Below are 121,139 nucleotides of genomic sequence, written 5' to 3' on the forward strand. Positions count from 1 at the left end.
TTATTGTAGAAAGAAACTTTTATTTCATGATAATGTGACAAAGCTTCACCATTTCCTTGGTTTTACGAATACGAATTCACAGCAAGTGTATGCACACAATTCACTTCTGAGATCGCGAATCGGTTCCGCTGCCAATGCACAAACACACACAAGCAACAACGTATTTCAATAATATAGGTAAATCCACAAACGATATACTAGCACACACCATAAAAACATAGTGGGAAATAGGCATATATAATCATCAAAAACTGGAAGTCACTACCATACTTATATTAATCACGTACAACTTACAATCACAGAGCTCGTTATGATGAAAAATACTATATATTCACCGATTTGGAGACTTAATTAGCCCATTCAAGTGGCACAGGTGACTTTTCTCACTGCTATTCGTTGATATACTAGAAAAATAAACTTCACACACAGCTTTGATCTTGATAGCTTGATCGTGATATATCATACCCACGGTGGACAACGGAGGATAACACGCCACTGACATTTACATAACTGTCCATTTATCGATAGCGTAATAGCACTGTTTACAATTCAATCACGATGGAAATCTGAAAATACTACTCTTGGCCGATGTTTTTCAACCTTGTCAAACTTAACTGTCATAGTGCATTACAACCACTGGCACAGTGATTGCCAGCAGTAGATTAACGAGAGTTGTCACGATGAAAATAACACTATTTTGGCACAAAAGATGTTTTAGTAAAAATCGAAAATCTCCAAGCATAGCAAACTAAGTTGTATTCTCTGGTGTTCACCTTATAATACAAGCACAAGCAGTCCCCTAACAACACCTGAACCCCTGAACCCCTTGCGGACCTGAAACGGATATCCTACGGATATCCGTTTCAGGTCCGCAATGTCCTATCTAGGTCCGCCGGCAATCAGGATATCCGTCGGATCTCCCACGGATATCCGAAGCCGGATGATCCGTAAAATGTCCGAATGGGATGATCATAGGATATTCTGTTACAGAGCTATAATAACAATAATATACTATTGTTACCATTATTGCATTCATATTTGCACAATACCAATGCAGTTGTACCATATTCATTGAAGAAAACTAAATGAATACAAATAACAACTCTGACTGCAAAAAAATATTCGAGTTAACATTTGAAGTTTTTCCTGCAAATTTTGGTTTTCGCTCATTTTTAATACGGGGTTTCTGTCGAATGCAAGCAATAGCAATGCAAGCAGAATATCCGTTTCAGGTCCGCTATGTCCTATCTAGGTCTGCCGGCAATCAGGATATCCGTCGGATCTCCCACGGATATCCGAAGTCGGATGATCCGAAAAATGTCCGAATGGGATGATCATAGGATTTTCTGTTACAGAGCTTTAATAACAATAATATACTATTGTAACCATTATTGCATTCAGATTTGCACAATACCAATGCAGTTACAGCAAATTCATTGATGAAAACTAACTGAATACAAATAGCAACTCTGAATGCAACAATTATTCGAATTGGCATTCGAAGTTTTTCCTTCAAGTTTTGGTTTTCGCTCATTATTAATATGGGTTTTCTGTCGAATACAAGCACCTATAGTTTGGAATTGGTGATTATAGCATTTACAAATTTCCTCCACAATGATAATTATTATATTTTTCGTTGGAACCATTATATTACGTACTTATCTAATAATAACAGATTAAAAATCGTATTTCTATTCTAGCGAAACTAAAATCTGCTCTAGAAAAATTTGCCCTTACATTTGATAAAACAAATAATGCACTGTTAAAAAATCTTTGGGACTACGAACCTCCGCTGAAACCAAAACACCGCCTCCCCAGATGTGCCCTCAACCCTTCCCATATCCCTATCCCCTTATTCCCTGTCTTATTATGCCATGACTCTTTTAATCTGTAAAACGTGATAAACTAATCTGCCTGCATTATTACTAAACGAACCCCCCAGGAGACAGCTGCAAAGCTGGGAACTGCGGAAAACAACAACGAGAAATATACTTGGACTTGGAAAATCGTATTTCGAAACTTGCGCCATAACGACCGGCGGCCATCTTATATAACATGTGACTTACAGCGCCCACAGCCATCGCCACTAAAGTTGTGTACGGTTGTGTGTACACATTCGTAGGTACTGTATTTTTGACTTTGTGACTTAAGCTGTGCTGTAAAATCTTATTTTACAAGCAAATTTACGTTGACGTACTCCATGGAAGAGGAAAATGATCCCTTTTTTGCAGTGGAGACTGGCAAAAAGGGATTAGAAGAATACAGTTTGTCAGCATCATTGACCCATCTACTGTTTACTGACCATTTAAATGAAGTAAACGGAAATTTTTTCTCTCTTCGATAGTAAACCAACGAACTTGTGTGTATCTAGCCTTTCAGGACTAATTTATTTCTCAGTGTAATTAATATTTTGTATGATCTTTGCGTGATAAAATACAATCCATTCAGACCGATTAAGTTTAAATATCAGTTCTCGCAGTAGAATCCATTTTTTAGCTGTTCTTTATGGCATTTAAGTATTATTCTCTATCACAATGAACTCGTATATGAAGGGTTTTTCTCACAAATGAATAACTATTGAGAATATGTCGAAGAATTATAGTAATTAATGAGCAGTTCAGGACATAGCCATCAATTAACTCTCTCCGATCATTATCATTTAGGTATTGATTTGTGTCTTTAGTAAAATATTCGCTAATGCCTTACAGTTAGAAGAGGATGCAGAAAAATACATCTTCTGGAAAATGACGTGAGGTCCTTCGAGGATAAAAACAACAGTGTGAATGCCGGGATCAGAACATTCCAGTCTCTCCAGACCGCCCCGTAACTAGGAAGAGAAAAATTCTATAGCTACTGCAGGAGCATGAAGAGCCCAAGGAGGTGCAAATGTGCCATGTAATCCCCGGAAATGGTAACGAGGAGGTTGATGAAGATAATTCGTATCTATTGATCCACATTCTTCCTGAAGGCATGTTTACACTGTACATTAACTCGTAGGAGTCATTGTCTAAATGTATGAATGCATCAATTTACACGAAAATACACCATTGTGTGTTAAAAAAAGTTAACGTTGGAATAGAAATACTTTGTCATTCCTCTTACTCAGGTGTTTATTATTTCGTTGTTTATCTCATTTTAGACTATTGTGCATTCCGTGAAAATAATCTACAGAGCATTGCTCTGCTCACATGTTTTCGCACTGCATTTACTTAGTCATAAGTGTTTTGGAGTTCAGAGATTAAGTGAATTCATTGGTCTTATCTATATGGACAGTTTATTTTGTGCCAAAGCATGACATTTGTTTCCATGTTATAACTTATGTATGTTTAATAATTTTGTCTTTTAAAGCCATGCATGTTGTATTTGTTCACAGAGAAGTGCCATTTTTGTTAATTTTTTAAGCTGAAATTTATATGATGCATCAAAAGATTGTTTTAACTGGTTCTTGTCAATATTCAACTGTAACCAAGTGGTAATCATTCTTAACTATTGTTTGCTACAATTTTTCATTAAGGTCACTTTACAAGGTTGAATTTATTCATTGATACGGAAATGCAAACCCAGAAATTTTATCATCTCAGATTTATTAGTAGGCATAGTTGGAAGCTTGGGTATATACATTTTACCTATAAACAATGCCATTGTTGATGTGATTCTTCAAACCATTGGAATCTCAAAGCATGAGATGTTATGATCTTCCTTGGAAATCATTTTTCTGAACTTTCAGGGTATGACCTGTTCCATTCGAACTCTTGGATTCACTAAATTTAAATTGATCCAATTCCTAAGAGGTAACATTAATTTTGAAAGTCAATTTGCTTGAATGCAATAACTCAAATCATGTAAAAAGGCCTTACAAATGACAAAATAAGAAAGATTAAATAGTTTTTAATGCAATTTTGTTTCTTTTTATTTAATCAGTAGTCATTAGTTAAAGCATTAATCATTCGAATGAAGGAATCTATTTGGTGTATATTCTTGTAACAATATGCAAAAAATGGTATTAATATCCGGAAGGGGACGTCCTATGGATATCGGATTTTGGGACATGCGGATGGGCCACGGATATCCGAAGGAAATCCGGCGATATCCGTCGGACATCCGTCGGATATCCATAAGTCCCAAAATCCGATATCCATAGGACGTCCGCTGCCGGATATTAATACAATTTTTTGCATATTGTTGCAAGAATATCGAATTTGGGATATGAAGACTCCTTCCACCTTGATAGGGTTGTCTATCATGTGCAGGATCCTTTTTGGTGTATATTCTTGCAACAATATGCAAAAAATTGTATTAATATCCGGCAGCGGACGTCCTATGGATATCGGATTTTGGGACATATGGATATCCAACGGATGTCCGACGGATATCGCCGGATTTCCTTCGGATATCCGTGGCCCATCCGCAACGTCCGCCTTGGATATCCGACGGACATCCGTCGGATGTCCATGTGTTGTTAGGGTCCTTAACGACGAATTTACCAGTACCTACGAAGAAATGGATAAAATTATTGACTGTCAAAGCATAGCAGGCATTAGAAAATATCAAAATTGTTCTAATTACATAAATGGATGAGGTGCCGTCGATAACATCAACTTACATTTAACGTATCCACCTCCAACGGTTGTGGCTCATTGTCAGACTGCTACAACGATGCTACTGACTTTTTGGTTTAACCACTGTTCCAGTTTATATTTAATGCGCTTACTCAGATATTAATATTGTAAATAATACAAAATATGAGGGCTTCTGAGCCTCTATCGTCGGAGATTTTGCTTTACATTGGAAATAACCAACACGTATCACAAACGAAGCTCTCACAACTGCTCGCAACTCATAAACAATCAAAACAATACACTAACGTGGTCTGCAGACGACCAACTGTGTTACCATCTCCAGCATACGGCTCGTTAGCTTAGAAGGCATTGGTAGAATACATCGCGTATATTTATGGTCTACAGGTAACTTCCATCATTTAAGTTACCAGTAGACTTGAAATATCCCAATTGCGGTAGTAGTACATCGCGTATATTTTTGGTCTACAGCCTTCCATCATTTAAGTTACCAGTAGACCTGAAATATCCCAATTGCGGTAGTAGTACATCGCGTATATTTTTGGTCTACAGCCTTCCATCGGTTAAGTTACCTGTAGACTAGAAATATCCCAAATGTGTACGCCTTCAATTTTTCGTGTATTATACATCGCGTATATTTATAATTAGCCGTTTCATGCGTAACTTTATGGAATATACCTGTCATGATGAATATACATGGCATGACATTTATGTGAAATAACTAATGTTTTCTTTACTTTTCATCACGCGTATATTTTTGGTCTACAGCCTTACATCGGTTAAGTTACCAGTAGACTTGAAATATCCCAATTGCGGTAGTAGTACATCGCGTATATTTATGGTCTACTGGTAACTTCCATCGTTAAAGTTACCTGTAGACTAGAAATATCCCAAATGTATACGTCTACAATTTTTCGTGTGCTCTCAGGGTAGTATCTGTTTTCACAAATCCGCCCAGGATGAGTACAGATAGTTTATCTCTCTGATCATTCTCGACCTCTATTCTAAATTCTTGACTATTCATATCTTCAAATGTATATTTAAATAATGAGAATATTTCATACAGTAATTGTTGTACGTTGTTTTCAATCAGAAATGTGAGAAGATCGTTTCACTTTCAGACCCTTCTCCCGCAGCCAGAATAAAAATCCTCCGTCCACCCATGCTTTATGCTTTCTTAGGAAGGATATGGTATTTGTACATTCAATACAATCTCATCTAATCAGACTCATGAAAGCAACCAATTCTAGTTCACCATTTCTTAAGATGTTACAATTCGCCCTGTTGAGAGCATAATTTGCCATGAAAGCAAGTTGTTTGTCCAAGCAAAGAAGATTTTTCGGCGAAGGCGTTTGTCCATTCGAAACGAACATGCTTTGCCGAGATAGGGATATACTGCTAACTTCATTTAACTATAAGTTCATATATTGTTATATAAGGGAAATTGTAGCCAGATAAATGTCTGTTCACATATCGTTTTGTTTTCTTATGCATTCCTCGTGAACCGGCGCTCTCAACCGCAGTCTTTGCACCTCCCTCCATCCGCCTACAAATCTCGACAGAGCGCTCAGGCCTTCCCTCTCGATGGTCAGGACCCAACAAAACCATAGTTTTATATAGCATCAAAATCCTTTTCTACATATGCAATTTCCAATAATTTTCCAGGGGGAGCCCCCGAATCCCCGAGTAAGTCAAAGGGGGGTCTCATTATTAGTCCCAGCCGAGGGCTCCAAACACATCAGTCAGCTCCTGGGTAAAGAATGAGAGGTGGAGAGAAACATAGCATTGGCATTAACCTGTCCTTAACCTTCCTACGGGCACAAGTGAACTGACAGGCACAGCAATGGCTTTTTTTATTTCTCCGTGCCACTATGCAGCCTAGACCCTTGACGCTTGGAGTGGCTTTTTGTTCTGACGCACCATTCACTTTTGGCATTCATGCCGACAGATCAGTGGTGGATTATTCAGCATAATAATGTCACAATCAAGCAAAGTAAAGGCATTATTAGATAAATAAGATTTAAAAAAACACTGATCGCATAGAATTCACTTGCTAAAATACATTACGTATAATAAAACTTAATTGGCCAAAGAGCACATTTCCTTGCACCTTGCTGAATCGGTCTGGGGTCGTACGACAGCATATGAAGGGCCTATCTTTAAGACGAAATACATCATGTAAGCATTCGACTACACTAATACTGGTGGTTTAACACATTCAATGCTGACCACTTAAAACTCAAAATCATATCCCAGGTGCGGCTTTCGTTTTTTAATGCAAAACGCATGCATGGATGCCAAAAGAGCTGGGAAAAATAATGAAAAAATTTTCTTGGTTCTAATTTATGTGAGCTATGAATTTTTTAATTTATGACGTGATATCATGTCATCCGCACAGCGGGATAGACACGTGATGCGGGTTGCTTAAGGTCGGCTTTTTCCCGTGCCATTGTTTTCTTTCAATTTTTTTTCTGTGCGATGTATCAAAAAAAATACGAGGCAAATGAATTTGTAATGTTCTACTGATTTCGCCATTGGTATTTTTCCACTGCCATAGGAAATTTTTGGTTTAGATGGATGTAATGCAAATTATGAGTGCAAGGAATCGCCGTGAACAGCTGTTTGTTTGAGATGGTAATTCCACGCAAGATATTTTGGCATATTCCTATATTCCTTGTACTAGTAATCCTAAGAATCGGGGTAGTGTTCTAGAGTATTGAATAACTTCTACATTTTCTTCTCAACTTACTATTCTCATCACAAATTCCTTTACTCCTTTCTTGTTTTCAGCTCCAATACCTTTCTTCCCATACAACCACTCATAACCATCAGATATTTTACAAAAATTGTTTTCACATACCATTATTTATTCCCTTCGCTGAAGGTGCTTGAGATGGGTGGCACTCTGCTTTCGAGATTATTTTCCAATGATGTATTAGGGTCACTTGACATGCACCACTCCTGCCGGCTGTTCTAAGGTTGGAGGGGGTATGGAGATGAAGCAAGGGGTGATAGTAAGATTTAGTCAGTCCGCTTGTAAGAACTGGGAATAGTTTTCTTGGGAGTGCCACTGGCACATCAAAAAGATAGGGAAGGTATGAGGAAAGATTTTGCTGACACATGTTCTTTTTGGGTCATTGGGGAAGAGACTCCGGTGCCGAAGAAAAAATGGATGTGAAAACAGAAAGAATCAACCCATAACTTCCTCATTACTATCTTCTGAACTCAAGCTAAAACATATTTTTGCAATATGATGTACCCGAGTTTAAAATGAATGCATAAAAACTGGAAATGATAGTATTTGCAAGCAAACATCTTACGAGAAATCTTCATTCATGTATCATGGTTTTTACTATGAATATTCTGCAAAAATCTCAAAATGATGTAAATTTTTACCGTAGTATAATATTTTTTCATTTGGTACATAATAATATCAAGTCGAGTAAACCATTCAGTAATATGTATTGTTGGGAATAGATTTGCAGCATCTATGCCTCTTATAATGTACCCGATTACCGAAAGCGATGATGGCGTTTTCTTTCTAAATACACGAGGGAGAGACTAATTTCATCATGCTTGGAAGTCTTTAGTTACTTCTTATTTATGTAAGAGCCCTAGTCTTTTGAAAAAAAAGAATCACATGCCATGAAAAAATATAATATTTACCCAAAACAAATTCAATACAATCGAAATGATCACCATTTTCAAATTATATATTTCATACAATTACGTACAGTCATGTATGTTTTACCTATGTAGGAAATACTTCTCTCACAAATTTTATAACAATATATTTAATCTATAATACTATTTACAATATATGATACTAAAATATATAATGCAATTAATGCCTTCTTATGAAGGGGAGAAAAGCACTCAGGACAGAGTACAGGAGAATCCCTACAGCCAGTGTAGATAAATGCGGTCTCTTTCCTACGCCCAAGAGTGCTTGCACCGCAATAGTGTAATACTTGCACCATCGATACTTCTTTCTGCCAGCTTCCTCTTGGATGAGTTCAGGGAAGTGAGATTGAGATATTGATGGTAAAAGTGGCTTGGGATAAGTAAAATAAGGATGGAAGGATAAAGGATCTAATGACAGAATCAATCACGACTCATGTATTTCCAAAAGCAAGGCAGGTCAAATAAGATATCAATGCTTCATTAGTCGGATATACTGTTTATAGGAATACTTCCCTTGTGAATAAAAGGCCTATGAAGGTAAAGAAAAACTCTTCATAGGTCAATTGTTTCCAATTCCTAACCTTTCCTTTCGGAGATAATAAGAAAGTATGTCTGTGTACGAAAGAGGGTGTCTGGGAAGAGGAGATGCAAAAAACAATTGGGTCGTTGGAAGGGGGTGGAGTGGTGAGAGATGGGTTTTCTATGAAAGTGATATTTTGAGGGGTCACTGAACTTCGGGTCCACTGCGAAGGATGTTTGGATAGAGACGGACTGATGGTATAGTTAGAGGGTTCGGGGAAAGAATAGGACAAAGGGGATTGGCCAGGGATTGATATAAAGGGATCGGGCATAGAAGGAGGCATCGGAGTACCTGAGGGTTCATCCTCCTCCCCACCCTCCTCCTTGATAATTTCTAACTCGGAGTCTTCAGAGAATGCCGGATCCCGCTTTCTTCCAGGAGCTCCCGCTATTCCTCCTCCGTGTACATTCACCTAGAGAAGGCAGAGAGCTCGGAAGGAAATGTTTGTGTCCTTGCAGAGGTTTCCTCCTTCGACGTCTATGGCTGCAGGTCCTGATGTGAGGTCGAAGACTGCTGATCATCGGCAGAGGTTGATGAATAGGGAATTTCATCTCTTTCAGGCGGCATCGACTCCCGGCCAGCATGCAAAATTTTCTATTTTACTCTTCGCTGCAGTGCCATCTGCAATAAATACATTCTATATTTTTGTAAAAATTCTGATAAATAACAGGATCAGAATAAACACTCTCGGTGAAATAAGCCAAAGCTAAAATGCTACGAACAGCTTTGCTGATGTAAAACTATCTATAGGAACTAAATATTTACAATGGTGAGAATAAGAATTGAGAGCCCCCATAAGCATTTCACAGTTATAGAGAGAATAAAAGCAGTCTTTTAAAGCAACACCTTAGAATCACTTCTTCGCCAAGCCATGGGATAATATGCCAACAATTATTTGCAATTATAATAAGAACGTTAATAGGTGCATCATATGCATATAGCAACAATGAAGGTCATAAATAACTTACACTTTTTCCGTAAATGACTTTCTTCAATCTCGTAATATTGCCGCTTGAAGATCCCCTCATTGCTTAGGAGTTGCACTGACAAACAAAGGAAGGGTGCAAAAGTTAGATACATGTTACGTTATATAAGGAATTGCAGGAAGGTGGATAACTGCTCTGTCCTATAGCATGGCTATAAAATACTCAACCGCATATGTAAATCTGAGCCAAATGGCTGGCTCCTTTTGGCAGCATTCGAAAGTCTTCTTCTTTGAGTGTGCCATGAGCAGGTTGGCAATCATGGAGATCACATGGCTGCATCCCTGGTCTGCTCTGGAGAATGCTTGTCACTGGATTAAATGTGAGTTTGATTAACATAGCTATTTAGCCAGTCTTGTAAGAGGTCTTGAAGTAGTAATTATAAGGGGTGGGGACAGAGAGTCCAAAAACTCTTCTATTCCCACCCTTCCTTACAAGCTATTTGGAAACTCTGAGGGGATTTTGGCCCTCATGGAAGGTGATTCGGGTATTCCACCAGGTCAGGTTCTCCAACTCCATCTTGGCCGACATTTCAATGTACGATGTCCATCGTCATCAGGGCATGATGACGATGGACAACTCGTCCATACAAACTTCGGCCGAGATGGAGTTGGAGAACCTGACCCGGTGGAATAGGGTGGCTTCCTATAATTTTTTTATTGCCTAAATCGAAAGATTATTACTCCTGAATTATGCTTTTCACACTTTTAGATTTTTAAATGACGATATCTATTTTTCGCGATTAAATAAAAAATGAAAATTTTCAAGTGCGTGAAAACGCGACAGATTAGTATGAATGCTGGGTAAAGCCTGTGTGACGTCATTCTGGTTCCTGCTATCACCATGTGAGGTGATCTTGGAGTGAGGATATGTACGCTGCTGTGATGCAGGCTTCTAGCAGGTAGCGGAGTACCCTGCTAGCCGGTAGTGCTTGGCTTAAATAAGGATTATTAATACCTTATCAAACGAAGGAAACTTTCTGACCATAGGCAGTTTTAATAGGTGATTATAAATTATGAAATTATTAAGACAAGTTTCCCTGAGCTCTGTGCATCATGCATGCATTGGTACTCTCAGACGATGTATAACTCCTATCTACTCGTATAGAAACTAGGTCCCTGTGACATCACATGGTGAGGCATCGCATAGGCACCAATCGGTCCTTTTTCAAATGTGGTTAAAATTGACCATTAACATTCGTCTAAACTGGGATTTGTAAAACCAAGTAATTTGTATATTATGAATACACTAATGTTGTGTAACGAATCGCAACCAATGCGTTTCGTTTTCTTTGATGAAGGAAATTACCCTATTCCCGAATAGCCTTCCTCAGTTTGATACGCTGGGAAAGCCTATGATCATTCTTTGGATTTTGGCACCCTTTATTTTAGCACTTTCCTTGCATTTCGTGAAATCCCCTGTCCAATACATATCTTCACATTCCATCCTTCATTCAAGATCAATAAACCTTGTCCTTCCAATCTTCCCTAGTTCTTCAGAAGTTGTTTTAGCCTAGCCACTGCTGGAAAAACATTCAGGTAGAGTTTTTTTGGAGAGGGAGTACACTTAAAAAAACCATATCTTCAAAATTTTTTGGAGGCTTAAACCCCTAAGACCTTGCCTGACGGAATGTCGTTCACACCCTTCGCTTGCCTAAGTTTCAGTGCTGACATGATCATGTTCAAAAGATTTCCGTCTTTCTCTATGTCTAAAATACTTGGTCCAAGGCTATCCTCCTCTACCAAAATCAATGCCCCTATAAGGTCAATCTGTCTGGACAGTTTGCACTCTCTCACAGATCCTTCACGCATTCATTTCTCTTATTCTATCTATTTTTTTGTAGCAAAATGCTATAAATAATAATAATAATAATTTTATTTGTCCAAAAGATCATATATTACAGTGAGCCACAGAACATAGATATAGGACACGTCATGAATGTTAAATGAATCATAAAAATGTGAGTCTTGTCCATGGCCACCTGTAGTACTATTATATTAATATAATAGTTATAAAGGTGGCCATGGCTTGTCCCATTAAATATAGCTGTGTCAGCACAAGGGAAGCCTTTAAAAGTAGTGCTAATTTACCTTGTCACAAGAATGGCATCACCTTGTTTTCAGCATATTAATCCGAAATAATCATCCAAAGAGATCACCAATTTTATAAATACTTTTGTTGCCAGAAGGGAAGTTGTCATGGCCTGGTCTGTGCACTATTTTAGACTTATGTTCTTCAATTATGAAAGCTTTTATGACAGACTTAGACTAATCACGGACCTTTTATTGTGGATTGACCGGTTTGGAAAAACAAAGTTAAATGAAAAGATGCAGCCATGGCCATAGCAATTCTCCCTCACCTATCCTATCTTGTGGAATTGAATTAAGAGGATGCATTTTTGGAAGTCCTGCTTAATAAGAATCACCAAATATTCTATGGGATTTATAATGAAAGGTAATATTATAGTTGGACTAGGGTCCCTGTGGGCTATGCTTAAACCCCCGTTGTTAATGTAATGCTTGGCAAGCGATGTTGCCAGGAAGGAGCACAAAAGGTTTATGATTTTTATGCTCTGCTACTTAGATGACTGGCTGCTGGTCATGGCAAAAGTTAATAGTGGCTTAGTGTTTGATTTTCAGTTTATTGAAAATGGCCTGGGCATCGCCCTTAACCATAACAAGTGCACTATGATTCCAACCCAGAAAATCAAATATGTAGATGCTTTTATTGTAGTGCATCAAACCTTAAAAGCTACATCTCATTCCCTGGTGAAGATCCATCATGCCCTTTCAGTGCTGCCTCAATTAGGGCAAAGGGTTCTCCCCAGGGCTGCTGGCTATGTGGCATGGCTTTGCCATATCTTGAAGTTATCCTTCATTTTGGCATTTGGAATTTCAACGCAATTTTATGTGGCTTCAGACATTTTGCCATAAAGGTATTTATATGACATAGGAAGATTATAGTGTGTTTTTGAATATGTGGTAGATGTTTATTGTGATACCACCACACCCTTTCAAGTTGCCTGAGGGTGCCACCCTGATAAAAATAAACTCCATGGTGGGTAGGCCTACCATCCATGGATCAGATAACAAGATCAAAGGGTTGCAACGTGAAGGTACATCTGCTCCGAGAGACAATTCCAGCTAGATTGTTCTTCTCAGACTGTCCTGACTCCTCATGCCTCTTTGGCCAGTCATTTATCATGGTCCTTATGGGTTATACAATGCTTATAGCCATAGACGATGCCTGGAAGAGGCAGTCGGTCCATGAGTGGATATGCCTTAATCCAAACATATGTAATTACGTTGGATATATGGTATTGGACGTTAAAATATATATTTTAAAGTCCAATTCTGAGCCCTAATTTTTGCCATGGCTTGTTTGTATATGTTGAGGCACACACAAAGAGAAAATAAAGATCTGTGGAATAAACTAACCTATGGAAAATTGAATAGTTTTTAAGCTGCTAGAATTAACCTTCCCCTAAGACGGTGTAATCCTACTATGAGAATAAGGCAGTCGACAGTGGTGGAAGAAAAAGAGGCTCAAATTTACTCCCAGAAGTGTTTTGGGTTCAGTGAAGTTCGTGTAATTGTATCTTCCCTCCATACTTACTCTCCAAAAATAATCCTCCCACTGAAACTGTGGTAAAAACAGACGTCTTAAAGCCTGAATTAACCTTTTCGCGCTGAGCTCCTTCGCGGGAAGTTGCTTTTGGCTCTACGAAGGGTTTTAGATTTTCTTTTTCGCCCCGTACGGAGTTTTTTTTCTGCTGGGGACTGACTAGGTAGTCGCTTCCTCCCCTTAATGACCTTTCCTAGTGGGGTCCCGGACCCTTTCCTTGGCAACTGGGCAAATATAATCCTCGACCCTTTTCCCCGAAGGCAGCCCATCCCGGCGTACTTTTGCGGTCAGTTTATTGTTGCCAGTGCAATTTTAATTTTTTTAATTGTTACTGTTGCATTAAATGTCAGTTCATCAATGTATTCCTTTCATTTTGCAATGCCTGTAGAACTTTTAAACGAAGTTCTACGGTTATTTTTAGGGTTTTCAGCAAAACGGCACTATATCATAGACTAAATGAGCTTTTCCGAGAAGAGTGAGGTTATCATCTTCCACGTACATATTTCAGTAGGAGAATACTTACACCAATGAGAGTACTTACAATATGAGAGTAATTATACCTGGGTAGAGCAGTTCTTATTCCTGCAATGGTATGGAATGCTTCTCACAACATGTGTCTACGTAAAACATTCCCTATAGGTACTTTAAAATTACGAATTTTTAGGATATGCATTTATCAGTATTTATAGCGAAATTCGTTTGTAATACCTTTGTATTCAAAGGTTGGTAAGAGGCTATTAAAAATAGCCGCTGTAATTTTGGCTCACAACAAAGAACTGAGAGAATCATACTTTATTACATTACGAGGGCTTTTTTCATAGAAGTTAAATCGGATATTCTATCGAATTTCACCGCAAATGTACACTTAGAATGTAGCTAACAGAGTAACGTATATTTTTAGATGTAAATCATTACAATATCGCTCCTATAATTAACTTGCTAGTAAGTTATAAAAATAAAAATTAAACATCAAACCTTAGCCTCTCCGAAAATTGTTCTAGGTGACGATCAACTCCGTTAATATGAACGCTAGAATTCCGTTTAAAATTTGGAACCAATCAGCAGAACATACAGAATGTAATTACTTGCATTGATTTTCAAAAAATGCTACATTTACGTTTTTAGTTATTCCACCTTATAAATAAATAAGTAACCATGAGCACCTTCCTTGAGTGGGACACTAAGTTCCGGGATGGGCCGAGATAATCCCCACGCGGACAATAGGAAAGGGTCGGACCTCTCACGCCGAGAGACCCTAATGGTGGTTGGGACCCACTTGGCATGCATGACCGCGAAACCGTGAAAACACTGCCTTTGGCCTTTTGCTTCGAAAAATTCAAGCCGTGAAAAGCCGGCCTTCCTTCTTTAGCATCAGAAAATTCAGGCCGTGAAATCACGCCCTGCATAGGGAAGAGGTTAATTAATTCAGGCTTTGCTTATATTATGTCTACATCTTAATTGCCTTATGATAATAAATACATTTCCTTGATATATTAGGCTAGGGTGGCTTGTTTAATTTGTTTAATCTATATCCATTATGCAGGGGCGCAGGTAGGAATTAAGGCTAGGGGGGGGGTTTCAGGCGCAACTAATACTGGGGGTCTGGGGTGTGGTATACCCGCCAGGGGAAGGCGGGGGGGGGGGGAGGGGGGGGGGGCACCGCCAGAAAAAAATTAAATTAAATGGTTCAAGATGTTGAGTTTTATGGCCTTCTGAGGGATATTTTGTTAACCATCACACTATTATATAAGCAATATTAATCCAATTATGTAAATAAAAAATTTCTCTCAGCTCTGGCGGGGGGGTTTTATCCCCCAAAACCCCCGGTGCGCCACTGTGTGGGTAGTAATCGCAGGCCTAGGATTATAATAATATTTACTGATCGGCGACGTCAAGGTTAGATTTTTCGGATTACACATATACGCAAACAAATACTTTACTTCGGTCGACATCATATTAATGATAGAACAATCAATCAATGCCATTAGGTACTATATTTCAAGCAACAAACTATACCTCAAATTATAAGATCGTTTATGCCGTCAAAAGTATCGTGCTCAAAACCGTCCGAGCAATTGAAACTAACAAACTAATCATAACAAATCGCTCTCCAATTACATGAAAAAATTGGCGCCCGATTGCTAATCAGTGATTACTATTAAGACATTCAGCAGACGATGGCTAATCGATTCCAAATTGATATTCTGCTGAATACACACATTGAGCAATATCGTATTTGCCGATTGGCCAATTTTTCAATCTTCGTGATGAATGAACTAAGGCCTATTTTTTGCATGCCGATAATGTTTATCTAAGGGTTTAGATAGTTAGAGGTACTGCAAACACTGCAAATGTCTTTGTCCTATACTCAGGGAAACGCCCCCCCCCCCTCCCCCCCAAGCGCTAGGCTTGCTGATGCATGAGATGAGATCGCTTGCCGGATTACCCGCTTCGACCGCTTGGTATCGCTTCGGTCGCTATTAAGGAAATTTCCTCGTAGGGGGAGTTGCTGCATGTGTAATTGGAAATGGCGAACGTAAATTTGAGTTTAGACGAAATCATCCAAAAGAAGTTTAAGTTTTCATCTAATAAAGGACGAGGAAGGTAATTAAGTCTAAAATTAGCCGTTATTTAGTTTTTTTTGTATTTTTGTGTAGTATTTTGGGAAATAGCAGGTATATATTACCTAAGACGAGTCATTGCACTTGCCTCTTCAAAGCTACCACACCTAAATGACATTTTAAACAATAAATGCTCTTAGTTGCTGAATGGGATACAGCGGAGTCCAAGGCCAGAATCAAGCTGGTGGAATGATTAATATATTCTAAGAAATAGGTGGCACGGTGTTTAACCCAGCAGTTAGTGCTTGGCATGAAGCGGGTTATTGACTGTTACCTTGTGATTTTCACTGGCAATCGACTTATATTAAATCGAATTCAGTTTTTTCAGTTTGACTAACTATTAATTTTTGAAGCATAATTTCCTTTATTCTGCGTTAAATTACGTGAAATGTATTCTAGCCATGTTAATGTTAATGCCGGCTGTTTGTTTACAAATGTAAATAAAGGCCCTAACCCCTTAATATTTAACCTATCATATGATATAGATCGCAGTTCCCTATGCATTATTCAAAACAAGGTATACATTGCTGATCGTGTGGAATTGGGAGCAGAGAAAGTTCATACACCTAATGCAGTCCCCTTCTGGGTGCGCTCTTCGTGAAGCGTCAATGGATTCTCTCAATATTTGCTCCCATACATTACACAACCCGCTAATCTGAATTCATTATTTATATATGTAAAACTATAATGATGGACCAGTTCACCGATTGAATATGCTTATTATTATCGAGATCTAAGATTTCTTTGATTACACACGAGTTATCGTTCTGCACAATACTACTTCCTTGCCTTAATATCATATCTTGAAAAGTAATTTGCTCTGTACGGCATGGCCTGACCTTGAGTGTGTTTGCTTAGTTTCTTCGCCCATTCGTTAAAATATGTGAGAAAGCACATTTTAATCTTGTTGATTTTACCATAGGAAGGTTTTGTAACCCTTAATATCCAATTGGAATATTATTATTATTACCGTGTCAATGCCTCCATTCTACGTTGATATCTGAGAAAAGGACATAAAGGGATAAATGAATGCCAAAAAAGTATTCATTAAACTTAACACCAAATATTTTATAAATAAATTAATTAGTGTTGAGCATTCAAAGCTCTGAATGTATGGTGAGTGAACCATGCAGATATAAGGCAGATTTTTATGTGTCAGTATAAATTTCAGAAATTGCATTTCTTAATTATTTTCTTGCCATACCCTATTATTCGGCTAATGCATAGCTATGGTCATATCTGTAATTATAAAGGCGAATAAGGTAGCATCAGTTGATATTAGAGTTTCTTAGGTTTAAATGAAAATACAGTAGATTCCGGTTAATTGGGACATATCGGGACTTGTGCACTTTGCCCCAATTTAGCGGCTGCTCCAATTAGGCGAACTATCCTGTATATGGGCATAAACAAACGTTGAAGTGATAGAAAGAAGATTAAAGAATGTTTATAATGCAACATAAGTTTATTAAACTATTAATTAGATTAATAAATCAGCGAGTTTAGTTAATTTATTGTCATTTTTAAGAAAAATAACAATTTAGTTAAAAATATTTTTCACAGCCTCGGGCCACGCTAAATGACTGTCTTTTACTAAGTCCAATTAAAGAAAAGTTCCATCCTCATGTGGATAGTATAACAACAAGAGCTTTCAAAATAGGGCAAGAATAAGAACATTTGTGAAAAATAAGAGTAAAACAAAGGAGGAAAATAAAAAAATAGTATTCTGAAAAATAAATTTAATTTCATCGCGAGTATTGAGTCTATGTCGCTGACTTATGGCCCAATAAAGTGGCATGCTGACCCAATTAAGCGGAGAATACTCTGGGATACTCCTCTATTGAGTTCTGTTCTTCTATATCTGCCCCAAGTAACCGGTGGACCCATTAAACGGAATCTACTGTAGTTTTAAATCTTTGAGTGTTCATGCTCTAAATGACCTGTCTTTTCGATTTTATAATTAATTGTGCCATTAATTTTCAGTTCTGAAAAATTGTAATTACCATATTCGATTGATGCTATTTCGTTGGTATAATGTCGTTTGTGCTAACTCTTGAGAAATTCTCATATTTGTAGGGGCAGGGGCCAGGCTGGTGGAGTGAAAAGAACGGGTGCTGCCCAAGGGAGGGGAAGAGGCGGTGCCACATCAAACAAGACTGGTGTAGCTGGCAGAGTAAACCAAGGGAACAAAGCAGTAGCTGGTGGAAAAGTAGCAAAGACTGGAGGAGGCAACAAGCCTGCGGCAAAGAGAGGTGATGCCCGTCTTACCATCATTGCAAAGAAACGTCTGAAGTTGAGTGATGCACGTGACAGATTGGCAGAAATTGCTAAGCAGAGTGGGGATGCCAGAGAAAAACTCACTCAACTTCGAAGGACAAAGGTGAGAATAATTCTGAAATGTATCAGTCTGCTCCAGATAGATAGAATCTGTGATGTTATTATACACTGAATAGATGATCACATTTTTTATGTACTTTCCATTGAGAAAATTCTTCGTAGAATTAACCTTCATTCTCTTTTGTGTCTATAATCTTCATCAGTTGTCCACTTTACGATTGTCTACTATTAAGTGAAAGTTGATTTCATGAAATTTTGTTTTTATAGGCAGTGATAGAGTGAATGTTTGTGTTGATGAGTTTACAAAATGCTCATTGGTTAAGGTTATTGCCTGATCAGTTATTTTGATGATTCATGAGTTTCTCCTCTGGATAAAAATTTACCAAGTTTGCAAAAAAATATTGTATTTTCCCTCACTTGGCGTCCTGAAATCACTTATCTTGTTGTAATCAGTAACTAATTGGTTCTGGACTTTTTGACAATGGTTGTTTGGCATTTGACTTGCGTAAATGTCCCTATTATGTAGAAGATGACTGGTGACTTGTAATTTCTTTTGTGATCAGCTTACCCCAGTGGTGGCTGGTGATTATATATCCAGGGTGTGCATTAGAGAAGATATACGAATATGAAAAAGGGCATGAAGCTCAATTGAATGTGCCTAAATGGCGCTGAATGCATTGACGGACTAGGATCCTCAGCGCAGGTAGTCTATAGGTGGCAGCTACACCACTACAATACCTGCGAGTTACTCACCAAATATGCACATGCGCACTCACGTCATGTTGAGTCTGCTCCCAGCACCCATTTGAACATGCCCCCCCCTTCTGAGAACCTTGCAAGCAATCGTGTAGACCGACTATGCAGCCGGCGTGATGCCACGGGATCGCATACTTGTAGAGTGGTGCATTCGCCTTGGAAATAGCTGTAGTGTTTGGAGCTTCATATCCCATCTGTATGTGGACAGGATTTTTAGCTTTACCATTGCAAAGGAATACATCTTTTATAATTCATTCATCTTTGGGTGTGTACTTTCTAACATGCGTATATGCACGCACCGCCACTCTTTATTTATATTTTTGGCATGCATTCTATGCATAGGGTTGTGACTGGAAATTTTGACCTGGTTTTGCTCTCAGTGGGTTTCGCAGGATTTCTCCTGGGCTGATTGGCCAATTATGGTGGTGTTTTGATGGTCGAGTCTCCATAAAAGTGCCAGCAGAATTTCACCAACTGACCCATATAGATTAGAAGTTTGTTTGTTTCTGTTTTCTGTATATTCCATGCCCAACCCCTCATCATTTGCTGGAAAAAATAAGAGGTAATTGTGGACTTATTGTTCTGCTTTTGGTTTTGTTTTAGCTTGTGAATCAGTCCGTTGGGAGCACTGCTAAGGCATCGTGGGCAGCTTCGGGAGCACCCCAATTGGACCCACTTCGTACGGTTCGTGGTGGTAACATCACTGTGCGGAAAGGTCGAAATGGTAGAATCAGTCTTTCCACTAAACGGAATGTTGAAATGATGTGGAAGCCCGTTTCAAAGCCATCGTGGGATTGGGGAAAGGGTAACATTGCTCCATACCATGACCTTGATGACCCAGGTGAAAATATCAGTAATGTTCCATCGTTAGGCATCAGGGAGCCTTTGTCTGGTGAGTGATTTGGATTTAAAAAATATATTTTCAATGAAATTTAGATTTTCATTGTAGATATTGTTAAAGCATTCCTGATTTGTGATTAGTTCGATATTATTTTATATGAGTTAATTTCCTATTGTATAGAAGATATCTGGTTACTTGCAAGTTGCTTTTGTTGTCAGTTGTCCAATTCAATTGTTGGTACCTGTTCTTTAAATTACTTTGTTTTTCTGGAGAATTAATAATGATTTTTTTAGTAGCATGTTTTCACTTGACTTCTCTGGAAATTAAAAAAGATGATGTGTCAATAGAAAAAACTAAAATTAGTACTTCTAAGCTTTCTAAAACCTTAAGAATATGAGACCATTATGATAATAGGGTACTTGTAAGGATAAACCTCTTAGTTAAGCCTTACCTCTTCTGACCATTCTCTTCTCTCTCTAATAAATTTTGAGTCAAAAATGTTGCCATGCCTATGGTTTTCTTGCCGCAGGATTCGACTTAGGTACTTGACTACTTTGTATTATTTCAAGTTTCCACAATCATCCTTGCAGATGGTACACCCAAAATTGCAACTTTATATTGCTACTGAGGGTGATAAACTCTTAGGAAAGTGAGTCTCAGTACATGTTATAAAATGCTTCATCAACTCCAATAATTAACCTTAAGTCTGCCTTTCAGTGACAAATGCAAGAGTTATATTAGGTTTTGAATGTATGGTTATTTGCTTACTTTTAATGCTGAAGAAAATCAAACTTTAAGAGTTGAGTATTAATTATGTGAGAACAATACCTATTCACCTTACAATAGGGTATACCCCAACTACTCAAGATACTCAAGATGTTAATAATCATTGGTATTATGGTAAACGCTTCCTGTACAGTTAAAAGAATGCTTCACGAACATCTGAAAACACCTCATGAACAGCTGGGAAACGCCTGCTGAACAGCTTATTGGAACGGTTCGTCACGGTTCAATGGGCCAAAATACAGTCCGTGAACGGTTCAATAATAGTTCATGAACACTTCGGGAACAGGTTCTGAACACTTCGTGCAACGCTTCCTGCACAGTTACAGAACACTCCATGAACAGCTGAACACCTCATGAATAGCTGGGAAACGCCTGCTGAACAGCTTATTGGAACGGTTCGTCACGGTTCAATGTGCCAAAATACAGTCTGTGAACGGTTTCCGAACAGTTCATGAACACTTAGTGAACAGGTTCTGAACACTTCGTTTAATGCTTCTTGAACGGTTCGTGAACAGTTCATTTTCACCAGGGGTAGTTTCCTTCATCAAAGAAAATGAAAGGCATTGGTTGCGATTCGTTACCCACCATTAGTGTATTTATAAAACACAAATTATTTGGTTTTAGAAATACAGGTTTAGACAAATGGCAAGGGTCAATTTTATCCTCATTTGAAAAAGGCCATATTGGTGCCCATGCGATGCCACTCCACGTGTCGTCACAGGGACCAAGTTTCTATATGAGTGGATAGGAGTATTACATCGTCTGAGGTTACTAATGCATGCATGAGGCACAGAGCTCAGGGAAATATGTCTTAATAATCACCTATTAAAACTGGCTAAGGTCGGAAAGTTTTCCTCGTTTGATAAGGTATTAATATCCTTATTTAAGCCAAGCGCTACCAGCTAGCATGGTACTCCGCTACCTGCTAGCATCCTGCGTCGTATCGGCGCTCAGAGCCTCGCCCCAAGGTCACCTCACTTGTGGCAGCGGGAACCACACGGGTGTTTTCCCAGCATTCATAGTTACCCGTCGCTTGAAAATTTTCACTTTTCATTTAATCGCGAAAAATAGATATTGTCATTTAAAAAAAAAAAGCGTGAAATACATACTCCAGGAGTAATAATCTTTCCATTGAGGCAGTAAAAAAATAATAAGAAACCACCCTATTGTTTTAGAATAGGTTTAAATTAGGGATGAGTCGATTCCACTTTTTTTCGATTCCGATTCCAATTCCGATTCCTTCAAATCGATTCCCGATTCTCGATTCCGATTCCATCGATTCTTAATCCTTATAATAGAAGGGATATTGATTTATCTATCGCCTTGCTGTCATTAAAATTTAAGAATTGAATGGAATAAAATAACAATAGCCATGGTGGCTACATTGTCGTTTGGCCACGGTGGCTAAACAATAATGTAGCGTTCATTGCATCCATAAATATCAGAGCAGCCTGGCCGGTACGCGGTGGTGGCCGAACGCAGCCTTTCGAGTCCGCCCGGAGGCCGCGGTGGCTTATGCCAAGGAAGTATCAACTTTCTCAAGGGTTGCATTGATGAAACTGGGCTATACAAACGCGAATGTGTGTAAATTTTTATTATTGAGGCAAACGCGTGTTAGTCTATGAAAAAAAGTTATATTAAAAACTAGCTCTCTGCGCGTATTCATAAGAAACTTTTTTTTTTTTTTCACGGGAAAACTTGCTCTCTGCACGTTTTTATTATCATCATACTTCAAATATCATTCGAAAATAAAAAATATTTATATTTCAATCTATTATACGTTAAAATTGGTGGTCCAGATGAATTCGCCGATGGCGATTCATAATCGCAATAATTTGATTTGCCGTGACCAACGGTTAATAAAAGAACGAAAAACGCATGCATTTCTTCCCGATCCCGTGGTTTCAATTTTTTTTTCTCTGAGAGTTGCTCATGAACATGCGCCATTTCAGGGTTCGTCGGTTTGTCGCTCTTGATGACATTTTCATGTTTCCGAGGCCGCTTAGGTAGGTATGTTTGTCGCAGCACTCGCATGAAGGGCGTATCCTCCGCGCGCTGACACCGCGGCCGTTTAGGTGTGTGGCAGCCTTTATGCCCCAAGCTTATAGTCTTTACTCAAAACATTTATCTTCCTGGAATCGATGGAATCGGAATCGACTTTAGGCGATCGATTCTCGATTCCGATTCCGTGCCCGAGAATTGGTGGAATTGAGAATCGACTCATCCCTAGTTTAAATAATTTAAACCATTTCTTCTATCCTGTATTTTAGTGGAAATTAGAGGAAATTTTTAATGGGAAATTAAAATAGTTTTATTTAAAAATGTTTATAATAAAAAAAATTACTGGTCCACCAAAAGATTATCTGGGCTAGCCTTTCTTATTGCTAAGTTATTTTGATGTATGTGAAAACTAATCATAACTCATAATCATTGATCAACAATCCTAAGATTGGTTTGATGCAGCTCTTGATTCCTTCTCCTATCCGCTACATCCTTTATAACCTGTCCTATGTAACTGATTCGGGGCCTTCCATGGGCTTTCTTCCTATCAAACCTGTTTCCTCAACATGATGTTGTGTTGTATGCTGATGACACTTCATGTCTGTCACATTCTAGAAATATTTCCGATCTGGTGAATTCTGTCAATACATCCATTTCTAGGATGGCTGAGTGGTGCAATAACAACCATTTATCAATTAACATTAACAAAACTGTTTTCTTAGATTTCCACCCCAAGACTGACACATTTGCGATTAATCATCAACTTAATCTGATGAATGAGCCCATTACCCAAAGTAATTGTGTGAAATTTTTTGGTCTTCTGGTTTCAGACGACCTTAAATAGACACTACTCATTGCAACCATCGTGAATCGAGTTAGCACTGGTATTTTTATGCTTTGGAGGCTGGCTCCATTCCTATCCCTTTCTACCCTCAGACTTATTTACCATGCTAATGTTCATGCTCATATATCATATGGTATTATGTTCTGGGGAATCTCAAGCCATGCAAAAAAAATTTCTCTACAGAAGCAGGCAAAAGCTATGGTTCAAGTGCCTATGAGGACTCCTGGTAAACTGATATTTTTGGAAAATGCGATGGTGGTTGGCGTAACATGGTGGAACTCCTTCATGATGCACAAAGGTTAAGAAAAAGACTAGGCAAACTGTTAGGCAGTACCAAAGACAAAATTAGTGCCAGAGAACACAGCGGAGTATATAAACTCCAATGTAATGACTGCAATTCCTGTTACATAGGAAAAACTGGACGGAATTTCAACATCCGGGCCAAGGAACATTGTTCATGTTTTATTAACAACAAACAAACCTCACACTTTGCCAAACATCTCTTGGATTCCGACCACACAAGCGATTTCGAACCGATAATCCTACATAAAGAAAACAACGGCCCAAGGCTTGATGCACTCGAGCAGTTGGAAATTTTAGTGGGCCAAAGCTCACCCAACATCACATTAGTTAACGAGCAATTGTATTCTCACCATTCACCACTGTTCAATGTTTTTTCCGAGAAACCATTACGGATGCCACTCACCACTCTATAACACCCCTCCCCGTATTTCGTCATCATACACCAACCCTCGGCTACCCCGTGCAGTGACCCATCAGCGACGTACTTCCCAAACCTACCTTCCCTTCCCTTACCCCCCTCTCCCCTTTCTCCACCTCCACTCCACTGCCCCTCTAATGCCTTCAAGGGTATACATTCTATGTACTGATACTTGTAATTTCCAGATGATGATATGCTGTATCGAAACCAGTCTCAAATATATTTTATTTTGTGGAACAGCGAAGTCTTTTTCTTGATCTTTTTGGAACTAAAAATATTAACACTTCCTTCCATTTTTGTCTTGAACTGTGCCACTTTTGTTAAAATGCATCCTGAGCATTTTCCAAGGAATCATGAATGGCATGACTACCACACTCGCTCAAAAGGTGACGTTCACCTCAAAAATCACCATCTATCTTTAGCTCTCAAGTGACCTCATCACACTCCATCTATTATTTTCAATAAACTTCCGTCTGAATTTAAAAGTTGTCCCCCTTCCCTATTCAAGGTTAAATTATGCAAGTTTTTAGCAGGGAAAGCCTATTATGATATTAGGGACTATTTAAATGAATTTATGTAATTTGTATTATTGTAATTAAACTATTCACTTTGATTTTCTTGTGTGACAAGACCATGCAATGTATGTTGCCAGTTCGGTGAATAAAAATTATTATTATTACTTCCTTCGACTAGTCCTTCTACAGTTGTTTTAATCAGGTCGTCATGCCTCATAATGTGGCCAACTAAGTTGTCCGTATCTTCTCCTTCATGGTTTTAGAAGACTTTCCTCTCTCCCACTCTTCTTAGCACTTCCTCATTACTTACTTACCATTTTAATCTTCATCATTCTTTGGTGGTACCACATTTTGAATGCTTCCACTCTTGACTTCTCTGCTACTGTCAATGAAAACCTAATATAATAATGTACTAATATGAAAACTAAGTCATTTAGTATGTTTTAAATATTTAAAGTAGACAAGTTAGTCATTTTTATTTTATTTCTAACTTGTATATTTTATATTTTTTTCCAGTCAAGGAATTGTCTCTGGTTTATGTGGATTTATCTTCTCATTCCCAGGTGCGGATTATGCAAATGCAGAGTTGGTGCCATCTCATTCATTGCTCTTACGGCGCACTGTGAACAATGATCAGATGCATACTTCTCGTCCTCCACCCATGCCCCCTCTCCCACCCTCAGTCCATTCCTACAGGGGTGCATCTTCAACCCTGGGGCCCTCAGCAGACCGAGGACCCATGGGGCTACAGGCACTGAGCCTGGGCCACCCCTGGGCCAAGGGAAATACATCACCCAGGCATTACAGTCTCAGAGGTCATCCACCACGACCACCCATCGTACCCTCGAAGGTGAAGCACCATGCATGTTCTCTTGTTTTTCAGAAATAATGGTTGTTATTATGTTCAGGGAGTTGAACAATTGAAGCCCTTGGTATTCATAGAAGTATTCATGGATCTTTGAAAATCAAACTAATGAAATAGGTGACATGTGAGCCGGTAATGGGAAAATATAATCCCCTAACTTGTGTCCCAAGTCCTCATTTAAGTATACTGGGACTAGCCTCAATGATAACTTTGTAGAGTCACCTGCAATGAACAACTGTGCGAAACACAAATTTCCACGGAGAGGAATGATGCCTTGGTAGATTCACTGGCTAAAGCACGCGACCGGAAATTGGATCTGGATTGGAATCCTGGTCAGGGCAGATGATGTTTTTCTCTGTGGAATTTTTTCCCGAGTCCTCATGTGGAGACACTTTGAAAATTCATGAAATAAGTTAAAAATACTGATTTAACTGGCTTTATTGAATTGGGTTGATAATAATAATAATATTTATTAGACTTATAAACAGAAATACAGTAAAACTTCGATTTTACGCACTTCGATTTTACATCAAGTCTCGTTTTTACGCAGCGACACTCAAGTCCGGCCGGAAAGCATAGGGAGTTGCTATGGTGAAACTTCGATTTTACATCTTTTCTTGATTTTACGCAGTTTTTCGATTTTGCGCAGCATAACCCCAGCCCCTAAGAGGCCGCTAATCTTGATTTTACGCAGTTGTCTTTCGACTTGTTTTAAAATTCCAACTGGAGCAATATGAAGTTAGGTTATTTATTCGTCTCAATGAGTTGCAAAAATGAATACAGGAACGGTTGAAATGACGTAGCGCTGTTGAGCGTGAAACTAAAAACATCGCGAATCTAATAATTGCTTCCCCGTGCGCCCTCTCAGTAATATTTCAGGCTCCTTTACGAACTCGAATATCGCTCTTAGTTCAAATTTGCCGTAGAAGGATATCGAAACCTAAAACATACGGCAATCGACGTGTACCTATGCGTAACTACTTTTGATTAAGACAGATGATCGCCGGAGTTATTAATATTATCACCTTTCGTTTATTATTCGGCTTATTGATCGACGCTGTTTATAACATATTTATTGTAATTACAGTAGATGGTCGTTAATCCGAAATTATGAGCTACTGAATATCTATCCCTAACAGAAGGTTTTGTAGAATTTTGCCAACGCTATGTTTTCCGTCGCCCCAGCGAAATATAACGGCGAAATGAGTCGTTAAAAATCCTCCCGTGCCAAAATTTTGGCTTCCAAGGTGATCCAAAAAAGAGAGTCGTACTTCTAGTTTGGACATAGATAGTCAATGGTGATTCAACACGATGGTAAAAGCAGCATGCGTTGTCTCATTCCGCGGGCTAACCCCACATCTGCGGGACGAATGGAGGCGAGGGAAAGTTGCTTGCGCGGCGCACTTTTCAGAACTGACTCAACTTGTATCTCATTGCCAGTGGGTTTTAATGAAACATGATCGGAACTTTATAGCTATTAGCTTAACTCCGCTAGGTGGAAAGCGTTTATTTTTAACTGAGTTAATGCCCTCGGAGAATAACTCGCGTCGTCAATCGTCATGTAATCATTAAAGTCAAATTCAAGACGTGAGTGATATGGCAGTCCCTTTAAACTCAGGAATGGCTTAGCACCATTAAATCGAAATACAAAAAGTGTCCGGTGTTGTTATCAGATATGGGGAAGCAAAATCTTACGTGAAGATGAGTCACACGGCTTGTAAGTCGACGGTCCCGGCGCTGAATTCGCGGAAGAATGCCGACAGAGAAGCTATACCCGGTAGATTCAATCTACTAATGCTAAAATTTCTTCGGAAAATGCTTTTTTAATGCGTAAAATTTATAAAGAGGGAAAATTTTTCCGGACTATTAATAATTTTTTTATTCGTCACTGGCGGCATGACGGAAGTTGCGCGGTTATTTAAATGGCTCACTTAAAAAATGTGATCCAAACACCAGAAAATTTTAAATTTCCGAATATCCCGGGTCCTGAGTGCTCCGTATTATCTATGGTATGCTATTTGGAAGGAGGTAACCGACAGCTGGGGTCTTTAGTGCCATAAAGTAAGGGCTGGGGGATAGGAACCCTGTATGTTGGCATTAGCCAGGTTGTAATGATAGGCTCCAAAGGGACCAGGACTTAATGTCCCATCTGCTGGACAGAGTGGTGCACTGTAAGTGCCCTCCACATTACCCTCAAATAGGGATAGGGCTATTTCTGATAAGTTTCTGCTACTGCCAGGACTTGAACCCAGGCTCACAGGGTGTAAAGCCTTAGTGATGTACAGTAGATTCCGGTTAATTGGGACAAATCGGGACTTGTGATTTTTGCCCCAATTAGGCGGCTGCCCCAATTAGGCGAACTCTCTTGTATATGGGCATAAACAAACGTTGAAATGATAGAAAGTAGACTAAAGAATGTTTATAATGCAACATAAGTTTATTAAAATATTAATTTGATTAATAAATCAGCGAGTTTAGCTAATTTATTATCATTTTAAAGAATTATAATATTTTTGTTAAAAATATTTTTCACAGGCTCAGGCGACGCTGAATGAGTGTCTTTTACTAAGCCCTAAAAAAGAAAAGTCTTATCCTCTTGCAGATAGTATAACAACAAGAGCTTTCAAAATAGGGCAAGAATAGGAACATTTGTGAAAAATAAGAGTAAATCAAAGGAGGAAATTTAAAAAAAATTGTATTCTGAAAACAAAAAAAATTAATTTCGTCACGAGTATAGAGTCTATGTCGCCGACTCATGGCCCAATAAAGCGGCAAGCTGTCCCAATTAAGCGGAGTATACTCTGGGATATTCCTCTATTGGGTTCTGTTCTTCAAGATCTGCCCCAATTAAGCGGCTGCCCCAAGTAACCGGTGGACCCATTAAACGGAATCTACTGTATTAGCAAAATTTTGCTCCCTGTTAATGGGGTTAATTTGGATGACTATCATCAGATACCTCATTTCTTCAACCTCCAATCTCTGTTTGTCTGCCGGTGGTTAAACAGATTTCCTGAAAACTGCTTTTAATGAGAATATTTTCGAAAATCAGCCTCTTTGCTAGCATTTAGTATCACCATTCCGAAATTTCTCCTGGGTAACAGAAGTAATCTTAGTGCCAGAAATGCTAGCAATTCAACCATGGGAAAAATTGTTCAGGAATGCAACGTTGTTTCTCTTAAGGTAACATGCCCTCTGTGGTGTTGCTTGTGAGTAAATAAGATTATTAGGCTTCATTTTCTTGCCTCCAAATGAGTAATTGAATCCGGGAAACATATATCTGACGCGATTGAAAAGGATTCCATGCCCTTTTACCATAAAACCTCACATATGAGACTTTTTCTGGTTGCGGTTCTGGCTTAAATCAGAACTATACTAAAGCGTATGACTAAGCCTTCTAAAAATAATGAGCAAGTGTTATCCTGAAAACTATACTACTCCTCAACACCAACTCTTGATTTTACACACTTTGATTTTACACAGTGCCCATATTTCGGTCCCTCCAACTGCGTAAAATCAAAGTTTTACTGTACACTGTAATGGTCATCGTCAGGAAGAATAAGTAACACATGAACAAGTAATTAAAATTTGATTACAGAGGTGTCACTAAGAACAAATTCCTCCAATGAGTAAAATGCTCTTGACAAAAGCCAGTGGTAAATAATCGTTTTAAATCTTTGTAGGCTGACAAGCCTGGCCTCATTAGGTAACATATTAAAATACTTTAGCTTTAATACATTGAAAGATTTCATACTGGGACTGGGTTGGGTTGTAGCAGTGATTCCTTAAATTATAAGGAAGAAAAATATTGTCTTCACTGGACTTTAAAACCAGGTCACCCCATGGTTTGGGATATAGACCATGCTCAAAGCACAGGGCCGCACCATTTGTTTGAGATGAGTGCTTCCTTAAGGGGAGTGACACTGCACCAAATCTTACATTGCAAATATCTCTTGAACCCAGGTATATGGGGAAGAGAGCCATGGACACTTTTTCTACGTTGCCTGTATAATTTCAGAAAATAGCATTGGTATTCTAATGCTGAGCATCACTCAGCATAATTATTACAATAATTTGGGTAATAAAAGCATAGTATTTATGATTAACTCATAGTTACCTTAGTTAAAATGTTTACTAATGACCCTTATTGTTTTACTCAAGTCACATAGTGATGCTTCAGTTTGTGGTTGGTGGTAAAATCCATGGAAAATCTTTTGTATTTAATGTCAGCATTAACATTTTGTTATCTTGGATGAGTTAATAAAATACTCGGTTTCATCACAATAGGAAATAGTTTTTTAATGTTAAATGCAAACTCTTCTGTGATATGATGACTGAGTTGTGTTTTTTTGCGAGTTGTTTTCTTCAACTGGAGAATTTTCATCAGGTAATATATTTTTCTTTCATTTCATATTCCAGAGACAAGGCATGTCATTGTTGCTCTCTGAGCGTGAAGAGTGGGGGGGAGGTGGAGGGGAAGTGGCAGGTGTTGCTTCGTCGTATCAAGGGTCTTCGGCAATTGCATCCAAGCGGAATACTCATGCAATAGGGGCAGCAGACCACATGGTCAGGTTAGTGGAATTGATAACTCATGTGCTTTCCTTTGTGTGCTCTCATTATGTGAAATGATTAATTCTCAGACAATTTTCTCCCTGTTGTGTTTGTGCCTTCATTTGTGTACTCTTGTGTGATAAAGTCACTAACCATTTCAGAAATATTTTTATAACAATGTGAATAGTACCACTTATTTTTTGTGTTTTTGATTTGGGCTAACCTATTCCTTTTTACGAGAATGTTACAGAGTGTTTAATAATCAAGAAAATCAACAGTTAAGATACTGTCATTTATTTTACTAGATACTCAAGAAAGTTAGGCATTTTGGAGGTGCATAAATAAAGATTGAAGAAAGTCAGAGATATTCCCTGAAAATTGCGTAATTCCCTCACGGAGAACAGGAATGCATTTTTCTACTTGCATCTTTGATCATATGAATATCTAACCCCTGTACTCACTGTGCGGTTAACTCTTCTTTTATACTTTTCCACACAGTTCCATGTAATCAACTGATTTTATTGATCTTTTAAAGATTTCTGACAGTGTTCTCTGATGATGATTATGCTGGTAGTTAGGCTTAAATGTAATATAGCATTAAAACTAATCAACAGTCTGGATAAGTACTGTGTTATAAGTTAGCTATACAATGTCATACTGCCAGGAAAAGGGGCAAATTGAAGATGTACTAAAATACCCCTTTAAGTTCATACGATTGAGCATAAGGTGAAGATACAACCTTGTTGTAATCAACCTTAATTATTTAATGGCTTGCAACCTAAACTTTAAAATAACTACCCAGTAGCGATAAGGTAATAATACTAAAGGATAGTAGCATGCAAGCTTCCATTTCCACGCAGTCGTTAAGGTAGGAATAAGACCAAGGGGAGTTTCTATTCAAATTTTCGTAATTCAGGTAATATGATTTTAGCTGGATGAAATGTATTGATCAGTTATTTAATTTATTTTCATTACAATAATATGTTGGGTGATTACTCCCAGATCATTAGGACTCCTGTGTCTTTATTAATTTTGGTTTGGAACCAAAATGAAAACTTCTTAGAAAATTTCCCCTAATTAAATTGTTTGATGTGCAAGGTCATTATCCAATAGGGTGGTTTCCTATTATTTTTTTATTGCCTAAATCGATAGATTATTACTCCTGGAGTACGAATTTCACACTTTTAGATTTTTAAATGACGATATCTATTTTTTGCGATTGAACAAAAAGTGAAAAATTTCAAGCGCGCGAAAACGCAATGGCTAAGTAGGAATGATGGGAAAAAGTCCGTGTGACGTATTTCTGGTTCCCCCTGCCGCCTTGTGAGGTGACCTTGGGGCGAGGCTTGAGCGCTGATACGACGCAGGCTGCTAGCAGGTAGCTGAGTACCCTGCTGGCTGGTAGCGCTTGGCTTAAATAAGGATTATTATTCCCCTATCAAACGAAGGAAACTTTCCGACCTTAGCCAGTTTTAATAGGTGATTTTTATGACATGTTTCCCTGAGCTCTGTGCCTCATGCATGCATTGGTATTCTCAGACGATGTAAAACTCCTATCTACTTGCGTAGAAACTAGGTCCCTGTGACGTCACGTGGAGCGGAATCGCATTGGCGCCAATCTGGCCTTTTTCAAATGAGGTTAAAATTATATGATCTTGTTTTTTCTCGGCGAATATTGCTTATAAATATTTCTCGGGTATCTAGCCGAGTGAGAATTTTTTGGCCTAACGTTTCGACGGAACACTCTTCCATCCATGCCTTCCAGAATTAAAGAGCACAAGAGGTGTATAAGACTGTTTCATCCGGAGAAATCGGCCCTCGCTGAACACAGCCTAACGGAAGATCATATAATATCTTTCGATGAGGCTCGAGTGATCTCTAAGGCACCTTTGTTTTGGGATCGTCTCCTTAAAGAAGCCATTGAGATCCGGCTGGAGAAGAATAAAGTAAATCGCGATTCTGGGTACACGATAAGCACGGAATGGAAACCGTTAATCAAAAAGATAATGGACAGAAGGCGACAACAATGCCCCCCGGTTTGAACGGCTATATAAGCGCAGGAAGGCAGGCCTGCAGCACATTAATTCTCTGAGGACGATGAAAGAGTGTTCCGTCGAAACGTTAGGCCAAAAAATTCTCACTCGGCTAGAAACCCGAGAAATATTTATATGAGGTTAAAATTGACCGTTGCCATTCGTCTAAACTGGGATTTCTAAAACCAAATAATTTGTATATTATGAATACACTAATGGTGGGTAAGGAATCGCAATCATTGCATTTTGTTTTCTTTGATGAAGGAAACTACCCTATTGGCTCCACTCCTTAATGACTTCCTTTCTGCGGAATCACTAATCTAATTGTACAGTAAATATGAATGCAAAAATGTGTCAAATGCCAAAGTGAAATTTCAGTGAGTTTAAGAATTTCCAAGGGGTATATTAGTATATTTTTTTTAGTTTGGAGGTTTTATATGTATTCATAATGAGGAATGATTGTACATACTCATACGATGTACCTCAACGTATTGAGGTATTCGAAAGGCAATGTCATAATGCATAACAATGTTATTATCCACACCATAATATTGCTTTCACAGTGAATATCACATGTATTTATTATGAATACATCCCAGTATATTTTATCTTTTGAATGCTTTCAGTTAATTTTTTTATACTGTCCTGAGTTTTAGCATATTTAGGCTTCAACAAGTTGATGACATATCCCTGTTTTATTCTAGCTGAGAGGAGTTTTAAAAATCTGAGTACTGTGAGAGTGGCATTAACAATTACATTTTATAAAAATATGCCACTGCTGCGGAATGATTTTATTAACGATGTGGTGGACATCCTGATTTCTGGTTGGAAGTTAATGAAGAAGTAAAACCTGTTGGAAGGATATTTTTATGTTGAATTTCATTATGCAACAAATCAATGCACATAAGCATTGCCAAGGAGTTTATGTGTCTCTCCTCAGTGAATGAATCATCTTAGATACTTAGTGGCATTCATACGAACCTCAGTGAGGAAGGTCAGTCCAGCAGACCTGTTGAAAATCAACTCTTGTTAGCCACTGATGTAATGCAGTTGATTTATGAAACGGCATTGAAAATTATTGTCCAGGCTCATTGAGAGAATGACGCACTCCTTAACACATTCCGTGCTGACCGTTTTTTGAAGAAAATGCCCTGTGGCTGACTTTTTGGCAAAAATTTGTATTTTTATATTATTATTTTAACGACGTGATCTTATGATTTGTGATGCCTGCTACATGTTTTCGTACTTTTTTTAAAAAAATAACCCTTCATTTGTTAAAATTTTGAAATTTAAATTTTCTAAGTATCCTGTCAAACGTTTGATACCTTCTCGCAACACACCTACATGTTTCCCACATTTCTTTGCTCTTTGTCAGTACTGTAGCGAAAACCCGTTCAGACTTTATCACTTTCTGGAAAAAACTAATGGAAATAGTAATGCAGAAAACATTATTTTTATAATCTGGAAATGATAAATTCAAATACGATTTTAAATGTTTTATTGCTCAAAAGAAAATATTGCAAGTATTACCAATATTTCCAGCAAAATTGTTGCTCCCTATGGTGGAAAAATTATTATGAACGATATGATATCCTCTGGATAAGATTTTGTAATGATAAACATTGGTTTATAAATGAAAGGGAAAATTTGTATAAACGAAGAATTGTTGCAATGAAACATATTGTTTTACAAATAAAAAATTGACCAGCATTTTTATAATAATTTTTCAGTTACTAAATACTTCGCGTAAAATAATATCTTTTAAAATAAATATTGAAATAGAAAATATAAAAGGTAAACATTAAAACATAATTTTTTACCGCTGGGTAAATAATTTTCTGCATCACAAATTCTTGTGATACTTCTGGAAACAGTCAAGACACAATCGAGGATCAGATAGGCAGGTGGGGCTATAATATGATGTATCCTGGTGGACATTCTTCTTGAAGCACTGCCTACATCTCTTCTGTTTTCGTCTTTTCTGTCTATCGTGTTTTTCATATAATCGGGGAAATGTCCTAATAAGCCCTTGGTTTTGGTTGAGGCAGGCTAGGATGACTATCTCTTCAAAGGTATTGAAGGTAGAGATATTGTCATAAGAGATTCTATAACTGGAATTAGAAATTCGATGAGAGGAATTTTTCAAAAATTTTCTTTGAATAAAAATTACGTTTCAGCAACAGTGATTTCAGTAGGTGGATTCCCAATTTTTAGTACCATTTGATGAATTTTCTTTCAATGGGAAAGTCAGACGTCATTTGATCCCAATGATCGACGCCACAATTGCAATTGCTATATTCAACCACCGCCTGTGGCTTTCTTGGCGTGCACCCTCGCCTTTTTGTAGATTCGTTCATTTTTTGCACTGAATTCAGTGATGATCATCCGCACTTCCCTCTTATCCGTCCACCTTAGGATACCGATTTTATACTCATGAAAGGCCTCCACCACCTCACCTTTCTTTAATTCGTAGCAGAGCACCAAAAGAGGAATAACTTTCTTGCCTCTCCTCAGTGTCCCCGTCAAGTTAGGTTTCCCATTTGGATGGAATCTAGAACTGGCTACATTGTTATAAAAGTTATCAATATGAAAGGATTAGCCTCAGTCAAAATGATCCTCCATCATTTGTTTACCATCTTCTCCGACTGCCCTTTTCCAGACACTTCTGAGTTGGAGGACCTGCAGCGCCAAACCCTATGCTTCCGTCAACATATACAACTTCATTGCGTACCTGTAGCGCTTTCCCCTCATATATTCACTATATCCCAGCCTAGCTCTCCATGGAATCATAGACTCTTCCAAACTTAGGTCACGTGAGCGGGTCACTACTTTTTCCATTGTTTCCTAGGATGCGTCTATATGGGGCTAATTTTGAATAATCAGTGGGCCAGAGGAGTGTTAGAGTCAGAGAACGTAGATAGGTTCTTGTTGATTTGAAGGGCTTGGAGAATTGACATGAATTGATCAAGCGACTTCTCTCTCCTGAAGCAATGCAAGTCATATAAAGATCAAGCTTTTCAATTATTGGAGATACGGGAGATTTGGATAATTCTAGCACGAAAAATAAGGCCAAAAAGTGGGGAAATTCTTCTATGGTTAAATATTTCCATCTAGTAAATTTCCTTCAGGACACGTATTGCCCATTTTATATCCTCGGATGTATATATCCTCGGGCCGGATCAGTTTCTCCGAGTTCGGCGGCATGTGACTGGGTTAGTGGAAATTGTTCTCTTAGGCATTTTTTTGTTGGGGAGGATGCCAAATAGAATGCTTGTAAGTATTTCGGGTATTATGGAAAAAATAAAGTAATGAGTCTCTAATTCAAATGCTAGTGAACATATGGATGTGGAAGTCTAGCTATTGTGCATGAAATGTAAATAGTAAAAATAAATCGCAATGTAGAACCAGGACTTTAATGAAGTTATTGTAAAATTTATGCAAATATATTATTTCATGCATAGCAGCAAATAAACATAGGGATAACAACAACTTTTGCCATGAAACAACATTTGAAATGATGATGTTGATGAAATCATAGCAAATAAAATTCTCTCTGAAACTTTAAAAGTATAAGAACGGAAGCATTTATTGTTATCGTAAGGATAAAAATACACATACCTGGAGTATGCCCGAAATTAGGCAACCAGCTAAGCAATTTACCACAATAGCGTTAATTGACGTTAAAAATGAAAATAACAACAAGGGAAAAATATCTGTATTCCTTCTTGTAAAAACCAATTAAGTAAACACAATCTAATCATTGCGTTAAAAGTCATAAAGAAAGATAAAATACCTCGTAATAAAGTAATAACCTATCCTCGTCAAATGTAAAAGTATCTTTTTATTATTTCGTTTAGAATATTTGTAAAAGTTTTTTTTAAGGTACACGAACAATTGTGAGAATATACAACTGTTTTCTGCATTATAAAATGAAAGTAATAAAAAAATACATTGTAAAAAGCCACCCCCAAAGACGTCCTTGCAGAGCAAAACCGGATAAAATAGAAAAACACAGAAGAAATCGAAAAAAAAAAAATTTCGGAGCTTTCCGCACGGCAAACAGGCGAAGAGTGGTCACTGACCCTCTCCCATACCCTAACAGCGGTGGCTGGCGCTCGGGGTGGAATATAACGCAAAAGAGAATCATGACGTAGCGTCTACGTCATCAGTCACTGGGTAGTGGCTGCCATGACGTAGACGCTACGTCATCAGCACGGAACGTGTTAAAGGATGAGATGTACTTAAATGGAATCAATGACTGAGATCAACGTCTTCTGTGCAACTGAACTCAAGGATTTTGCCTGCTAAATTAATTGTTATGGTTTTATGTTTGAGGACTTATGGAGGAATACTTAAAAGTTCTAGTGTGAATGTAAAACGCAATTATGATCTGCTAGGAGTAACTTGTGTGTCACTGTGTGGGAAGAGGTTAAAAGCAAATTTTTTTCTGTCAGTGTTTTACTGAGTTCTGGGAAAGAATAGATTGTCTGGAGGCTCTTAAGGTAGCAGTGAGGGTTTGACTATAGTCAAGTTGATAGTTGGTGAATTTACTTTGTAGAAGTTATGCATAGTAATAATAAAAGATACTTTGTACTTTCCACACTAGTTTAGTGCTCGGCAACCAGGTTCAACGAATTCTATGTCATTATTAATTACAGCTGCATCTCCGTGCGAGCCAGAGCTATTTTTCTACCATAAGGGGAGGAGGGGATAGAGGTAATGTGGGTAATGAGGCAGGGTGAAGGTTAGAGTGATGAAGGTCAAGTGCCTATAGGGATCCGGGTGTGGAATTGGGTGGTATTGGTGGAGTTAAGATGATTTACATGAATGGAAATGAATTGATGGAGCAGCAATTCGACATCCGGATGCAGTTGTGCTTGATAGTGAGGTGGAATATTTCGAAACCGGTTGCCGAGTACTAAACAATAATAATAATAATAATAATAATAATAATAATAAGAATAATAATAATAATAATAATAATAATAATAATAGTTTTATTGGACATTAAACAAATTAGAATTTGCAATAGTCTTCGTCATACACATAGGAAATATCAATACACAAAATACATATGGCAAAATCGATTGGATTATGCATCAAGAAAGGACATTACAATTTCACTTTCGAAAAATTCATTAATGGAGTAAAAGGCTTTTTTCAATAGCCAGTCATGAATAACTTTTTTGAACTTTGTCACACTTACAACTTTAGCTTCTGGGGGCAATCTGTTAAAAAAACGAATTTTTAGTACATCAAATGAATTGCTGTTTTTGTTTAACCTACAATAGGGAACATCTAGGGTGTCGCTATTCCTTGTATAATGATTGTGGAAATTAGACCTTTTTTCCAAAGAGCCCAGATTATCTTTGACATTGCACAGGGATTTATATATATACAAGCCGTACAGAGTCATAATCCCAAGCTTGGAGAAGATAGGCTTGCAGTGATCCCTTGGTTGAGAAAAGGATATTATCCTTACTGCCTTCTTTTGCATTTTAAATAAATTATTGGCAGATGGTGAATGGCCCCAAAGTTCAATACCATAATTAATATGGCAATGAAACAAAGCAAAGTATATATTTGTAAGGTACTCTTTAGGTATCAAGTAAACAAGTTTACGTAGCATATAAACTGCCTTGGACAATTTACTAAGAGTGCCTACCGTATGTGGCTCCCAAGTCAGTTTTTGGTCGAGTTCAAATCCTAATAATTTAATGGTGGTCTGGGGATTATCAGAAGTGCTCAAAGAGAAGACGAGTGACTGGGTTTTATCATTGTTCAGAACCAGACCGTTCGCAGAAAACCAGTTTGAGGCTTCAGTAAAAAACAAGTTAGTCGTAGTGCTTGTATTAGTCAGGTGATTAGACTTGTGAATAAAAGTAGTGTCGTCTGCATAGAGTATGGACTTGCATGAGACGTTACAGGGTAAGTCATTGATTATAATAAGGAATAGAAGAGGCCCAAGGACTGAGCCTTGAGGAACTCCATAATATAAATTCTGGGGTGAAGAAAGGTTATTATTGATGAAAACACACTGGGATCGATTGGTGAGATAGGATTCGAAGAGTTGTAGTTCAAGATTATTGAAACCATAATAATGAAGTTTTTGAAGAAGAATCGGATGAGAAACGCAGTCAAATGCTTTAGATAGGTCGCAGGCAGTTAGAGAAATGGAGGATTTACTTGAAAAAGCATTTAGAATTTCATCAATGGCGGACTTAACAGCTGAGGTGGTGGAAAAGCCTTTGCGAAATCCAAATTGCGATGGAGAAAATAAGTTGTTAACTTCAAAGTGTTCGTATACCCGAATCTTAATGGCCTTTTCGAAAATTTTTCCAAAAACTGGTATTATAGAGATTGGCCTATAGTTAGAAGGTAAGGTTTTATCACCTTTTTTATAAATAGGTATTGTTTTAGAAATTTTCAAAGCATTAGGAAATATGCCTGATTGAAAACATGAGTTCAGGATTAAAGCCAGCGGTTCATCAATAGTATTTGCCAGATGTTTGATTAAATTTACTGATATTCCATAAACATCCGTGCACTTTGAACATTTTAAATTTTTGATGATTTGACGAATCTCATATTCTGTAACCCACTTCCATTTGAAGGGGGATGTGATTTTTTGAGAATTATGGAGAAGAGGCAAGGCCAGGTTTGGACCCAGATCAAGATTTGACACGAGGTCGGCTATTGAGTTGATGTAATAGTTATTCATATCATCAGATGTAAAAGGTAAGTCAGAGGACCCTCCTGAATGACCAATTTCCTTGTTTATGACCTGCCAGGCTGCCTTATTACGGTTGGATGCATTACTTATAAGGTCAGAGTTAAAACTACGTTTTGACTGAAGTATTTGGTTATTGTAAAACAATTTATGCTGTCGCCATACAGTTCTATCTTCAACATTGCCTGTACGAATATACTTTTGACGCAGCTGAATTACTTGCGACCTTATTTCTGAGAGCTCAGGAGTAAACCAGTTTAAGGATCGCTTGGAATTATTAGTTTTTTTCACGAGTTTCTTGGGGAAGCACTGTTGGAAAAATAGCAAAAAAGTTTCAAAGAAGCAGGCAAAGTTATCGTTACCGTTGGCAAAGGTGAGCAGTGAATGCCAAGAAACATTTGCAAGGAGTGAAATTAATTCACAAATCCCTTCAGGGGTAATTGGACGGCTGAAGGTATGGGTAATTCTACCAGTAGTACTATGTTTGCACTTTTTGATTGAAAATTGAAATTTTAGTGATAGATGATCAGATAAACCAAGGTCAGTTACTAGGACAGAGTACTGATCTGTATTGAGGCCAGTAATGATGTTGTCCAGACAGGAGTTAAGTCTGGTTGGTTCAGTATTTGCACAATGTAAATTAAAAGACCCTATTAAAGAAGTGAACGCAGCAGAAGTACTAGAAGAACGGCGTATGTCCACATTAAAGTCACCACATAAAACAATTTCTAGACCAAGCTTAGACAACCAGGTGAGACTCTGCTCCAGTTGATTGCAGAATATATTAAAGTCGCCTGATGGAGATCGGTACACACATAGAACAATTACATTTAACTCTTTTATGGTCACAGCACACATTTCACTATGGATTTCAATGGAGAACTGATTAACATCTAGTTTCTTAAACAGTAAGTTTTTCTTCACATAAATGATAGTCCCACCATTTTTTGCAGCAGATCTAGAATATGACGATGCTATAGTGTAGTTTTCAATGTTGAACAGAGCAATTTCTTCACTACATAACCAATGCTCTGTGAGGCATAATATATCGTAGTTGTTCTCATTAGCAGTTGCTTCCACCATGAAATGTTTGTTCCTAAGACACTGAACGTTTGCACAAAGAAGGGAAGGGGATTTGGCAGTTACTTTGGGAGACGGATCACTGATGTTGTCTCTTAGTCATAGCGAAGGAGTAGCCTTATTTACTGGTGCATGTAAGGTGACCAAGCTGTCGGCATTTACATTACTAACCTGACATGGTTTCAATCCAATACAGTCGACAATTAAAGCGCACAAATGATTTTTGCCCTTACCATTAAGATGCAGGCCATGTTTAGTGTAGAAAACACGGTCAAAACCATTTACATCTACAACTGTAACATTTTCAAGGCTTTCACTCAATAGTTGTAGTTCCAAATTTACCCTCTTGGTCTCTATGTTGACACACGAGTCACTGGGAATATCGTGACGATGGGGGATGTTTACAATTACCACGTTTGTGTTAGACAGTTTTTTCACCAAAGCATTTATTCTATCCATTACTTGTTTACTTTTGTTGAGATAGATATCATTTGTCCCGGCCATGATGATAACATTGTCACTTCTAGTTAAGGATTTTGAGCTCACCTCGCAACATTTTGTCACCTCGTTAATGCCGGCGTTTGGTTTCACATCGCCCACGATTTCGTGCTCGTTACCGGCGACTCTCTCGCTTAATTTCGCCGATAAGCCACGGCCGTGGCTGTCACTGTACAATAAGATTCTTTTCGACTTGCGTTGATGCCATTTGTGATGTTGCGGGATTATCACTGGATTCTCGAGCCGTTGAGTGGCAGGATGGAGAGACAGCGAGTCTTCAGAATAATCACTGAGCAATTCGTATCTGTTTTTCAAGGGCAGTGAGGGCGGCGAGGGGACCTTGTTCCAGGTTCTGCTTCCTCGTATGGTACCTATTTGTGACCACGCGTTGTTAGAGGTTGAAACAGAAACACCAGCCGAACAGGAACGACAAGCGTTGGGTAAATTATTCGTTAACAACTTCTGTGGGCCAGAATCACTGATCACATCACGCAACACATTGGAATCCTTCGTCAACTGTTTAACTGCTTTATCCTTGGACTTTTCCGCTAACTGCAATTGCAGTTCCAGGTTTCTGTTTTTTTCGCGTAACAAACTCAGATCAATCATTAACTGCGAAATTATCTTTTCTTTAGAGGCTAGATCACGTTGTAGTTCCGAGCTTTTTAGTTGTACGGAGCACACCTTGCACGCCGGGCACAGCCAGGTTTTTACGTCATTTGAGGCCTTCAAAAAATACTTGGCGCAGCTTTTATGAAATAAAATTGAGCAAGCGTGACAACTGATACCTTTCACCACTTTTTTTACGCAGATAGGACACTTTAAACTACTACTTTTGGACTTTATGATGTCGTTTACATTTACTGTCGAACTTTCGGACGCCATCTTTGCTTGCTCAATGAACCCAACCTGTGTGAAATGTAGAAAAAGTCCCTTTTATTATTCCTTTGGCTACAATTATTCCAAAAAGGGTGAAATTAAGTGTCAAACTGAAAGTAGCTTTGTTGATAATGCAAAAGTCTCGCATACTTTTATACATAATTAATTCTGGCTTGTGATAGTACTCTTTTTGTCTTCTGATTCTCACGTATTTGCTCCTAGTGGGAAAAGTTATATGGAAGATGAGGTGATGCGGCTAGAAGATGAGGATGATGCTGAAGATGATGCTGAGGAGGAAGAGTATGCTTTGATGGGCATAAATGCTAGGAAAGCTGGGAGGATTAGCAGAGAACTGAAAGCAAGGCTTGACATTCCACCTGCAACTACCTCTGGACAGTTAGCGCCCTTCCAAAGGCCTGCCAAGTATGCATAGCTTTTGGACTTTAAAGTAGATTATAATATTCAGTCAAATGTTTCATTCTGAATGATTTGTTTCTTGTTTTCTAGATTGATGATTGATGTGATTATAAAACTGTTTGAAAAGTGTTATCTGCAATGAATCTTGGTGTGTTTTTTTTCTGACTGGTAATTTTCACTGTTTTAAGGGTTGGAAATTAACTCTGTTTTCATTAACATTGTAAAAGTGTGTTCGAAAACTGTTTTATTCTTGTTTGCTGCTTGTCTGGAAAATTGCTAGTTGCTGAAAATTTGGAAAAGCAGTTGGAGTTGGAAAAAGGAGTTGAATTGATGCAATTGTCATTTGTTGCTTTTGTCTTCAGTATTTCTTCAATTTTAAGGTACCACACTTGCACAACTTGGACTATTTTTCCTTACTTTATTTCCATGGAAAAGTTAAATAGGAGAAAAATTGTTAGTACTCATAGATTTTTACTACGGATGAGTCAGTTCTTAAATTTTTTGGTTCTCGGTTCTGGTGCGCGGTTCTTCCCCATCGGTTCTCGATACTCGGTTCCAAGGACGACCTCTTATTATCTGAATTAATGGCAAATTTAAATGAACAACCACAAGAAGTGAATGAAAATGATTTCACTTAAGATGTAAATTAGCAGGAAAGCCCTGTAAAAAAAAACTTAAGATCGTCTCCATAATTTTATTTGACAGGTAAAAAAGTTTAAATAACATGTTGTTAAAGAATGCGTGTAACTTGTGAGTCAGTTCAAAAGATATTCTGAATTCTGCGATGTAGCTTAAACTGTGATCTCGATACCAGTTCCACAGGTCAAGAACCAGCTGTACCAAGAACCAGGTATCGGAACCGGCTCATCTCTTATTTTTTCATAAGGGAGTGTCATACACCAGTTAATATGTTTAATCTTTTTCTATCCTTAGGAAGAATGTATTTGATGAAGTTTTAATTATTTGAATGAAATAAAATAACTTCGTTTTATTCCACACTTTATTTTGAATAGCACGACCCAGGTTTCAACACTTAGTGTTATCATCAGGTACAATTAGATGGGTGGCACGCTCTTAAATAGGTAAACGTGGGTGGAAGGGGGGGGGGGGTCAAAAAAGGGGCGGGTGGGAAGGAACATTGAACATTGATGGCGGGTAAAGTTGTTTTTTTGAAGAAAGGAGTGGGGGAGGCCTTGGGCTGGCTTGCATGGGATAAATGACAAGGAAAAAGGGGAATAAAGGGGAGAGGGGTTCTCAAAAGGTTTAAAAGACATGAGGGAATCTTTGATTTCCTCATGTCTTTTAAACCTTTTGAGAATCTTTGATTCCCTCATGTCTTTTAAACCTTTTGATGAGAACCCCTCTCCCCTTTATCCCCCTTTTTCCTTGTCGTTAATCCCATTCAAGCCAGCCCAAGGCCTCCCCCACTCCTTTCTTCAAAAAACAACTTTACCCGCCATCAATGTTCCTTCCCACCCGCCCCTTTGTTGATCCCCCCCCCTTCCACCCACGTTTACCTATTTAAGAGCGTGCCACCCATCCAATTGTACCTGATGATAACACTAGATGTTGAAACCCGGGTCGTGCTATTCAAAATAAAGTGTGGAATAAAACGAAGTTATTTTATTTCATTCTACAATGAAAAAATTCCACAGAATAACGCCTGAGACCGTGTCTTATATTTTAATTATTTATATTTTATAATAAAGGGGAATATGGCAGTATATTGGGTTACAGATTAGGGGGTCCTGGGTTCAAATCACAGAGGAACTCTTCAGACACCTTGAATCAAAATCCTCAAAAATCAATTTGGCCCAGGGAAAGTGACTGCCCCCTACCCTAATTGTGTGAAATTCTTGTCTGAGATGAGCTCTATCCTCACCTATTCAACCAAACTTTTGGGTTGAATAACTGAGAGAAAGTGATATATATTAAAATATTTAACAGTTAAGTATTTGCATTATTAAAAGTAATTTTTATCCATTATGGAATTCCAGGAGATGATTCATCTTAGAATCAGGTTTGTGTTGGATTTGTGCAAGTACTGTGTTTGTTCCTTTCATCATGTCAGTTGACCTTTTACTAGCAAAATGTTCAGTTTTCTTAAGTAGTACTGTCTTCATTGAATACCAGTGAGTGAGTCATTTGTAGGCTCTTGAATGTAATATAATTTTGGTATATCTTGTCAGTATTCTGAGTCGTTGTGTCTCATAATGTGGTAGATTTTGGATATATGTACACGGGTCTCCTGTGGTATGTTAACTATCGCATTGCTGTTTCCTGTGTTAAAGATATCCCTATCACAGATCACTCTTATTATAGGAAACCCTACTTACTATGGTGTGGTTGTAGTCAAAAGATGATGTTAGAGTCACTCTCATTCTCCTTCAATGGGGTCTTTGATTATTTTAAGGTATATGTGTATATTATCTTGTTTCATCAGCTTCGGTATCATATTTTTTTCAGAAGAAATCATTGTGTGATAAAGTTTTATAAATATTTGTACAACTCGTACTGCACATACAGTAAATATTAACCTCAGGTCATCACTCAAGAGATTAAATTAACAGCAAAGGGTGTTGATTGAAACAATATTTTGATATGAAATTGCTATCTATGTACAGTCCCTGTCAAAAAAAATTGAGCCACCTTTGTCAGTTTAGGACTATCTCAGATGAGGTGACAGCGCTATTTCCATTCCACTCACATTTTGGTGCAATTGTCCAGGACAATAAATTACCCTTTTTGGGGCAATGAGAGGCTGAGGCTCCCAGAATGATGCCACAATGATATTATAATTAGTTGTTTCAGGCATGACTTTATGGAATCTACTTGACATAATGAAAAGTAAAGAAAACTTTGTAATTCCACGTAAATATTTAATCTGTGACCTTGGTTTCGACGTGGTACATCATCATCTGGTGAAAATGCACAGAAGACAGGGAGAAGCAGGCACAGACAAAATTATTTTTTTAAATCTCAAAAACACAACAGTTAGAGGAGAGAGTCAAGGGTTGGAATTCCCAGGAGCGGAGTTTGGACAAAGATATGGGGAATGGGAGTAAGAGCATGGAGAGGATCTTCTTACATCATCTTCCATACTTACATTGTCTCCTTTTTTCTTTTTTGAAGACAATGCAAGTACGGAAATGCCAAATCCTCTCCATGCTCATATGCTCATTCCCCACCTCTTCGGCCAAACTCAGCCCATGGGAATTGCACCCCTTGAACCTCTCCTAAGACTCTTTGTGTTTTTTTAATAAATTTTGACTGTCTTCTGTGCATTTGTACCACACGATGATGTGTCACGTCGAAACCTTGGACTTACATTAAATATTTATGTAAAATTACAAAGTTTTCTTTACTCTTCATAACGCAAAATAATAATCCTGATTATCTTCCTTTTTTATTTCTGTTGTTATGAATCGATATGGCTCTCGAAGTACATGAAGTTGTGGTAAAAAATTATCTTTGCACTGTGGTGAACTTCATATGAAGGATTGCTTGAATCGTCAGGTTTCGGTGCTTCACAACTTTCATTCTACATTTTCAGAGGTGTTGATAAAATCATTGAGCTATTTGCTTGTGGTATTTTATGAAAATTTGGCTGTGCTGATGTGTGTGTTAACGGCAGTAAGGCTATGTTCTCATCATCATACTAGAGAATGCATAAGAGAATATGTGAAGTAAAACTGAAACTGAACTGAGTTTTTTAAAGTGGTGCCCTCAAGCTAGGCCAAAATGTCTCATTTTTTTACGGGGCTGTACAGAAGTGAAATTAATGGAAAATAAATCACGCCTTTTGATGCTATGCAAACTGCATGCACAGCTTTATAGTTTTCCTGTGAAACTCTAATGTGTGTTCAGCAAATGATAACATTTAAAATTTCTGCTCCTTTCATTGAGTCCACTGATATTGTTTCTTTCAACTTATTAGTATGTATTATGTTTAGGTAGCATGTAAGTATTTCTTTAGGCAATTTGGGTGTAAAATAGCAAAAGGACAAGGTTTGTAACAGGTCTGTGGTAAGATGGGAGATTTCTTATTGAAAAATTCTTTCTTGCAGCTCTCAGCTCCAAAGAGCTCCCACTTCAATTCCTAATGATTCAACAGCTTCTCAGCAACGATACAAAGTGAGAGTGTCTAATTTACAACCCACTGTTACTCAGGAAGACATTAGGGTAAGTGGAAGAAATAGTTACTATGTTTGGTCATATTTCAAATATGTATCAGAGGACAAATTAGCCATTTTGCACACTGCAATCATGGTGCTTTTTTTGTCACAAGAATAACTGCTGTAAAATCTCCATTCAATGAATTTGATGGAACCCAGAAAATTATGATTTCGTTGTAAGGGGGTTGGGTATATGGAGTTGCATTGCAGTTGGTGTTGTTGGAGGATGAGCAAAAAGGTCACTTGGACTGATGTTATGAGTCGCAAATGCAGACTCCAATTAGGGCGTATTTGATGGGAATTTCTGCAGGATTTATTTTAACAGGACGTGTTATGTTGTTTGTAGCAACAAAACAGCTTGTGTTGATAGGGGGGGTGCTTCCGGATGCCCCCTGGCTACACTACTGCAATGCACTTCTCCTTTTTGTTTTTTGTCGACAACTGTTGCCCTAAAATCCTCACTGCGTGCATATTTTTTGCATGCCCTTCAGTTCAGGATAACTTCAGTCCAAAATTCATTAACATGTGTTGCCTCAAAGCTGTGGAATGATTTGCCAAAGCAGGCAAAAGGCAGGAAACATTTATGAGGATGACTATCACACACTTCCTTTGCAGTAACTCAGAATGCTGCAGAATGAGTTAATTGTTCCTGACCTATTTATTTGTTTATCAGTACGTTTAATATTCATTTAGTGTTAGACGGAGAAATACAGTTATTTTTTCCTATTTATGTATGATTCCTTTGTTACCCTTGTATCTGTTGTCAACGCACTCCATATAAATTGATACCATATTCCGAAGGAGTTCAGAATCCTAGAACAATAAGTGAATTTATTGTCATTTTTATACAGGTGACTTGTGGGATGGTATATAAATTAAGATGAAGTGTTAATTTAAGCTTTATGAAATCATTTCTATTAATAGGAGCTGTTTGAAGACATAGGACCATTAGCTTGCCCTCCACGGCTGCTTCCTCCCCCCTCTGGTGAAGCCATAGTGTGCTTCCGAGAGCGCTCTGATGCAGCTCGAGCAGTGGACGTGTACCACCTGAGACAGCTGGACGGCCAACCCATGCGCTGCTCCCTCATCTCACCCAGCAGCACCACGACCAGCAGGTACCCGACATACGATGTACAGCAGACTCCCGATTATCCGGCTGCGGTGTATCCGTGTTGAGGATTATATCCGTGCATGATTTTCACTCTCGCACAATATTTTCTGCGATCTTTATAAAAAAATTAAATTGGACGCAAAATCATCGGAATTACTTCATTAATGCTGGGATACACTGGGTTTATTATTTCCGTTAGAATTTCCTTCGTAAAACGGAAGCGATCGAGCACTAGCTGCATTCATGGGAGCACCGTGTTCCTATTTTCCAAGCCTCCATGCCCCATGATCTAGGACACACGTCCTGCAGCAGTTGCAACCCGGGCAACTTGTGCGAGACGTGGCTACGTGGCTTGGTGCCTGACAGTGTAGGTTCCGACGTCGAGCAGTGGTTTTGAAGCATTTGTGCTAACCATTTATCCTGTATCCGTGATCACGCAGCCACAGATGTGTAGTTTTCATAACCAGGCCTTATATAGAGCATTAATAATTAAGCACAACTGTGTTATCGCCGCTAAAAAGATCACGAACTGGCAAGAAAAGCTTTGAAAGCTCAATTAGTCCGGGAAGCACTCTAAAATAACAGAATAACTGCATGAATATTAATAGATTGTTTGTTTTACGTAAATTATGAACGTCACAAGACATTTAAGTGAAAGTTTGGATTACCTGTGTGTTCCGATTATTCGTGCCGTCTCTCCCCATCATTAGCCCGGGTAATCGGCAGTGTACTGTATTCCCATTTGTGTTCGAAAGTCGAACCATTAAGTTCCGTACTAATTAGGGGTTATGTTCCAAAAGAACGACATATATGTACTAAAACCTTATTTTCTGCACAGATTTTATTTTTATTGACTAATGTTTTATAATAAACTAATAAAATTCCTCACTTTATAAAATTTCTTTTGAAAATATGCCAAAAATGCTAATAAAAGTTTAAAAAACAAGAACTCCGTTGGGGGCACCTAATGAAACTTCCTCTCGGTGTTTAAGTTGACATTCCACTTATAATGTCCATTATAAATAAAAAGACATATCAAGAAGCATAACAAAATGCAATTGCTGAACCCTCACTTCTTGGTATCTTTAAATTGTTACACTTCGTTTTCCCCGGCGGATGACATCTCATCACAGCGTATCTCAGGATCGACTATATTTCACATGTTATTCAAAAAAGACAAAAGGCATACGGAACTCGGATGATATTTGGTGCAATATTGTTGCTGTTGGTGTAAATGTTGTACATATTTGAACACTACTCATAGGGGAAAACACTATTAGAAAGAAGCACTTATATTTATGAATTTTATTGAAAGCTGTGTGATGGCGTCTAGTCAACTTTTTTGAAAAATCTCTCCAATGAAGGCTCAACTACAGCTTTCATCTTCTCTTGATTAAGGAACTTAGAGCAGGCGGTGTATCCCTCAGGAAAATCACCTTGATTGAAGTCAATACTGCCCTCGATTGTATTGTCTACATGAACTGCCATATGAAACAGTTGAATGTTAGGATGCACAGTAAATATCGTGGGAAATACAAAAAATTACAGACTAACATTTGAAAGTCCGAATTTAGCGTACAGAAGTCAAGTAAAAGATATCAATTTGGATCGTATGAAAGTGTGAATTGTACGAGAGTCGAGGACCTCATGTACTTCATTTATATCAGTGTCCTATTATTGGTGACAGCCATACCTCCCTCCAGTGTTAAATACAATTTAAATGTGTTGGAATGAGTAAGGCTGGCACCATTACCTCTGTATATCCAAGAACTCGCCGCGCTGCGCGCGCTCGTTAGGGGGCTACGCCCCCTAAAACCCCCCGCATCCGGCTTCGCCGGCTGCCCCGCGACTACTCGGAACGGCTTCGCCGTTCCTCGCCGTGGGGTCGTCTTCGCCGCCCATATATTTGGGCAGCCCTCCGACAGACAGCAGCCGTTCGCCGTTCATCGTGTGAGGGCGGCTTCGCCGCACAAGGGTTACCCGAGTCCCCCCTAGGCGTGGACTCCTGGGAACGGCATCGCCCTTCCTCGTGCCGGGGCGGCTTCGCCGCCCAAGGTTTACCAGTGTTCCCCCGAGACTGCGACAACTCGGAACGGCAGCGCCGTTCCTCGCCGCCCACACCGGACGGCTTCGCCGTCACACCCGGGACTCCTCGGAACGGCTTCGCCGTTTCTCGTTGTGGGTCGGCTTCGCCGCCCATATATTGAGGCAGCCCTCCAACAGACAGCAGCTAGTACCTCGGAACGGCTTCGCCGTTTATCGTGTTAGGGCGGCTTCGCCGCCCAAGGGTTACCCGAGTCCCCCCGAGGCGTGGACTCCTGGGAACGGCATCGCCCTTCCTCGTGGCGAGGCGGCTTCGTCGCCCAAGGTTTACCGGTGTTCCCCCGCGCCTTCGACTACTCGGAACGGCTGCGCCGTTCCTCGCCTGTGGGCGGCTTCACCGCCCAAGGGTTATCTCGTCGTAATGGGGCGGTTTCGCCTCCCAAGGTTTACCTATTTCCCCGAGCCATCGCCTCCTCGGAACGGCTGCGCCGTTCCTCGCGTGAGGGCGCCTTCACCGCCCAAGGGTTATCGGCGCCCTCCCTCGTAAGCTTCCTCGTAATGGGGCGGGTTTGCCGCCCAGGGTTTACCCGTGTTCCCCCGAGGCGTCGACTCCTGGGAACGGCGTCGCCCTTCCACGTGATAGGGCGGCTTCGCCGCCCAAGGTTTACTGTGTCCCCCCGAGCCGTCGTCTCCTCGGAACGGCTTCGCCGTTCCTCGTCTGTGGGCGGCTTCGCCACCCAAGGGTTCTCAGGTAGGGGCCGGCTTCGCCGGCCAGGGGGTAGGGGGGCGCCCCACTCATTCCTCGATACGGCTTCGCCGTTCCTCGCTGAAGGGCGGCTTCGCCGCCCAGGGGTTGAGCGTGAGTTGAGATGGGGGGAGTCTACAGCGGCTGCGCCGCTTGGACAACGGGGCTTCGCCGCCCGAGGGTTACTGCTGCTCCCCCTCGCCTACGCCAGCTACTCCTCGGAACGGCTTCGTCGAGGAGCCCCCCCGCGGCTGCTCCACTTAGTCCTCATTAATGCTCTTCTTCACCGAGAGGGATGCTCAGGGGGATTCGGGGTTTTTAATGTGTTACGCATGCTGTCACCAATCGTCCACAGTGATAACGTAGCGATGATTGTAAAGGGTAGTGCAATGCGGAGTAATAGTGGCGACAAGTACCCATAAAAGAAGACTTAATGGCAAGTTTTTCATTTTTTTGCGGGGGGTTCCAACGGAATACCGGGGGTTTTATCCTTGTGTTAAACCAGTGGTCACAAATCGTTCTCATAAATTCCGTGCCGATAAGTCCTAGGGGTCCGGAACAGTGGTCTGACAATTCTTTTACCTGGAGTGACGATTTATTAGAATGTTTTTGGGAGGTTTCACAGGGTTATCGGGGGTTTTAATGAGTGGTAGGGGCACCGGTTTAAGTGTGACGAAAACTATTCGGAAAGGCAACTTTAAAATTATTTTTTCGGCGATGTTCCAGGAGGTGATCGGGGGTTTTCTGGTTTTTTTTCCCGTATGGTTTACGGTGGCTCGCCCTCACCAAATATTCCGGATGTAGAGCTCAGAGGGCACGGGTAGTGCGGCGTAATGTTTGCGAGAAGTTCCCAAATAGGAGACACATTGTACATTTGGGGGGGATTTCAGGGGTATACCGGGGGTTTAAATGTGTGTACTCCTGGCGGTCATCATCCATTCACATAAATTCCGTGGGGATGCGTCGTTGGGGGCGGTGGAATAGGCACGAAAATTACCCAAAAATAGACTTATATGCAAAATTTTATATTTTGGGGGGGTGTATGTGGGTTTACCGGGGGTTTATAGATTTTTACTGCCAGCGGTCATCAATCGTCCACATCAATTCCGTAGCGATGAGTGGTAAGGATTGGAAAAGCGGCGGAATTTTGACGAAAAGTACCCGAAAAGGCTACTTATATGCAAATTTTAATTTTTTTTTCGGTTTCGGGGGGCTTAAAGATGACGATACTATATGGTCACATTCATTTACTGTCATATCTAAAAGAAGAGGCTCTATGACATCCATAGTCCTATGACATCCATGACATTTCGAGAGTAATACAATAAAAAGTAAATCTCTCTCCGGAAAAAATTAGTGGTGCCCGCCATTTTTATTTTTTCGCGGTTATATCGATTACATCATTTATTAAATATTTATGTTTTCTAAAAGAAAGTGCATAGCTGTATGTAACTACAAAGTTTGAAAGAAATCGGTCGGGTTAAAATTGACAAAACCTTGTGTTAATCTTTTGGAATTCGTAATTTTCGGTGATTTTCGGAATACTTTAATATTTTTCTGAGTATCCAAGCACGATGAAAGAAAATTGTTACCTACATTTCGTAGACAATGTTATGAACATATATAATAATCATTCTCGTTGTCAAACTCACAAAATTAGGCCGACGGCAGTTGAAAATATGAAATATTTTCCGAGAAATCAATTTTTGGACGCCATTTTGAAAGATTTTAGCACAGAAATTAACTTTAAAAATTACATAAGTAAGTGGCGACATCTATTGGCTTTCATAATATACAACAACGGTCCGTGTGACGGAAATGTATCGCCTGTATAACGATAACTAGTAAACGGACTCCCGGGAAAAAATGGGAAGTACCCGCCATTTTTAATTTTTTGCTGGTTTATCAATGGCAAAATTTTAAAAACGTTTATATTTTCTAAAACAAAAGAAATACTTAAACGTATATACTAAGTCTAATTGAAATCGGTCGTGTTAAACTGGACGAAATCCTGTGTTAATCTTTTGGAAATTGTACTTTTTGGCGATTCTCGGCATTATTTAATTTTTTTCTCGGCAACCAATGGTGACAAAAACAAATTATTGCCTAGGTTAAATGACTAATCATGTAAGCATATATAATAATCATTTTCGTTGTGCAACACTCAAAATGAGGTCGATGGCAGCCGAAAGTATGTAGATATTTCCGAAAAATCATTTTTTGGACGCCATTTTTGTGGCGTTGAACTTAAAATATAACTTTAAAAAATACATAGGTATGTGGCAGCATTTATTGGCTTTCTAAATGTACAACAACGACCCGTGTATCATGCACGATTCGCGCGCAGCAAATTAAAAACCGGAAGAACGTCCCCGAAAAAAGCGCGATTTCGGCCATTTTGTCGTCCTAGCGACGGCACGTGGCGGAAACTTCCGGTTTTCGGATTTTTCCTCTGGATCATTTCGGATTCCCCGCACGCGTGCCAAATTTCAGCTCTCCAGCACGTCTGGAAGTGGTCGGGAATTTGTATCCATCAGTGAGTCAGTCACCACGAGGGCTGTATATAGATAGGATTTATCCAGATTCCACTTATTCCCACTGCAAAGGTACCTCATTTAATTAAAAGTAATAATTAGGATCTAAGATAGATGTGGAAAAGCTATTGAGACAAAGTAGGTCAGAATTTTAACATTTGAAGGACTATTACCTGTTGTTTTGATGGGTAGTAATCATTTTCAATATTTCTTCATTTATATTGAAATTAATCGATCACTTCATCTGATATAACCTTTTTTTTATCAATATAACTGAGTAATGGTGTAACAGTCATTTTACTATAAAAAATTTAAAATGAACTGCAGCCACAATGCTCCTGCTTCCTATTCCCTGGCCTAGCACATACCATTCGGTTTGGCAGATATGCTTCTGATTTCCATTCAGAATTTAATGAGGAATGTTAAATGCATAAATGTGCTCACTATAGCATCAAAATGGCCAGACATAATATAGTGTAGTGATTTCCTGAATTAAACACACTTTACCATTATAGATAAAAAAAGAAACGCTATATCGGTCATAATGACAGGTGTTGGTCTTTTAAGGTAAACAGGTGGTATAACTCCATTCTTGTATGAAAATTTTAAATTATATTTAAACAGAATATGTATCATAAAAAATAAATTAAAGTCAGAAAAAATTAAGACAACAGAAAAAAATTCTAGGCAACAAAATTAGTAAGCAGAGGTTTCCCATCAAAATTATGAGTCTGATCCTTCTAGTGTTAATTTATAAATGGAAATTTGCGTGCCTGTAAAATGCATCTTCTCTTCTGTTACATCATTTCTCTAATCAAACTGTCTCTCCATATGGTTTGTCAGTGCTATAGTGATGAGAGAGTGATATCACTACAATTACCTATCTGCAAACACTAGTCTTGCTACTTCCACTTATCACCAATCTTTAGGCTCCAATGTCACAGACAGTTTTCGGAATTATTTTGGGTGTGTGAAATTCTAAGAATCCTCAAAACAATGAAATCATAATGTAAAATCTTGAATGATTCCTAGTAGTCCGTGATTAGTACAGTAAACTCTTGATTATATGAAGCAGGATATTATGAAGTTTTCGATTATACGAAGTGATATTGCGGTCCCGGCGAAAAGCCTGTGGTAAATACATGGCGCTATTCAATTATACGAAGTTTCGATTATACGAAATGTTTTGAAATTACAAACCTCGGCTCGGTCCCCAGGAGGATATGGCATTTCTTTATACGAACTACGGTGAAATATTTGTCAACAAAACTAGTTATGCCGGCGTAAGTAGCTAAAAAAATCAGCGCTTCCAACTGTGGTCCATCAAAAGTGTGAAATCGTAAATGATAGTGCAACTTTGGAGAGAAAGGGTTCGCCTTAAACCTCACGGTGGGAATTTAGGGGAAGTAGGAGTTCAGTAAAAATATCGCGACTGACATAATGTCCCTTTTTACATTCCTACTCGTAAACATCGCATCCACAATACTTCGTAGTTTAACATGTCAGGAAGGCCACGCGGGGTATTTCGTACACTCCTACTTAACCCTTTGCACTGCTGTGAACGTACCCGGTTCGTTCGCAAGGCAGGCTGCTGTGAATGTACTTCGAAGACTACTTGTCTACTTTTCGCCGAAGCACTTCGAAGGGTCCCTAATCCGGGACCCTTTCCTTGACGAGCTCGCCCTCGCTGGCCCCTCTCTTCGACCCTCCGAGCGGGGGGCCTCCCTCCCCAAAAGTGACTGCATTTTGAAAATCTATCAATCAATGCCATCATCAAAAAATGATTGTTTTCATCGCACTCCTGCCAATCAGGCTATCAAGTACGTCTCTGAACCGTGTTTCTGCGAAGAGAAATAACGATTTTATTAACTTTGCTAAAATGGCCTAGTTAATAAAATTGTAATTTTCATCGCAGAAACACGGTTCAAAGACGTACTTGATTTCCTCCACTACAATCGCGAATTGCTGGAAATTGGCCGGATTCCCTTTGATAGCGCATCATGAGGATGTTCTCGAGATTGGTAATTTATACAACTAGCCTACTAGTATTCTACTGCTACAATATCACGGCTAAGGTTGATTCGTTACGTTATACCTTCGGGAAGCTGCAGCGGATGAAATCGCGGAGGAGATTAGAGGCTTAAAAGATGATTTTGAAAAATACAGTAGAACCTCGGTTATACGACCCTCAGTTATGCGATGACCTCACTTATATGCCGATTTTTTTTTGGTCCGGTGAATAACCCCATATGAACCCATGTATTTCCAACCTCAGTTATGAAACTCTTCACCTATACGACGACCTCGGTTATGAAACGTATTTTTCCAGTCCAATGTGATAAAATACCTCACTTGTACGACTTGTCAGAGAACTGATCTACGAGAAGAATGCGGTAGGCGCGCCGATTTTAGTCACAGGAGCGGGGGTAGTGAGCGCTCATGACATAGATATGTCAATGAAGAATAATAAGTTTTAATAATGAGCGATGCTGTTTATTATATATTAATTTTAACTGCAGTAGATGATCGTTAATCCGGAATATCTATCTCTAACGGAAGATTGTCTAGAATTTTCCAAGGTTATGCTTCCCGTCGCCCAGCGAAATAACACCTGAATGAGCCGTTAAAAATCCTCGCATACCAAAATTTTGGCTTCCAAGGCCATTCAAAAAAGATTATCGAATTTGTAGTATGGACGTAAGCCGTTGGTGATTCAACACGATGGCAAAAACAGCATGCGTGGACTCATTCCGCGGGCTAATCCCTCATCCGCGGGACGAATTGAGGCGGAGGAAAGTTGCTTACGCGGCGCGCAGATCAAAACTGACCCAACTTGTATCTGCGGGTTTAAATGAAATATAGTTTGACCTTGACTGCCTGGTGGCAAGCGTGTATTTTTTAACTGAACGAGAGTTAGTACGAATGCCCTCGGAGAATAACTCGCGTCGTCAGTAGTAACGTAATCATTTAAGTCAAATTCAAAACGCGAGAGATAAGGCAGTTCCTTTCGACTCAGGAATGACTTATAACCATTATATCGAAGAACAAAAACGGTCTGGTGTTGTTTTCAGATATGGGGAAGCAAAATATTACGTGAAGATGAGTCACACGGCTTGTGAGTCGAAGTTCCCGGCGCTGAATTCGCGGAAGAATGCCGGCAGAGAAGCTATACCCGGTAGATTCAATCTATTATTACTAAAATGTCATGGGAAAATTCTTTTTTAGTGCGTAAACATTATTGAGAGGGGAGATTTTTCCGGGCTCTTAATCTATTTTTGTCCATTCATCACTGACAGCAGTTGCGCGATTATTTCAAATGCTCACTTAAAAGTCTTCTAAGCACCGGAAAAGTGAACTTAGTCACGGAATATCCGGGTTACCGGTGGCGTAACTAGGAATATGCTTTGGGGGTGACGGTAGTACCTGGGGGGCGGCTTCACCACCCACCCCTCCGAGGCAATGGGGATTCCCGTAAAATTTAAAAAAATGGCATGCCTGTTAATATGTTCTACATCATTTTGGCACATAAAATAACTTTTAGTAGATGCAGTAGCTGTTTATCAAAGCTAGACTTGTGTTTAATATTTTTTTAAATTTTTCTGAGGCTTTGGAGAGGGATCCATCCCCTCATCCCCCAACCATAATTACGCCACTGCCAGGTGCTCCATATTATCTATGGCATGGTATTTAGAGGGAGAAAACCGACAGCTGGGGTCATTTGCGCCATGAGGTAAGAGAGGGAGTATAGAAACCCTGTGTTGGAATTAGCCAGGTTGTAACGATAGGCTTAACCAGGGCTTAATGTCCCATCTGCCGGACAGTGTGTTGCACTGGAAGTTCCGTCCACACTACTCTCAAGCAGGGATAGAGCCATCTCTGAAAACTTTCTGCCTCTGCCATTAACCCGGGTCCATAGGGTGTGAAGCCTTCGTGATGTATTAGTGAAATTTTGCTCCCTATAAAAAATTACATGGTTAATTTGGATGACTTTCCTCAGGTATTTCATTTCTTCAATCTCCAATCTGGGGTTTGCCTATAGGTGGTATAATGAATTTCCTGAAAACCGCTTTTAATGAGTCAACTTTTTTAAAAAATTGGCTTCTCTGTGAACATTTAGTGTCATCATTCCAAAATCTCTCCAGTGTGATAGCCTTGCAGCTTAGTACCAGAAATGCTAGTCGTTCAACCGTCGGTAAAGTTGTTCAGGAATGTAAAATTATATTTCTCTTAAAGTAATACATCATCTGGGGTGTTAGTTTTGAGAAAATAAGATCATTAGGCTTCAATTTCTTGCCTCCAAATGAGTAATTGCATCCTGGAAACAAACCAGCCCCTATAGCAAAGGATTTCATGCTAAATACCAAAAAACCTCACATATGAAACTTCCTCACTTATGAAACTTTTTTTGGTTTTCCGCTGAAAGTTTCATAAGTGAGGTTCTACTGTACTTGAGAAAAGCAGGATCACAGCGCGCAACATCAAATGATTATATTGCCCTAGACGATGATCTCCAGGCTTGTGGCAATGCGACGCCAATACCTACGTGGGAAGAAGCAGCGGCCGGGACTAGTCATAATAGCAGTGACGACGAAGATGAATGTGAGGAAGTAATTTCACCAAATAAAAAAGAAGTATAAGCTGCCCTCCAAGTATTAAGATATTTTGATCTAGCTAACGATTTCGATCCCCAATTTAATTCCCATTTATGCAAGTGAGAAACCATGTTGGAAGCTGCAATGGAGAAGGGCAAAAAGCAAAAATAAAATTGATTTTTTTGGGTAATATCTTATCGTGTGTATATATTCGCCTTCCTCAATAAACAACTTAAATATCTTAAGTATTGGGCTCTATTTTCCAACTTATTTTTCAGGCTACTCGTAATGAAGACGCACTTCTAACTCTACCCATGAACTTTCTTCTCGCACACCTCCCCATTCTTCCATGCCGAGAGATCTTTCTTTCCAAAGTCTTTGTTTACTCCCTCCTGCGGCCTTCTGCTGATCTTGCTGACACCCACCTTACGCATCCCAAATCCCTCCTTCTCCAGCATTTCCCATTCTTTCTCTCCCTAAGGTGAGGGAGCTTGAGTGCATCGTAAAATAATACGGCCCTCAAGCTTAGACTGAGGCAGAGCTGAAGGCCCTTTCCCCACCGTTCTTTCTCCTGCCCCCTCCACCACTCGTTATGCTGACCACACTTCTTTCCTCAGGCAATCCCCATCCCACTCTTATTCACCCCACCCTCTGGGAACGTTCTCCAACTGTGGAGAAGGGCATGGTTCATCTTTACCGTCTACAGGGGCAAGTTTTTAATCGGAGAGAGGCTGAAGAAGTATCTTCCACTATCGGGGAAATGGTGCCGTGCTTATAATTGTCTCTCTTCTTCTCTGCTGACTTTTCAATTTAAATTATTTTCTTTGCTCTTTCCACACTATATTTATTTACGATTATGGCACGATTATTTTTAGTGCTAAAACTAAGAAAATCTTTTCTCTATGTCAATGATCCTTTGCATAACTTTCAAGGCGGCAGAGAAAGGAACACGGAAACTAAATGAGGTGAAGGTACAGGTTTTTGCGTGTCATTTTTGGGAATTCACGCAAGTGAACCAATGCTTCACACACGTTGAGAAATGATGAAGCGTCTCTTGTAGGAAAACAATCAACGTGGAAAATAACATTTCTCTCTTTATTTCTTCGATAATGGAAGATGTTTCTCGTGTCGTTTTCCGGTTGGAACCTTGGTCCTGTCAACATAAAAGAAGAGAGACATACTATATGAACATAGCACCTCACACCCGGTATGAAGAATATGATCCTGATGAAGAATAAAGTCTTTCATAGCAACGTCTGCAAAGATGATGGAGCACAGTAGCCGGACGTAGAACTCAAACAGAATTTACTTCAAATATTTGCCAGAGGATAATCATATCCTACGTAATTTATGGCTGTAACTGAATCTCAATGAAAATAACTAATTGAAGAAAGCACATTCAGCTGAAAATACGAAGTAACACGAAATATTAACTTATGAAGGTTATTTTAAAAACAGGTTAAGGCCCTCGTTTTTCTCTTTTTTGTTTTTGAAAATGAAAAGTAGACTTTGATTTCCACTGATTTATTTCGTCCATACGACATGTTTCGAGCCATAGAGGTCATTATCAACTTTGTGGAAGTTAATACTCAAAAATGAAAAGGAGGCTTCGTTGATTTCAACTGATTTATGTCGTCTGTAGACATGTTTCGAACCAGAGAGGTTATTATGAACTTGATAATGACCTCTATGGTTCGAAACATGTCTACAGACGAAATAAATCTGTTGAAATCAACGAATTCCCCTTTTCATTTTTGAGTATTAACTTCCACAAAGTTGAGCCTAATACAATTGAACGAACTTTTTTTTCTTGTCATTGAGCGATAGAGGGTGACATAAATGGCGGTTAGGCCCTTAGAGTATGGATAGGCCGGTTGCCGCTAAAATTCTGTGGGTGTTGGAAACAAATATCTATCTTACGCGTACTTAATAGTTGCTATTCGCTCCTAACCACAAATTTATAACATTAATTTATTCTAATAATAAACTTTGCAATTCATTATTTGGTTATGCTTTCTAAACTGGTCGGGAATTTCTCTAAGCGATTGTTGATATTGAAGTATATACCAGAAATGGGAATTTTATGGTGGTATCATTATTTAACGATCTTTCACTGCATACATCGATTACAAAAAGCCTTTTCTAAGAATTCTACCGTGAATAACCACCGAAAACATTTAAATGGGGCCACTAAGTACAAAAAAGGGCGGAGGAAACAAAAGGGAACATTTTTTGTGACTTATGAAAAAGGTTTGAAACTACGAAACTCGATTTTACGAAGTGCCAATTTTCCGGTCCCACTGACTTCATATAATCGAGAGTTTACTGTATCTTTAAATCCTAAGCTCTTAGGCAGATCATTTTCTGCCTGTATTTGCTTCTTTTCCTGTGTGCATTGCTTGGAGTGTGTTGTGAGTAGTGATGAGTGTCTCCATGGATGAATTTTCTTTTATTTCAGCAATAATGTAAAGTCATCAGGGGGATCATCTAACCCTCTTCATGCTGCCAGCTCAAGGCCGTCCATGTCCTCATCTTCGTCAACCCTGAAACTTCCATCAGGAGGTAAAACACCGGTAATGCCAGATATTGCAACAATTCATAAAGCACTTTTCAACAAGGCGTGAGGCTTTGTTTGGGGTAAGTTCTGATTTTAAGAATTTGATCATTGTATCTTTTCATGATGAGAAATATATATTGTTTTCTTGGATGGTAAATTTCATGCACTGTGATACCTCAAGTTTAATTCGCTCTGTAACTTAGCTCGTATCTCAAAGCAATTTTCCATGTTGTAATGGGGTAGTTTCCTTCATCAAAGAAAACGAAAGGCATTGATTGCAATTCATTACCCACCATTAGTGTATTCATAATATACAAGTTATTTGGTTTTAAAAATTACAGTTTAGACGAATGGGAATGGTCAATTTTAACCGCATTTGAAAAAGTCCAGATTGGCGCCCATGCGATGCCACTCCAGGTGACGTCACAGGGACCTAGTTTCTATACGAGTAGATAGGAGTTTTACATCGTCTGAGATTACCAATGCATGCATGAGGCACAGAGCTCTGGGAAACATGTCTTAATAATCACCTATTAAAACTGCCTAAGGTCGGAAAGTTTTATTCATTTGATAGGGTATTAATAAGCCTTATTTAAACCAAGCGCTACCTGCTAGCAGCCGGCATCGTATCAGCGCTCAAAGCCTCACCCCAAGGTCACCTCACACGGTGACAGCAGGAACCAGAATCATGTCACACTGGGTTTTTCCAGCATTCATACTTAGCCGTCGCGTTTTCATGCGCTTGAAAATTTTCACTTTTCATTTATGTAATAGTGAAAAATAGATATCACCATTAAAAAATCTAAAAGCGTGAAATACGTAGTACAGGAGTAATAATCTTTCAGTTTAGGCAATAAAAAAATAATAGGAAAGAACCCTATTGATTGAAATGTCATGAATAAGTTCTGGCCCCATAAATGCTACCCCTATAGTGTTTTTACGTCTTTTTGAATAAGAAAAATTTATTTATAAATGACAAATATTGTATAGCAACAAAATAGAAGAGAATATAAAGCAAAAAACTGGTTTTATGAAGTGTATTTGTATTTTGGTCACTTACATGCAACTTACAACTTTTATGCTACTGTATGCTTAATTTTAGTCGCTGCTTTTCTCTTCACTGGTCTTTGCCTCTTTCTCCATGTGCAGCACCGCAGTCAGCCATTCCTCCTATCTCAAATATGTCGTATGTCAGGGCACTCCTACCTCGGGGTAGCACTGTACTTGTAGGAGATAGCTATCCCATTCAGTAATAAATTTGACCCTCACTTGAGGTGAGAATCATAAATTTTCTCAAATCTAAATCTGAAACCAGCTCCTGCGTGTCACTTGTTTTCATTATTAGTTAACACGTTGACCGCCATGACGTTTTTAGTAGATATGTCCTCTGACGCCATTAGTGTTTTTCAATCCGTTAACTATTCCCGTATCATAAAACATTAAATGTGATTTTCTACTTTACTTTAAAATAAATATTTATATTCTGATGCCTCGACGGTCATGGCCCATACGTTAGCAAGAGATTCTGGTCACTCGTGGCGTCAGAAATCCACTTTGAAACAGTCGCTCGGAGGCCGGTCAGTACGACCGGCGTGGCGTTACGGGAGCCACTCGACTCTGGTCATTATGACCGGCATGGCGGTCAACGTGTTAATAATTTTTCCTTTATAGAAAGTCTTTTATTTGCACTTGCGTCATCGGAATTTTTCTCATTTTTTTTTTTCACGAGGGGGCAGTCTTTGAATAAAGTTACCACCATATCGTAACAGAACATTTTTTTTCGTTAATTTTGCGCTTAGATTTCTTTTTCCTATTGGTGTTGGAAAATTTTTGTGTATTACTTATTGATCCACCCTTGTGTTTTGGAACCAAATATGCTTCTTTGTGATAAATGACTACCTCTCTCTCTTGGTTTAGAGAAGAAGAGGCTACTTCCATATATTTATCATTATTATGAAAAATTACAACTTAATGTTAATTTAGTGGATTCCTGATGGCATTAACTCTGCTCCCCTGCCTACAAAATTTACTTCCCTTATTAATATTTGCTGATAGAAGAAATCAGGGCTGGTATCTGATATGGTAATTTTCAATGGTGATATTTGTTTCTTTTGTATGATTGTATCAGTGGTTTATTTTTTTCTTTTCAGTCTGGTGGAAGAATTTGTATGCTTATCAAAAGTGGGTGAGACTTCAAGCAAGAATTGCTTTTGTTCTCTGCTTGGAGCTCGTGTCACGTTGGATGGGTATTATAGCTGCTGAAAGACTATTTCCCATAAACTGATAATAGTGGTTTTTGTTTCAAAAGTGACAGTGGTAAATCCATGAAGAATATACTCCATGTGGAACTACTTACATATTTCATTGATCAGTCAGTGATGCAGCTAAGTTGTAGCTGTTAACTATATGAATAAAGAATTTCACCATATAGATCATCATTGTGTACCATAATTATTCTGAATTTATTAGTGGTGCCAAGTTATTAAGCCTGATGATGAGTTGTTTCTGTTTTCTGAAGAGTGATTAGTGGTTGTATGGCTCACTTTCTCTTTTATTCTCATTTTCATTGTCTCACACCGTAATTAGTGTAACCTAAGTATCCTAGAATACAGTGAAATTATGAAGCTTCATCCACTGTATGTCACAAGTAAAGTTGCTCATCAAATAATATTGTTTTCAGCTATTGGAGTAACAAATAAGTGAAGAAACAACCTTTTTGCCCATTGTGAACTTATCTAATCAATCTAATATGATTTTTTAAAGTGGCTCTCAAATTTGTTGATTATGCTAAATGCTAACATTTTATTTGATAATGCTTTTTTTCTCATTGGATTATAGTTTTCTTAATATTCTGAGAAGGTGTGAGCCTAACTGGCTGCTTGAGAAATGTTTTATCTATGAGCCAACCCCAACATCTTTGATTTCAAACGTTTCATTGCCCTGATGTCTGCGTCATGTGTGAATCGGCAAGTGAAGAAAACAAAATCACATGGCACAACATTTCATCATCTGTAATCCTTTGAAGCTGGACTTAAGTGATGTAAAAACTGACTTCTGTTTGATTTGATGAGATTATTTATGATTTAAATAAAGACCTGTAGGTTAATTTAAAACTGAGATTGGCAATTTATTCAATAACGGATATTGTTCTATTTATTTTGGGAATGTGTAGTTTGTAGTAGAGTTCTTTTTGACAAAAAATATTTGTTTCGGTAACCAGTGGACGAAATCTTCGTGCCACTATAAAAACTTCGACAGTTAGTCCGGAGAAAAAACAGGATCAACTATCTACTTCAAGTTTTATTCTTCAACCATTTTTAAAGAGTCACAACAAAGTAAAACAAACAAACCCTTGACTACAAAAAAGTACATAGATACTTTTTTCTGTTGATAAAAAATGGCATTGTCCGCGAATATACGAAATATACATTTCATGGAAATCTTAACACTTTTTTTGTGGAAAACATAATGGAAGTGTTAAATTAGAGACTCAGCATTGAAGTTGTAATTATTTTACCTTTGAAATACGGTCTTTCTCCTTAAAAATAATTAGGTAATCATATTCCTATCCATTTTTATGTTAAGCCTCTTAAAACTCTTGATCTTGTTCTCCAAGTTCTTACTAAAATAATTAACATAATCTCCTGTCTGCTGGTTTAAACAACCTCTCTAAATGTTCCTCTTAGTATGATATATTCACTGCTGTGACCAGTTTCCAGTGAAAGTCAGTTCCACCCGTAAATGTTAGTGACTACCTACCACTACCCATTTATTATCATTTTGTTTGTTATGGAGGATATACATAACATCTTGACATTATCATGATTTTGTCCTCTCACCCCTTGCTAGGCAACCCTGTGTTACCAACTAGAGAGTAAATACAGTCAGAAAATTAGACAATAAGTGCACTGACTTGATGAGGTGGATAGAGGGTGAAAGTCCTTCTCTCTGGTCAGGGCCGGATTTAGATGAAAGGGAGCTATAGACTATTCCACTTATCAGCACCTTGCACCTCCCAAATGTCAGTTTGTAAATTGCATGAGAGATGATACTAACCAGTGCCGGATGGGGACAAGGGGAGGAGGCTAGGTGGAGAACTTGGGCCTCCTGGCAGTAGCAGGGGTCCGAACAAAATTAATATTTTTATCTAGTGTCAAATTGATATCCAATAGGGAAGTCCCCCAGTCCATCTTTGGATCCGCCACTGGTGCTAACCTTTATAAAAATATAACTAATAACTTCAGGCATTTACTTTGTGAAACCTCTCCATATTGGAAGTAAGGAACCTTACAAAGTTTTATTTCTTTATTTTATAAAAATAATCGATGGTGTTCACAATTTTTAGAATATTTTAATATTAATGACAATTTGAAATAGGTCACTCTTAATGAGGCCCTAGGCTAAAGCGTAGTTAGCCTATAGGAAAATCCGGTCCTGCGACTCTGGGGTGATAGCCCGAAGATGCAAAGGGTAGCCTGTATGCTGGAGTATTACCTGAAGTTTATATTCTTGGAATTTTCAGTATGTTAAATCAGCTCGCCCTCAAGTGAGCCTTAATATATAATGGCAGTTTCTCTCGATGAGAATTCGACCCAATATCTCTCCATGAATATACATGTGTGTGTATGTTCATGTATCTCTCATTCAACTTCGCGGCATCAGTAAGCATTGACAGCGCCATCTGTGAGACCGATGGAAATGAAAAATAGTTGAACCTACAATCGGCGTCGTAAACTACACATACGCCAATTTCAATTCGGTAGTTTCGGAACCAGCGTAACGCGTTTGACGCCATTTTGTTGCTGTATATCCGGCTTTTGATATCATATTCTAGTTGAGAATTGATAATGTGGGGGATAGTATTGTGATTAATCAGGTTTTATTTGTTATAGTTTTAATAATTTGAATAAAATGGGTCGAAAGAAGAAGAAGCAGTCAAAGCCATGGTGCTGGTATCCTTTTTCTCTTTTGGTTCAAGTGAATGCTATAGTATTAGTGTTATTACTTTTTTCGTTTTGAAATTGATACATGTTCTTGTAAGGAATGTAAATAAAATCGAAGTTATTTTCCTGAGCTTTGTAAGGTATTGCAATAGGGAATTTGACGACGAGAAGATTCTCATCCAGCACCAAAAGGCTAAGCATTTCAAATGCCACATTTGCCATAAGAAGTTGTATACCGGACCAGGGTTATCAATTCATTGTATGCAGGTGTGTCTATTTTGTGGTATTATCATACGAAATTTCTTTTATCGTTATAATTCAATCTATTTTTCGTTGTTTACTATTGCATCATTTTCTTCCCCGTAGGTCCACAAAGAGGCGATTGATAAAGTACCAAATTCTCTTCCAAATCGGTCCAATATAGAAATAGAAATATACGGTATGGAAGGCATTCCTGAAGAGGACCTCAAGGAGCACGAAAGACAGAAGCACGGTAATTATTTCATATAGTCTGTCTTCCAAGGAACAACCCTTATCACTGCTTGGGCAGCAACCCATTATCTTTTTGCAATTTATTGACAGCGTTTGGCTAATTTCCCTAATCATGATGTGTTTTAGAGGTGCCCTAATTTTGGGCTCGAATCGTATTTGGTTATGAATTTTCTCACTGTCATCCTTTGGTGATATTTTGGCAATACAAATCTACAAAATAACCTGCGAGCCATCAATAGGGTACTTGGTTAATTGGCTGTCAAGGTTTTAAAACTTTTTTTAGCTTTCTCATACCCTACTTGTTGATAATCTGGAATATTCACTCTAAAAATGGAAGTTGGTTGGTAAGCTTATGACCCCAACTATTTCAACTACTCGATGTAAGAGAGAGAAAACCGAGCAAGACCAAACATGTTGCGGTATTTAACCATATTAATTTATGAACAGGCAATTGTGAAAGTTATGAGATTGTAAAGTGTTGTTTTTCCATGAGGATTATGATTGAACATAATTGATATGATCATGAATGCTAGTTGGAGGAATTTTGCATGGAACCACACGCTTCATGAATTTCGATGTGCTCTTCACAGCTTCAATCAAAATAAACTTTTATAGCTTTAGTGGTTAATGCATCAGTTACTCTGAGATACTCGAGCTTTCATTTCCTTTCTTTCTCTTTTTGGAGTAAATTATGACCGGCATGCGAAAAGAATTATTTTTATCTTATTAGGGTACTTTAAACTCGATTCATGCCATAGGTAATTGTTGAAAGGAAGAAAAAAGTAGTGTTTAAAACAGTTTATCAGATTAGGTGGAAGTCTCAGCATTGATTCCCAGAATTGTGAAAGCAGATTTTTTATGTCAACTCTCTATATAGCTAGGAAAGCAAAAAGCCATGAATTTGATTTATTTTTAAAACTACTCAAAAATTGTTGAAATTTTGTACAAAGGACAAAAATATCACCTTTTGTCTGGGTCAAAAACCACAAAAGTCTAAATATCTGCATTTGGGTGTTTTAGGCAAAGCCGTTGTTGCACAAACCGTGCTGCAATTAAAAAGTTTTATCACCGATTCGCATATTTTGAGAAAGCCAGAATGTAAATGCATGTCCAATACTTGCTAGTCTCATGCCAGGTTTTGCAATTAATACCAATTATGCCCCTTGTTTACTTATCTTCCCAAGTCTAGTCATGACCCTGTGCCTATCAAACCAGTAATTGTGAAGAGAGCAATGGCCATATTTGGTATGCTCTATGGATTTACTTACCTCCAGGACCCTACCGTTCTAAAAACAGTGTATTTCTATTGTATTCTCCTCATACTGGAATATGGCTCACCAGTATGGTCTACCACCTTCCTCACTACCCTAAACTTGCTCAACCACCCTGTCCACTTCTTTATCGCTCTAACCTGACATTGAATCTGCACACTCCGTTACTATGCCCGTGACTCTGTCAGTACCTACCTCGGAATTTCCAACATAACTCACTACCATGTGATGCACAAAGGTTAAGAAAAGACTTCGCTGTTTCACAAAATAAAATATATTTGCGACCGGTTTCGATACAGCATATCATCATCTGGCCAGATATATTTTATTTTGTGAAACAGCGAAGTCTTTTCTTAACCTTTGTGCATCATGAAGGAGTTTCACCATGTTACGCCAACCACCATCGCATTTTTCACTACCATGTGTTATCTGATTTGATGTTCCTGCAAAGAATCTTCTGCAGTTCTCTCCAAACCATGGAAATTCTCCCTCTTTACCGTTTTCATGTTCCTCTTCTCCCCTTATGTAATAACTCTCTGCTACACATTCTGCTATTTCATCTTTCCATCTATGAATGCTGTCTTTTCTGCCGAATGCCCTGCCTTGTTAAACTCACTGGTTTCAAAATATCCCTCCCTGGACCTCTTTTCGTCCACAACTACCGTATAAGCGCGTGTAAGAGGCGCACCTTTTTTCCCAGAAATTACACCCGAAAATGAGGGTGCGCCTCTTACACAAACTTCTGATCTTCCCCCCTCCGCTCCCCAGGTCGCAAGTCTAAGGGGGACTGAGTGGTCTTGGTTTTCAGTGTGAGTCAGTCATCTGTAATCCTAGGTCAAAAACAAGCGGCAGGCAGGGGAGTTTCTCCCTTAGTGACGTATTTTTAAAATGCTCCTGTTTGCTTTTCTTGTAAGCATCGCGCCGTCATGTCAGTACCCCAGAGGGAAACATGGAAGATCGCGCAAGGAGCGCGCTCCCTCCCCTCCGTATTTTAAGCTACGAGGCTATGAGCGAAGGAGCACGGGAAGAACACGTCCGATCTTGCATGTGACGTCGTTGCCTTCAAAGCGAAGGGGCGAAGGCGCAGCAATGTGATATACGCAGTTTGCGTTGCCCAAAGTTTCCAGTCGGTCTCGTGTTGTTTGAATGCGCTTATGCTACGCTTGTTTCTTCCGAAATTGTCCTGTTTGGACTATTTTGAATATTAGTAGCCTTGTTGTAACTATAAAACTTTGTGTCAAACAATTAGAGCTCAAAAAACTTAAATTCTGTCAGATTTGCGTCGCGTTAGATCTCTTTTCTTTTTATGAACCTCGTACGTGTCATACAATTATTGAAAACTATCGAGATATCTTCGGGCTCAGTAGATGACTCACCTAGCATTTGGCCTCCATAAACTGGGAGATCGATCAAGGTCAGTTCGTGAGACGGGGTAGGGGTGAAACACGTTTCCATTGTTCCCCTGTAACTTGATGTTTTCCTATTTTCCTGTGGGGTCTCGGAAAGGAAAAAAAAAACGGCAGAGGCATTGGCTGATGGAGGGCCGAGTGTGGTTCCGTTTAATCTACGACGTGGTTATTATCCTACGGCGCTGAGATTGCCCCGATTGTTGTCCAAGCTCTTGGGAAGGTTCATGCTACGCGCCTGTCGTGTTTTGCCTTAAAATTTTCCACGGCTGCAATTCTATTGCAATACTACTAGGAGAGCATTTAAACAAAATTGTTCGTGAATAGGACAAGCATCGTAGAGGAACGGCGTATGCGAAGAGAGGATCGGAACTCTTTCTACTCCCTCTTATGGCGCTATTACCGCCGCAGTTATCAAAATTTCTTCTTTCAAATAATATTGAAGTAGGAAAGTTCGATAACCGTCGAAATTCCAGGCGTACGACTGCAACACCGCGCGATAGTGTTAAAAAAATGCTGCAAATTTTTTTTCTTCATAGCTGCGATGCTCAAAATAGGGGTACGCCTCTTACACACGCTTATACGGTATTTTAAAATCCTCACTCAAATGCTGCCTGAACAATTCACCAATCTCTAACCCATAACCCCCCTTGATATATTTAAACATTTTGGTTTTTTTTTATTTAATTTATTATCTTTAAGCTGTTGTTTAGGTATTTATTGAGGTCAGCCAATATAAAAGCCTTCATGCGGTTTTTGGTGGTGGAATGAATATAATAAAGCCCGCTGTCCTATATCAGCCTTAATGACCTCCACCTTATTTTCTGATACGATGGAGTACTTGCTGTGTAGCCAGAAACTAGCTTCTAGGGGTTATTGGGATGTATGTGGGTTGCCCATACTAATATTTTGCTGTTAGCGAGCATGGGAAAAGCATACATTTCATTAAGTTAGCTATATATTTCGTTATCATGATGCTGAAACTTTTAATTCATAGTTCACTATTGGCGCACATTATGAAATGTTAATGCATCAAAATTAGGAGAGAGATGTCCCTGGGCCAGTGGTCTCCTCAGTAGTAGTAGTAGTAGTAGTATAATAATTATAATAATAAGTTTATTAGTCCAGCGATCAAGTACATGATATAGGACAGGTCAGACATGTTACATTTTAACTAACAAAATTGCAAGAATGAGAAGAAAAAACACTAAAACAATTTTATAATCGGTCATTAATGAGATCATCAACTATGTAGTACATTTTATGTACAGTGGAACCTCGGTAAAGCGAGTACGGGCTATTGCGACACCTCCGCTATTACGAGAGTTCGCGGATGCACCGTCAACTGACCCTGTGATTAGCATGTAAAAGAAATCCGCTTTTACGAGGCCCCTTTGGTGTTGGCTCTCGCCATAGCGAGGGTTTCGCCACCGGAAAAACTTCTCCTTAATCTCTGTAATTGCTAGCGATCTGTTAGAAATGAAGTTAATGGAGTGCTCCGTCTCAAATTTATCTGGTAAACTGTCGTTCGATAAAGAAGTAGTTAATTTTGGTGAAAATATTTTGGCCATGCCCCTTACATACTGGTTGCTATCTCCGGCTCGGGATTTTTGCGTGAGGTTCCGCTTTTACCCCTCAAACCCCTCCCCTCAAACACAACTTTGGGCACAGTGCGAAAGCATATACCGCCGCCGACAGCGCAGTTAGTTCCATATTTCCCCTAGTGAGTGCACTGTGCCCAGAGTTGTGTTTGAGGGTCGGCGTTTGAGGGGTGAAAGCGGAATCTCTTATAAGGACCATGATTTTGGCGGGTAGGAGGCAGTCGACAGCACACCCGCACGTCAGTGAGTCGCGTAAGGAGAGGGTTTGAAAGGCAGACACCATGGCTCAAACGCGGAAAACACTTAATCTAAGTGATAAAATCAAAATAATAGATCAGTGCGAGAGTGGCGCGCTGTCCAAAAGTGAAGTGGCCAGGAGAAATAATTTATCTTCCTCTTCGCTGTTCACCATTTTAAAAAACAAAGATAAGATTAGGTCTGCCGTATTGCGGGAGGGCAAACCATTGCACCAGAAGCGCTTGAGGAATGGTGACCATAAAGTGTTGGAAGACGCTTTGTTTGAATGGTTTTGCCATATTCGATCTTCAGGAACTCCCGTGAATGGGCCTATGCTTAAGGCTAAGGCGGAGTATTTTAGCGACAGATTAAGAATAGAAAACTTCAAGTGCTCGGAAGGTTGGCTGAGCCGATTTAAAGCGCGAAAGGGTATATCTCTTCATAAAATTAGTGGCGAAGCATGCGCTGTGAATCCCGAAGCCATGGAAGACTGGACTCCAATACTAGTGGAATATCTCAAGAAGTATTCCCCGCGAGATGTATATAACGCCGATGAAACTGCACTGTTTTATAATCTACTCCCTGACAAAACCCTTGCAGTAAGGGGTGATTCTTGCAAAGGTGGCAAGAGGAGCAAGGAGCGATTAACAGTTCTTCTGTGTACTAATATGGACGGATCAGATAAAATTAAACCAATGGTTATTGGGAAGTGGGGTCGGCCTCGTTGTTTTAGAGGGATCAAGAATCTTCCATGCACATATGAGAATAATTCCAAAGCATGGATGACTTCCGGACTTTTTGCTCAGTGGCTAAGGGCGTTCGACGCAAGAATAGGAGGTAAAAATAGGAAGGTCGTCTTATTTGTGGATAACTGCCCGGCCCACCCAAAAATCGACCTTAGGAATACAGAACTTGTTTTTTTGCCACCTAATGCAACTAGCGTACTGCAGCCACTCGACCAAGGAATAATAAAATTGTTGAAGCATCATTATAGAACTTTGCTTGTGAATTTTGTAGTCAGGCAACTGGAACTAAAAAACTTCAAAAGGATGAAGTGGAATATTTTGGATGCGATGCGTGCTGTTGTTTGTAGCTGGGACAAAATATCAGCTGATGCAATAGCCTCGTGCTTTAAACATGCTGGTTTTTCAGCTCATCAAGACGATAAAATCGAGCTTGATAATAATTTGGAGGACCCTGAAGGTTGGGAATCGATAGAAACTCATTTCGGTTCGTGTAATTATAGTAGTTTTGTAGAAGCTGATGACTCTGCCCCCACTCGTGAGGAAATGACTGACGATGCCATATTAAATACCGTGCGCAATGACGATGTACATGTTGAATCGAGCTCTGATTCAGAGGATCTGGAGGACAGTGCTGTTGCTCTTCCACCAAAATATGATGTGTTAAAGGCCCTTGACGTAATCAATGACGTGTACAGGGCAAGCAGTGCCTCAGCAGACGATCTTGGATCGTTTACTGCTGTTGAGAAGTATGTAATGCGTGCAACGGAAAGAAAATTGAAGCAAGCAACGCTTGACTCTTTTTTAAATTAATTTTCGTTGAAATCAAATGTTTAATTACTATTTTATTTTGTGATTGAGTCTAAGTGAGTTCCCAAGCCGTGGGGGATTGAAATAACGGCATATTTATTGTCTCACACAAGTTTATTTGAATAATTTTCGTTGAAATCAAATGTTTAATTACTATTTTATTTTGTGATCGAGTCTAAGTGAGTTCCCAAGCCGTGGGGGATTGAAATAACGGCATATTTATTGTCTCACACAAGTTTATTTGAATAATATATTTTGTTTATTAATTTGTACATTTTCTTAAGTTAATTTTATAATTTATGAGGAATTTTGCAAATTATACTTCGTTACCTATTCTAGATGCAGGTAATGTGCTGTTGGCAAGGGCGTCTGTAAAAAGTTAATGGTGCGCTTTAATTTTATTTCAAAACTTCTACATCCTTTTTAATGTTTCACAGTCATGAGAGAATTGAGAATTTTAAATTAACAAATTGATACTTATTAGATTTGTTGTCCATAGGGTTCATCAAATAAATATGCTTTTCATTTCATATATGAAATGAAAAGCATACAATATATTGTTACATATTATTTCCCATACGTCTTATATTACCTGCTGTGTCTTGCAGCTTACTTATATATTACTGAATTGACATCTGCATATTTGCGTAATATATTTCGCGAAGAACTTTCAAGTTAATATCTTTTGTACCATAGCTAATTTTGATTGAAATCGTTCATACTGCAGTGCATGCACTCAATACATTATAGCAATAACATCGTTAAGGAACAAGATTGTTGATCTGGAAGTCATAGTGCAAGACACAAAATGTGATATTCTTCTTTTGACTGAACACTGGTTATTACCAAATGAAATCGAGTGCTATGTCATTAGTGATATGTATCTTGCTGCATCATTTTGTCGAAAGGATACAATTGGCGGCGGTGTTGCAATTTATTGTAATCGCTCCATGAAATGCTCGAAAATCAAGCTAAGCAATAACATCGAAAAAGTGAATGAGTGCGCCGCAGTGATATGCAAATCCAACAAATCCCGTTTCGGGATTATTGTTGTTTACAGGTCTCCCACCTCCTGTTTTCATTCCTTTTTAAAGGAATTCAGTGACACGATACAATCTGTGTTTAGTGCTAATGTTGACAACCTAATCATCTTTGGTGATCTTAATACTGATATATTATCTAACTCGACTCAGTACTTAGAACTGGATTGTCTTTTCCATTCATTTGGGTTAGCTGTAATGAACAATAATCCCACCAGAGTAACCTCACACTCTTCTACTCTGATTGACCTAGTAGTTTCTAACATTCCAGAGCAATCTTTTTCCTGTGATACTACATCTTGCTATCTTTCGGATCACTGTATGCTAGGGGTTGTGTTGAAGATTACTGATGCTATACTCATTGATCCTATGTATGTAACTAAACGATTTTACCACAGGGAAAGCTGTGAGGAATTTATTTATAATGTGGCTAATTCAACATGGAGTGAACAAGGCCATGGCAATCCACTCGATGTTGATGCTAGGTTTAACTCCTTCCTGAATGATTTTCTGTTGCTTTTTAATCATTCATTTCCTTTAAGAACCAGGAAGTTTAACTATAAAAGCAAAAATATTAAATTCCCTCCTGAGCTCTTAAATATGAATGCCAGGGTTAAAGAACTGCATAGACTGTCAAAGTTTTCTGATCCATCCCTCCTCAATCAATACAAAGCTCTTCTACATAAATACAAATGCAGTATTAGGGAATTTAAGAAAAATCGTCATAGCCATGTCATTGCTTCTTCAAATAACCCCTCCAAAGCTGCATGGAGGATTATCAACCAACAAACTAAAAATAACTTTGAACAGAGACCAACTTTTATCAAATTTAATGACCTACCTGTTTTGAACCCTATTGCAATTGCAAATTGTTTTAATAGCCAATTCTGTCAAACTGCTAATAACACAGATCTACCTTCTCTTAGTTGGGATAAAACACCCTCGTCAATTTTTCTCTCCCCATCTACCCCTAATGAGGTTGCCAACATCATCCACTCTCTTTCTAATTCCTGGTCAGTAGGATATGATGGAGTCCCTATACCTATCATTAAATTAGTTGCTAGGATTATTTCTGCTCCTCTGTCCGACATTTTTAATTTGTCTATCTGCAATGGTCATTTTCCTACCTACCTGAAAACTGCTGTCATCATTCCAATCCATAAAAAGGGATCAACCACTGAAGCCAATAACTATCGACCTATTGCACTACTCTCAGCTTTCTCAAAAATTTTTGAGAAACTCTTCTACAAGCGCATAATGAATTATTTATCCCATTTTAACTTGCTGAATTCTTCCCAACATGGCTTCATCAAGGGAAGATCTACAATATCTGCAGCTTTCCAACTCATTAATGATATCACTTGGGGTCTTTCCAATCAGAAAGAAATACTTGGGATTTTCTTCGACCTATCGAAAGCTTTTGATACCCTAAATCATAATATCCTGTTTTCTAAACTCAATCACATTGGAATAAATGGCAATGCTCTAGCCTGGATACAATCTTACTTATCCAATAGAATGCAAATGGTTCAATTAAATTCAACTTTTGCTGCTGGTGCTAACACACTTCGATCCAACCCTCTCAAATCGAACTGTGGGGTCCCTCAAGGATCAATCCTGGGCCCTCTTTTATTTGTCATCTTCATCAATGATCTCAAATATCACCTACCTATGTGTAAGGTGACCCTATATGCTGATGACACTTCTACACTGAACCTTAGCGATACGCTGTTAGGAGTAACGAATGCTGCTCAAATAACTGTTTCAACTATAGGTCAATGGTGCCATAATAACAGCTTACAATTAAATGACCTCAAAACATCTTTTCTCCACTTCCATAACAAAATTTCTCCCCCGACTTCAAGCCCTTTACTCCGAACTATCAGTAATAATTCAATCAAGCAGTCTAACTGTACTAAATTCTTGGGTTTAACTCTAAATGAAAATCTTGACTGGCAATTCCACGTTGATAATCTGAACAAAAAAATTTCATCTGGTATCTTCATGATTCGTAAACTTGCCCCCACCACCTCTGTGGAGATCTTAAAGCTAGTTTACTTTGCTAAAATCCACTCCTACCTGTCTTATGGTGTGATATTTTGGGGCAACACCAGTGCTGCCACAAGGGCCTTCTCCATGCAAAAGAGATCTTTGAAGGCAATGGCTGCTGTTTCCATCAGATCTCCAGGAAAGCCACTGTTTCTTAAATTCAAGATAATGACACTACCATGTCTGTTTATTTTTTATTGTGCACTATTTGTCAAAATGTATCCTGATTTATTCTGTCCGAGCTCTACCATTCATGATTATTTCACTCGGCGCAGAAATGATGTTCACCTGAGAAGGCAACCCTGTGCCTTATCTAGAAAGGGAACTCATCACTCAGCTTCCCTTATTTTTAATAAATTACCACCGCATGTAAAAACTCAGTCCAACATTGCAACCTTCAAGCGCGAATTGAGAAGGCTGCTTTTATCCAAAGCCTATTACAATCTAGACGAATATATGTGTGATAATGTATAATTGATCTGTGTCGTTTTTTGTGTGTTTGGTATCTCTTTTTACCTGTAATATTCTCTTGACCATGTTCTATGTTCTATTCCTTGGACCAACAGAACAATAAAAATTATTATTATTATTATTATTATTATCGCGGGCAGAACATTCCAATTATTACTTTATTATTGTGAAACAACAGCTGTTATAATAACATTATTTTGCACGATTAGCAAATTTTTTACATCAATAATGCAGATAAATGCACTTGATAAAAGAGAAAGTTTCCCGAGGCAAGGTCATTCCGCCACCTTCTACTATTTTCGTCTGCGGAAACAAATGCGATACGATTTATCGCCTACCTTCAACGAAACGAACAGGTAACAATTACCATAACCAAACAAAAACCAATGGAAACATTGGATGAAGGATACAACCGCGATACAGCATTATCAATAATTCTTGGAATTTTCAGTAAACAAATACCGTATTAATGGATTGATCACGTAAGTGCTGTCAGTGCGAAGAAAAGTGTGGCTTGGTCAGTTGTGCATCGGAAAAATGATTGACAAAGCAATGATTTTCATTCAGTACGGGGCTTATAATTTGAACGGCTAGTTTGCTTTTAAGGTAAGAATATTTAGTGATGCAAAAAATATCGCATTCTGTCTGAATTCATGCTTCAGTTTCTCAGATAAAATTATCTTCGTCCTCAAACAAATCTTGTTCATATATAAGTGTTGACAATAGGATAAAGTTTACTTGTAATTAAGTTTGTTATTACGGTAAGGAAATAATATGATGCAATAAACATCGCCTTCCATCAGGATTTATGCATACGCTTATTGTACAGGAAATATCTCAGTCGCCACACCAACCCTGTTCGTATATAAGTGTTGACAATAGGTTCATTGGCTATTATTTGATCCACCTCCGGTAAAGCGACAATTCGCTATAGCGAGTGTTTATTGGAGCACCATGGGGTGTCGTTTTACCGAGGTTCCACTGTTGTAAAATTTCCTTGATTCTGGTCTTAAATATAGAAGAACTGTTAATGCATTTCAATTCATTGGGCAATGCATTGTAGAGTTTAAGACCCATTAAGTTAGGGCCATATGATGCAGTTTCAGTGCGTACATATGGTACATGTAGGTCATTGGAGCTTCTGGTAAAGTGATTGTGTACAGCACTTTATATTAAATTGGTTCAAATTATTATGAGTGTACAATAACACATACTACTGTCTGTAAAAAAAAGCAAGATACTCAAATTTGAGGAGCTCTAGCGTCCAAATGAAGCAATCGATTTCAATGCAATAAAAAGCATACGAAAGAGAATTTAGTTCTACGTTATATCATGTACTTTAAAAATTCTTCGGCTCAATAGAATTTCCTGTACTTAATTTTTTCTCAAAAAAGTACCCGTTTTTTGCGCGTAAAATCAAGGTGCCCAACTTTGAGTGCTTGGCATTCCCGTAGTTTTCGTTCCTATAACTTGCAATTTTAATATAAAGAAGCCACATCTATTACTAGTAGTTTGCCGAAAACAAATTGTTTATACTACAAAAATTAACGGAGTTGTTGTAAACAACGCAAACCTCTGCTAACTTCGAAACCAGTGAGTCAATTGAAAATTGATTGGTACTGTTGTCTTCCGTAGAATGTTAGTAATATATATACGTAGATCATACACGTTAATGGTCAGCAGTATATTCAATATCTTTTTATATTTATTTTTGTTTTTAGCTCTTGTTGTCGCCTTCTCCCTGCCTGACGGGAATGGCCTAAACAAAGCAACAGAAAAGAGAAAGTCTCTCGAAGTCGTGTGCAGTTGCCACATAGCGCATCGTGACTCACAGTACCCTAGCAGTTAATGAATCATTCGCTGGTTGCTTTAAAACTTTACCTTTAGGGATGATTCGACTATTGTTAGTGCAGATTCCCTCGGTGAATCAATCGTCCAAGAACGGGTTTTTCGGAGACGAAGTCCAAATGGTATTGAGTGCAATTTGCTTTTTTCGCTGCGAAGCAGAAAAAAGTATGGACAAAAGATAATTCACAGTGTCCGGCGATATATGGTGGAAATGTTTAATGTTCATGATGATAAAATAAAATAAAATGGTTAATTTCCACACACTTTTTTATTAACGAACTACCGACCCGGTTTCGACACGTAGTGTCATTATCAAGGTACCCATTTTGGCTTCCCAAGGTCTATATATACCGTCCGGCGGGGGAAAGGTGGGGTGGAAAGGCTAGCAAGGGAGGGGGGGGGGGACAGTTTGACTAAAGGAGCGCAATAAGGAAGAATAAGAACCTTCCTTATTGCGCTCCTTTAGTCAAACTGTCCCCCCCCCCCTCCCTTGCTAGCCTTTCCACCCCACCTTTCCCCCGCCGGACGGTATATATAGACCTTGGGAAGCCAAAATGGGTACCTTGATAATGACACTACGTGTCGAAACCGGGTCGGTAGTTCGTTAATAAAAAAGTGTGTGGAAATTAACCATTTTATTTTATTTTATCATCATAGACAAAAGATATCCTGTGTATCAAACTGTGTCTGATTGTCTTGGCATCAGCTTGATATCAGTGAGAAGAGTCGCGGCTACACAGAAGGATTGTGAAAAGGAGAACACAAGTGGTGACCTTCCTACGGCACAGAAGAGGGTTCGTCTTTTGGGAAGGCCGAAGATCTTCATCGACGACTTCACGATTGGAGTAATAAGGAGGACAGTGCACGGTTTCTATTTGAGGAATATATTTCCTACGTTACGCAGAATGATGGATTACCTGCTAGAGAATGTTCCCGATTGCCCACGTTTCTCTCTCCCAAAGTTAAGATCCATTCTGTTAGACATGGGATTTAGGTACAAAAAGTTTTTACCATCCGATAAAATTTACGCTATTATGGCTTAGAATTTAAGTTGTAGAAAAGCATTTTGATGGAAGCTCAGCCCAACCTGACCTTAAGTTTACCTGAAGGGTGCAACAACGATACTTTCATCGTGCGAGTTGGTCATTTAAAGGAAGCGCGCCCTCTGCTGAGTCGGTGGCAACCACGCGCCCCTTTTCGCCTCCCCCTCCCACGACGGAGTTGCCGGTACGCGCATAGAAACATCTAGATAAATAATAAGTGATATTGACGTTATTATTGATATTTAATAAACATTTCATATGTGCTTTCATTACTAACATTCTACGAAAGACAACAGTACCAATCAATTTTCAATTGACTCACTGGTTTCGAAGTTAGCAGAGGTTTGCGTTGTTTACAACAACTCCGTTAATTTTTGTAGTATAAACAATTTGTTTTCGGCAAACTACTAGTAATAGATGTGGCTTCTTTATATTAAAATTGCAAGTTATAGGAACGAAAACTACGGGAATGCCAAGCGCTCAAAGTTGGGCACCTTGATTTTACGCGCAAAAAACGGGTACTTTTTCGAGAAAAAATTAAGTACAGGAAATTCTATTGAGCCGAAGAATTTTTAAAGTACATGATATAACGTAGAACTAAATTCTCTTTCGTATGCTTTTTATTGCATTGAAATCTATTGCTTCATTTAGACGCTAGAGCTCCTCAAACTCGAGTATCTTGCTTTTTTTTACAGACAGTAAATCCCTGACTAAATGTCTGCTGTCAAATGGTAAAAGTATACCCTGGAAAAGTCCGTAAATTTTGAAACTAAGGATACAAACTCTGACACAGTAAAATAATTTCCACGTGAAAAAATTAGCAGTAGAGAGGTTGTTTTCCTGAGTGGAGCCCACATGTGACTTTGTTGTAGAGTAAAGTTTTTCTCCATGCATTACAGGTGGAAGGGTGTTGCAAGGGGATAAGTCTTGGTTATGTGGCAGTTTCTTTAAGTTTTGCTATATGTATAGGATTTTTGTATAAGAGTCTTGTTGTAAGTTCCAAAAATTGTTAGAGTAATGAGTTCAGAAATATGTGCCTACAGTATCCATAATACTAATACAGTGGAACCTCGTTAAAGCGAGTACGGGCTATAGCGACACCCCCGCTATTACGAGAGATAGCCGATGCACCGTCAATTGACCCTATAATAAACGTGTTAAAACATTCGTTTTTACGAGACCCTTTCGGTGTTGGCTCTCGCCATAGCGAGGGTTTCACCGCCGGAAGACTTTCATCAAGACTCCTTAACCTCTGTAATTGCTAGCGATCTGTTAGAAATGAAGTTAATGGAGTGCTCAGTTTCACATTTATGTGGTAAACTGTCGTTCGATAAATATAATGATTGACGAAACAATGCTTTGCATGATTTTTATTCAGTGCGGCGCTTATAAATTGTTTGAATAGTTAGTCGTTATTTGAGTAAGGAAATTTAGTGATGCAAAAAAACATCGCCTTTCGTCTGGATTTATGCTTACGTTTATCGGATAGATGTTTATCTGTTGCGGCACCACTCCTGTTCCTGTATATCTGTTCGCAACAGGTATATTGGCTATTATTTCTTCCACCTCCGGTAATGCGACAATTCGCTATAGCGAGTTTTTATTAGTGCACCGTGGGGTGTCGTTATATCGAGGTTGCTCTGTACCATGTCTAAATCCAATCTTAAACCCCACACCTGAAGTTATCTAACCTGTTGACATCACATTCCTGTATTCACTGGCACAGGTATTGTCAAGAGTAGCATGTGAAACTTTACATGTTTTGGTTTTAAGGTTTCCGCAGCGATTAGATGCACTATTACAATCCATTTTCGGGTGTATGTTTGCATGCTTAATATTTAAATTCAATGTTTCGTTCCTCCTGCTGGGAACGTCGTCGTTGTCACATGTTCTTGGCATGCCTGAAACTATCCACGGATATAATCATCTGGTGTCTAAAGAAGAAATCACTCACGTGAATACTTTGGATTCACCTCAGTTGCAGTAATGGATATTGAAGTAAAATTTGAAAATGGCAATCATTATTATATTATAAATACATCTCCATGGTAGCTGAAACATGTGGTTAAATATATACGCTGTGGTTGCGTGGGAAGTGACTTTTTATATATTCTTCATTTGATGGTATGCAAAAGTATATTTTATCTTCTCATGTTCAGTGCAGGATTAGCAATACGGAAGAGGAGGGAGTAGAAAATGGGCCTCAAGGGTTTGGTAGTGCTTCAAATGTTTCTTGCTCGTGTCTCCTCTCTGTTGACTACCTTGTGCCATTGCCTGTGCAGCACCTAAGGTCCACACAAGTGTGAATGCCATATTATGAAAAAAATAGCAATTAATTTACTTAGGGAGCTCCTTCCATGATGTCACAGTACCCACAGGTCAATTGCAGAATTCATATAAATTATTAGCCGGGAACCTGGTGAAATATACGTGAAAATTATTATGGGGTTCAGTTGCAGAAGGCTCTAGGAACATGGAGGCAGCTTAGGAAAAATTCTACTCTATTTTAGTACCCTTTATGCGGCACTTAGCTATTAGTTCTTCGTGAGAATGATAGATAGTGTCCAGTGCGCATTAACTTTTTACTTATAAAAGTGCCTTAACAGTGACTCTGATTTTTTGTTAAGTGTTTCATAAATGCTTAGCCTTAAAACTGACTTTGTCCTTGTTGTTTTATTTAATTTATATTTTCTTTCTCAAAAGGTCGTCCTCACAGTCCAAGCTCAGGTGAAGAAGAGTCGGCTCCTAAGAAGCCACGGCCTCTCCTTGAAATAACGACTTCCATGCCTCCATCATTGCAGTCTGTTCAGCCGCATATTCCTCCAACTGCAGCTTCATCTTCCTCACCAGGTAATGTATTTGATTATGGCATTGATTGGGTTTATATTTTAATTTTGTTGTTTACTTTACTTACCAGCTCTATTGATTTTGATGATTTTTCAGGAATTCCTCCCCACATGGCTCCTGGAGCTCCCATGATGCATCACCCTCCGCACTTGCCTCCCCACCTGATGGGTGGTCCTCATGGACATCCGCCCATGGGTGGTGGGGCACCACCTCAGCACCATCCCCACCATCCTGGTGGCCCACCACCTCCTCCCCCCTTTATGCCCCCAGGGTGAGTATGACGGACAAGGTCACTTTTCAATTTGTACCTGTATTGTGGGTCTAGGTATGGTATCACCCAGCATGTAGAGCACACCAGCGTGTAAGACACCGTGACTTTTTGGGTTAGATTTTATGATAAATACACGAATCGGACAGAAAAGGATGAAAGAAATTATTTTTAAAATGTCACTATGGCATTGGGGAGTCTGTGAATTATTCTGGGCGGCATAAATTTACTGCCTATTCAAGCCATTATTTGATTAATTTGTAATTTATTGAAGTAATTACTTTCACAGAAACAATAGAATCCATTTGCTTTGTACTGGCTCTGTACAATGTTATTATTGGTAATTGTGGAAAGACACCCTTGAAAAAAAGTATTTATTAAAAAGTTAAAGTAGTAAGTATTCATCTTTGCCGTGAGTATACATTTTGCGCTCTCAGGAAGATAATCCTCACTTCTTGCCATGCTTTTTGTACTAACCATGGATTAATTTTATCAATTGTTTTGTTTCAGGATGCATATGATGGGACCAATGGGTCCTATGGCTCCTCCACCAGGAACGGCACCTATGGCGACACCTCCCTTAGCAAATGCTCAGCCTCCACCACCTTCGAAGCCACTATTCCCTGCTGCAGCCGCAGTCGCTGCTGCTGTAAGTCTTGCCTTGCATCATCTTATAGTTGTTGACCCCATTATCTTTGGCTTGTGAAAGTGATGATTCAATTTTATCTAACTGGGTCGGATCCAGGTCTAACGTCTTTGCATTCAATGTTTTTTGGCGTATAAATTTTATTTTTTGAAGTCACTCTTATGCATTACTATTTTATCCTACCCAGTAGCATTTCTCTTTACAGTGAAAAGCAACCACCGCATCTTATTTTTTTAAACTTTCTTTCTCAGTTGCTGATACGGATATTTGTAGTTATCAGAGTCATCCAAAATAGGTGTACTGAATTTATTTGTAATTTTCTTGTTTTTAGTTTAGGTATTCATTTCTTTCATTTATTTTAGGCTGGTGCTTCTAATAACCAATCCACTCCTGTGGGTGCAGATTTTAAACCTTTGACTGGGTCTTCAGGTGGTTCCCAAATCGGTCCTGTGAAGCCTACCTTCCCTGCATATAGGTAAGGCTTTGTTGCTGGAGAAAGGTGAATAATATCTGTAATAGGTATCTGTATAAGTAGGAATGATCTCTATGCAAGGTTTTGAGCTTCCACCATGCAGCCTTTATGTATTTTATATATTCTCTGCATTATAGTAACATCATTCAAATCCTAAACAGGCAAAAATAACATCTATTGCACGTTTGACCATGGCATGTATTTAATGTGTAATCACTACCCACAGATACATACTGTATGTACTATACTACGACAGATACTTCCAAACATTATGCAATTAAAAGATTTAAATATGATAATGTTCTTGTGAGACATCATTCTTGGTTGATAACATATTTCTTAAGCTAATTTATATTTTACAGTGTATATTAAATTTTTTATCAGCGTGTCAATGTTAATACAATACTTAATAATCATCATCTTATATTTACACATGTTTTGCTATGTTCCGAAGCCCTCATGATGGCACGTTTACTTTCGGAAAGAATTTTGTTAATGTTTTTCATTTGATGGTCATTATTGAAAGTGAAGGGGCTATTGGAATAAGGTACATTAGTTAGCAGCAATTTTTACTGTTTTTTTCGCATGATCGCCATCGTATAGTATGAAATTTCTGCATAATGACTGCTATTTTGTTGCATTTGCTCTAATATGTACATTACATTTGAGTCATTATGGTTCCACAGTTAAGGCTGTCAAAAAATGAAATCTGATAGTGTTCATTGACAGTGGCTCTAGCATTGTATGCCAGTAAAATTTGTTTATGGATTTCACTAATTAAAGTGAGGCAAGAATAGATTTTTCTGTAATCACAGCCTAACTTTTATACTAATTGTCTAATTTATGGGAATTTAAGCGTTTGGCAGCAGTGCAATTGTTATTTTTCTCAGTAAACTTTGAAAGTCAACTTTGGATTTCATAGAAAGACACTGTTTTTTGTACAGCCTTAAAAAATGCAGATACTCATTGGGGTCACCCCATTCTATGCTTATTTTGGCATACATTAGAGTGAAGTTTTATTCAAGTATTGCCTTGTTGAAAATAAGCTGAAAATTTTATAGTGAGTGGAATGATGTAGATAGCTCTTATTTACTGATCTAAGTGAGAATTTTCCTGTTTAACTTTTCCTTCTTAATAAATTGATGTTTTCTTTTTTATCCTCATTTCAATGTAGCAGTGCTAATTCATCTGTAACATCAACTGCGTCAACTACAAATGAAACAACATCTGTCTCGACTGCACCATCAAATTCAAAACCTGCTTTAATCAACACTACCAGTGCTTCTAGTAGGATAATTCACCCTCAGGAAGACATATCATTGGTGAGTGGAGTAATTTTGAATTTATTTTTAATGATATTGATCGGCAGTAAAAATAAGTTCTGTAACTTGCAGTTATCTTTGTTGTGGATTATTCAAGCCATAAAGTGTGTTGATAAAATGCTCATATTTAAATTAAAGGTGGAGGAATTTTTCATGATACAGTAGAACCTCGGTTATACGACCCTCAGTTATACGATGACCTCACTTATACGCCGATTTTTTTTGGTCCGGTGAATAACCCCATATGAACCCATGTATTTCCAACCTCAGTTATGAAACTCTTCACCTATACGACGACCTCGGTTATGAAACGTATTTTTCCAGTCCAATGTGATAAAATACCTCACTTGTACGACTTGTCAGAGAACTGATCTACGAGAAGATTGTGGTAGGCGCGCCGATTTTAGTCACAGGAATGGGGGTAGTATGCGCTCATTACATAGATATGTCAATGAAGAATAATAAGTTTTAATTATGAGCGATGCTGTTTATTAGATATTAATTTTAACTGCAGTAGATGATCGTTAATCCGGAATATCTATCTCTAACGGAAGATTGTGTAGAATTTTCCAAGGTTATGCTTCCCGTCGCCCAGCGAAATAACACCTAAATGAGCCGTTTAAAATCCTCGCGTATCAAAATTTTGGCTTCCAAGGTCATCCAAAAAAGATAATCTTATTTGTAGTATGGACGTAAGCCGTTGGTGATTCAACACGATGGTGAAAACAGCATGCGTGGACTCATTCCGCGGGCTAATCCCTCATCCGCGGGACGAATTGAGGCGGAGGAAAGTTGCTTACGCGGCGCGCAGATCAAAACTGACCCAACTTGTATCTGCGGGTTTAAATGAAATATAGTTTGACCTTCACTGCCTGGTGGCAAGCGTTTATTTTGTAACTGAACGAGAGTTAGTACGAAAGCCCTCGGAGAATAACTCGCGTCGTCAGTAGTAACGTAATCATTAAAGTCAAATTCAAAACGCGAGAGATAAGGCAGTTCCTTTCGACTCAGGAATGACTTATAACCATTATATCGAAGTACAAAAACAGTCTGGTGTTGTTTTCAGATATGGGGAAGCAAAATATAAAGTGAAGATGAGTCACGCGGCTTGTGAGTCGAAGTTCCCGGCGCTGAATTCGCGGAAGAATGCCGGCAGAGAAGCTATACCCGGTAGATTCAATCTATTATTACTAAAATGTCATGGGAAAATTTTTTTTAGTGCGTAAACATTATTGAGAGGGGAGATTTTTCCGGGGTCTTAATCTATTTTTGTCCATTCATCACTGACAGCAGTTGCGCGATTATTTCAAATGCTCACTTAAAAGTTTTCTAAGCACCGGAAAAGTGTCCTTAGCACTTAGTCACGGAATATCCGGGGTACCAGTGGCGTAACTAGGAATATGCTTTGGGGGTGACGGTAGTACCTGGGGGGCGGCTTCATCCCCTACCCCTCGGAGGCAATGGGGATTCCCGTAAAATTTAAAAAAATGGCATGCCTGTAAATATGTTCTACATCATTTTGGCACATAAAATAACTTTAAGTAGATGCAGTTGCTGTTTATCAAAGCTAGACTTGTGTTTAAATTTTTTTAAAATTTCTCTGAGGCTTTGGAGTGGGATCCATCCCCTCATCCCCCAACCATAATTACGCCACTGCCAGGTGCTCCATATTATCTATGGCATGGTATTTAGAGGGAGAAAACTGACAGCTGGGGTCATTTGCGCCATGAGGTAAGAGAGGGAGTATAGAAACCCTGTGTTGGAATTAGCCAGGTTGTAACGATAGGCTTAACCAGGGCTTAATGTCCCATCTGCCGGACAGTGTGTTGCACTGGAAGTTCTGTCCACACTACTCTCAAGCAGGGATAGAGCCATCTCTGAAAACTTTCTGCCTCTGCCATTAACCCGGGTCCATAGGGTGTGAAGCCTTCGTGATGCATTAGTGAAATTTTGCTCCCTATACCATTTTTCCGAACTGACGGCGGCTGGGTGGAAAATAGAAACTAGCCAATGAGAAGCGCTGCCCCTTCCACCCCTCCATCCCCTTCCCTTTTCCCCTCCACTCCCCTCCATCCGGCCGACCGGCGTTGCCATCCTTGGGAATAACTGTACTTTTGGGGGCGGCAGAACGAGTGCTGTGCGATCTCCAAAGATTCGGCTTGGCAACACTGCTAGCTGGAGAGCGATGTGCACTGCTCGGAGTTCGGAGAGAGACTGCGGGCTCTTCCACACTTTCTCCTGTCGCTCTTCTGTGATTGGCTAGAAGAGTGGGTGGGTTTCGAGCACGCTCAAGGTCAGCCGCCGTCAGTTCAGAAAAATGGTATACTAATTACGGGGTTAATTTGGATGACTTTCCTCAGGTATTTCATTTCTTCAATCTCCAATCTGGGGTTTGCCTATAGGTGGTAAAATGAATTTCCTGAAAACCGCTTTTTATGAGTCAACTTTTTAAAAAAATTGGCTTCTCTGTGAACATTTAGTGTCATCATTCCGAAATCTCTCCAGTGTGATAGCCTTGCAGCTTAGTACCAGAAATGCTAGTTGTTCAACCATCGGTAAAGTTGTTCAGGAATGTAAAATTATATTTCTAAGTAACACATCATCTCGGGTGTTACTTTTGAGAAAATAAGATCATTAGGCTTCAATTTCTTGCCTCCAAATGAGTAATTGCATCCTGGAGACAAACCAGCCCCTATAGGAAAGGATTTCATGCTAAATACCAAAAAACCTCACATATGAAACTTCCTCACTTATGAGACTTTTTTTGGTTTTCCGCTGAAAGTTTCATAAGTGAGGTTCTACTGTACATTTATTTTACAATTTTTCACTCTGTAACCATGCTCTGTGTGGATAATGTATACATTAAGTCCTCTACTTATGTACGTTAGACTTACTAATTTTCAGAGATAAGAGCATTCATAAAATTGAAGAGCCCCCAAAATTTCAAATTTGGCACTATTGTGGTTGGCCAATGAAAGGCGGTGTGGCATGGAAGAACTTGCTTGTTGGGCATAATCTATACAAAGTAAAACATTGGGAAGACAGGAACTGTCCAGCATATCGCACGTTTTTCCTTCCTATTGCATTTGAAATGTTTTCAGCTACAACCACAGTGTACGCACAGCTAGACAAGTTTGTCACCTTTATGAGTTAACGCAAAATTGTAATACAGTGTTGCATTATGCAGGATGACGGCACTTTTCATTGCCTTGCTCAGGGTTTTCACCTTTCGAACAAATTCAACTTAAGAACAATGTCTCGAAATGTTGAAATATAAATTTAAATAACAGCCAATATTTTGACTGAAGTAGTTGTTGTGCTTAAAATGCTATCATGACAGTCACATGTTTAAGTTAAGTATCTATTTATGTTATTATTGTGTGTTATTGTTGGTTTTTGCTATGGATGGATTTGGTAGACATTGGTCGTTTGCTGCAGATGTATCGGGATATGAAGGAGAGAGGAGTTTAAATAAATAACCATCATAAATGTATTTCTAAACTGAATGCATCTTGTTTTTATGTCTGGACAATGTTTTTTGTCAATGTCAATGTTTTTTCGAGGACTTTCTGTATTTTAATTGAACCTTTATGTGCATGGAGCATGCATGAACTTAGATCATCAGGCAAATTGAAAAACTTATTATAATTATCAGTATTTAAATCGATACACCCCTCTTTATTTTGCTGTTTGTCTGAAGGTTGTGTATTTTTTGTTCTTCGTAGGAGGAACGTCGTGCGATGATGCCACAGTACCAGCCCCCGGCCTCTCTCCGGGCTCCTCCTTCCACCACTCTAACGACACCAGTAAGTTCCGTGGTCTCATCGGCACCTTCAGTGGGGATTCCAGTTCCTGTTTCAACAGCTGTGTCCACTGCAGCTAACGCAGTTGCTGCGGCTGCATCGGCTGCTGCTGCTGCCACCATTGCCATGGCCGCAGGTGTTGGACCTCCTCATCCTCAGGTATCTTGCTATCGAATTCATCTTAAAATCAATACCTAATTAGAGTTAAATGTCTCGTATAACCATGCTTAAATAATGTTATGTCGCCATTGTCTTAATTTACTCAGGGTATGTTGAAAAATTAGAAGCCATCAATTATGTATGATTTAGACTTTCACGGTGAATAGAATGAATAAATTACGGGTTAGAAAATCTAAGGCAGCAGGTTTTACAGGTACTTCATCAAGGTTACCTCAGATTGGGTAACGAGATGGAACCTGAAACGTCAGCTGCCTTAGATTTTCTTATCTGCATGCAAACCTGAGAGAAGTTTATTCAAACCATTGATTTCTATTTCTAGAGATTTTCTCTCCTTCCAGCAAGACCTTTCCTTACGGACAAGTTCATTTTATGTGGAAGTGCTACGTATAAGCTCTCCGAAGACACAGGGTGGGGGTATGGCATTGTAAAATTGGGGTCGCCTCCTTATCTTTCAATAGTGGTGCCCACAGTCCAAGCCCAAGTGGTTCATTTTTTAATCCAGAACTGTACAACTTCGTAAATTTCACATATGCATTTTTTTCTGTAAGAAGTTTTACTTAGTTAATATTAGTTTCATGGCATTGCCATTTGTTCAAGTTGTTTAAGAGCAATTGTAATTAATTTCTTGCATTGGTCAAGGGTTTTTAGTGGGATATGTACATGTGGTTCTGCCTTAGCTCTGTGCGATAATGTTGTCTACCAATTTTGCCCTCCTATTTTTAACTTTGTTGACTGGACTAACTTCAGACAATAGAACCACATTAAAGCAAGTATGGGCTATTGCGAGACCCCCACCGTTCAGAGAGATAGCAGATGCACCATTAATTGATCCTATGATTAGCATGTAAAAAAATTTGTTTTTATGAGGCTGTTTTGGTGATGTCACTCGCCATAGCAAGAGTTTCCATCGCAGGAAAACCTTCACCTAGAGATCCTAATCACTGTAATTACTAGCGATTCGTTAGAAATGAAGTTATTATGGAGTGCTCTGTCTCACATTCGTGTGATTAATTGTCGTTCAATAAATATGTAGTTCATTTCGGTGAAAATATTGTGGCATTAACATTCACGAATGCTCGATCTTCTTTTGTTCCTAGGGCGGAAGAAAGCAGTGGACAGCTTACCCGCATGTCCTTGAGTTGTGTGAATAGAGAGCAATTGAGGGTAGATACCATGGCCAAAAATCATGAAACATGTCAAAGGGAAAAAATGAAAATAATAGAGCTATATGAGAGTGGCATAATTAATTTACCTTCCTCTTCACAACTAAAAAAAAACAGGGAAGATTAGGTCTGCCGTGGTGCGGGAGGGCAAACCATCGCAGCAAAAGCACCCTATGAATGCAGAACAATGCAGAAGAGTTAAAATGAGCTTTGTTCAGGTGGTTTTGTCCCCTTCATTCTGCAGGAACTCCTGAGGAAGGGGCTATTTTTTACCATAGATAGCGAATATATTGATATGATAGAAAAAGTCTTCCGAGGCAGGATCGTTCTACAACCTTCTACTGTTTTTGTCTGCAGAAACAATTTCGATACGTTTTTTCACATAACTTCCGCATAACATACGGGAACATTAAATAGGTATACACCAACAGTAGCATTTGAGGCATTAAATACCGTATATGTCTGAATATAGTCCCCCCCATTTTTTTCCAAAAATGCCTGTGGTAAAAGTAAAGGGGGGGACTTTATTCAAACACATTTTTTTAACTTTTCCCGAAACTGAAGCCTCAACATTAGGGGGGGGGCTATATTCAGAGGGGGACTGTATTAGGAGAAATACGGTAACCGAGAGACATTTTTATCAGTGATTGTTTGAAATTTCCGGGAAAAATACAATAACAGAATGGTCATGTGAATGCACTATACATAGAAAAGTGGCTTGGTCTGTTGTGCATTGGGATAAGGATTGACAAAGGAATGCTTTACATGATTGTGATTCAGTACGGCGCTTATAAATTTGATTAGCTAGTTTGTTATTAAGGTAAGGAAATTTAGGATTCATGCTCAAGTTTATTGTTTAGCCATCACCATTATATCGTCACACCAATCCCGTTCCTATTTAAGTGTTGACAATAGGGTTATTGGCTAGTATTTGCTCCACCTCTGGGAAAGCAACAATTTGCCATAACAAACGTTTATTTGAGCACCGGGGGGGTCTCGTTTTATCAAGGTTGCACTGTATATATTGCAGAGGGGGAGTGTCTGCTTATCTATAATGATTATCTTGTATCATTTAAAATTAGAGTTAATAATTCTTCATTATTTTTGCCAACAAAATGTACAGTAAAACTTCGATTTTACGCACTTTGATTTTACATCAAGTCTCGTTTTTACGCAGCGACACTCAAGTCCGGCCGCAAAGCATAGGGAATTCAAATGGTGAAACTTCGATTTTACATCTTTTCTTGATTTAACACAGTTTTTCGATTTTGCGCAGCGTAACCCCAGTCCCACAGAGGCCGCTAATCTTGATTTTACGCAGTTCTCTTTCGACTTGTTTTGAAAATCCCGACTGGAGCAATATGAAGTTAGGTTATTTATTCGTCGAAATGAGTTGCAAAAATGAATACAAGAACGGTCGAAATGACGTCGCGCTGTTGAGCGTGAAATTAAATACATCGCGAATCTAATTATTGCTTCCCCCTACGACCTCTTAGTAATATTTTAGGCTCCTTTACGAACGCGAATATCGCTCTTAGTTAAAATTTGCCGTAGAAGGATATCGAAACCTAAAATATACGGCAATCGCTGTGTATGCGTGATTGTTGACAGATGATCGCCGGAGATATTAATATTATCACCTTTCGTTTATTATTCGACTTATTTGACTTATTCGATTGATTCGACTGGGGGGACGCTTTTATAACATATTTATTGTAATTACAATAGATGGTCGTTAATCCGGAATTATGAACCACGGAATAGCTATCCTTAACGTAAGGTTTTCTAGAATTTTGCCAGCGCCATGTTTTCCTTCGCCCCAGCGAAATATAACGGCGAAATGAGCCGTTAAAAAATCCTCTCGTGCCAAAATTTTGGCTTCCAAGGTGATCCAAAAAAGACAGTTGTACTTCTAATATGGACGTAAGTCGATGGTGATTCAACACGATGGTAAGAGCAGCATACGTTGTCTCATTCCGCGGGCTAACCCCACATCTGCGGGACGATAGGAGGCGAGGGAAAGTTGATTGCGCGGCGCGTTTATTAGAGCTGATTCAACTTGTATCTCATTGTCAGTGGGTTTAAATGAAACATGGTTGGAACTTGAATAGCTAGCAGCTTAACTCCGCTAGGTGGCAAGCGTTTATTTTTAACGGAACGGGAGTTAATGCCCTCGGAGAATAACTCGCGTCGTCATTGAGGTCAAATTCAAGACGTGAGTGATAAGGCAATCCATTTAAACTCGTGAATGGCTTAGTACCATTAAATCGAAATACAAAAGGTGTCCGCTGTTGTTATCAGATATGGGGAAGCAAAATATTACGTTAAGATGAGTCACACGGCTTGTGAGTCGAAGGTCCCGGCGCTGAATTCGCGTAAGAATACCGACAAAGAAGCTATACCCGGTAGATTCTATCTACTAATGCTAAAATTTCATGGGAAAATGCTTTTTTAATGCGTAAAAATTATAAAGAGGGAAAATTGTTCCGGACTATAAATAACTTTTTTATTCATCATGACGGTAGTTGCGCGGTTATTTAAATTGCTCACTTTAAAAAAGTGATCTAAACACCGGAAAAATCTGAATTTCCGAATATCCCGGGTCCTGTGTGCTCCGTATTACCTATGGTATGTTATTTGGAAGGAGGTAACTGACAGCTGGGGTCATTAGCGCCATGAAGTAAGGGCTGGGGGGATAGGAACGCTATCTTGGCATTAGCCAGGTTGTAATGATAGGCCTTTAAGGGACGAGGACTTGACGTCCCATCTGCTGGATAGAGTGGTGCACTGGAAGTGCCCTCCACATTACTCTCAAGTACGGATAGCCATCTCTGATAAGTCTCTGCTACTGCCAGGACTTGAACCCAGGCCCACAGGGTGTGAAGCCTTTGTGATGTATTCGCAAAATTTTGCTCCCTGTTAATGGGATTAATTTGGATGACTATCCTCAGATATCTCATTTCTTCAATCCCCAATCTTTGTTCGCAGGTGGTTAAACGGATTTCCTGAAAGCTGCTTTTAATGAGAATATTTTCGAAAATTAGCTTCTCTGCGAGCATTTAGTGTCACCATTCCGAAATTTATCCTGGGTAACAGAAGTAATCTTAGTGCCAGAAATGCTAGCAGTTCAACCATGTTAGACATTGTTCAGGAATGCAACCTTGTTTCTCTTAAGGTAACACGTCATCTGTGGTGTTGCTTGTGAGTAAATAAGATTATTTAGGCTTCATTTTCTTGTGCGAAAGTTCCACAGAGAAAAAATCATTCGCCTTGACCGGGATTCGAACCCGGATCCCCCGATTTCCGGTCGAGTGCTTTAGCCAGATAAGCTACCGAGACGTCATTCTTCCCTGTGGATATTTTCTTGCCTCCAAATGAGTAATTGAATCCGGGAAACAGAGGTCTGATGAGATTGAAAAGGATTTCATGCTCTTTTACTGTAAAGCCACACATATGAGACTTTTTCTGGATCCGGTTCTGGCTCAAATCAGAACTATACAAAAGTGTATGACTAAGCATTCTAAAGATAATAAGCAAGAGTTATCCTGATAACTATACTTCACCGCAATGCCAACTCTTGATTTTACACACTTTGATTTTACACAGTGCCCATATTTCGGTCCCTCCAACTGCTTAAAATCAAAGTTTTACTGTAAATATTTCTTAAAGGTTATGGGTGTGGCAGCGCAGACTCGTCATTTGTCTCCATATCCTGGAGCGACTGCTGCGTCAGTAGCAGCAGCTGCAGCTATGCTTCATGGAGGTGGTGCTATGATGAGACCTCCGCCCATGGGACTACCTCCAGGTTTGTGCATTGTTTTAATACTACTCCCCAAAAAGAGGTTTCTTTTGTTAGCCTAGTAAATAGGTATTTGTTTGTTGTGTTCCATCCACTGCGTCATCCACCGCAAGAAAGATCGCAGTTGGGAAGAGAAAGCTCTTAAAGATTCCTGAAAGCAATCTAAATTAATAGACAATGTGCTTAAGTAATAATAGATTGTTTGATTTAAGTAAATTGTGAAAATTACAAGAAATAGAAGTAAAGTTTGGATTATCCTTATTTCCGATTAATCGTGCCACCTCTCCTCATCATTAGCCCATTAGGATAATCGGGAGTGTACTGCGTATGTAAATTTAGTGGCACTGGTTTCACCTTTGTTTAGTGAGGTATTTGAGTGTTTTGTGTTGCCCATTTCTACAGTGACCTAAATGTTCTTTTGCAGGATTGCTGCATGGGGGCCCGTTGGGTCACCCATATGGGACTGCCCCTGGCCATCCCCCGCCTCCCCACCACCACCCAGGGGCGGCATTCCATCCAGGGCCTGGGGGGGTACCACCACACCCCCCTCATCACCACCACCATCCCGGGCCACCTCCTTCCATGCTGGCCCCCATGATGCATCCACGCTTCAGGTGGGGCTATTTCCCTCTTCTGTAGTGCTCGGACAAGCACTGCGCTTGACTTAAGCATCCAGTTCATTCAGTCGTTGATGCTTGTCGAACTCTATTGTGCGTAGACGCCTAAGGTCATTTTGCCCATTTGCCTGCCTATTGCTGACATGGATTGCAGTACTGAGGGGGAATTGGAGGATCGCACATCAACCCTGAGACAAGCTACAATGATGCTTAATTTCAGTGCAGTGACTGGTGTTTCAATTGTGGGACAGTTGCGTTTGAAGTTTGTTATTAATGAACTACCTTGCAAGGACTTGTTGATTGAACTCAGTGCAGGTTGAAGTTGAATGATAGGTTTGTGATTGCATGTCCATTTCGGTAGATGATTAAACCTATGGCTATGTGTTATGATTAAAAAATTGTCTTTGGGATGATGTCTATGACGTAAAAAGGGACATAATTGTTGTATATTCTGGACGCTGTACCACACGTGGTAGAGAAAAGATGGATGGCCTTAATAGGTGTCACATTTATAATTTTAGAGAATTTAATGACTTCTGGAGATATACTTTCCAAAAAATTCTTCCTGATAATTTTGAGGATCTGCAAGATGTCCTTCGGCTCCAACCTCATTCTGCACTTTGCTTCCCTTTTTGCTATAAACCCATAAGCTCGTTATGTTAACTTTCATGAAGCCTTCCATGCCAAAGGTTAATATTTCAATGATGGAAGGCATAGAAATCATCCCAGAAGACATCCAGTTTATCCATGATTTATCCATTCATTGGTGAAATCATGGATCAAACTTCATCATACTAACTTCTTAGTGTGTCCCCAAGTGTAAAGAGACAGTTATGGAAATGCACTATCATGGTTTATGTCTAGAAAATAGAATTTTACACATAGGTTATTTTTAAATTAAATCATCTGGTCGGGTTTACATAAATAATCTATTTCATTTCTTTTGAAACTAATCATAATCATAAGTTTAATTTCTAACAAGCAAGATGCTTAATAGAATCAAATTGTTGGTATTGTACTGATGAAAATATGATAAAGCTATGATTGTGATATTATTTTAATATAGTTCTTTATATTGGTGGATACACTAGGTATCGAAAAACAAATGTATTTTCCTATTTCACTTCAACATTGAGCCATCAGGAATGAAAAAAGTAATAAGAATTTTAGGTTTCTCCAATGCTAGCGATTTAGTAATAGAACGAAGCATGCTAATTGAGGGATAGCGTTTCTTATCTCCATTCAAAATTGTGTGTTGGAAATAATATTCCTTAGACATACTCAACTAAAGAGGAAATGTAGAAATTATCAGTTTAAATACTCTAGCCCCTGCTGTTGTAAAGTTGAGAGTAAACATGATCTCAAGTTCATATCATTCATAACAAAGAAGCCTCAAAGCTTACTTCTCACTTAATGATTTTGAAAAAATGCTGTTCCTGTAATTGATGGGGGACTGATAAAGGCAGGTGTATACATGTATGGAAAAAATTGTATTTCCTATGCTATTCCCTCTGAACTGTAACTATTTTTGGTGAGTAACGACTGTTATTACTGTTTTTAAAGCATTTCCCATAAGGTTGTGTTGCCACCATTAAAAGTATTGTCCTCAATTTGCATCATCTCTTTTTCTGCAATAGGATTACAATTATGTTCCATACAGCCATCTAACCTTGCTATCTTCTCATTACCTTATTATACTTTGAGGAATTTAATGAAAAATTAAGTAGTTTGTTTGATGTATTGCATCAATCTCGAATTGGGTTAGATTAGTGAATGCAATTTTTTTCCAAAAACATGACATCTTACCTTGCTATTCTCAAAAAATTACAATGCTTTGAGGAATTTAATTCAAAATTAAGTAGTTTTCATCAATTTATTGCATTAGTCTGGAATTGGGTTAGATTAACGAATGCATTTTTTTCCAAAAACGTGATTTGAATATAGCAATGTAATTAGACCATGAAAATATTGTTTGCTCAGCTCTTACTCATTGCGAATACTTTTTTCTATTTGTGGCATTCCACTAATTAGCTTTTTGAGAGTGTCGCGTTTGTAGTTTGAGCCATGCCTCTCTCTTGGGAATCTCGTCATGTGTGGGTGGTGTGTCTGTTTCAGATGATCGGGATGGTTGCTCGACCCCACGGCAGCGGCGGCGGCCGCGGCAGCTGCGATCTCTGCCACGGCATCCTTGGGCCCCCCATTGACACACCACCACCACCACCCGACCTTGCCTTCCCATCTGTCCACCCTGCTGGCACCCCCACAGGGCCCACCCTCCCACCCCGCTCCTCCCCAGCCCACGCCCACCATCCCGGGCCTGTGGCTTCTGTGGAGGTGAGGACTGGCGGCCCCTTTGTGGACTACCATCCGTGGCCCTGGCAAAACACCTGAACATCCTATACTAATCTCTGGACTTAAATGTATTTTTCATTCATGATAACGACGACTGAGGCTGTTTCTCTCTTTCTCCCTCTCGAGTGGGCTATAGAGAAATTTTGTCGAGGATAATGATGATTTGGGGAAGTTGATACTTGACGTCAAAGATTTTTTGGCAGTTGTAGTTGTGGTTTCAATGAAACATCAGATACAGTTGTCTTTTTTCCTGAAGTTGAAGAATGTGTGGCATGTTATCATCATTATGCGAGTATGTACCATTTCTTTTGGTCTTAATTTGTGCATTCCTTCCATCTGGGTGTACACAGCCCTAAATCATGCTGCCTTCAAATCGATGAGCTCTGAAAATTAGAGTAGCTATTTAAGTATTTTAGTGATTGGCAAGGAAATGTTAGCTTCGTTTTTTTAATCGATCAAAACTTAATGTTTTCTTATGCCTGCTACCCTTCGTAGAATAATTGCTTGTTTCAAATTGTCGGTATGAGTCTTCGCTTGTAAATGCAAGTTAGATCATGCATTTTTATCTGTGCATTTCTACTCTGAAAAGCAGTGGAATATTTTAAATAAATTAAATGCATAAGAATTCCCAATTAATGGCATGTGTCCAGATTTTCTGGTAAAATTGCGCAATCTGAAAGTTTTTAATGCTCTTAGACTGTAGACTTTCCTTATTCTGAAGACTAACATTACCATTGCCAATAATCTTGATTGATTAAATAGCTACAATGATTGGAAAAAAGCCAATGCATGATCTTTCAAGGCGACAAATTAAACCCATAATTGATTGGTTGATTAGTGCCGGGGCATTGCAGGGTGGGGGGCTACAAATCATGTCATTGAAGACGTGATATGTCCAAAATTCCATAAAAACGTCCTTTCCGAGGAATCGAGCAACCCTACCAATTAACTGAAATAAAATGGTGAAAATACGGATCTAACTAAGCTTTCCTGGAACACGAATTGTTGACCATCTATTTCCGAGGTATTAGTGAGTTAAATCAAAGGTTTCCTTATTATTGATTAGATTCTGCCTCTGTTTGGGGGATATCATATTTCAATTTTTTGTCTTTTGAGTGCGCCATTAATGATAGTTTGGCATTTTCCTATGTTGATTAAGTAATTCCTCTGCCAAGGAAGAGTTTTAGTGCAAGCCTAGGGTATTGTGAGCAATAGTGAATTGGATACGTAAGTTTGTGTGATGGTTCCATGTATCCTTCCTGTGAATTTATTTACTGCTTTCTTGTGAGACAAGAGATGGCAGTTGATGATTAGTGTAAAGGGAATGTGATGTTCAAGCCATATTAATGTTTAATTTATATGTGGCATGCTATCAAATGCCAAATTACTGAGTTGTTACATTTATCGTATGTGTTGAGGTTTAACTTCGGTTTGACTGGTTTAAATATTGATTGATTTTATTTTTATTGTGTGATGAATGACTGTCAATTCAGGAATGACAATTGTCTTCAATTTTCTTCTACTTGTCTGTTACTGTATAGTGTGATTGCAGGATTTTTTGCCATTAGAAAGTGACCATTCTTAACTTGTCTCTCTGGCAGCAGTTCATGATCATTCTTCATGATGAGTTTGAAATTTAGCAGCCAAAGTACTGTCTTTTGGTAAAGTTGCACACATAGTCCTGAAGTGTTGTCGTCAATATTTCTTTTCCTTAGCTTATGTTAGGATTGGGTAATAATGGAATTCCTTTTAAGTTCAGGAGATGTTCTTTTTTACCCATTACGGAATTCATATAACTGTAAAATATCCCTCCCTTTTTTACTCTGGTAATCCAGCTAGTGGGCTCCATTTTCTATTACGTTGGGTTTGGGTTTTTTTTGTTGAAAAAATGCTTGGAGTTGTATCAGTGGTGTCAATAATAGCATGTTCTCTTTAAATGTTGGCAATGATATTCTGAAAATTTTTTCAGAAAATTTTTGGTAGAGTTTTTGCATTTGATATATACCATGCCTTCATTCTGCTTGGATTAGGTTTGATTGTAAGTTTTTGAATTCTAATTCACTTCTTCAATTTAAGATTTATCAAACACAATAAATTTTCCCGAAGAACTATTAGGGAATGTTATGGTAAACTGCTAACCTATTAGCACATTTGCTATGTCAAACCTCGTGCTCTTTTAATTATTTCTGCAATATTTTTCTTTTAAAAAATCTTTTTCCAGTTTTTCAGTAACAGCTGGAATTCTCGTTATATTTTTTTTTAATTTTAGGCTTGAAATTTAATGCTGGGTGGTCTCAAATTTTATAATGCATGTATTAATGTGCATCTGTTAGATTTCTCTCAATCCTTAAACGAGGGGATATTTGTCAGTGATGAGTGCTTTGTAAAATTAGAAGTGAAAAAGAAGATAAACAATAGTTATTTGTGGGAATTTTTCTTGAGCATTGGTTTAATTGGAAAAAGTTAAGCTGATGTGTTGCTTTGTTTCACTTTGGGTGGAGTTAAATCATAGTTTCCTGTTTAGGCATCAGTGCTCAACCAAAATACTTTCATTATAATTTTTTTAAACATCCAATATACCATTGATTTGGATGGATAAGCTCATTAGGGAAAATGCGTGAAGTTTTGCTTTTGTGCCTCTTCTTCCAGATTTATCTGTCGGAACACATGTGTTATAATATTAGTATGGATAGGAGTGGCTGGGTTTAATATCTGATGTAATGAATCACAAAAGATCTCTTACAGGAAATGTGAAAAAAATTGTATCATTTATGGTTTTCTCTCATTCTGGCATGAAATGGAGACAAACAAACTGTAATCTTCTAATTTTGTAATTTTGTTCAGTGAGCTGGTGCCAGTGCTTCAAATTGTATTGTGGTTATCATTTTCATGCTCTTTATTTTTTTACTTCACTTGGTGAAGAATAGCAGTAATTGACTGTGTGTTCAGTTTTACAAAATGTGAAATTTTATCATGTTGAAACTACACATATTCTTGTGGACTGTAAGAGAACCGGAAAAGTTCTATTATCGGGAAAGAATTACATGCGATGCCTCCTGCCATGGAGTCCTCCATGTGGTCAAAGCATGTTATGTATCACAACTTGAAGAAGCTAGAAATGGACTTGGGAATGGGTTTGGGAAAGAATTTTCTCAAGAAAACATCACCATTTGGAATGCTTATTTGATTTCTGTGATGGCTTTCCACGGGCTTTCTGAATCTTGGACGATGAGAAGTTGTTGAATCCTTCAGCCATTCCTGTCCATGAACAGTCTATATTTGGAGTTGGAGCTTTGAGTCATTCAAAGGAGAATGGACTGACGCTGCTGTTGCCTCCTACCAAAGGTGACCTGACTCCCTGTGTTGGTGATGACTGCCCCCTCATGAACCAGGTATTCCATGTGATCCATTTGTTTACAATGTAATTCAATGACATTTTCAATGTCTGATATTTAGTCTTATTATTTTGGTCAACTGCGTTTTCATTGTGAGACACACTAGCTCGATAGAATTACCTGATGCATTACGATTAGTCTGGCCTTAAGATGTTAAAATTTCATGCTTGCATTGCATAAGGACATAGTTGAAGTGTTTATTGTTTTGCCCCTAAATTGGTGCATTTTTATGTGGTCTCAGTGAATATTACTGAAATCGAATTCATTATTTTTTTATGTTGTTTTTTATGTTTGAAATAAGCCTCATTGAATTAATCTTTTTGAAATTTTATTTTTTTGTGCTAAGTTTGATGGCTGTATCTTGTGTGGTTTCAGAAATGTTTTATATCTTCACATGAACATGAGGCTAGCCATTGACGTTTAAAAAAAAATGACAACTGACACGAAATGCCATCTGGCACCACATACACCATAGTGGTGAAAGTAACCATGCCATTCGACATTCTTGAAGGGTTAATGTTGTTAATTTTGGTTGTAAATTCGTAATGCTTCATTTGTGGATGGTCATTGAAATAAGGTAGGAGCCAGGGAGTACTGTTTCCACTAACTTATTTTCAAAAATAGTATTACGACTTTCACATTTCCATATTTCTTTTTTTGTATTACATTTTCATGATTTTTTTATTTCCACAAATATTTTTACTTGCATGAATTAATGCCATGTGACTTGGCATGTAAGTTGACTCGTAATTTATGTAAAATTTTCAATTTATCTGTAGCTTTAACTTCGTATTCATTTTTGCTTAGTTTTTATTTTTCCGATGTATTATTGAACTAAAACAAGGTGGAGTTTAATTTTTTTGCATTGGAAATATTAATTCGCTTTTATATTTGCTCTTGTTACTGTGAGGTTATTCATTGACATAGCTATGTAATCTACCAAAGATAGTGCACAAGGTAAAGAATTCTTTCTAAGCAAATGGTGACACACATCTTTTAACTTGTAATTTGCATATAACTCACAATTTAATTAAGTTAGTAAAGTGTATTCCTGTTCTTAAAGCTTATGTAGCATGGTTCCCATTGTTACTTTCAAAATATTGAACCAATGCTGTTTAAAGTATCTTAGCCTTGATGACATATAGTGCTATTTTATATGCATTAATAACAGCCTGAGCATTTCTTTGTCAAAATTGAATGACAGAAGAATTGGAACATTAATCAGCAGCTTCTGTTTCTTACCAATGATCTTTTCTTATAATGCCAGTTATGGTCCATGTTAATGCTTTTGGTCTCCTGGACAGTGAATCAAAGTGAAGGACAAAAGATATTTCATTGATGCTGTCTGACATGAAAAAATGTAATTATAATTTATAAAGCCAGTATATTTTAGGACAATTCAATTAAGAATAGGTTTAATAGATTCGAACCAATACACGCTAATAATTAATCATATTATGAAGTATGCAGTGGCACTTATGTTCAATTGGAAGCTAAATTTGTTTGTATCTTTTACTTAGTTTGTTTAGCATGGAATAGTCTAGTGTTTGAGTGTGAAAGTTTGTCTTATCATATGATAGTTCTGTTCATGGAGTAGGAATGTCTGAGTTCCCTCTTTAAGTGAAGTGTAAGATAATTTTTTTAAATGAATCTTAGTTTACAGTGAATCAAGAAAATCCTTTGAATGATCCTGTTACTTTATTATTTGGGTTGAGAATTACTCTTGCATTTTCACCAAATCATTCAGCCTTTGAGCTTATTGTCAGATCTTTGAGGAGGGAGGTTCTGAAGTTAGCCATACATATCCATTATTTACTCACCTCTAAGGCTCAGCTTGTATATAAAGAGACTTAGATTGTTGGTGATAGGTAGTTGTATACATGGGTTATATTTTCAGAGGGTGCGAGAATAATATGAGGTTTAAGGAAAGTACCCTAAAGAAGTACCCACATATGGATTACAAGTAGTTCGATGGATCAAAGGAACTTGTTTAACGGCTTCAGCGCTCATCCTTTCTCTCATTTTAGCAGGGACCAGACCCCTTGGGCAGTATATACTAGAAGGAAAGCTCTCTTATCCAGGGGTAAAAAATATCAATTTAACAATGAAGTTACATACTTTAAATGAAATCTTTGTAATTTGCAGGAAGAAGTAAGCATTCCAATTTTTTGTGAATTGAACTTCAGTGTTGTTCAGGTGTTGGATAAAATGGGGATCTTGTTCAAAATTATGCACAGTAATTATTCAAAAGTGAGGTACTCAATTTAAAAGGAGCATTATTTTTCTGAAGATTATGAAAGGGTAGCATTACCTTTTTTCTTTGTTTGTATGAATTTTGCAATCATAATAATTTCTTAATATGCTTGTGTGTCAGAACAATATTTAGAGTTATTGAGCAAGCCTTTTGAGTTTGACCCTCGCTTTTATGATGGAAAGATGAACTTGGTATCGTATCTTTAAACTTGTTTCTTATTATTTTCTAAAAATTTTCACTAAGGCTAATAAACTCTAGTGTCAGGGGGTTTACTTTGTGGAAATCTATTCCGTATAGAGGAAGGCATAAGATTATTATTTTTCACAATTGTTTTCTCTTTTGAGAATGATACAAATTCATTAAAACTGGTCACAAAAAATTATTGAAACTGGATTTTAGAAAAAAATAGTAAAAATTCTAAGTCAGTATCTTAGTCAATACTAAGAATATTTACACATAGGTGTTTTTATTTGGAGGGTATCATTGTGAGAATAAATATTATAGTGGAATAGATTTATTTTTTATTTTTCCATGGGTTTGGTTGGGCTTAATTCTCTGCCTAATTTTTGATCTAAGAAAAGTGAAAAATCTCCATACATTTGCATCGTTGCAAAGTTATGATGCATTTGGTATGAAGAAATTTCCTTGATTTATCTTTTCACCTTCCTTTTTTTATTCATAGCTGTAGGAAACTTACAAATCTGAAATGAAATTAATCTAGATCAAAATTATGGGAAATGAGATGGTAAAAAAAAAGGAAAAATTTTCCTCTTAACCCTCTTTGTGTGGCTATATGTTGCAGTTTATGTAAGCTTCCTAGGCTTTTAACCGAAGTTCTGAGAGCCTGTTTTTCTGTATCATAAAATTCTTAATTGATTAGGGTACTGATTCTAGCAATGACCATGTTGTCTTTTTATCTTAGGCAAAGAGAGTTAATGTTCATAATGACCATTTGTAAATCTTAAGATGGCTTGTTTTAATGAAAAACTTGCTCATTATAAATGTTATCAGAGCTCATTTAATCTCGCTTCTTTCAGATTGTTCTCTACCAAATATAAGCACTCAACTACATTAATATGCAATATTTATTTCAATATATTTTGTTATGTTTTAATTTCCTTTTTATGATTAATGTATTCATTTGTTATTATTTCTTTTCTTAGATTATTCAAATTTATTTTTGACCAGAAATAAAATTATAGCATGTGCCAATAAAGTGCAAGGATTAATACTTTTTATGTTATAAGTTGGAAGTCATCTTACATGCCAATGGGTGCAGTTTATTAGCTGAAGTGCTAACTGTTTAGCTAGTTAAAGTAACGCATGAGCTTGGAGTTAGGACCTTTTTTTTAACAGTAAATTTTATTTTTTATGATACTAATTTGGTATCCTTTTTCATGAAATTTTAATTGATGTGTGTACAAATGCAATCAATACACATCTTTTTCTTAGACATTTTAGACTCCCTTGCGTGTGTCACAGCCACTTTAGGTCTAAACAATTTTATCAGCTCACGGTGTGTGTTTTTGTTGCATAAACCTTTTTGCATATAAGGTTTTGTTTTTGTGTGGTAAGGTAGTTTGCTTCCTGTTGATGTTAATGTTATCTTTGCTTCGTGTGTTGGCGGCTGACGCAAACATTCATTTGCCCAAGTTATATGCTTTAAGGGACGTATAGGTTGGTGCATTGGCTACATGCGGAAAAGTGAATGAGTCTACCTTCAAAAGTAGGGAACATGAATCCTCTCAGATTTTTGACGTGCGGGAAAAGAGAATCTTGTAGTCAACTGAATGAAAAATTTCGTAAGTCTAACAAAGTGCTTTTGTATGCTTGTAAAAAGTGACTGGTAAGAAATAATGGCCACGCTTTTTTTTAATCTCATAATAGGGTAGTTTCCTTCATCATAGAAAACGAAAGGCATTGATCGTGATTCATTACTCAACATTAGTGTATTCATAATAAACAAATTATTTGGTTTTAGAAATCCCAGTTGATATGAATGTTAATGGTCAATTTTAACCTCATTTGAAAAAGGCCAGATTGGTCCCCATGCGATGCCACTTTGCGTGACGTCACGGGGACCTAGATTCTATGCGAAGAGTTTTACATCGTCTGAGATTACCAATGCATGCATGTGGCAGAGAGCTCTGGGAAACATTTCTTAATAATCACCTATTAAAACTACCTATGGTCGGAAAGATTCCTTCGTTTGATAGGTTATTAATAATCCTTATTTAAGCCATGCGCTACCTGCTAACAGCCTGCATCGTATCGGCACTCATAGCCTCACAAAAAGGTGGCCTCGCACGGCAGCAGATAGAACTAGAATGACAGCACTTAGCCATCACTTCATACTTAACCGTCGCTTTTTCGCGTGCTTGAAAATTTTCAATTTTCATTTAATCGTGAAAAATAGATATTGTCATTTAATAATCTAAAATTGTGAAATGCGTACTCCAGGAGTAAAAATCTTTCGATATAGGCAATTAAAAAAATAGGAAACCACCCTATTATGCAGAAATTTTGTGATCCAGCCTAAGTAAGTGAAAAGATAGATATTATGCCCAAAATATTTTTGAAAATGAATGACCCTTTAGTACATTATTCAGAGAGTTTAGGGATAATTCTTCTTCACCAGGGCCTAAAATTAACCATTTTGGGATTACATTCATCGGATGTGATACTATCATGAGTCATGTAGTAACAGCGGTGTGTTATTAGTGTCTAGCTTATAAGAAGAGGAATAATAATTTTTATGTCAGAAATGGATGTCTTGAATGGTCAACCATTTCATTGGTAAGAGCTGAAGGAATAAAAACTTTGCTTTTTGTAAATGTTGATTTCATCTGACCGTGGTTTCGTTATAGCGTAAAATTTTTGAGGTTGTGTTTTTTAGTTTACCTTTAAAATGTTATTCTTTAACGAGACCATGGTCGAACAAAATAAATCTCCATGAGGAAAAAGCAAAGTTTTTATTACTTCAACTCTTACAATAAAGGATTTCCACTAAGTCACACTGTTTCTTACATTTCATTGGTGGTTTTCTTTTTTATTATACTCCTGTCAACTGAGTCTATATTTTGTACTGACCTCTGATTGGTTAGAGTTTAAGGATATATCTGGGTGTGCTAGGCTGTTTAGTACAATTTAGTTTGTAATACTTGAAGTGTGATGCATTGGCAACCTTGTTTAATCATCGTGTATGTTGGATTGATATTGGTGTATCACGGTGCTAGAAAATACTCATTTTTGCTTCTACGTTTAAGTTAAAAATTTTAAGTTACCTGCCTTTGCACATTCACTTATAATTGTGCCTTTCCTTTGGATGCCACCATATGTCAAGATTTATAAATATGCTTAAGCAATGTAAATAGTGAGCTATGTCTAATTTAAAATATTTTTCTTTTCTAGGCTCCTGCTTAAGTATTAGCAAGTTCATGTGGGTGAAAGCAAGCTTCTCAAGATACACCGATTTAAGAAGGATTAAGAACGTTTCTTTTAGCTATGAGAATTAATCAAGTAAATTTTTCAATCACGTAAGTCAGGTCTCTTTTTAAATTCTTTCTCCTCTTTGCTACACTTTCTGTGTGTAATTTGTCATAAAAGTTGTCTTTTTGCCTACATTGTAATAAGCATCTGATGTTCCATGCCTTTTCATGCATACAAGTAACTATACCATGGTTATTTGCTCGTAATAATGTGCATTACAACAGCATAGTAATATTAATGCTTACCTTATGAAAATTTAAGTATATGCTTCTTCAAGTGTTGAATAAAATGTAAGTGTTTGGAAGTATTTGGTTTCCTGCAGATGGACTCATTTCTTCAGTGTGGGAGATGTGGAAAGTCCTTCTTGCAAAGCTGCATCAAGTCTGATATTTCTCTTTTTTTTTTTGGAAAAAGCAATGGAAAAGTGTTGATTTTTTTCAAAATTATCATGACAAAGTCTGATGGATAACTCATGGAGAATTTCATTTTATCTGAATGATATAGTTGCTATTAATTACCAGAACGCTCAGGATTGAATGCTGAATTGGACTCATTTGTACGTCTGACACCATTTTCTCTATCCCAGGCCATTTTAATGGAAGCCAAATTTCATAGTTTTGTTTTTGAACCCTTGAATGTGGGTAACGTATGGTGACACTTATACCTAAGGTGATTTGACTGCCATTTTCTCAAGTATTAGCTGATTTCTTTCATGCTTGTGAGAACAATTAAGTGATCCATAATGTCATAAGTAATTACAGGGTTCCCACTCAACCTTGAAAACCTTAAAACCGTGAATAAGCCGTGAATTTCGTATATCCGTGAAAAAAACTGGAAAAAGCCGTGAATTTCGTCATAAAACCTTAAAAATCTCTCGATCTCGATTTTACGATCGTAGGACTACGATTGACGGATTAAAAGAAAAATTGATGTTTCGATCATATTTCAAGGTCAGTCACGCGCAGACTTGGACAACGATTTATTTGCACACGTATATTCGAAGCGCAATTATTGGTCCGCGTGCCATGACGACACATTGACCTTAAGCCGGCGCCAAAGCTGGAAGACTAGTAACCAAAGTACAGGCGGTCCCCAACTTTCGTACACAATGCGTTCCCGAAAACTTGTACGAAAGTCGAACCATTGACTTCCATACTAATTAGGGGCTACGTTCCAAAAGAGCGGAATATATGTACAAAAACCTTTTTTTTTCACGGAATTCATTTCGATTGACTAAATTTTAATAATATGTTAATAAAACTCCTCAAATCATCTAATTTCTTTCTAAAATACGCAGAAAATGCAAATAAAAGTTTAAAAAACAAGAACTCCGTTGGCTATCGAATGAAACTTCCTCTTGGCGTCTAAGTTGACATTCCACTTATTACGTCCACTATAAATAAAAAGACATATCAAGAAGCATAACAAAATGTAGTTGTTGAACCCGCACTCTGGATACCTTTAAATTTTTACACCAAAATTCGACATTTGGCAGGTGACATTCGTGATCGCGTATATTTCGCATGTTATTCAAAAAAGACAAAAGGAATTCGGCTGATATTTCGTGCAATATCGTTGCTGAAGGTGTACATGAATTAAACAGCACTCAAACGAAAAAACACAATTAGAAAGAAGGTCTTACTAGTTTTATTGAAAGCTATTTGATGATGTCTAGTCAACTTCTTTTGAAAAATATCTTCAATGAAGGCTTTCTTCTTCTCTCGATAAAGGAGCCTATAGCAGGCAGTCTCTCTCCCAAATAAATCACCTAGATTAGAGTCAACTACCAACAATTCCCTTCATTATATACGTTCGTATTGTTCGCATATACTGCCATTTGAACAATTGAATGTTGGGATGCGCAATAAACATCGTGGGAATTTAAAAAAAATTACAGACCAACGTCCGAAAGTCCGAATTTAGCGTACGAAAGTCAAGTAAAAGGTGTCAATTTTGAACGTACGAAAGTGCGAATTGTACGAAAGTCGAGGACCGCCTGTATTCATTAACACTTGCAAAAATTCAGACTCTTCTTAACGTCCCTGGAACCCTGCAGCTCGATTCTGTAAATGTGATATGGCCGTCACAAGCGGATTTCGTCAATGTATTCACGGCTTTGATGCTGGAGCGATTCTGAAACTTTTTAGTGACGTCACTCTCACAGCCGCGTCCGTGAAAGTATTCACGCCCAAGAGGGCCCGTGGTAGCTTCGTCGCGGCAATGCGCTCTAATTTTTCATTATGAATTTACGCTGTGATTGATAATTAATAGCACATTATTCATTAATTACGATGGTGGCTATTTCATATTGTCACTTCCCATAAGTAATACGTATTAAAAACAAATAAAAGAAATGCGTAAAGTTAAATTTACATTCGCGTCCTATTTAAATTGATTGGCCTTCATTGCGATTGAAGTTGGTGGGAAGTTAAACCTTGCGCTGAGGGTTTGACAATTATCTTATACTTGTGCATCTTCTAGAATGTACAAGTAAAATACTCACAACTTAATGTTCATAATAATTTGGAGTAGAACCAATGGTAAAAGTATTGTGCGGTACTGAATGTTAACAGATTTATTTAATATTTGTTTCGTAAGTTCAAGCCTTCGATTTGTTTTTATTAACGAGAATGGAGGCTCTTTACATACCTCCGCTACTTTTGCATGAGCATCAATGTCGACGGAGGCAATAGATGCACATACTTCGGCGGCAGATACGCGATATCAACAATCCCTGCGAGACGTGAGATTGGCGATGGATCACTGAGTTCACACCACGATTAATTCGTAGACGATTAGATGGCTTGCCGGGGCATACTTTAGTACGTTAAGATAAACATTGATCATCTATTCCATCTCTTCCATGCATTATTGCTGCCGTTCAGTAACACGACCAACATGATTCGTTTTTCTGTTGACACAATAGAAATACTAAGACATGTAAACATCTCGCCCTCTAGCAGAAACTGTTAATAATCTACTCGTATTCGCGCCATAAACATTTTCATCAGTATAAATCGTGAATAGTGGCATGTGCTTGCACAATCAGACACATATATGTATACGCACCACAGCGCATTTAAAATTATGTACTGAAATGATGAGAGCTCAAACGCATACGAGAATGAACCATTATTAAATAATAAAATAACACTTGTTATCATTCCGCGTAAGCATTAGCTCCATACTATGAGGAAATAAGAGCTAATTGTGCAATTACGAGCCCGCTACGTGATAACTGACTTCGATACGCAGCACTTGACAACATATAAAAGAGGTAATATACAGTTTATAGCTACAAACTAATTAAGCAACCGTAACTTATCATTAATAGGTACTTTTAAAAGAAAAGACCTCACTCAAAATTGAGTAAAGAAGTATTATTTACTTTGGGAGTGAATATTCCACGGCATTGTATATGTTTCTCTATGGTAACTGAAGTTGCAGTTGGCCGCTGAAGTAAGTTTGTATCGGAGATTCTGATTCGTTCCTCGCGTCCGCACAGCTACCAACATAAGAAACTTAAGTGATCGTTCGCAATCCGTCAAACATCTCACGACACAGGCTTACAGGATCGCTTGAACGTCTTTCACGGTGAGAGGCGTGAGAACTCCGCTGTGGTTCGAACCACGCGAAGCACAGGTATGACATTTACAGAATCGAGCTGCTGGTCCCTCTATTTTCCCTCTCACAACCTTTCGCCGGAGCTGATATGTGACATCAGAAAAGATAGCAATTTGACTGCTACGTTTGCATTCACGGTGTCTGTCGCGTTTGTTTAAGTTTTAGATAACGTGCGGCCAATGATTGTTACGTGATCAATATTTTTGCCTAAAATGGTTTATCATCACACCGTGAATTTGAAGGCATTCGGACCGTGAAAACCTGGAAAAAACCGTGAATTTTATAATTTGGATTGAGTGGGGGGAACCCTGAATAAAGTTGTCTGAATCATTTAATTTGTATTGGATCAATGTTTACAATTTTATATCGAATCGGAGAATTCAATTGAGATAGAGTGGTTTTTGCCCATATTGAAATACTTTAGTGCTATTTTCATCAATGAAAACTTTTAATTTGACCATGGTTGACCACGGACAATGCTTCAGCATGTTGAAATTAAGGAAAATTACACCCTATTATGTCAATAATTACAATTTATTTGCGTGGTATTGACTTCTATACACCTTCACAAATATCATGTCTTGATCAATTGACAAAGAGTAATTCTCCCTTAATTGCTTTTAAGTTCACAAAGGCACACCAAATGCTGTGAAGAGGAATGTGAGGCAACTTGATACACAGACCTCTTGCACATTTAGTGTCATTTCTTGTATTGTCCGTTAAGCTGCATTTGTTGCACACTGATGAGGTGTTCAATATTTAAAATTGAATTCTTATGTCTCTTGCTGGTCACGTGCCATAGGGTGCATTAATGCACATTAAAGATATTCTTGAATCATTCTTGCTTTAAAGCTTGATTGAAAAGTTGGAATCCTACTTAATAAATAGTTTATCAAATGGACAGATTGAAATTTGGTAATAATTTTATTGACTGATAAAATAATTGTGAAATTGTTCATCGGCATGAGTTATCCATGGAATTTGTTTCGATTACTTTGATGAAATTCCAAGAATTTTCTTTGTACCATGCTTTCAATAAAAGGATTTCATAGTAAGAAATCTATTTTATGGTGGGTGAATTTACATTCTATGCGAAGGACTTTCCATTTACCCTAAGGTAAGAAAGCCCTGGATTCTGATACACACCAATTTACCAGGCCATATTTGATTTAAAGAGTTAGTTATACTGTGTACTTCACTAATTTATCTTGTTCAAGTTTGAACTCTTCTTTCTGTCATAAGTAAAGCTACAATTCTATGAAAATATGTAACAATGAAATGGTTCACTTTCTCCAAGGACTTCTTAAGAAAGAAGACCAAGGTAGTGGAATATTATTTTTTTTGTCATTATCTCTATTATTCTATAACCAAATTTGGGAATTGCGTTGTGAGAAAGTTTTCTCTTATAACTTAAAATTGTACCCATGGTGTAATTTGTTAAGCATTCACTAGGGCTGGTAAATAGTGCTTTGGATGTTGGCATTTAAGTAAATCAATTCTTTGTTCTTAATTTTTATTTTTTGCAATTTTTTTGTATTGTGAAAGTTGTAAATTTAGTGATAGAATTACTTGGTTTTACATTAATTTTCATCGTTCAGTACTTGTCAGAATAGCGGATAATTTAAAATAGGTGGAAGAGCTGAGAATAGGAGGAAGGCTATTTTTTGTTCATTCGTATTATCTGTAATTTTGCATGTGAAAAGTTACTAAACAATAATTTTAATTTTGCTGTAGTTTTCCAGTTTACAATCTCACATCCTTAGGTAAGGAAAACTGTTTTCATGATTTTCTGAAAAACAGCATCCAAGTTCGTAGGTAGATTGTAGACTGAAATCTTCCCACTAATAGTTCATGCTTTGTCACCATCATCTTTCACAACTCATCTGTATCTTCCCCCTCCTGCCTTGCTTGCTATATTGATATTATCCTTCCAGATAAAAATCCCTATAAATAGAATTTGCAAACAATCATGAGTGGTACATGAAATAAGGACTTATACTCAATCACAGCTATATTTGAACTAGCTGCCTTGCCTTACTAGTCTATTGTCATCTCATTAGGAATGAATCCCATAAATTCATTGGTATGCCGTATTTCTTTATTAATCATGTCGTATTCCTCAAGTCTGTTAATGTTAAGGTTTTCAGGTTAAGATTTTCATGTGATCAAGCACGTCTGATGGTAGAAGCTTTTTTTTTGTTACATATCCATATTATCAAATTTTTAATTCAAAAATGTCATTAAAATTAGGTATGTTACTATATTGGCTTAGCTTTGCTATCGGTGATGAAAATCATTCATTGTAGTGTCCCCAAGTTGCGATAATTACACCATGAGGTAATTACATTACCGTGTAAGGGTTAAAATTTTTCTATGAGATAATTAAACTATGCAGGTGGACTAATGCATCTATTGAAATTTTCTATGAGCCAAATGTGATCATAAAAGAGTGGCAGGTAGCAATTCTTATTTGTGTATTATTGTCCATGGAAAGAAGTTTCAAGGTGAGTCTTTTAAGCACTTAAATTTGGATTAAGAATCTTTAGCATCAGAGAATCAAGTTTTTTGCTGTACAGTAAAATGTTAAAAAGAAGCAAATTTCACTGCATAATAATTTCTATGTACTTACTCTAGAATTCAATAATAGTTATATCATGTGGCTATTTGGTGTGTATCAGTCAAGGGCTGACGTAATATCCTACCCTGATCCCTCCTACCTCTGCCAATACAGCCGTGTTCAAGATTTTCAGGTATGCAGGGAATGGTGAAATAGCCGTTTTTAGTTGGTGGTGGAAATTTTCTGCAAGCCCCCTAAGGCACCAGTATTAGCATTTCACTTCTCTTCATGCAGTATTTCAAATCAAATATTACATCACTCCTTGAAAATTGATAATTTTGATGAAAATGCTTACGTTGAACTATTAACAATAATAGTTGTCACTGGTGCCGGGGGGTTTGTGGTTGCTGACTTGTTATGCTTCTCTTTTCCCCTAATGTAATGTCATTATGTATTGTGATATCACATTTCTCAAGGATGCAGTCTTTGGCTTAGGAAGGCAAGTTTGCACGACAAATTAATGTCTCCATAATATTGTTCCTACATTGGTGAACTTGCACGAATCTGCTAATGCAGTGGTTTCTTGCGTGAAACCTGTAAATTGTTAGAGTGCAAGCTGTTTTCCTTTAGAAATCTCGATTTCGAATACTCTCAGTGATAAAAATTTGAGTTTGAGAAGGATTGCAAAATTTTATGTTGTGGTTTTCACATGGATCAATTTATCGTGTATTAAATTTTTAGCACACCCTAGCATATTGTTTAACAATTGGGAAGATAATGCCACGCTCTGAAATATTCTATGGCAAACCATTGGTTACTTATACATTCTAAGGCTCAGAACCATGTGAATGCTCCTTGTGTTTATGGAAATTTATACTTAATTTCAATCTTCAGGACAGAATTTTTATTGAATATAATTTCAATCTTTCTTAATTGTGGATTTTACGAGATCTGTTCAAAAAATACATAGACTGATGTTATAAAACAACGTATACTTTATTTACGAGTACACGTCTTTGTCCCCTTAAAAGTACTCCTCTCCCCGATGGAATCACTTGTCCCAATGGGTTTTCCACTTTAGGAAACAGTCATGGAATGCTTCTTTTGTGGTACTCTTCAGCTGTGTGAATGTATTCGCTTTGATCTCACAGGCTTCCCACTCAACCATGAAAACCTTAAAACGGTGAATAAGCCATGAATTTTGTCTACCGTGAAAAAACCTGGAAATAGCCGTGAATTTCGTCATAAAAACTTAAAAAATCTCTCAAACTTATAGAAAAAGAACTACAATTGACAGATTAAAAGAAAAAAAGATATTTCAATCATGTTTCGAGGCCGAGCCACATACAGACACTTTCCACACATTTATCTCCACACGCTTATTCGCAGTGCAATTATTGGTCCTTGTGCCATGACGACACATTGATCTTGAGCCTGTGATTGGGAGACCGACAAACAAAGTGTTCATTGACCCTAGCGAAAAATCAGACACTTCTTTACTTCCCCACCTCACTGCTCCCTCCATTTTGCCACTCACAACCTTAAGCTTCACCTTAAGTTTGATATCGATAGGTGACGTCATGAGAAATAGCACTTTCATTGCTACGTTTGAATTCACGGCACCTGTCACGGTTGATAAATTTTTAGTTAACGTGCGGGCGGTGATTGTTACTTCATCAATATTTCTGCCTGAAGTGGCTTATCAACAGACCGTGAATTTGACGGCATTTAAACCGTGAAAACCTGGAAAAAACCGTGAATTTTATAATTTCGCTAGAGTGGGAACCCTGTCTCAGGTATTGTCTCAAATATTCTTCCTTTAAAAGGTTATTTTCATGTGGGGGAATATTAATTGATGGGCCTTTTGTTCTTCATCATCAGACGGAGGACAAATTTCGTAGCAATGCAGTGCCTTTGCACATAGCCTTAATCAAGCAATTACGTATATCTGTTGTAAGAGAAGAAGTATTTTTTATTTATTCCATACCCTTGTGTTCATAATTATCACTATCGAGAGTCCATAGATAATTTTTCTAGTCACTTATGCAGCTTCACCAAGGTTCCCCTATTAGGTCATCTTTAGGGGCGTAGTTCTCTCAATTACAAGTACTAATAATGTACCTTCTACATGTATTTGCTAAATTGGACATTTTTTTTATCACTCCATAAACAATTTAATCTGAACACTGTCAAGCACATGGCTGCAAACATATTAGCCCTGAAGGGAGATATGCACTGCAAAAAAATTAATTTGGCTCGACCAGAATGGAAACCCTTGGATTTCCTGTGAGTTATGTCACCAGTTACCCAATCATACATATTTTCTTGCCAAAATTCTTATGTGGGTTAAACAAACAAGCTGATTACATCATTTGTGTTCATTGTAGTGCAGTTGTCATGTATACATTCAATTTTTTTGCTATATATCCAATTTGGTTATTAGTTGTCTTGGAGATCTATCCTAAATTGTGTACTTCATACATCACCAATCTACATGTTGTAATTGTGCTCATGAAATAATTTGGCGATCCACTATTCTATAGCTGTTTGACAAATGCTAGGCATGCAATGGTTCTGAGCCCTTTCGATGTGGTCATGGCATTCAATATTTTTTCTACAATTTTTATCTTTGAATGTGAATGATACTTTCTGAACCGGTAAGGCTTTGCTAATTCAGAGATGTTTGTAAGTAGCAATTATTAAGGGACTTTTTGGTGTATCTAAATAGATAACTAGTTTGTGTTAAGTTCTTGCTGGAAAATACCTGATGATAAATCACTTGTTACTACTCGTTGAAAATTTCATGCTTGTAATGTTGTGATCAATTCCAAGTGGTATAAGTGCAATTTTTGTGGCGTCATAAAATCTCAAATTAATTTTGATTACTCACGTGGTATTATATTATACTCATGTAGAATCAGAAATTATACTGAGATTTAAAATCATGTTCATGAGTTCATAGAAATTGGTTGATAAATTGTGAGTATACAGCATTTAATATGGAATATTTTAATATACTAGGGTTTTCTAACTGCATTTATCAATTGCGTTTGCTCAAGTAGGAGTTATTTGCTGACCGTGTCTGCATTGAATTTGTTTGTGTGTTTCTTTAGCCAAATGTCAGTCATTCTGATTCTGACCGAAACAAATATTAGGAAAATTTATTTGGTTACCAACTCTAATGTAAGTGGTTATTAACTGAAATTTTCACTGATAAAATAGAATATGTGAAAAATATGGATGTGCTTAGCCCATGGTGCTGCTCTAGGAAATATGCTTTTGCTTATATTTGCTCTTTCACATTACACATTGAGCTGCTGCAGAATCGTTGCTTTGTGGCTCCTTGAAATGCAATTATCTTAAACTCAGTAAGTGTTGAAGGTGGGTTTTTATCTGCATAAGAATGATTTCATCTGGAGATAAATTTCCTTCTTCCTGATTCTGTTAGTGATGAATATTAATCAATAAGTGATATATAGAAAGCATATTGATTTTTGTCAGCGTGGAATGAAGAAAAAGAAATAGTTTGTATGACCTATAGGCATGTTTACATGGTACATTGACCTGTACAAGTTAATGTCTTAATGTAAGAATGCATGAATGAACACGAAAATGTATGATGTGACCACTCAACTTATACGAATGCATGAACAGAAAATAGAACCTGTTCTAATTTGGTTTATGCATTCGTACATGTACCATTCCTGTCCACAAAAATCATTCATGCAAACAGACATTAACTTTTGTACGGGTTAATGTACTGTGTAAGTAGGCCTTAATAACTTGCCATTAGTGGCTGTGTATCATGTGCTGAGTGGAACTTAAATATTTAGGTTTCTTGCGTGGCAATAAGGTTAGCTGAATTAGGGGTATTTTATTATTGTTTGAGGGAATTTGTGGCTGTACTTATTTTTTGAATTAGTGTATGGAATTGATTGCTTCAAATCCACAGATCTAATGAAACAGCAATCTATAATTACATATTGATACACAGGCTAATATTTTGTTTCCTATTTTCTTGATCAGTTGATCTTTGGTAATTTTTTTTCTTGGCAGTTGTTGAAACCTTTGCCTAGTTGTTCCGACACTTGTCAGATAGGGAGCTAAGTTCGCATTTTTTAATATCATATGCGTTTGCATTTCAGTGCCTTTGATTTTTTTTATTTTTCATTTGTGCTGATATACAACAAGTTCAATGGATATAGGTGACTCATAACTATATAGTTTCATGTCATAAAATGCCTATCATCTCTTGTTTTTATGGCAAACTTCCTTCAATTGTCAATGTTTTTCGTCTCTCTTAACTCAGAGCTAGCAGTGATCTTGCAAGCTAGTGCAAAGAGTAATCACCTTTGAGCAGTCTTAGGAGCTAGGGTTTGATAAAATACAGACTGATGCATCAAAGTAACGCGTCCTTCAATGGTATTTTTTTAATTTGTGTACGATATGATAGTTCGTGGGCTATTTTTGAATTATTGTAAATCTCAGGAGCCTCATACTCAGATTCTGCCTCAATTCTCCATAATTTGTGGGTCTGTGGTATTTGGATGGTACATGAAATGATTAGTGCATGAATTAGTGTTATTTATATTTTATTTTATCTCTTTAAACATTTACATTATAATTCATTTGCAAATAATTGGACTGTGTTGATACTTATATTATCAGCAGATCAAATTTTTTTACGATATTTAAATTAAAATCCTAATTCATGCAAAAAAGTTCAGCTCATACATGTAGTTCTTTTAATTTTATGTTTTAATTATTTTCTACTAACACTCAGAAAACAACAGGCTTGAACCCCATGTCATTTAACTGGGAATCCTACCTATAAATGATATTTATTTTTTGGTAGGCATTGCTGTCCACCAAATGAAAAAATAAGTACCAGTATTTATTTGCAGTTTTCCACATGTTGAGCACCTCCCCGGCGTAGTGGTGTGGTTTTGCTTGAATCCATAATTCTTAAAAGTCAACATTTTGCCATGTGGCCCGAAACATTACAAATGGTGAGTTGGCACCATACATTTTCTTCTATTACTGTTTTTGTAGCCAGGCAGTTGGTTGTTTTACCAAATTCACTGCCATTTTAATTAGATACATATTTTGATAATTGCACTTATCACATAGTCTGATGATTGGAGTGGCAGTCTTCCTTTTAGAATGTTCTCTCTTGGTAAATATAAGGTAGGTCATTTTGCATACACTGTTTCTTTCCTCAGTGGGAGCAGTCCTTACTCGTTCTTTTTTCAGTAACAAGCACTTATCTGATTAGAACGTTTTGCCATTAATTGTTACTAATCCCATACTTCTTCAGCTGTACATGACATCCCTGCCCCATGCGTATGCTCCAAAGGTTTGTATATTTTTACATAAAAATCTCTTCATAAGTACACTTTAGGAATGCGGGAAGCTAAAATTGCTTCCAAATATTGCAATGAAAGATATTGAGGAGTCATTTGAACTGCATGCCCTTGCACTGAAGTGTTTTTGAGTTATATTTGTGAACATTAGAACCCGAGTTAACTGTCAGGCATTGGAAAATGTTTTTCAATTTTCCTTTTTACACATCTATTAATTGTTCTTGGTGGCCCCATTATTTAACACTATCCATGAATGATGCTTCGTATATATTTATCGAAATCATGAGGCTTGAAGCTGTGAGGAGTTGGCTGGATTATTACATGGTATCTATATTTGAAATTGAGGATGTAAATTTTATTTCATTCTATTAGGGATCACTCAGTATTATAGTTAAATGATTAAGTATTTTCTGTGCATATGATAGTCTTATATTTAATACTTGTTAGTTCCAAGTTTGATAATTTGCCGTATTTGTCGCTAAAAGAACCATCATTTGTTGCCATCATAATTTGTCATCGAGACTTTTTTTTGCGATAGTGTGTGTGTTCATTTAAATAATAGTGGCTTGAGGTAGGCTTAATGTATTTAGTTTGAGTCAGTGATTGGACTTTGTAATTAATATCATGAAGTCTGAACTGAGTTCATAGGGTGTCATCATATCTGAAATTTTATCACTTCTAATGTGGAAGGTCCATATTAGTTTTTTAAATACTGAACTATAGCCAGAGGAATAATTGGTTATAAATATAATTCATCCTTGTTTGGGTGTATACCCGTACAAAAGTCTGTTGCAATTATGTGGTTTGCAGGTTTGATGAAAAATGGGTGTTGGAAATTTTTATATGATTCATGCATATGATTTCAGCCTTTAACTTCCATATGTCACAAAGAAGCAGTACATAATATAAATTTCCTTTAAAGGCTTTTTATCTTTTAATTTATGCTGGAAATCGCTAACTCCATTACTTCGTGCCTAGAGCTATAGTGGCTGTAAATAGATAATCAATTTTCCTTCAAATTCACTTTTCCATTTCCTTGCATCGTTGAAATAATATTTGTAAGAGCTATACAAATGTCACCTAGACAATTGATATTAACTTCCATATTAATTACGATGGTGCATTCACTTATTAGTTAAATAATGAAGAGCCAAGTATCTATTTGATGCTGAAATAGTGTTGGGTCAAGTTGAGGAAAGATTGAGTGACTTGATAAAAATGGGTTTAAATTTAATGACTATTAATACTCATGGTGTTTCATAACCATTTGAAAAAAGCAGCCTTAACAATAGCTTTAATTGATGTCTAATGTCTATGTTTTAATTTCTGTGGCAAGCTCTGGATATTTTTGCTTTGTGGCAAATCTCCACATAAATCTAACTTTTTAGTAAATACCGAAGTCCATGGCAGAACAAAAGCAAACACACAGTACTGTTCCATGAACTTTATAATGGTTTCACTAGCTTCAGCAGCTGTAGCAACATTATCAAGACAAACAGAAGAAGATTGTCTCAATTATGAAGCAATGGCCATTGAATCTATCTGACAGCATTGAAAAGTTTGTGGAACATTACAGTGTTTCCTTTGTTCTACCATGAGTATTGCGTTGTTCCTCCAAGTAATGTTGAAATTGATAAATTCAGATGACTTGAAATATCACAGTGTTGGGTGATCAAAAACTTGCTGTGATGCGTATGAGCACATTTCCAAGCTAAGGGCTTTTGTATTAGTAAATGAACCCATTTTGCTTATGCAGTTGTTTGTCTTCTCAACCTTCCTAGAGTCGGATGCATTGTCACTACCCTCTTGTATTGTAGAATTGCTCAATGGCTGAAACGATGTTTCTGAACTTTGAACACTGAATGCAGTCATCTTCCTGATCATGATCTTGCTCTTATCATTTTAATGAATCCTGGAGATCTTTTCTGCAAGCGTCCCTCAAAGTCTAAAAATGCAGCAATTCTGCTTGAATGTCTTTTACTCTTGCAAAACTTAGTTCATTTTCCATAGTAGCAGCAAAAAAATGTCTTAGGTTTAAAGGTTGGATGAGGATGTCCTTTGAAATCATCTGTAAGGCTTTTATGTAACTTCCAATATTATTGTCCTCCACCACTGACATGGCTCGATAATGGTCCACGCATGAAACCTCTCAGTGGTCGCAAATAGTGCTTCTCCTTTTCTATGGAAACTGCTTGCCTTGTAAATGGATAACTATAAAGTCTGGTTTTTATTCTGTCTTCTCCAAAAGCCATCTATATTTTTCTATGGGATTTTATCATTTTCAAGCTAGGACAGTTTGATGCATGTGAGTTGTTCACCATTGAGAAGGAAGCAAAATATTCTGTTGATATTTGGAATGTTATTGTCCGCTGCTGTAAGAATGTTATGATGTGCTTGGCAATTTTTTTGATTTTATTCCTGCGTCATTGGAATCATGTTAGTCAATTAGAATGAAATGTATATTACGATCAATTCTCATGTAATTCTCATTCCGGCTTTCAATTTTTCAGTCGTTTTTTTAAGCAACCAATTATTCCGATATGGTATTTTCCATTTCTACAGAACTATATTTTATGATGAAAATATTTAGGTTTGTTTCATGAAGCTCTGGTTTGTCCTAGCATTTTGATGATCCAGTTGTTCAATTATTTAGCAGAGTTCAAAAAGGTCAGGGTATACTGAGGATCATCATGCTCTATACCCTAAGATTGACAACTGAATGAGCCATCAATAGATGCAGCTAAACATTAAACTTATTATAATACACATACACCTTTTCACACTCCAGTGTTTCTGAAGAGTTGTTTTTGCAACATTTTTACCGTGCTTTAGTTCACAAAATCATGGGCATTACTTCCTTTTTTTTATTACAACTAATCATTCAGGTTTGGGTTTTTCCTTGTCAGGTTATCCTCTCGCTCAGAAAAATGTTCCTAAAATCAAAAATCATCATTGTTTACTTTCCCCACGGAAGCATATTTTTTCTTGAGACACACATTGAGAAGTTGTGCCAAAGGTTTTGGCTATTTGCCTTGAAGTATGAGGAATTTTCATCATCTATAGTTCTCAGAATGTATTTATTGGGTTACCAGTGATTTTTTTTTAATATTTTGATTTACATATTTTAATGATTCATCGCAGCTATATTCTGTATTTGCTTGAAAAGCTGAACATGTGAAATTTCCATACAGCTGTAGGCATAGCAGAAAGTGAATTAATGGCTAAAGTAAATTATGAGGCGTTATATGTGGTATTATAATGGATTTAGTTCAATGAAGGTAATTTTTTATTTTAATTTTGTCAGGTCGGTTTAGTTGATGGAATATTAACTGCATTATAGAGTTAATGACCTTAAAGTCACATATTTGTTCGGAAGTTCGTTATGCATATTTGCGTGTTACAATAAGTTATTCTGATGTGGTGCTGAGCGTATTACGACTCCTGATTATCAAGAAATACCTCTTATTGTGCAGTTATTGACTTGTTTAGGGAGAAATGTGGAAGGAGAAGAAGTTAATGACTCTGTTAGGCCTACTGCAATTTTGGTTGGATAAATGAAATAATTTGTCCCTGCTGTTGGCCCAGTGTATGTGCATGGTGATTGTATTCGATGCAAGAATATTATCTAGATATATTCCACCTTTTACCTTGGAAAGAAGTAAAATCCTGCAGTCGCAGCCCATAGACTTGTTGGTGCTGCTGGACGCGACAGTCCCATGCCATTAGAAGGCAAGGTGATTGCCTAGAAGGAAGGCAATCACAGCGCATGGCAGCCCTGTGGAGCATGTGCTGTTGAGGTCGCGTCCCCTGCCTCTGGGCAAGGCGATCAGGCAGGAGGGACACATGGGGAAAACTTTTTGTTCCTCCGTGGATCAAGTGTTCATTCCTGTATCCATTCATGAAACTTGTATAAGAAGTTCATTATTTGTCAATTTGTGACGTTCTTTTCTCTTTTTCAATTTTGTGAATTTGAAAGCTAATTTGCAGCCTTCTTTTTGTATTTAAAATTTCTTTTGTCCAATGTTCTGATTTTCATATACATATACATTAAATAGACATCAAGTAATAAACTTTGAATTATTAAAATTAAATAAATAAATTCAGTTGTCTGTGAAGTAAAGTTATGGAAATACAATTGAAAAGTATTAAAGGGGTTCATTTCAGAAGTGAAAGTGTAAATTATACCAATAAAATCAATGGAAATGACTTTGTGTTGATTATTTATCCTCTCTCTACTCCCTCAAACACATGTACTCATCAGTATTTTATATAAGTACAGTAGAGCCTCAATTATTTGCTGTCTGATAAAAAGTTCATTGCAGTATCTGACTCCCTTAGCCAGTCACGTCAAAACTCCTTTACTATACCATTCTCACCTCAACAAAACTAGTTTCTCAATGGGGTGGTCACAAAATCTGCATAGAAAGTATGACGCTAATGGTGAAAATTGCTGAGGAAGTTCTCATAGAAGAGTTGTTTCTTTGGGATATGTATTTAGCCTTTCACCTACTTTAGCATTGAAGAAGGGTTGAAACTGCTTTAGTTTCCAATCTCACGTAATTGATTGAAATCTATTGTTGCATTCTTCCTTTACTAGAATTTCATTTTGGAAAGAGCGTGCTTATTATACCTCTGATAAGGGTGATTTGGTTATCACCGACACCATGGGAGTACCTAAGGAGGGGCAGGAGGGTGCAGCTGCCCCTCCCCCCCCCCCCCCCCCAGGAGCAAAATTCGCAAGTCTATAAGGAAAATTGGGACTGGATTTAAAAGAAAGTTTTCTGTAAATCCACGAAATATGATGTAAGTATGCGACATGTAGCTAAAATAATTTTTTTTTCAAGCAAATAATTTTAAAAACTAATTCAGCACTGTATTAGTTTTCTTAAAATCTTGGTTTCATTCACCATTTCCATGCTTAAACTTGAGCAACCATGCCCTCCCCCCCTAGTTTCAATCATGGGTACGCCATTGACCGACACCGAAAATGAGTACACTCTGCTGTGCCACCGCCAGTCCTGCTGAGAATATGAAATTTATCCTCAAAAATACTCTGTACTAGAATTAATACTTGATATTCAATCTTAGTATTACACTTTCCAAGCAGCAGCAGACGATATCTATCGGATATATATAAATAAGGTTGGTATATCCAATACATTATTACATGGTGGATATTTTGTCAGCATTACATAGAAATGCTATTTTTAACATCCAAGACGAGTTGTTAAAATTGCATACATTGCATAGATATCCAAGTTATGAAATTTAAAAATTGTTATTCCAAACAATATCCTTAGGTAGCATATGTTCTGTATAGAATTAAAGGGCGAAAATGTTTTTTGTTTGTCTCTGGGGAT

At 38.0% G+C, this 121,139-nt stretch overlaps 2 protein-coding genes across 7 annotated transcripts; both read left to right on the forward strand.

Moving 5' to 3' along the window:
• The first annotated feature begins 15,937 nt into the window (after positions 1-15,937).
• On the forward strand, positions 15,938-62,791 carry LOC124168885. Of its 2 annotated transcripts, XM_046547258.1 has the most exons (10): positions 15,940-16,052; positions 18,143-18,446; positions 19,763-20,051; positions 25,431-25,717; positions 30,149-30,300; positions 41,723-41,923; positions 45,985-46,099; positions 47,017-47,207; positions 59,576-59,754; positions 61,825-62,791. In XM_046547258.1, the coding sequence occupies exons 1-9, from the start codon at positions 15,976-15,978 to the stop codon at positions 59,739-59,741; spliced, it is 1,782 nt and encodes a 593-aa protein (XP_046403214.1). In that variant the 5' UTR covers positions 15,940-15,975; the 3' UTR covers positions 59,742-59,754; positions 61,825-62,791. The 2 variants fall into 2 exon arrangements, with proteins under 2 accessions (XP_046403215.1, XP_046403214.1); XM_046547259.1 differs by lacking the exon at positions 41,723-41,923 and having other exon boundaries at positions 15,938-16,052.
• A 1,618-nt stretch (positions 62,792-64,409) lies between these two features.
• On the forward strand, positions 64,410-104,542 carry LOC124169798 (BUB3-interacting and GLEBS motif-containing protein ZNF207). Of its 5 annotated transcripts, XM_046548549.1 has the most exons (14): positions 64,411-64,626; positions 64,758-64,884; positions 64,984-65,110; positions 80,332-80,478; positions 80,572-80,746; positions 81,254-81,392; positions 81,752-81,864; positions 83,036-83,183; positions 86,909-87,145; positions 91,999-92,134; positions 92,553-93,078; positions 94,861-98,489; positions 98,868-99,069; positions 104,158-104,542. In XM_046548549.1, the coding sequence occupies exons 1-11, from the start codon at positions 64,586-64,588 to the stop codon at positions 92,765-92,767; spliced, it is 1,605 nt and encodes a 534-aa protein (XP_046404505.1). In that variant the 5' UTR covers positions 64,411-64,585; the 3' UTR covers positions 92,768-93,078; positions 94,861-98,489; positions 98,868-99,069; positions 104,158-104,542. The 5 variants fall into 5 exon arrangements, with proteins under 5 accessions (XP_046404507.1, XP_046404505.1, XP_046404504.1 ...); XM_046548551.1 differs by lacking the exon at positions 98,868-99,069 and having other exon boundaries at positions 64,410-64,626; positions 83,039-83,183; XM_046548548.1 differs by lacking the exon at positions 98,868-99,069.
• Positions 104,543-121,139: the final 16,597 nt, after the last annotated feature.

This window comes from Ischnura elegans, chromosome 12, assembly GCF_921293095.1.
Source record: "Ischnura elegans chromosome 12, ioIscEleg1.1, whole genome shotgun sequence".
NCBI lineage: Eukaryota > Metazoa > Arthropoda > Insecta > Odonata > Coenagrionidae > Ischnura > Ischnura elegans.

What these genes read in the sequence shown, in the direction of transcription:
- LOC124169798 (XM_046548549.1), top strand. Translation starts at nt 64,586, where the DNA reads ATGGGTCGAAAGAAGAAGAAGCAGTCAAAGCCATGGTGCTG. An exon ending in GCACGAAAGACAGAAGCACG is followed by an intron (nt 65,111 to 80,331) that starts GTAATTATTTCA and finishes CTTTCTCAAAAG; the next exon opens with GTCGTCCTCACAGTCCAAGC. An exon ending in CCTACCTTCCCTGCATATAG is followed by an intron (nt 81,865 to 83,035) that starts GTAAGGCTTTGT and finishes ATTTCAATGTAG; the next exon opens with CAGTGCTAATTCATCTGTAA.
- LOC124168885 (XM_046547258.1), top strand. Translation starts at nt 15,976, where the DNA reads ATGGCGAACGTAAATTTGAGTTTAGACGAAATCATCCAAAAGAAGTTT. An exon ending in GCAGCAGACCACATGGTCAG is followed by an intron (nt 30,301 to 41,722) that starts GTTAGTGGAATT and finishes ATTTGCTCCTAG; the next exon opens with TGGGAAAAGTTATATGGAAG. An exon ending in TTACTCAGGAAGACATTAGG is followed by an intron (nt 46,100 to 47,016) that starts GTAAGTGGAAGA and finishes TTCTATTAATAG; the next exon opens with GAGCTGTTTGAAGACATAGG.